This window comes from Sciurus vulgaris (genome assembly GCF_902686455.1).
Source record: "Sciurus vulgaris genome assembly, chromosome: 13".
NCBI lineage: Eukaryota > Metazoa > Chordata > Mammalia > Rodentia > Sciuridae > Sciurus > Sciurus vulgaris.
Genome location: NC_136474.1, coordinates 54,884,278 through 55,028,456, shown reverse-complemented (window position 1 = coordinate 55,028,456; position 144,179 = coordinate 54,884,278). Strand labels below are relative to the sequence as shown.

Sequence of the window (144,179 nt, the reverse complement as noted above, 5' to 3'; positions counted from 1 at the left end):
GGATTTATACTCCTATAACAGAATACCGTAACTGGTATTCTGGATACCTTATAATTCAAAAAATATTTTTTTACATAAACTGGGCATATTGGCTCATATCTGTAATTCCAGCAACTCAGGAGACTGAAGCAGGGGGATTGTAAATTTGAAGTCAGTTGCAGCAACTTTGTGGGGCTCTTTCTCAAAATAAAAAATAAAAAAATAAATTTAAAAGAGAGCTGAGGATATAGCTTGGTAGTAGACCACCCCTGGGTTCAGTTCTTAGTACAAAAATAAATTAAAGATAGCTAAAGTTTTGGAAAGTTTTTATTGTCCAGAAATACATTGTCAATATAAATGTATAGATTCTCCTTGAGATGAGGGGGTGGGGAATGGAGTCTGTTATTGTTTGGATGTGAGGTGTCCCCTAGAAGCTCATGTATGAGATGATGCAAGAAGGTTTGAAGGTGAAATGTTGGGTTATGAGAGCTTTAACCGAATCAATGAATTTATTCCCTGATAGGGATTAACTGAGTGGTAATTGAAGGCCAGTAGAGAATGGCTAGAAGAGGTTTGTCTCTGGTGAAGTGTCTTTGGGATATATATATTGTCCCTGGCAAGTGGAGTCTCTTTATCTCTCTGTGTCTGCTTCCTAGCCATGTCTTGAGCTGCTTCCCTCCACCACACTCTTTCTCTATGATGTACAGCTTCACCTTAAGCCCTGAAGAATCTGGCTGTCTCTCTGTGGACTGAGACCTCTGAAACCATGAGCCCTCAAATAAACTTTTCTTCCTTTAATTGCTCTTGTCAGAGCCTTTTAGTTTTAGTTGCAGCAGTGAAAAAACTGACTAAAACAGGGTCTCTTCACCAGATTCTTCTACTTGAGTCTCAGTCTCCAAATATTTTCATAATGAAGACTTCTTAAAATGTACAGAATTCCAGATGAGGTTATGGCTCCACACTATGCTCTGCATCACCTTGTATTTCTCAATTCCTTCCATCAAATGTGTTGTGAAATTCTATCTTCCCTGCCAGGCAGTAAGAAAGATGAAAGCTGAGAAGATGGTTTCCTTGCTCATTGCTCATCTCCTGTTCAGTCCTCCCTTGGTATCTGGGTGTCTGAGTAAGCCTGCTTCTAGGACCCCCAGGGATACCAAATCCATGGATACTCAAGTCCCTTCTATAAGATGGAGTCATTTTTGCATATAACATATATATATCCTCTCATATACTTTCAATCATCTCTTGGTTACTTATAATACCTAATAGGATGTGATTCTATTAATTAATATAATTGCAATTATAATATTGTATTGTTATATTTTATTGTTTGTAGAATAATGGCAAGGAAAAGTCAATACATGTTCAGTTGAGATTTCTTTTTCCTGTCACACTATTTGAATCCACAGTTGGTTAAATTTGAGGATGTGAAAACCACAGATTCACAGGGCCTGCTGTTGGGCCTAGTTACGAGTACACACTTAGAGAGACCTGGTGAATGAATTCCTGGTCAAGGTATTCTGTATTTAAATTGAGGATTGTGTAGTCTTGGTAAAAAAGGAATTTTGTTCATAATAAAGGAAGCTAAAAGCTATGTATCTAACTACAGGTCACTTTGTACATTATTCCACTGGTAGGAAAAAAGAAAACTATATGCTAGGAAAAAATTCAATGCCCAGTGTCATAAATACCATCAGGCCTCTTGAAGAATCTGTTGAAAAACTTTCTACAACCAGAATGCCTCATGACATCAAATCTCAGAAAATACTTCTTGATATTTAAGGTTTTTTTTTTTTTCCTACTTACAATCTTTTATGCCACCCTTTGCAGTGACAGAAGGATATTTCTTTCTAAGTTCATGGGAGAGCTTCCAGCAATCTCAGTCCAGTGTTTGCATATTTGCAGCGGAAACATGTTGTTCTCTATAAACTTGGCAAAAACTTCAATAACCTTCAAAATGGTACTTCGGGAAAAGAAATATGTAGAAGCTTTCTCTTCCAGTGAGCATTACAAAGTAACTAGTGAGGTTTTCTTCTTAGGCTCAAAACATTAATGAACTTTGGAGCAAACACAAAAATATTCATAAGCACCTTTCCCTGAATTTTATCAATATAAAGTCATTTCTGGCACTCCCTCTGTTACATATATTTGGATTTCTTGATGCCAAATGTTTTAAGGACAATGGCAGTTTCTGGGCTTCATTCTCATAGCATTCAAATAACATCATCTCTAAACGTGACCTTTCCTCTAGCACAATCGCTGCATCTTATAATCTGCAAACAGAGAATCCAATGATTGAGTAAAAGTACACTGAATGCTTTCTATGTACCAGTCACTCTGCTAAGCCTTGAATTAAAAAAAAAAAAAAGAAGAAGAAGAAGAAGGCAAGGTCATTGCTCTCTCATGGAAAAAAAGACATATAAATATATAATTGCAATGCAATGAGATAAATGTCATGATCAAGGCATGGGTGGCATGTAAGGACTGGCAGCAGTATGAAGGAAAAAGAGATGTCTTTACAAAGAGTCTTGGAAGTTTCCCACCTCCAGAATTATCTCTGAAATGATGTGGCTTTTTTATGTGTGGGAGCAGTTGTTTACCTTATTAATAAAGATTTCGTGCAATTCAAAAGATCCATAACTGTCCTCCCCAGCACTTAGCATTCTGGAGCATTTTGTTTACTTCCCTTTTTGGTACTGGAGATTGAACCCAGGATTTAACAGAAGCTTGGTAAGTGCTCCACTACTGAGCTGTACCCCCAGACCCTGGGTTTTGGAGTTTTAATCCCACCCGGGCCACTTCAGCCAGAGCAAAGTGTTGACTGAGCCCTCACCCCTCGACTTCTCCTCCTGCTCAGGCAGGAATTCTGAGATCCAGAGGTAGGATGACTCAGCTCCCTTCTTTGGATTAAATTTGGTGATCTGGTCCATGCTAGGCTACTGTTAGCTCTGTTCTATTTTTGTTCCACTTTTTAGGTCGAAGACAACCTAAAAAAAAAAAATTCAGAACCGTTACTTAAAACAGATTCCTTTGAAATTGTTCATATATGTACTCTCCCTGGTCTTTGAGCCTTGGCTGTGTACCAAGACCCATCTTCTCTCTCTGTCCCTGTATAATGATTTACTTGCCTGGACATCTGCCATGATTTCTGAATTGTAAACTTTGCAAGACATTGATCCTCTCTGATTACTGCACACACACATCAGAACACACCAGATTTGGAGGTTTGGGAGGAAGCCTTTCCTGTTTCAGGAAGCATTGCATTCATATTCAAGCACAGAAACATAGTTATGAGTGAAAAACTGTAATTATGGCTGTCTTAAAAATCAGACAAGGTAACTAGAAGTATGTACAGACAAATGATTTAAGTTCTCCAAAAGTAAATAATAATAATAATAATAATTGCAATCTAATGAATGAAGTTATAAGGCTAAAATGAGAAACACTGTGCCATGCACATGGACACTATTCTTTTTATTTCATACGTGTGCATAAAATACCATATACTGCTAAGAGAGCACCATGATGTTATAACTAATTTTTTTTATTTTTCCTTCATTTGTGATTCAGAATTCCCTGAACTACTTAGTGATTTCATGCTTACGTATTAATTTACACTACATTTCTAATTATAATTAAATTTTTACTTATTTAAGATAAAAGGCAATCTAACCCCAAAGCAAAAACCTTTTCTTTTCCATTTAGATGAACACTTAACTTGAGGATATGATAAGAATGGGAACTCTGGCCACTACATTTCTTGAAATATTTCTGACCTATTTGTCCTGAGTTTCATAACCTGACCCGCTTCTCACCATACTCCCATGCCACCCACCTCTAAACTCTTTTTGGTTGGCCAGATTGCTCAGAATAAAATTTATCATCACAAGTCCTCCCAGCAGTAAGTAGCAATCCACTGTGTGTTTCCATTCCTTCTACTGTGTCTGATTTATTTATTAAATCAACCACTATGCATTCGGTAGCTGCTACAGGTCAGGTACTATTCAGGTGCTAAGAACTAACTGTCCTAGTCCTTCCAGAAAACATAATTTAACGGAAGAAGGAGACAGCAAACAAATGAACAAAACCATTGAACAAAAGCAGGTCTGATTAAGTGCTATAAGCAGCAACCACCAGTAACTGGTCAGTGGGGGTAGATTAAGTGACAGTGTATAAGAGCTTATCATAAAGTATTTCTCTTTAGTAGATAAATTCTTAACTTCCCATGAAATCATAACCAAATTTATCATTTAGTTAACTCAATACTCCTGAAACTGAGCTATGCTTTCTTCTTAGTACAAAGACTAGTTTAAATCTAAAACAGTATAGGCCTTAGTAAAAATAAGTCCACATTTTATACTCACTCAAATGTTTCATTATGAAAAAGATGTATATGACCAAGTTATTAATTTAAAATGGTGCAATTAGTTCATGTTGTGGGAAGAAATTTAGAATTTTAGAAAAATGGCATTTTATAATATTTAACAAAAATGTAAATGCATCCAGCTTTCTTTTAATTCAGTTAAGATGTGGGGGAATGCAATTTCTAAGTCTTAAAATCCTAATTAAGTATTATGAAGTCTATCTATTTTTTTTTAATACCAGGGATTAAACCCAGAGTACCTAATCACTGAGCCACATCCCCTGCCCTTTTTTAATATTTGTTTTAGAGACAGAGTCTTGCTAAGTTGTTTAGGGTCTTGTTAAACTGCTTAACCTGGCTTTGAACTTGCTATCCTTCTGCCTTAACCTCCTTAGCCTCTGGAATGACAGGTGTGCACCATCACCCTGGTTGTGTTGAATTCTTACAATAATTAATACAAGCCTCATAAACTGGTTTTTTGTACTGTGTATTTAACCTGGGATCACTTAATCTTTGAGCCATGTACCCCAGTAATTTTATTTATTTATTTATTTTTTTTATTTTGAGACAGAATCTTACTAAGTTGCTGTGGGTTTCACCAAGTTGCTGAGGCTGGCCTTGAACTTGCTATCCTCCTGTCTCAGCTTCCCTATTTGCTGAGATTACACACTTGTGTCACCCCTCCTGACTCAAGCCTGATAAATTTTGATGTATATAATTAGATAATGAAAGTTCTATAACATTTTCAATCAATGCTACAAAAATTTATCTATATTCTACTATCTGATATTAGCTTAGCATAACAATCCACATTTTTGTTTGTTTCTTGATTGGCTGATTGATCTGTTTTCCCAAGTTTAGAGAGATTTGCCCTACTGAACATACCTAGCACCTACATTTTGGTACCTAATTTCTATTCTTCACTGAAAGGAATCAGAAATTCTTACGGATATTGAAGCCAAAGGAAAACCCAAATAAACCCTCTAGCTTCATTTGCTTTTAGTTACTTGTTTACAGTGAACTTTAAAAATCATTCATTCTGTGAGTTACACAGATGAACAATTTGCTGTTGGTTTCCCACTGGCTTTGCTGTAGATAACACCTCTGGCTTTTGGGTCATGATCATATTAGTTGCCTAGGTTACTTTTCAGGGACTTGAAATTCACTTCCATTGAAACCTCTGCATTTTCACTTGGGCCTGCACAAGTGTCCAGCAGGTGACCTTTATGTCAGCAGACTGAAAACTCCACCCTAGGATCATATTAATGTTGCCATTTTTTGAACATGCATCCCATGAGGAGCCATGAAATTAATCATGCACACATAGACCACTCGCTTCTTCACCTCCATTATCCTGCCCCCCGGCCTGCCTTAAATCACTCTGCTTTTTTATCACATAAATATCACTAAACCCTGCTCTCAGGGAAGTATATTTGAGAGTCAGGTCTCTGCTTTCCAGTGTGGTCACTTTTTCTTTTCTTCAAAGCTTGTCTCAGACACTGGCATAACACATAGTGGGCAAAATGGATCCAGTTTGGTAACAAAATGACTGATTTTATGACCAGGATATAGGGAAGGTGCATGGGTCAGAATGTAATAAAATATGCTAAAATGTATATAAGAAGCAAGGTGAAACAACAAAGAAGTTAGCATGAAGAGGCTAAATTGGGGCAAATGAAAGGGTACTCCAAATGAATAAAGATAATATTGGGTTACCGCCACTTCCTCAGAACAAAATGATATAGAAAGAATAATGGATCCAGAAAAATCACCATTTTGCAGGTATGTTATACTAAAAATTAATTGAGGAAAACATTATTAATAGCTGCCAAATTAAGGGGGATGGATGGATTTGAAATTGAACAGCCTATCAAGATAATCTCAAAGTATCACCCCATAAATTTCTTCTAGCAAAGCTAGCTGATTCATTGGTAAAAAATGCATTTCTTTGTCAAATTTACACCCAAGACTTTAAGATTTAAGTTAGTCTTGAAATGCAAGTTTAAACATTTTACATAGATCAACAACTATGCCTAACATGCTGAAGGATACGTAAATAGCATGCATAAAAAGAATCAAGTTTTACCATACTTTAGGAAAACACAAAGATAGAAATAAGCAATGAACTGATTAAAATAAATCTGGTTTTGCTAATGAAACCTCGCCTTCATTTTCAAGGTTTCTAGTTTTATAAAAAAGACTCATATGGACCTCATTAAACTGAGTCAAGTTTGCTAGATAGTAGTATTGTAAATGTAAAGATAATGCAAACAAGTTGCTTCTGCATATAAACTTTCTGCAATAAACCTGCCATTTTCATCTTAGTTGGTTTTGTATTAATTAATTAGGTCAAACCTGACTTTTAATGCTATCAGATGATTATTTGACATTGAAGTTCATGAAATTCTCCTGGTTTCCCTCCTACTTCTTTTTCCATTCCCTGTCTCTGAGTCAGCCTTTGTCCCCTCTCCCTGGCCTCTAGATGTGAAAGAGCCTCATGATGCATAAGCCATTCTCCTTTGCTTATTCATCTTATTCTGCAAGTGACTTTGGTCATCACCTACATGCAGATGCCTCACACCTTTTCATTACTATTACCAGTCAGTTCTCTTTTTCTGAGGTCTAATCTTGTGGGTTCAACTGCTTATGTAAAAGTTGTTCTTGCATCTCTCCAAGGAGATTCATTTCTATTATTACTCTCAAACCAGCTTTTCTGGAGGTGTCCTCATTCCTGTTAGTACCACTTCCATCTCCATCTCACTCCACCACTTATCCATTAACTCGCCTCTGTGCTAACTTAGCCTTCTGAGTAGCCTGCTCTCACCCACCATTAAGCACATAGAAGCCAGATAATATAATCCTGCATTTTTAATTAAAATGCCCAGTCAGCTCTCTAATGTTGTCAGAATGAACTGGTTCTCATTTCTACCTCTACCTCTCTCTCCTTATCTTTCAATCCCTGCTACTCTAATTTTTAAATTGTAAGTCAATGCCGGGTAACCCCATTCCCTTTTTCCAACATGGGATCCTCTCCCCAGCCTGAAGGAATTCCTCCCTGACCTCCTGAAGGTGATAGTTCATTCTCAATTCTCCAAGTACCCTGTGTCCCTTTCCTTGACAGAACTTCCACAAAATCAATTTAACATATGGGGCAATTCGATTATCTTTCTTCACCTTTAGATTCTAAGCTCCATGAGAGCAGAGAAAATGTCTGTTTTTAATCACCATTGTGTCTGCACACACAACAGGGTGCCCAGCACATGTTAGTCACTGGATAACTACCTACTGAGTAAATGAATGATTGAATGGTCCACCTCTCTCTCTCAAGCAGTCAGCCTCATTTACATATGTATTAGAATGAGGCCCAAACTGAGAAGTGATATGAAAACAGGTGGGATGTCTGGCAGAAAGACTATTGCTAGGGGCATTCAGCTACAGTGAATTGAAAACCATCAAATTTTATTTCCAGAAAGGATAATGTCCCCCAAGACATTTCCTTTCACAAGTGAAAAGCAAGGCACTGGCCTGCTATGAGTGCCATCATAAGATTTATTTTCGGAAATTTTGTAATAAGATAAAATGTCATGGGCACTATGCTGTTTAGGTATATAATTAAATTCTCTTAACGAATTATTAATTACCCAATTTCACAGATAAGAGTGCTGGCTAGTAACTATCCCTGATTCTCTTGCTGTTAAGCAGCATCCTGCTTGTGTTTGCCTAGGTCCCAAAGCATGCTTTCAACAATTACACTAAAATAGTCCATTCTTTTCAGGTCATACAGCTCTACCATCCTCAGGTGTCTCCTAAAATATAAACCTATTTGATCACTAATTGTCTTATTCAGCACATATATTTTTTTCACCAATCCACCATCTAGATCCACTTTGCATTTGTGCTGTCTCTCAACTCTTGAAAGTGTGCCCTTGGAATTCACGTCCATTGCAAAATGTGGTCTGAATGCCTTATCAAACCCTAGCTGAAACAGGAGTCTCCTGGCGGATGCTTTTCTTCCCCCACTTAAATGTGTGTGTGTGTTTGTGTGTGTGTGTGTGTGTGAGAGAGAGAGAAAGAGAGAGAGAGAGAAACAGAGACAAAGACAGAGACAGAAGAAAGGCAGAGACAGAAGGAAAGCAACCAACCTCTCTTTTGTTATTCAAGAAGCGGAGCTGAAGTGGAAGTTGAAAATGAGATTCGACTCCATTCCTTTCAACTAAGTTTAAATATTGTGTGTAAAGAAGACAGGAAAAACAGTGGAAAGAATCTTAGGATTCATTTTGTTTTGGCTTCTTCATTTTTCACAAAAGGAAATTTAAGTACAAAACTGTGATCCTCAACAATTTAAGTGAATCTTCAATGGCAGAATCAGGACTAAAATACACATGTGCTAACTAAGAAAGTGTTAAGATAATACTGAAACTTCAAAACCTCATGTTATATTAAAGATTTAATGACTTCTATCTTGTGTATTTTCTTTCTTGTAACCAAACTGCCTTCCATATACTCTGGTTCTTAAAAAATAAATAGATCAGTTTAGTAAAGGCTTATGACACCATCAGTTTGAGATCCAAGGCCTATCATTATGTAAATTTTCATATGCTCCTAGAGACCAGACTGATTTTTTTGCTGCTGTTGTTGATTTTTACTCTGATCATCTCAGTATTTAATCAGAGCCATAGAATAATGAAGCAAAATTAACTGACTCTTTTCTTTTTTAATGTTTCCTACCCTAGAAATAAGATATCTCTCTAGATACAGAAACACAAGTGTATTCTTATTTTTATGTTAAAACAAAACAAAACAAAATCCTAGTACATTTCAAGTTTTTATATAGTACCATATTCTTCCATTTCAAGGATGAATGAAATATTCTGACCTTCTTATTTGATAATAATACTGATTAACATATGATTAACATTAAAATACAACTATTAAATTGGTTTTTGGCTGCTTATGGGTTGCAATAAATTTTTGTAAGTTTTGTCATTCTCCCATATGATCACTTTTGACATAAACACCCTGATATATTGAGGAAATTTGAGGAAGCCAACTGACCATATAGATGTTAAGTACACAAATTTCCTTCCCATTTATATCAACTCTAATTAAATCATTTCACTATGACCTGAAAGAATTTTAAACTACAAACCTCATATCATGAAGAATGATGTTCAGTTCAGAATGTTGACTTTTTGAAGCCTGTCCTATTGACAGGGATCAAATTGATAATCACTGGTGCTACCGTCATTGACATTATTTATTCAATGCACATATATGGAGACTTTCTTGTAATTTAGTCAGAGTTCCTAATGTAGAGGAGACCAAGAGGCACAGTCTGAAGTCCACAGTCCAGTAGCTAAGCCAAACAGGCAAGCCAACAAGGATGTGCAATATGTCACATGCACCAAGAGGTAGATCATAAGATGCTTAGGGAAACCAGAAAATCTATAAGCAACTCATTCCACTCCCAGGGAAGAAGGGAAGTAAAGGAAGAGGGTGTGAAGAAGAAAAGAAAAGGAAAAAGGGACTCAGATACTCTGTGATGTTATCTGTCCACAAGCTGTCACTGGTACTCATCAGGACTCATAGTCAATAAAGAAAGGAATTTCTTGGGAACAACAAATTACCAAAATGAAATGGTACTTCCTTTGACTCATTCCTGTTAGCTGTGGGTAACACACCTCAGTACAGTGAGAAAGAACTGCACTATGATATCAGTTTTGCAATGGAGCCTGAGACTATGGTTTTTCAGTTCCTATATAAGGTAGCAAGAAACCTAAAAAGTGACACTAACTTTGTTAAATTAAAACCTCATTGCCAGGAAGAATAGTTTTTACCTTTGACCAAACAGCCACTGTTTGCTGCATACTTGAACACAGGTCTCTCTCTCTCTCTCTCTCTCTCTCTCTCTCTCTTTCTCTCTCTCTCTCTCTCTCTCTCTCTCTCTCTCTCTCTCTCTCTCTCTTCCTTAACTGACAGTTTTGGGGCACTCAAATGAACTCACGCCAAGAAAGGGGTAATATTGTCATTGGGGTGACTAGCTAGCTCTCTGGCCAGTTTTCTGATATATTTGGCAATGCCTAAAATCATGCCTAAATCACAATAGCTGAATTCAAGTGTCCATAGCATTAACTCAGTTGAAAAGCTTTCTGTGTAATTTTTATTTCCTAAAAGAAAAATGTATATATTTCATCTCCAGCTATTATTTAGATTCTGTCATCCTCCCCCACCCCAAGGACTTATAAGTCTTTCTATTCACATTCCAAGGGTCAAGAATATATTAATACAAAATACATTCAAAGATATTTTCTCTAATTTCATAGATATAAAAACATTTCATTGCATAATAAACTTACAGATTTTGATCAGATGTATTCATGCACAAATGTGAAAACAGTCCTTACTTCTACCAATCTTCTTAATAAGTTTTATGTTTATTAAGAATTTAGTTCATTATGGGTTTTACTTTTTATCTCAAAGGATCTTGCAAGACTATTTGGTCAAAGCCCTTATTTTACCTATAAGGAAAGTAGGATCTAGGGAAATGTGATAATAAACCTGGATTTCTATAGTAAATAGGTCTGAGATGAGACATATTTCTGCACTCACTGTATTTATGAGCCTGCCACTATACATTCATTTATAATGTCAACTTTAAAACTTTAATTTCCTTTCCTTAAAATATATACCATCAGTTTGTTAGTGTGACTGTTTTGAAAACACAAATTTGGAAAAGATAAACATAAAAAAATAAAGAAAACACAAATGTGTTACAACAAAACTGACATTTTAGGAATAATTTGGGCAACACACAAAGTTCACGTTTACTTATGCTTGATTTCACCCTTGAGAAGTACTGGTTGGCATAGAAATCATCACACAGCTGAACCAAACCAAATAAGAATTCACAAAATACACACACCTCAGATATTTACCAGCTACCTCAGCCTATTATGTGTCTTATGAACGACACTCATTATGGTAGATAGTAGAAAACCTCAGTGATATCTATTGCCAGTTACTAAAACCTGTGAATACAACATGAAAGAACTTTGTAAATGTAATTGAGTTTATTAAACACTTACTGAAGTAAGGAAGGTTTATCCTAAATCATACAAGTGCACCACATCTAATCACATGAGCCCTTAGAGTCAAAGAACTAGAACATAGAACACAACAGAGGGCCGAGAGATTCCAGGTTCTGAAATGCAAAGACCAGGTGCAAGGACTTGAGAGGCCTGTGGGAGCTAAGGGCGCCTTCCTGAAACAGAGACCTCAACCTGGGTCCCTCAAGAGCTGAATTCTGCAACAACTCGATGAACTTCCAAATGGACTTATTGTTCACCGAGTCTCGAGACGGGGAACAGCCCAGTCAACTAAGACATTATAAAACCTGAGAATAGAAAACCAACTGAGCCACACTGTGCCCAGATCTCTGACTCATGGAAACTGCCAAATCAGTGATAATTTGTTCTGGTAAAAAAGTTAAACTAATACAGATTGATTAGTTCTTCTAATTCTTATCAAAAATAATTAGGATCAACATGTTACAGATTTTTTTTTAATTTGAAAATATTCACATATACATTAGTAAAATATTTTTGGAATGTGACCAATGCTAAACATAAAATTCATTTATGCTTCATATGTACCTTATAAATGTAGACTGAAGAATATTTTATGAAATTTTTTCATGTGTCTTGATTTTTATAGCAATCTGTCATATGAGGTCAAGTGTGGAATTTTCAATTAGTGGTGTCAGGCCTGCATTTAAAATGTTTGGGATTTTGAAGTAATCTAAATTTTAAATTTTAAACTAAATTTTTGGATTAGGGATGTCTTCCTATATACCCTTCCACATCTGGGGAACTATTTCCCATCTGGTTTCAGAGAACTTCTCCTTGTAGCATTTCATACAACTCACAGTCCACCACCCTTCTGATATGCTTCTTCACCAGCAAACTTGAGGTCTTTTTCAAGGTAAAGTACCATATTCATTGAGCATTTGTGTATTTCTTAACTTTCTAACACATGCAAAACTGTACAAATCGTTTTATTAAATTCCTATCTTTTTGTGTATATTAGTGGTAAAGTTTTTGAATTTTATGTTCAAATTAATTTTTCCATGAGCATTTTGGTATTATTGCACAATTTTGCAAAACATAGTTTAAAGAATGTATGTTTCTCTGTTTCTATCTCCATAAAATTAGGTTAGATATAGATAAAGATATGCATATGGATACAGATATATCTTCCAGGTTCTACCTACTCTATCTGGGAAATGGGTTCATTGACTATAAGCTGAAGTTAAACATTACTAAATTTAAAATAAAAGCACTCTCTGCAATGTATCTGACTCTAAAACTTCAAACATCCTCCTCCTATGAAGCAACATACTTTCGCTAATTTTCCTGGAAAATGCTATTTATTCTCCATACGTCTGTACGATATTGTTTCTTAGAGGAGCTGTAATATTTAGATGTCTTCTGTGGCCTTCCGTGACACCCTGTATTATCCATGTGTTGACTCAACTCATCAAACTATATTTTAATTGCCCACTTGGTTTCTTAGTTCCCTGATCAGTCATCACATTTAAGAAAAAAGATACCATATCTATTCTATTTTCTTCATATCACTATATATCACTCTATCAATCCATAACAGATATCACAATCAACATGTGTTGAATGAAAATTGAATAAATGATTGAAAAAATAAGCAACATGTCAACCATTTTTGTTCTTATATTCTCACAATGTGTATAGCTGAGTGAATATAGTCGTTTCACTTAAATTACTGAAGTATTTGTGCAAAAGTTGCTTTTGACACAGATTTTAGGATCCCTACACAAAAAATATGTATCTAATATTAATAATTTCAATGTATGATTTCAGGCTATGCAAGGAGAAATATAATCATTGATCTAGAATATCGAATTAGAAATGTTTCTTATCTCCTTAGGTCAGAGCCCAACTATATTATTTTCTAACACTTTATAATTGGTAAACATTGTTTAAAGATAAAATTAGCTTCCTAATTTGGTTTAGTAGCTCTTCTAAGGTGGCTGTGATGATAATGAGGCATACCTCAATTTATGAGCAATCTAGGCAGGATAGGTTATTCAACCTGCAAATTACTTACAAAATGTATGAAATGTTTATATCTCTAGTTGAAAATACTGTACTAAAGTTTTTTGTTTTTTTTTTTTTTTTTTTTGGTCACATTAAAAATGATTGAGTGGTTTTAAAAATCTGTTGCCCTTATCACTTGCTGCAGGAGAAAAAAAGTGAGATAAACAGTTTTTGCAAGTGGCTTTTGGTGTCAACATGATTAGAGGCCAAAGGCTAGAGGAAAATGTATCATAGCATAAGAGAACAGTCCAATCTTCATATCCCTAAAGTAGTTTTAACTATTTCAAAAGTATTTTATGCAAGTAGACATAAACTTATGGATATTAACTGTACTTGTTTTAATTCTGTCTTCAGAGAGCCACAAATTGGGAATTTGGTGAGCCAAGAGTCAGGATTTACAATAAGAATGTGCCTCTATATTCCTGGAGAATGTATAATCTAGATAGTAGCAAACAGAGCAAATCTAGGACAAACAATACCCAAGAAAGGAGAGGTTATGAGCGGGAGCTAACAGTATGGCACAGAAGCTGGATGAAGAATAATGGATTTGAGAGAAGAGACAGAACACTGAGGACTGGAATAACTGAAAGAACACTCTGCTAGGAGATCTCTTTGCTCAGATAAAAACCATGAAGCCAATGGCTTGTGACTTGGGCAACTGTTCACTGGGAACCCAAGTGAGTCGGTTAGCTTACTTTGCATACACCAAACAACCAACAGCTCATAAAAAAAACTTTTAGCCATTACTGACCTTGATTAGAATTGAGGCTGGAGCCAAGGAAAGAAAAGAAGAATTTCTGGGTTTCAATTGCCTATTTCTCCAGGTCCTGGTTAAGGGCAAAGTTTTGCTCTTCCTGGAGTGCAAGAAACACAAGCAATCTTCTTAGGTATGAGATGGCAATAGCCATAAATAAGTGAAAATATATACTTACCTGCAAGCAAATCGAGGTGCACAGATGGCACAAGAGAACCTTCTAGAGGTCTTGAGCCAGACCCCATTACTCTCTGTTTCATATAATGGCCTTGTGCAGTAACTGTGGACCATCACACTGCACAGATGGAAGAGAGAGTTAGAGGGCTATTGAACATGTGAATTTTCCCAGTGTGTCACAATTACAGAAACATCTGTGCTAAATATTTTCAAGCTGATCCACTATAAAAATTGGCAATGTTCAATAGCACTCAATGCCTTCCCTTTCCCTAGTGGAAAGGCAGTCTAATGATTGCATTTGGGACTACAGCATAAGGCATGTACCTATGCTGATTGCTTGCTGTTTAATGCAGCCTCATTTGCATTATGCTGTTTTTAATGTTCTTTCTTTATTCCTCCTCCTTTCTTTTTCGCTTGCAAATGTAAACTGAAAGGGAAATCAAACCATTTACTGCACTTGTCATTGAAATGTTTCCCAGGGCTCTGTTAATGGAATCGCTTGGGCAGGGGCAAGGAAAAGGAGAGCAATAAGGTCTCTTGACAGTAATTGTATACTGTGCTGCCTGTTAATTCTGATTATATTGAAAAGGGTGATTGGCTACATCTGCATTTGCTCACAAACCTGCTACTCCATCATAGGAATTGACTAAGCAAAGCCAAGTTCATAGCTTTTTTTTTTTTTTTTTTATATAGCTTGTACCTTCAGAAAGCTTGCAGTCTTAGGTAGTGCTTTGTAAACTTTAATGTACATATGAATTGCCTGGGGTTCTTACAAAATGATGATTCTGATTCGGCATGTCTTGGATGGGACCCAAGACTCTGCATTTCTAACAAGTTCCCGGGTGGTGTCCCTGCTGCTGGTTTAAGGACAATACTTCACAAGGCGAAAGTTCTGGATTCCCAGAATACAAGACAAAAATAGTAAATACAACATTTGTTCTTTTCACTGACCAGAAATTTCAAATGTTCTGTTAAAATTATTCATCAGAAGGAAACATGGAGCCTAGGTGCCTATATAGGAAATGAAACTCAGCCCAGTGGAAAAAGTAAAATCAAACTTAAAGTTTAACTGATCAAAAACTGCCAACTAACTTCTGATGAGTGACTTTCTACTGGAATGATCCAAAGAAGGCTACTGCTCCACTTTAAACAACCATAAACTTCTTCACCTTACTCCTGCATTCACCCTATGTAAGTCTTCCTCTTATGCCCTATGAAGGCCACAAACCACTTGCAGTCTTGAAATCAGCTGAGGTCTGTACACATCAGAACACATATTCTTTAAATTACAAAGTCATTACATTTTTTTGTTTGTTTTGTTTTATTTTTGTTTTTTTAGGAAAAGTCTCCAGAATACACTCAAGGATGACTTGGAACCAGCTTTTCAAGAATGAGTTCAAACACACTCAGTGTGGGGGCTCACGGGAGAAGTTGGCTTGTCCAATCAATGACCTTTGGATGTTACAAACTCAAAATCCACCACTGTCAACCACCTGCGTAACATGATAAGTGCACCAAAAAGAAGCATGTGATCTATGAAGAGGCATGATGACTGTCTACCCTGAGTAAAAGCCCCTAAACCTACCCATTTCTTGCCATCTGATCAAAAAGTAGCTTTCTATAAAATCCTTTGATATAAGCCTATCAGTGAGTCAGTTTCAAGTTCACTTTTCAGCTCCTCTTGTCCTGGATGGTTGACTGGAACTAAAGGTTTTTATTTGTTGTTTGTTTGTTTGTTTTTGGTTTAGCACAAATCACTAACATTGCTTCTATGTGAGTTGGACAACAAGCCCTTGCTGGTATCAGTCTCAGTTGCCTGATTTATGAATCATAGCTCAATTAAACTTTAATATTCTTATGAACCTCAGTTTATCTTTTAACACTAAATGTTACTTATATAGCAGTAAATGCCTTTAACAAAAGTAGAAGCGAAAACTACCTAAGAGATCCCTATAACCAAAGAGTGTCCATTTTCAAAGTGGTGCAGATTTCTCTTCTCAAGCGCCATTTCATGAACTTGTATCACTTGCCTACTACATGTTAGACTTCTGTTCTGAAACTCAACACCAGTGAAAGAAGACAGGCCTATCATTAAATCATTGCAGTAAATCTGGGAAGGACCAAAGAAGTGGTAATATGGAATAGATGATCCAGTTTGAGTTTAGGAATCAAACAGATGGGCTGCTCTCCTGAAAGCTTGCAACTCGGTGCTAGTTATTCAATTGTTATGAGATATAGGTTCTCTTCAACAAAAAGAGTAAAATAAACTTATTCTCAGAGTCAATATGTTGAAAATACACAGTATAGTACTTATTACATAATAGTTATTTTCTAAAAGTAAGTCTACTCCCTCCTCACTTTGGTTATAAAAACCAAGACTCATAGTAGAATGGTGATATTTGCTATGGAATTGAATAAGATGATTCCATCCCTAAGGCGTTTACAATAGAAGAGATAAAAAGAGCACAGGCGAATATTAAACTGTTATGCAAGATAGAATCTGATAAATTTCCTAAGATAAATTTTTAAGAAAGCATTATGGAAATTAAGGGAATTGACTCTCATGGCATTTGAGTTGAAGCATAATGGATAGGCAGGCTGTAGGCTACAGGAAGGAAAGGAGCATTTCTTTCAGAGAGAGGCAAAAATGGGAACACTGTTAGGCAATAGTGGAAATGTCAGGGAGGAGGAAATGCTACACTGGATGGAAGTAATAGGACTTCAAGATGCAGAGGGAATGCAAGATCATTTGGCTTGAGAGTTGGAAATGTATTCCACAGGCTTGGGATTAGTAACACTCATTTAGAATGAGAGTAGGTTCAATACATATGTTAAGTTTGGCAGCATTATGTGTAAGAGTCTAAAACAGAGATTCTGGAAAGACAGCTAAGAAGCAACAATGCTTGTCTGAGTTGGGAGATGTTGAAAGGACAATTTCAGAAGGAGAATTGAAAAGGAAGAAAACAGGTGTGAGAGAGACAGAAATCAACGGGGAAGGATTTGGGGATTGTTTTGAAAGGGAAAAGTTGGCCAAGACTTCGGTTTTCCAGATTAGGTGACTAGGAGTACAGTGTTATGATTTTTAAAATACGGTAAATTTAGGAGAATGTATGGATCATAGATAATGGCAAAGAAATGCCCAGTATAACTGTGGAACCAGAGTTTGGAGAGGCTCACTTACATATATAAGCTGCAGTTCAAAATGCATTGAAAGAAGATCTAGAACATTTCCTTGGGGAATATTCCCATGTGTAGGTGAATATGAAACAGAGGAGATAGGTAAAGAAAGAGATTCTACTGCTGAGACTGGAGACAAGAAAAACCCTCACAGGTAGGAGGACATTAGAAAAAGCACAAGGTAATTGAACACATTAGCAGAGGTCTTACAAGTTAATGGTGGACAGAGGCAGGGGCATACCTGGAGGTAGGTCAACTCTTTAGTTGATAGAACATACCAAGGGACAAGTCTTTAAGTTGTATGTTCATAATGTGCAAATGTTATTTAAAAAATATACTGAAGTCAAAGTGCCTCAAGAGCTATTGAAGCTTCCCAAGAGACTACTCTCATTTCCCAACCATTCTTCATACTGTACTGTCACTAGTTATAATGAGAAGATGTTTGTCTTTGGATAATGGGCAGAACTTCTCACCTTTCTTCACTAAGTAACATAATTTACCTGTACCCTCTTAGCTGTTTATATTCCAAAATAGAGAAAATGTACTGTATTTAGCTATCTCTTAACTCCATGGTCAATTCAATTTTCTCTCCCTTTCTCTCTCTCTCTCAATCTCTCTTGGTCTCTTTACCTCTTCCCTTCCCATTGTCACTGAGTATAGGATACAATTTAAAAATAAGAAATCTGTACAGCAGCAAACTGTATAAAATTCTGTCCTGGCTCCATGATTTTTTAAAGTTATTTCTTTATTTTATTTTTTACAGACTGTATTTTGATTCATTGTACACAAATGGGGTACATCATTTTGTTTCTATGGTTGTACATGATGTAAATTCATACCATTTGTGTAATTATACATGTACATAGGATAATGATGTCTGTCACATTCCACCATTTTTCATAACCCCTCCCTCTCATTTCCTTCTACATAAAGTTCCTCCATTCTTCTTTCTCTCTCCATAATTTAACTGAATCCTAATTTCACCATAAAAACAAATACTTAAAATGTTATACTGCATTGAACAATCTCATAAGAATTACCAAAGACCACATAATATGAAGAAGACCAGCTAGTTAAAAAGCATTTCCTATGCATGACATACATAATGCTAGCTATTAGCAAATCTAATCTCAGCTACTATTGGAGCAACATAGAGAAGTAGATACTTTCATTCCCATTTTATAGTTGAGAAAGCAAAATATCATGAAGTTTAAGTAGCACAGCTATTAAGTTGAAGGACCAGGTCTAACACAAAATCTTTCTCATGTCACAGTCCGGAAGTTTTTCACTACACTGTAACATAGACCTTTCACTTTACAGCAACCAGTGTACCATAATTTTGTCCTCTACCAATGACTCCGCAAGAGCAAATAATATTTCAACAACAGCAAAGTAGAAACAGGGCAAGTTGCGCTACTGCCAGTAGTAGACAACATAAGTCTGTATTACACATAGATTAGAATGCAAATCTGATGCAAATTTTAGGACTATTGTTAGAGAATAAAGAGGATAATGAGAAGTACCTACTGCAGAGCAATTTATGATGAATTTTCAGATAATTCTATAGAGGCATAAAATCTACAAGGTTGTCCCCCTGCCCCCCCCAAAAAAATCCCTGTTCTAGAACACTTACAACCACTGAAATGAAATATTACGCCCACAATTTGAAGAACTCCAGAAAATATTACCGCCTTTGTCAGTTAAAGATTTTCCAAGGAAGAGAGAATGTTTTTATCCAACAGGCCATATGGGAGCAATCCTAATTTTATTCATTTTATTCATTTTTCTTTGGGTTTCCAATAGCCAGAACTCATGTGTGTGTGTGTGTGTGTGTGTGTGTGCGCTTCAAGAGAAAGGGAGCAAAAGAAAATGTGTTAAAATATAGAGTTCTAGCATTTGATGCCTAATCTTTAAATACATGTATATATATATATATCTATTTATATGTATATATATATTTATATGTATATATATTTACCTGTAGATGGACACAATACCTTTATTTTATTTATTTATTTTTATATGGTGCTAAGGATTGAACCCAGTGCCTCACCTGTGCAGAGAAAGCACTCTACCACTGAGCTACCACCCCAGCCCCCTTGATGTCTGCTCTTAAAAAAAATCTGTGTAAAACATCTTTTATAATATGAACTTCTGTACAGATGAAGAAATAAGTATGACTATTTCATTTTCTACATGGCATGTGTCCATTTTTCTTATCCCTACGCACTTTGGGAGTTTAAAATGAGTGAGAAGAACTGATTCCACCATAGTTAGGATGGGTTGAAAGTGAAGGTAAGTACCTAACATCAGACAGAGTCAAAAAAATTTGAGAGTAAAAGATGCTAAATGCAGATTTTGAGTTTGTACGCTTATGGAGTGAAAGTGTTGAAGAAAACAAAAGGCAGACATGAGCTACATTAGAAAAGACAGATTCTACTCAGGAAATATTACAATAAGGGAAAACAGACCTCAGTGGACAACTGAGTTTAATTCCTAATGCAGCAAAGCCAAGTCAGGATTTATAAACAAAGAGCAGGAGGGTGGGCTGATGGATAGTTTACTAACAGGCTCCGTCATTAGTAGAAGGATTCTAGCTAAACCAGCCTCATAGGATTCCTGCTGCAGGGTGACTCAGATGGTCAGATATCATTTGGGCATGCTGGGGTTTGAGGAATTTGGTCAGATTTCGAAAGAGATCAGATATTAAAGGTGGAGGATTTTCTATAACTTGACTTATGATCTTTGCTGATGAGGCGATGCAAAGCCTGACGTGGAAAACCAAGGTCAAAACCTAGTTGAGAAAAGGGATCAAAGGTACCTGACTTAGGTTTAGTCAAGAGAAACTCTTTGTCAGAGGTGAAGCATATTGGAGCTGAGCAGCTCAGGAACACTTGACACCTGCTGGTAGGAAAATCCTCAATGTGGATAATGTGAGAGCAGACGGCAAGGAACAGGTAAGGAAAAGCAGTAAGCAACACAATCGGGTGAATAGAAAGACTTGAGGAGACGAATAAATGGAAGTGTCAAGAATTAAGTTTGAAATTACAGGAAGAGCAAGAATACAACATTCTTGAAATCTATCTTACTGGAAAGCAATAATGAACAACGTAATATTTGCATTTTAAAATATGACACATCTCTTTTAATCACTAGTGAACTTGGTGAATCTGAAAAATATACATAACACTCATAGCACATTTCCTCTGTAAAGGAAAATCTGTCTTCTCCCTGAACCCCAAAATTTCTTTTAGATGTATTGTAAGTTTACTATTATGAATATTTTCATTTTATCACCTTATTCTAAATAAATTATCTACCACTTTGTAAGCAATTATATATTAATTCATTTAATGTTCAAAATCTGTAATACTAGATCTACCTTTAAATTTTCTAAAACTAATCTTAGAAGGAAACGAAGTTTTAGAGCAAGCCAAGTGCATTTTTCCAGTTACAATTCAATCTATTCAGTAGTTTTTTAGGTCATAGATAGAACTTGACCATCTAAAATTTCGACAGCTACTCCATCTTCCCTAATTTCTTTTTAATCTCCCCAGGGTTCTGTGCCCTCCTTCCAACATATTTACTTGAATATTACTTGAAGGCTTCACTGTATTTGAAACTTTGTTTGCTTCAATGCAAGAATAAAAATAAAATTAGAACAAGTCTTTGCCACAGGAGCATCTTCACATTGCTTCAATCTGTAAGGAAGAAAGAGTGGCCCTATGGCCTTCTCTTTTGTAAGATTTGTTTTAACAGAAGCTTACTCAACACACATAGAGGAAACAACTTTTTAAAATACCTCTTCCACTGGGCTATATATGTTGCTTACCACAGTAGCCTGTTTTGGAAATGTAATTTGAAAGTCCAAGTACTTCCATCTAGAATTAAAGATAATTTTGGTTAGAGGAAAAAAATAGGGTTACATTTTAATACCCCTTAAGAATCAGGCAATCATGTTATTACATAGAAGAGAAGGGACAAATCCATACACTCCAGCAATTCGAAATGTTAGAATGTTTGGCAGAGTTTGAATCCTACCAGATTTAAGGCAAATCTGGACTATTGTGGGTTTTTGTATTAAAGAGAGAGCAGATGTCTTATTCTGTGTTTAGTGAGAAAATGGATAAAGGGTGCTCTCCTGAATTTAAAGAGAAATTAATAATTGACACACTTATTTAAGTGTGGTGTGGAGTTTGTGGTTTGCTGAAAATCAATTCCTTAAATCTCTTAACTCCTTAAATCTCAATTCCTTAAATCTTTTAACTCTTCTCTGAACTGCTGTGTAGCTCTTTTAGGTACCATAGGGATGGAATGCAATGTAATACCTTTAATGGAAACCTCATCAGGATTCAACAAAAGAGGTCTATCTTTAACCTAATTATGTCAGGATTCAGTATTTGACTCTCTTGGAAGTCATAACCAAGTCCAAGTTAATACAGAATTTTCCATTTAATACATCATCATTCCAAAGGGAGTAATGATTCCATTTGATGCTTAGATGCACACGCATTTATGTGGTTAGGAGTCATGGATAGGCCTGGCGTAATGGTGTACACCTGTAATCCTGGCTCAGGAGGCTGAGACAGGGGGATAGCATGTTCAAAGCCAGCCTCAGCAATTTAGCAAGGCCCTAAACCACTCAGTGAGACCCTGTCTCTAAATAAAACCAAAAAAGGACAGAGGATGTGGCTCAGTGCTTAAGTGTCTCTGGATTCAATCCCTAGTACCAAAAAAAGAAACAAACAAAAAAAAAGGATATTTTTAAATCTTAGAATCAATATGCCAAAAAGGCAGCAATCTTTATGCATATACAAAATAATTGTAAAAGGAAAAGAAAAATAATTAACATAGTTCCAAGCCAGTTCACCAGTCCCCGGTGAACAGCCATCTTTTAATACCTGTCTTCAAGTTTTTCTTTTCCTACCAACTGTAACAACTGCCAACTTGTCAAATGATGCAGCTTTTTCTTCCCCATGGCAACATATTCCTGCCCTGAGTGACAGGATTTCCATATTGACAACTGGAAAATGTCCCAAATAACTGCGAGAAGCACCTGGAGTTTAATTTCACATCTTAACATCCAGAAGGAGTCTTTTTTATTATTTCTCGCATGTTAAAGTGAAGTTATTTATATACCTCACAACTGATGGTGTGATGACAGCCGAGCTAAGCAGAAAGTATTTGAAAGCTTCAATAAACTTAGCATCCCTGGAAATGGTAAACTAATGTCTTTCAGAATATTTGAATGATCTTCCTAAAATAGCTAGGAATTTTAAGACATACTTGCATTTCATAACAGCATCTAGTCTCCTTAACAACAAGAAAGGTAAGACTGGAATAATGTGCCATAAAAGACCTCGAGCTTTCCATGTCAAAGTGTAAGTAAATGCTAGAGAACAAGTGAAAAATAGCGTATTTCTGCTGCAAAAAAGGTATCTTTTAACAAAAGAGAAAGAACCATATTTCTTTCTCCCTAATGGCAACTCTTTATCACTAAAAATAGCACACTGAAAACTGACAAAGTGGAGTGTTTTTGAATAAGTCTGAATTATAGATAGTGACCTGAATAGGAGCCATGAACATTATTTAAAATCATGCACACTGACAGTCCTTGTCAGGAATATAGTAATCCCTCAGTTGTCTAATTGTCAGTGCGTATGTGTGTGTGTGTGCGTGCCCACAATTTTATTTGAGAGGTATGATTTTTCCGGTTTTAGCATACAACTCAGAATCCTGTTTTCTATCCAGTGACACGGATTTCTCTTCAGATTCTGCATTAGATTTTCCTAAAACAAGAAATTAACACCACATCAGTAGATTCTCATAAAACTGAAAATTAATATCTTTTCTCTATATAATTCCCATGGAGAACACATGTCTTCTTTCTCTTCCATCTTTTTTTGAAAAAAATAAATAAATAAATAAACAGGAAAAGCTAAACAATATACATTGGTCACATAACAACCTTTACTCATTTGTCATTTGTGGCATCAAAGGCTTTATGACCAAGATTGTGTTTGGTTCTCAGTTTGACAGAACAGTTTAAACTGCAAGTGTTTTTTGATTACTTGATACTGGCTGAAGACCTCACTGAAAGGTTCAACAAAATATATTGACCTCTCCCCTTTTCCCAAAATTAATGTTTATGCCCTCCTTCTTTTCATTCTCACTGAACTGGGAATGTCCCTCACAGAAATTTGCCTCCTGCAACTGCTGGATGTACAACTGGGCTGCTTCTATTTCATCTCTCAGGGCTCAGGAGCAGGAGACATGCTGGAGGGGCCAAGTCCATGCAAGTGCACCATGCCGCCCATCATAGCCAATACTTGTGCAAAAAGGAAATCAAAATATCACTGTTTTCTTTTTTCCCAGTTATCGTGAAACATTGATGAGCAGTGATTTTTCTTTTTAACACTCTTAAGAATTTAGTAGAGTTTTCTCATGGTGGCAGAAGATCAATTTCACCTTATTTTAAAATTAATAACAATAGGAATAATGGCATCGCCATGGTCTCTATTGGTTCCCCATTTCTTTTTCATTTTTTTTGTGTGTGTGTTTATTTGTTCTAATTAGTTATACATGACAGAAGAATGCATTTCAACTCATTGTACATAAATGGAGCACAAATTCTCATTTCTATTTCTATACACATGCAGAGTCACACCATTCCTGCAAACACAATGTACACAGGGTAATAATGTCTGTCTCTTTATACCACCTTTCCCACCCTCATATGCCCTTCCCTCCCCTCATTCACTGCAGCCCAATCCAAAGTTCCTCCATTCTTCCCTAGCTCCCCACCTCCATTATGGATCAGCATTTGCATATCAGAGAAAACATTTGGCCTTTGGATTTTGGGGATTGACTTATTTTTCTTAGCATGATCTTCTCCAACTCCATCCATTTACCTGCAAATGCCATAATTTCATTCTTCTTTAAGGCTGAGTAATATTCCATTGTGTATGTATACCACATTTTCTTTATCCTTTCAGCGGTTAAAGCACATCTAGATTGGTTCCATAGTTTAGCTATTATGAATTGAGCCTGATCCTAGTTCCCCATTTCTATGTAGGTAGCTACTGGCATCTTGTTGGTAGAGCCGAGGGATGCTACTAAACTTCCTTCAATGCACAGGAGATTCTCTCACTACAAAGGGATTAGCATGCCTCAAATGACAATAGCATTGATTTTAAGAAATCTTGCTTTAAACTAACTGATCTATGGTGCCTGGGAAAAATTTTACACATTTTTTTCTTTTTCTCTTTTTCATGACTTCATCCTGCAGTGTGTGTTTCCCTCCTTTCCCTGTCACCTCCACTCCTTAGAATCCTGTCCATCTCTCAAGGCACAACTCAAGATTCACTGAAAACCAAGTACAGGGCTGTTATATAGCCTGGAATGCTCCAACAAACTATATCTCTAGTTAGATATTAAGTTCCAAGAAAAGCCATATGTTTTCTTTTTCTTTTTGGTGGAATAATTTATAAATAGTAACTTTAATGATTACAATGGATTGAGTTAAACTGAACTTCTATGCTGCATAAATAGACCTTTATTTATTTTCTAAATAGCTGAATCATTCTGCACTTGGTGTTCTTTGTAGAGGGGAGGGTCCAGGGGGGTAATTGGAGTGATTATGGAATGAGAAACATCTCTATCCTTCCAAAATTGAGAAAAGAAGATGTATTCTGTCTCTTATCCCATGCTTCTTGGATGACATTTTAGCATATTCCTTACATTTTTATATAATTGAATTTTATGTATAATTCAATATGATTTTATATAGTTTCTTCATGCACATATAGGCAGACGTGCCTCATTTTCTTTGCTGGTGACCTAATTTGCAAGATTCAGAATACATGCAACAAAATACTTTAAAGATAATTAGCCCAACTTCATCAGTTGAAGATACTTAAGCTCAGAATAATTCATAATTATAGCAGACCTAAATACTGCTTATTTTGTACTAGTCATTATTATACAAGCTTAGTATTATTATCATGTTCTTTTAACAGAAAAAATGAGAAGGCAAAGATTTTAAATAAATTATCAAAGGTCTTCAATATAGAGTCGTGCTTCCAACTCGAGCAATAGATCTCCAATATTTATGCTTTGCACCTGTGTACTGCATTGCTCCATCAAAATTTTGCTTGTGGTCACAAGTCAGGAGAAAAAACTACAATAAAATAATATCACATTTTCTCTCTCCAAAGAGTATTCATACTACTCTGCAGCCCTCTCTCTCTTTATTGGGGAAAAAAAATCTCTGAAAAGGGACAATTAACATTTTTTTTTCCTCAAAAATCAAAAAGCCATACAGAGTCAAACTTACATTTGCAAAGCAAAGTATATTTTTATTTATCTTCTGAAATTTTACTTAACTTCTGAAATTGTTGACCTCTAGGCAATTTGCCTTGTAAAAGATAGCCAGTTATCATAAATTAGTAGAAGAAATATTTTCCCAATTTTTATGTCCTTTATCTTACACATTATTTACTTGGCTATGCAAAGTTCAAGAAGACAAACATATATCTGAAATGGCAATTTCTGGACTAAAACGAAAAAAAAAATTATTCGTCATTTAAAACTGTGAGGGTAGCTCACTGTCCAGCATTTCATATATTCAAAATACTCACTAGAAGCACTTTTATTTTTATCCATCAAATAACACAATTCACAATTCAAGAACTTTTTAATTTGCAACAATTCGCAATTGGAAGACACTTTAAAACCCCTTTGCTAGTCATTTCTTAAAGTTATTTCCTTAAACCACTCAGTTCTATGTAGTAATATTTGTGATAAAATATGTTTCCAAAGTAAAACATTTAACCAACCCTACAAGTGTCATCTTTTGAATCATCTATTTGTACATGAGAATACTGAAAGGTTTTTAGAATTCTGTAGCAGAGAGATTAATATAACTTGGAGTAATCTACCACATACAGATTTTCAGTCATGATTTTTCTTTACATAGCATATAAAGTATATGTGGCTATTCGGTAACATAATTCAGAAAACACTAGTGTATAGATCATGAATAGAAGAGACAAGTCATAGAATAAGAGGGAAGTTGCATAAGAAATGTGTACAAATACTAAGAACAGGGATTGTTGAATCATGTGAAAAGATATATGTTCCCTCATGTCCATTTCTGCATTATTCACAATAGCCAAGATATGAGGACAATCTAAGATTCTACTGAGAGATGACTGGATAAAGAAAATGTTTTACACATATTCAATGGAATATTATTAAGCCATAAAAGGAGAAATCCTGACCTTTGCAACACAGGGATGAACCTAGAAGGCATTATACTAAGTGAAATACACTAGACACAGAAGCAAATACTGTATGATTTCATTTATCTGTGAAATCTAAGAGTCAAATTAATTCATTCTTCCCCTAGATAAAGAAAGCCCCATTGCACAGCATATGACAGGAGGCCTTTACTTCAACATGCCGTGGGACAGTGAAGTAGCTACTGCTTGAAGCAGCTCATCCTGTTACACATTGACCAAACCCAAATTAATCCATTCACATCAATATTCTAAATTCAGGTCCTTCTCTCCTAACCTTTGCTTATGCAAAATGTAGACACACTTTACCTATGAATTGAGTCCAGATATTTCAGATCTCTTTCTTTAGTAATCTATCACATATTTTATTATTTGAATTCTCCAAATTATTTCAATCTGATTATTTCATTTGTTAATTATTTAACCATACATGTCACATACTGTAATGGCTGGTTTGAATTGTCAACTTGATTGGATTAAGAAATGTCAAAAATTAAGAGGCTTCTGGGTTTGTCAATGAGGGTGTGTCTAGGAATGATTGGCATGGGTGATAGCCCTGAAGTGCAGACACTCCCTAAGTATGGGCAGCACCAATAGAATGGAGGTTTGGATGGAATGAAAGTTGAAAGAACAAGGAAGCAGCAATAGATGCAAGCTCCATTCTTCTTGAACAGGTTCTTGATTGCTGCTGTGATCATCTGAGGACATGAGACTCAATCCTTCACTCTTTTAAAACAGATTTTGCCAGTGATTCTCCAGGGAATTTCCAGAGCCTTCAGTTTCTGACTGGGGTAGCATCTTTGATCCTCTTGTTCTGAGGCTTCAGCTTCTTGGACTATGCAGCTACTGGTTCCTCCCGTTCTCCAGCCTTCAGACAGCCTTTGTGGACTGTCTTCTGGTTGTGTAAGCCAATCTAATAAATCCCCTTTTTTAGGATCATACCTCCATTGGTTCTTTCCTTCTAGAGAACCATGACTAATACAGATAGAATCCCCTAAACATTTATAAAAAAAATATTGGAACAAGATTGAAGAAATATATTTCTGCTTATCACTGTAGCCAAATGCTAGGTACAAAATAATTAGTATACATTGTTCAAGCAAACCAGGCGATATCCTAAGAAGACAGACTATGTCATTTTAATAATGTTAACTTCAGTTATTTTTCTTTTTAGCAGTGTCATAAGATTTTCTTAATTCCTTATTTAAAAAGTATCTTTGAGATAGGAAGGTAGAAAATAGTAGCTATCCCAGAAAACTAACTAGAAAAAGCCGTGGTGATGATTTCAAATGGTAAATATAGATCTGCAATCATCTTGAAAATGCCCAACAATGTGAAAAGAAAAATAGGAGAATTGTTTATACTTTTTCTTGTTTGCTTGCTAATATGTCATAAAATTATTTTAATATAATATCCTTTCTTCCTGTCACCACCTATTTGCACTTCAATGTATATAACCCTCTGTAGTTATTCTTATTTGGATTTAGTATTTGAAAAAATTTTGGTTGAAAATTTTATATTCAATTTCATCTGTTTTTTGATTCTCACCTTTTATTTAAGTGAAAAAGGAAGCCAAGATTGTTGAGCAATTGAGCCAATTTTCAAAGGATTAGAATAATTCTGGTCCTCTTTGACTAGAATCTAGAGGTAACCAAAAAAATGATCTTTTAAGAGCTTTAGAAAATGCACACTTACTTGCAATAAATATTTCTAGGAGAGGATTAACACAAAACTATGCTCTGTTATTTTTTTCTCAGATATATTTAGTGCAATGATTAAGTGTAAAGATCAGGACCCAAAACTGTTTCAGTTTAAATTTTCACCTATCTCTAGGGTATGGGCAAATTATTTAATTTCTTTGAGCCTACAGTTCTGGGAGTTATCAAAATGAGATCTTCCCCTCCAGTTTAGGTCATCTCACAAAGTAGCAGGGTGTTGAAAAAAAAGGGGAAGAAAGGAAATTATGTTTTATTTTTTTAAATAAGCACTTGTGTAACTACCTGCCAACCACGTTCTAGCAACTTCACAAAGGATGCTGCACATAATCCTTATACAAACCTGGTTACCCATGTGTACGATGACCAAAATTTTATTGGTGAAGAAACTTGGGTAGAGAGAGGTCAATGACAGGAACTGGGATAGAACCTAGGCAGTCTGGTTTTTGAGGCTATGCACTAAGAACTACTGACCCTCAGTAATCAAAGGAACATGAAAAGCACATTGAAATATGTTTCTCTGCAACAAGAAAATGAAGAGTTTTTAACACACTGAATTGCCTTATTGAATCTTGACAAATGTGCATGATAATCAGTGTTTCCCAGTTGGACTGTAGAATTGAAAAAAATATATATATATAATTTTTTCAAGAATTCTTTTTAAAGAATTATGCTCCTTTGGATAAGCCTCAGGAGGAACTACTTTAAAAATAAAATAACGGCTTAAATTATATAGATTTGGTTTCCATAAAAGAGCTTCATTAACAGATTAGAAAAGAAAACAGTTATAAATGACTTAAATTCAAAAATGCTAAGTGTCAGTTCTACACGAATTATTCTGAAGGAGATAGAAAGTCTATTTAGATTTATTAATTTAAATTTTTTTAAATTTAGATTATTTTTAATTAAACAATAGAAAAACCATTTCTTTTAGCTTTGATATATGCAATTAAGCAGCTGTCTGCTTAAAGTAATTTAAGATTCCAGGGCACTTTTTGCAATTCTGAATACTGTTATCCACTTTGAATAATTGTTTTCCTCCCACCTAACTCCCTTTAGAATGTCAGTTGAAAGAGATATTTCTGTTGTAAACCATTATCGTTATTGTTCTTATTAGGCAATTGATCCATTAACTTTCAAAGGTGATGCATTTCAATACTGGATAAAATATTTGCTTTTATATAATCTCATTAAGAGATCTCTGGAGTCTTCTGAATGATATGATCTGCATGAATACTGAATTAATAATTGCAAGTGCTACTAGGCTTAACTGGGAAAATAACAGACAACACGCCACTGTAATTATAAACATGTTTATAATCCTTGAGAGTCTACAAAGTGCCTTATCAAATTTTATCCCCAATATTCATGAAATACAAAAAGCAAATTGTCCTAATTTTCTAAAAGAACAAATTTGGACTCTGGAAAATAGGATATTCATAGAAATTCAATCAAATAGTAATTGGTAAAAATCAAAGATATGTGCTATATTCTAAGTTTTCTAAACTTAATGCTGCTTCATGTCTTAATTTTGATTGAATTTTATATTTGGAAATATGTAAATAATACAAATATTAATAAAATAATGAATGAAAGTTATTCACATCTTATTTCTTTGTCTTACTGTCTTAAATCAACACGTTGTGGTAAGAGGTTACTTTCTGACTTTGTAGTCTTAAGTCTGCATTGGGTTCAAGTCATTCCAGAAAGGGATTGTATCTTTCCTTGAGTAAAAGTATGTTTCCTCCTAGATCCATAGGCCTGAATTCATATCACAAAACTTAAAGGAATGCATACCTGAATGAGTGCATGCATGAATGAATGAACGAATGATAAAAATGCAGAAAGAGCAAGTGAATAAACCAAAGTGTGCCAACACACCTACCTTTTTGCTAAAATGGGAAATGCAGTCTCATTTGTCTCCTCTTCTTCCTAGCCTTTCACCCCATCCCACACATCCCAGTTACAATCAAGGTAAACCTCCTCCAGGAGAGTTTGGTCCCTGGCTTTGTGGGCTTTGCTTAATAACACAGGGTGTAGAGACTCGACATCATCAGGTGAGGCTATTGTGTACGCTCCATTGGCATGTATGACGTTTTAGTGCAAAAGAAGTCATTTCTGTGCCAGCAGTATTTGTAGCTATTAGTGAAATGGACTCTCCTTCAGGGAAATCAGAGGAAAGGGCACTTCATGAAGATTTGAACTTATCCAATCTACAGTTCTCAAACAAGCTCTTAGCAGTAAGCTTCATTGTGTTGCCATGGCAGGCTCGATGATATTTCCTCATTAAACAAATGTATTTTTCTCAAGAGCTAGGGTTACTTTTTAGCAGATAAAAAGAGAGGCAAACAGTGCTTTCTATTTTCATCCCCAAGATCATTCATCGTATGTCTCTTTAGCAAGAATGTCAATGCAAATTAAAAATATCTAATGATGTTCAGAACCACAGGTAGCATGAGGTGGTCAGGTGGTTATAAATAAGTAGAATTCTAAATAGAAACCAGCCAGAGAGCTAGTAAATAGGATCTTATTTACACATCAAGTGCTGGCTTTTTGAAAGCACACTGTTTCACATATGAAACTCTACTCTTTGTGCCTTAGGCTGGGGTTACCCTGTTGCTAGACTGTGAGAGTGGTCCTGAGGGCAGGACCTGACTGTCTCAATGCAGAGCCCAGCTTCACCCAGTGCAGATACCATAAACCTTCAGCAGGCCACCTCAGCTTTATTAGCCTCAATTTTCTTATAGTCTAACTATGATAATAGGAAAGTAGGATGCTGAACTTTTCTGTAACCCTGCCTCTATGATATTAGAAGAACAATAGCTCCAAGAAAGAAGATTCAGGATGAGGGTATGGGAGGAAAAGCGGATTTGAATGGGGGAAAACAATCATTATTGATGAGACTGTCAAGGAATCGCAGTCATTGTATTGCAAGGAATTGTATGTTGGTGACAAAGCAGTCACCCAGAATAGAGGAAGGATCTAGGGAGCAGAATATTTCCAGCTAGCTGTTATTTTTTTTTTTAAATGAATGTAGAGAGAGGAATTAAAATATCAGTAGATGAGAACAAAGGGAAGGGCAAGTTTTCTATGGCTGAATCTCAGAGGCATGTGGATCATGTATGACTAAAAAAGTATGAGGAAAGGAGAAAACCAAATGTTATCTCTCCAATTTGGGGAAAAGAGCAGGAGCCAGCTCAACATGGGTAGAATCACATTGAGCTTTTAGGAGCTCGTGATTTTCTCTCTAGCTCCTACCCCTTCCCTTCCCAACTCCCCAATCAGTGTGGTCAGACTCATCCCTACAGCTCTTCTCACCTTCATTATGCAAGACTGAAGTTGGAGGACTGAAAGAACCGAGCAGAAGTGTGTTGCCCCTCAAAATGGGGCTCCAGGTGACTCCGTGGAGGGTGAGGGGGATCAACTCCTCACTCTTCTGCTTGTTAGTGTCTGTTTTGGCCTTATTCTTAGACATTAGACTTAACATGAGCCTCAACAAGTCGTTGGACAGCCTGGGGTCACTCCTTCCCAAGATCCCAGAACTCCAGGATGGTGAATTTTATACTGGAGCTATTTTGTGTCTCATGGTCCTAAGCCATCAAAGTATCCTCTTCTAATATCCCTAATACCTGATCTTTCCATTCGGTACACCAGACTTGTAACCTAATTCCTTAAATCATTGAGCTCATGGTAATTTTTTAGGTAAGAAAGACTTCCAATGTTTTATACTATTTTAACCCAACTCACTAAAGATACAAATTCAAACTCCTATTTTGTTGGATACTGAAGGGTAACTGGTAGATTCTCTTCAACTCGTAAAATTCAGCTTAAAAACCTAAAAAGACAATGGTCTTTAAAGGGGCTTAGAATACCACTTTGTCACATATATAAAGATAGTTAAACAATTCACGCATTTAAAAAAGAACTATGAATAAAATATCGTTTAGATTCTTTTTAGAGAATTTTGGATTTCTGATTAAAAGTTTTCTCAAATATTAGTTTTTTTTTTTTAATCCAAGAAATTAACTTTTAACATGGTACAATTTGAATTTGGATAAATGTCCATAATGTATGTAAATAAACCTAGCAAGATTTTAACAAATCACCATTCTGAATCAGTTACTCAATAACATATTTTAAATTGTATTTATAATACAATAAAAAAAGAACTGAGCTGTCATTCAAAAATATCGAATTAAATTTCATATTGACAAAAAATTGATGTCTAGATTCCATCCCAAAATAAGAAATAATCTATTTCTCTTATAATACATCTGCATTTTATTTTACCTTCCTTCTTCCTAGAGTTTAAAGGTGCAAACACACCAAAAAGTATGCACATTTGCAAATATCACATATGGCCAGAAATTTTGGCTTGCGAAGGTTTTTCAGAAACATACCTCAGTTCTCATCACTTGAAATTAAGTCAGATGTTATCCCAAATATTTTGGAGTGTTTTCTTCTCATCATTTTAATGAGTAGATTCTTACAGGCAACCCTGGTTAGACAGAATAATCTCTATTTTAAGCTGTTGTGTCAAGTGTTACATAACACCATGAGAAATATGATATTATCAGAGTCATATAACCCTGACTCCTTTTTACAAATGCACACATCACCTATTTCCTCTCTAACTACTCATAAAGTCTGTACATCCTATCAGTGATGATAACTAAGTTTAGATTTTACATTTTTTTGTCCCTTAAATATATATGTATATATACACACATATATGTTTATATATAAAATAAACTTCACATTATAATATAAATATATATTTAAATATATGTATATTTTAATGTTAATGCTAAAAATATTTGGTTTAATAAATTAAAATATTTGATAAAACATGAGAATATCTTTCTGACTACTCTAAAGAATGTTAAACTCAAATGGATTTCTGCATTCATTCTGTTTACTTTCCAGAACCACACAACTAACATGAATATCAAGATTTAAAGTATCTATTCCTATAGTGAAAGTTATAGTCAATAAGTTGATGATTCATAATTCTTGTTCTCCAGGCCAGAACTACTTTCTATGATTTTGACCCTATGAACTATGTAGTCAATATTTACACTTGGATGTCTTTTAGCCTCAAATAAAATATCTAAGAACTGAATTCATTACCCATCTTTATATGGCTACCTTAAGGGTTCCCAATTCAATTTCACCAGTTTTCAGGAGCATGTTTTAAAAAGATAACTAATAGTTTCATGCATCTTTCCAAATAGCTGTCCTTCCTCCCCTACTCATGCATGACCAATCATATGTTCATGCTAACCCCTACGTATATTTTAAATATACTTTAAATATCCCTCACTTTATTGAAACTGGTCTTTCAGTTTCAACTGTTGCTTCCTGAAAATATCCCTTACAGTATCAAATATTCTTTTTAAAAAGGTAAGTCTTATCATAAGAATTCCAGGGTAGACTGCAAAGGTCCTTCCTTGCAATTTAAGACAAATGGAGTATATTTTTTCAACACTTGAATTTGGGTTGCTCATGTGACTTATTTTAGCTAAGGGATATTGATAAGCATGACAACAGAAGCTTGAAAGGTTCTTACACCTTGGTTCTTGCTTCTTACAGTTCTTGTAAAACTTCCACTACCATATGAGAAAGTTCAGTATCCTATGCTGAAAGGTGAGGGAACTATATGTGATATAAACAAGTCATCTCTGTGCAGATCTCTTAGTCCAATCAGTCTGCATCCACTTTAGCAGCTTATCAAAGATACATGCATAAGAACAGGTGAGACTAAGAAAAATACTTCCTCACAGAGGACACAGAAAATTGTCAGTCCACAAAGTTGTGAGCTAAACAATTGTTCTTTGAAAGCATTAATTTGTGGGATGGTTTATTCCTCATTAGAAGATTAATGATACAAGTTCCTCTAATAAAACTTATCAATTCTATCTCATTACCCTAAAATGAATTGGAGAATTATGGAAAAAAAGAAAATATTGTTGAAAAGTATGCAAAGTTTGCTGAAAAATTCCCCAAACTGCAGTGGATGTATGACTACAGGTTTAAGAACCCTTAAACATAATGAAGTCTAAAGAAATCTATACAAAGGAACATAGCCAGACTTCTGAAATATAAAGAAAGCAAAAAAAAGCAAATGATATTACCTAGAGAGGGGGAATTTTCTCAATGAAACAGGCTTTCTTATCAGGGGGAAAAAAAAAAAAGATCCAAAGAAAGTGAGAAAGTGATATAACTTTTCCAAGTGTCAATGAAAATACTCTTCAGGAATAAGGTAAATAAATATACAGACTTTCTCAAATTGTGTTAACTTAAAATACTCCTTCACCAGCAGGTCAGTCCTGAAATAATGGAACTAGACAAGAATTCTCAAAACATAAAAAATTAATAAATAAAGACATTTTTGAACATAAAAAAATACATGGTAAATAAAAATATTAATGAACAGAATAAACTTGTCTTCTTTAGATTTTTTTTACATTGGAGGGTTGAACCAAAAACTAGAATGTTTTTTGATATGGTCCTAAATAAATAAGACAATAATAAGTGCAAGAGGGTAGGGACACATAGAAAGAGGTTTCTACACTTCATTTGAACTGGTAAAATTGTGATTCAAGGGTATTTTTATAACTGATGTATATATAATTCAATACTGAAAACAACCATACAGAACACTATACAAAGCAATGAACTAAAAAAAATTCTTTAGATAAATCAAAATGAACTTCTGATATGTGTTTACATAAATCACATGAGACAGGAATTTTCAAAGAGATAAACAAAAAGATAAGGAAAAATTTGTAGATGAAAACCATAATACATCAAATACAATACTAAACATAAATGTCTAAACATAACAATCAAAAAATAGAGATTAGGAGAATGGATTAATAATTAGTACCCAACCACATATAATAATTAAGACACTCATTTCAAATATAATAATATAGGTAATATTCAAGTGAATGGGAGGAAAAATATATATCTTTCAAACATTAATGAAAAGAAAGCAAGAGTGTTATACAACTACCAGACAAATAAGATTTCAACCAAACAAAATTTCCAGAAAATACATTATATAATGGTAAGTGGAAAAATCAACCAAGAAACCAAAATATTCTTAAATACCTATGCACACACAAAAGAAAAGAGCAGCAACATATGTGAAGCAAAATATGATAGAACTAAAAAGAGAAATAAAGTATATTTATACTATCTATAGTATATATTTACAAATATTCTTGGTGACTTTCACACACCTTTTAGGTAAGACATAGAATAATTAGACAGAAAATTAACAAAGATATCAAAGAAACTCAACAATATCATAATCAAAAGGATTGACATGTATAGACTACTCATTTCTCAACAACATAATGAACATTCTTGTCAGGAGTTCAAAAAACATATACCAAGGTAAGCCATATTTTCCATTTTGCCAGAGAAAATCTCAGCAAATTTATAAAATTTGAACTCATACAAAGTGTATTCTCTGATCAAAAAGAAATCAAACTAAAAATCAATAGCAATATAAAAATTATGCTTTCTGAGATTTCCTGTTCACACATCCATCAGGAAAAAAATTTCCAAATATGTTTCACATATACATTTTTAATCTGTACACATATATTTAGATTTCACAAATGTATTTTCTAATTTCTCTCTACATAGGTGCAATTTAATTTATATAGACTATGCAATGTAAACTAAAAATAAAAGCAGTAACTACAGAAGTATGAAATAAAAACTTAAACAGAAAGAGAGATGATAGTATTTTCCTCCAGCACCCTGACCGGGTCTACCTCATTGAGCGGACTCTGACTTCAGCACAACATGCTGTTGTGTTTCAGTGTGGTACATGAGAGGCTAGAGGCAGAGCCATTGCCTGATGCCACACACGCCTCTTTGCCCCTCTGTGCTTGCGTTTCCTTCTCAACTTCCCCAGTGAAAAGGACAAGGTCATGATTTCTCTCAAATACAACGATCTATAGAATTTACTCTGTAGGTAAATTTATCTCAAAACTTCTGTTCCTGGATTCATTCATTCATTGTCCTTCAACATGTCCTAAGTGATGTTGACTTAGGGGTCAGAAAAAATCTTAGACCCTGGGAATGCACTACTAAATAACGAAAATGAAGTCCCCATCTGGCAGGGAAAAAAAAAAAAAAAAAAAAAGAATCCAATAAAACATAGTGTACAGAAGTTAAAAAAAAAAAAAAAAAGCAGTAGAGTAGAATAGGAAAATAAGAGATGAGACAAATAAGAAACTAATAACAAAACGTTAAATTTCAACTGAACATTTCAATTACAACATTGATTAAAACTGGATCAAACTATTCAAGGCAATATCCTCACATAGTTAAAAAATAATCACTTTAAAAAAAGCAGCATCGTATTGTCATCAAAACAGGCAAGACAGCCAATGGAAGAGAATAGAAAATGCAAAGACATACCCACATAAATACAATTATATCATACTAGGCAAAGGTACCAAAAACATACAATGGAGAAAAGATAGCCTCCTCAACAAATGGTGCTGGGAAAACTGGATATCCATATGTAGCAAAAAGTTTTTGTTTTTTTTTTTTTGGTATCAGGAATTAAACTCAGGGGCACTCAACCACTAAGCAACTTCCCCAGCCCTATTTTTATTTTATTTAGAGACAGGGTCTCACTGAGGTGCTTAGTGCCTTGCTGTTGCTGAGGCTGGCTTTGAACTCATGATGCTCCTGCATCAGCCTTCTGAGCTGCTGGATTACAGCATGCACCACTACTCCCAGTGAAAACTGAAATTTAACCCTATCTCTTACCATGCATAAAACTCAAAGTGGAAACAAGACCTAGGTATTAGACCAGAAACCCTGAACTTACTAGAAGAAAATGTAAGCCCAACACTCCAACACAGGGGCTCAGGAACCAACTTTCTTAATAAGTCTCCTACAGCACAGGAAGTAAAAAAAAAAAAAAAAAAAATTAATAGCAAAAGAGTAACAATAAAATACTCTATCTGTTGAATACTAAAGAAAATCCTTCTTAGTAATTCTCACAGATCATAGAAAGTACTAAGGGATATAAAGAATACATGTATCTGAATAAAAATAAAAATATAACATAACAAATTTGTGGGGTGCAGCTAAAACAGGGCTTAGAGGGAAATTTATAGCAGTAAAAATGCATTGAAAAAGAGGGAAATTCTCAAATCAGTAATTCAATTCCTACTTTACATACTCAAAAAAAAGCAAAGTAAATTCAAAACCTGCAAAGGAAGTAAATCATCTTTTTTTTTTCCCACTGTTTCATATTATTTTTTATTACTATTTTTATTTAACTTTTAATTTTTTACAGACTGTGTACAATGAAACAAAATGCAGTCAGTAAATAATCTTTTTAATTTTTTTTAATTTTTACAGACTGCATTTTGATTAATTATACACAAAGGGGGTACATATTTTTGTTTTTATGGTTGTGCATGATGTAGATTCATACCATTTGTGTAGTCATACATGCACATAGGGTAATGATATCTGTCTCAGTCCACCATTTTTCATATCCCTCCAACTCTCATTTCCCTCTACATAATCTAAAGTTCCTCCATTCTTCTATCACCCCCCATCCCTCACCCCCATTATATCATACACTTATCAGGGAAAACATTCAACCTTTAGATTTTTGGAATTGGTTTATTTCACTTAGCATGATATTTTCCAACACCATCCACTTACCTGCAAATGCCATAATTTTATTCTTATTTATGGCTGAATAATATTCCATTGTGTATATATACCAGTTTCTTTATCCATTCATCTGTTGAAGGGTATCTACCTTTTGTGAATTGAGCTGCTATAAACATTGATGTGGCTGTGTTACTGTAGTATGCTGATTTTAAGTCATTTGTGTATAGAGTGGGATAACTGGGTCAAAATGTGGGTCCATTCCAAGTTTTCTGAGGATTCTCCACACTGCTTTCCAGAGTGGCTGCACCAACTCCACCAGCAATGTAAAAGTGTGCTTTTTTACCCCACATCCATGCCAACATCTATTATTGTTTGTGTTCTTGATAATAGCCATTCTAATTGGAATAAGATGAAATCTTAGAGTTGTTTTAGTTTGCATTTCTCTGGTTACTAGAGAAGTTGAAAACTTTTTTTTTCATATATTTATTAATTGCCTGTGTGTCTTCTTCTGTAAAGTGTCTGTGCAGTTCCTTGGTCCATTTATTGATTGGGTTCTTTGTATTTTTTGTGTAATGTTTTGTAAGTTCTTTATAAATTTTGGAGATAAGTGCTCTATCTGAGGTGTATGTGGAAACGATTTTCTCCCACTCTATAGTCTCTTTTTTTTCTTAGAGGTGAACAAGAACACCAACGCAACATATCAAATTCTCTGGGACACTCTGAAAGCAGTACTAAGGAGGAAAGTTCATTGCATTGAGTTCATACATTAAAAAAATAAAAAGTCAACAACTAAATAATCTAACATTACATCTCAAAGCCCTAGAGAAAGAAGAACAGATCAACACCAAAAATAGTAGAAGTCAGGAAATAATTAAAATCAGAGCTGAAATCAAGGAAATTGAAACAAGAGAAACAATTTAAAAAATTGACAAAACAAAAAGTTGGTTCTTTGAAAAAGTAAACAAAATTGATAAACCCCTAGCCACGCTAAGGAAGAGAAGGAGAGAAAAAACTCAAATTACTAGAATTCGTGATGAAAATGGAAAGATCATGACAGACACTATTGAAATACATAATTAGAAGCTACTTTTAAAATCTGTACTCCAACAAAATAGAAAATATCAAAGATATTGACAAATTTTTAGAGACATATGATCCTCCCAAACTGAATCAGGAAGAGGTACACAATTTAAACAGATCAATTTCAAGCACCGAAATAGAAGAAGTCATCAAAAGCTTACCAACCAATAAAAGCCCAGGAGCAGATGGATTCCCAGCCAAATTCTACAAGCCTTTTAAAGAAGAACAAATACCAATACTCCTCAAAGTATTCCAGGAAATGAAAAGGAGGGAACCCTTCCAAACTCATTCTATGAAACTAGTATCACTCTGATATCAAAGTCAAACAAAATGCCTCAAGGAAATCAAACTTTAGACCAAAATCCATGATGGACATAGATGCAAAAATCCTTAACAAAATTCTGGCAAATCCCATAGAAAAACAAATTTAAAAGACATTGCACCATGACCAAGTGGGGCTTGTCCCAGGGATGCAAGTTTGGTTCAACATCCAGAAATCAATAAATGTAATTCATCACATCAATAAACTTACAGTTAAGAATCATATGATTATTTCAATTGATGCTGAGAAAGGGTTTGATAAAACACATCTCCCCTTCATGCTTAAAACACTAGAAAACTACGAATAGTAGAAACATACCTCAACATTGTATAGGCTATCTACGCTCAGCCCATGGCCAACATCATTCTAAGTGGAGAAAAACTGAAAGCTTTCAATCTAAAACCTGTAACAAGGCAAGGCTGCCCTTTTTCTTCACTTCTATTCAACATCATCCTTGAAACACTAGCCAGAGCAATTAGACAGACCAAAGAAATTAAAGGGATAAGAATAGAAAAAGAAGAACTCAAGCTGTCACTATTTGCTGATGACATGATTCTATATTTAGAGGACCCAAAAAATTCCACTAGAAAACTTTTAGAACTAATAAATGAATTCAGCAAGGTAGCAGGATATAAAATCAATATGCATAAATCTAATGTATTTCTATCATAAGTGATGAATCCTCTGAAAGAGAAATTAGGAAAACCACTCCATTCACAGTAGCCTCAAAAAAAAAAAAATTACTTGGAATCAATCTAACAAAAGAGGTAAAATACCACTACGATGAAAGCTACAGAACACTAAAGAAAGAAATTGAAGAAAACCTTAGGAGATGGAAAGATCTCCCATGTTCTTAGATAGGCAGAATTCATATTGTCAAAATGGCCATTCTACCAAAGGCTATACAGATTCAATGCAATTCCAATTAAAATAACAATGACTTTCCTCATAGTAATAGAGAAACGAATCATGAACTTCATCTGGAAGAATAAGAGACCTCTAATAACCAAAACAATCCTAAGCAGGAAAAGTGAAGCAAGAGGTATCACAATACCAGACCTTAAACTGTACTACAGAGAAGTAGTAAGAAAAATGACATGGTATTGGCACCAAAATAGACAAGCAGACCAATGGTACAGAGTAGATGATACAAAGACAAACCCACATAAGTACATTTACCTCATACTAGACAAAGGAGCCAAAAACATACAGTGGAGAAAAGATAGCCTGTTCAACAAATGGTGCTGGGAGAACTGGAAATCCATATGCAGTAAAATGAAATTAAACCCCTATCTCTCACCCTGCACAAAACTCAACTCAAAATGGATCAAGGACTTAGAAATTCAACCACAGACTCTGCACCAAATAGAAGAAAAATTAGGCCCCAATCTTCATCATGTTGGCTTAGGATCAGACTTCCTTAACAAGATTCCCAACACACAAGAAATCAAAGCAAGAATCGATAAATGGGATGGGTTCAAACTAAAAACTTTTTTCACAGCAAAGGATACAATCAATAAATAATCTTAATAAGAGTAAATGTCAATAAAATCAATAGTGAAAACCAATGAGGCAAAATTTATAGAGGTCAATTGCACTAACAACCTGAAAGGGAGATAAAGATAGAAAAAACAACAGATACAAGATATTGATCTAACAAATGAAACAAGACATATCAGTACAGGCCCTACAGACATCAAAATGACAAAAAGGTAATACCATGAACAACTCTACACCCCCAAATCAAACCATTAGATGAAATACACCAATTCTTCAAACAGGAGCAAGCACCACAACTCATTAAATATGAAATACTTTGTATGGTCCAATAACTATAAAGGAAATTGAAATCATAATTTAAAAATTCTCAAATAAGAAATCTCCAGTTTAGAATGCTTTCCCTGGAGAATTTTACCTACTCTTTGCAGAAAAAAATTAACCTCAACTTTATACAATCTCTTTCAAAAAATGGAAGAAAAAGGATCACTTATGAATTCACTTTATAAAGGTGGCCTGAAATCATAGCTAATAAATGTCAGTATGAATAAAAGAGGAAAGGAAGAAATGACAAACAATATCTTTCATGAATATCATATAAAAATCCTTAACAAAATATTAGCACACAGAATTCAGAAATATTGAAAAGGATTATATTCAAAACCAAGTAAATTTTATGGTAGGGATGCAAGATCCATTTGTTATCCAAAACTTAACCATTGCAAGGCTTTATATTAACAGACTAAAGAAGGAATATCATATTACCATGAGTTCAGGAAAACCATTTGACGAATCCCAATATCCATTATTTATGTTAAAATCTCTCAAAAATATAGTAATAAGAGGAAAGGTCCTCAACACAAAATCTGTGAAATATTTATCGATAAAAATACACTTAACTGTGAAAAATTGACTATTTTTTTCTCTAAGATTAAAAATGATGTGGGGATGTCCATATTTACCACTTTCATTCAACATAGTGCTAGAAGTATTTTTTCCCAGTGCAGTAAGATAAGAAAGGCATTTATTTTTTATCTGTAATGAAAATGGTGACACTAAAATAAAAAAAAATACGATATCATTTAAAAACCACTGAGGAAAAAAAGAAGTAAAGAAATTACTAAGTATAAATCTAAAACATATATGGGATTTGTTTGCTAAAATTTACAAAATGTTGATTAAAGAAGGCAAACTTGATCCAAATAAATAGAGATACTTAATAGATCCATTGTTCAGAAGATTCAACATAGTAAGGATGTAAATGCTTCCTGAATATGTATTCAGATTTATTGTAATCTTTTCAAAATCCTAGCAAGAAGTTCCATAGATTCAACTGGATTATTTTAAAATTTATATGAAAATACAAATGTAATTGAATAGCTAAAATTTGTTTAAAAAGACTTAGGAATCAGTCAACTTCATTTCAGGGCCATTATATAACGGTAGTTATCAAAACAATTATGTTATTAGCTGAGTTGTAAATACAAGGTCAGTGGGAAAAAACTTACATATGGAAATCAAACTATACAAATACTCCAAATCAATTCTTGACAAAAGCATAAAATTAATTCAATCAAAAAGGGAAAATTTTCAACCAATAATATTGGAATTATTAGACTTTTTAGGGGGAGTAGTCTGAGGCAGGAGGATCAAGAGTTCAAAGTCAGCGTCAGCAAAAGCAAGGTGCTAAGCAACTCAGTGAGACTCTGTCTCTAAATAAAATACAAAATAAGACCGGGATGTGGCACAGTGGTTGAGTGCCTGAGTTCAATTAGTGCCTGAGTTCAATCTCCAATATTGCCCTGACACAAAAAAGCAAGTTTTTCATATTATATGAGGATTTATTTAAAATACATCATGAACTTAAATGGAAAAAGTAAGACTAAAATTTTGGGGAAAAACTGGGAGAAATTTTTCAGTCTAGAAAAAGAGTTCTCAAATTTGACATGAATAGCAAAACTCAAAAAAAAAAAAAAAAGATTTGTTATATTACACCCAATAAAATTTTTCAGTTTTAATCTGTGAAAGACCCATTTAAAAAGATGAAAATACAAGATAAAACTGTGCAAATAAAAATTGAAAGCCACATGTGTCTAGAACATATAATGAACTTCTAAAACACAATATTAAGCAATGAAATTTAAAAAGTAAACACTGAATGTGAATGGATAGGGAAGGAAGGGAGGGAGGGAAGGGAGGGAGGGAGGGAAGGAAGGAAGGAAGGAAGGAAGGAAGGAAGGAAGGAAAGAAGGAAGGAAGGGGGGAGAGAGAGAAAGAAAGATAGAGGGAGGGAGGGCAGAGAGGGAGAGAGGGAGGGAGGGAGGGAGGGAGGGAAGGAAGGAAGGAAGGAAGGAAGGAAGGAAGGAAGGAAGGAAGGAAGGAAGGGGGGAGAGAGAGAAAGAAAGATAAAGAAAGAGGGAGGGAGGGAGGAAGAGAAAGAAAGTAAAGAAAGAAAGAAAGGAAAGAAAGAAAGAAAGAAAGAAAGAAAGAAAGAAAGAAAGAAAGAAAGAAAGAAAGAAAGAAAGAAAGAAAGAAAGAAAAAGAAAGAAAGAAAGAAAGAAAGAAAGAAAGAGAAAGAAAGAAAGAAAGAAAGAGAAAGAGAGAGAGAGAAAGAAAAGCAAACACATAAAGATATACAGCACGTTGGATATTTGGAAGAAGTGAATGATAACCACAATGATTTATCTCTACACATCTTTTAGAATAGGCAAAGTAAAAATCAGCAATAACACACAGACACACAAACACTATACAACCCTGCAATTGCACTCATACATGGTCATTATTTTCCCAGAGAAATGAGAACTCAGATTCATATGAAAACCTATGCACAATGTTTATTACAGCTTTATTTATGATAGCCCCAAATGGGAACAACCCAGATGTCCTTCAGTTGATGGATAGTTACAAACAAAATGTGATACATTTGTGCAATGCAACACTACTGAGCTGCATAAAAACAAACAAACAGACAAAAACAACAAAAGGAATTATGGAGCCACACCAAAATTTGGATGAACCTAGTCAATCACCAAAGTTCCACTGATGATTCCACATAAGTATAAAGTAGCATTCTGGAAAAACCAGTATTTTTGAAATGGAAAGACTAGTGATTGTCAGGAGCAGTGGTGGGGAAAGGAAGTAGGTGTGGTCACACAAAGCAACATGAATCTTTTTGATGGAAATATCCTGTATTTTCACTGTATCCATGTCAACATCCTAGTTATTATGCAAGATGTTATCATTAGGAAAAACTGAAGAAGGTCACATGACACTTCTGTAGAATATTAAAAAAAAAAACACATGAAGCTACAAATACTTCAAAACAAAAAGCATAATTAAGAAAATCTTTAGAAAAGCTTAATTCTGTGAAATTTTCCCATTATAGCTCTACACGTAGCATTAAATGTCAACTTACTAGCATTTTATAGACTACAGGTAAATAATTTACTCTTTGCATAATTATGAACTTTCATAGTGGATTATGAGCTCTGTGAGGTTAGTAACCATGTCTACTCTGCTCACAATTGTATTTTTTAGTGCAATCCCTAATGAACAGAAATTTCTCAGTAAATGTTTATTCGGTTATAAATTACCATTTAACAAAGCCTGTGATGTCATTAAATTTTTTTCTCGAATTCCTCTGCTCAAAAACATCACTTTATCTACTTATAATGGTCAAACTCTCTGGGAAAACCGATTTATATATATATATATATTTTTTTTTTCTCTCTTTCTAGCTGTTCCTAGAAGGTACTTCTTCCCACCATACTCCCAAATGCAGTTTTGATCCTGTGCCTTTGCACATTTTTTTTCCTAAAATGATTCTAAATATACAGTCCATGCATATAAATTGGCTGATTCTTGAAGGTTCAGCACACATCCATTTACCCATAAGATAACTTGCATTAATCTCTTCATCAGAGAATTTTGCAAGACTAATGCAAATTACAATTAAGGAATTTATTTCTCTGTGTTCCTGGTTTACTGTTGTATATTTCTTCATGATAAATTGTGTATGTGGAAAATATATGGATTACAATGGAGGTTGTGCACATTTAAGGAAAATGACACATTTCAAATAACTAAAAGTAAAGGAATCTTCATTTTTAGCTTTCCCAGTCTGAATAAATTTTAATTAATGTAAAGCTATTTTTGCAACCTATACCATTAGAAGATACAGAAGAAAGAGCATGTGTAATATTGGGGTACGCACAGGCTAGATATAGAGAACAACCTCTGTATGACTTTAGATTCAGGTAATTTGCCTTTCTTTCTTTTTCTGCATAGGATGACAGGTGGAAAGATGCTTAATACATTGCTCTATAAATGATTCTCACACAGCAATAATCTTCTTTGAGAATACTTTTTGACTCAAGAGAATGGTCCCTGTAATTTGATAGATGCTTGACTCGTAGGGAGCTTCAATGATGTTGGGACCTGGGAGAAGTAATGTAGAACAGTGGCAAGATGGTATGGTATATTGTTTGTTATTGCTATGTAATAAATTACATTCAAACTTGACAGTTTATAGAACAACATTTATCATAATATTTTCTGTAGGTCAAGCACCCTGAATGGCAAACTGCTTGTGCCTTAGGGTCTTTTACAAAGCATCAGTCAATCTACCACCAAGGGCTGTAGGCTATACTGCAGACTCAAATGGGATTTAGTTCACTCCCAGTCCTAATCATATGGGCTTTTTTTCCTTTGGATTATTGCATTGAAGGAACTCACTACAGGACCTGAACTCCTTGGTGGTTGGTGGCTCAAAGCCTCCTTTACTTTCTTTCCCTTTTTTAAAATTTTTGAAATTTATTCTCATTAGTTATACTTGACAGTAGAATGCATTATACATTTTGATAAATCATACATAAATGGAGTATAATTTCTCATTTTTCTGATTGTACATTTTGTAGGATCACATCAGTCCTGCAGTCATATATGTACATAAGGTAATAAAGTCTGTTTCACTCTACTATCCTTCCTACCTCCTTACCCCTTCCACTCCCTTCACTCCCCTCTACCTAAAGTAACTCTATTCTTCTCTAGCACTCCTTGACACATTATTGTGAATTAGCATCACATGAGAGAAAACATTCGACCTTTGGTTTTGGGGGGGTTTGGCTTATTTCACTTAGCACGATATTCTCCAGCTCCATCCATTTACCAGCAAATGCCATAATTTCATTCTTCTTTAAGGCTGAGTAATATTCCATCTCATATGTGTGTGTGTGTGTGTGTGTGTATATATATATATATATATATATATATATATATATATATCACATTTTCTTTATCCATTCATCTGTTGAAGGATGCCTAGTTTGGTTCCATAGTTTAGCTTCGTGAGTTGAGCTGCTACAAACATTGATGTGGTTGTATCATTGTAGTATGCCAATTTGATCCAGCTATCCCACTCCTCGGTTTATGTCCAAAGAACTTAAAATCAATCTCCTTCAGTTTCTTACCACATCAACCTATCACACAAGACTGCCCCATGACATGGTACCTGACTTCCCTTAAGGTAAACAGCCCAAGATAAGAGAGATAATTGATGAATAGGTAGATGATAGATGGTAGATAGATAGGTATATATAGAGAGAGATTGAAAGAACAAGCTAGAATTTGAGATAGAACCCCATCATTGAGATAACTACTTATCTTTTTTTTATCCATTCATCTGTTGTGGGGGGGTATGGAGGAATAGAGTTACTTTAGATTAGGTAGAGAAGAGGGAAGGGAGGGAAGGGGGTATGGGAGTAAGAAGGATAGTAGAATGAATCAGACATTATTACCCCATGTACATATATAACTACATGACCAGTATGATTCTACATCATGTATAACCAGAAAAATGAGAAATTATACTCCATTATATATGATGTATCAAAGTGCATTGTGCTGTCATGTATAACTAATTAAAACAAATAAATTTTTTTTTAAAAACTACTTATCATATGTGATAATCCTGGTTGGATGACATGATTATAACATTTCTAATAAACTCAGAGACAAGGATATTCTCTGGTGCTTGGACAAGCTTACTGCTCACCCAAAATTAGCTCAAGGAAGGAGGCAAGAAGAATACAGGGTTCTTTCGTATCAATTCCCTCATGTTAGTGAGCTGCAGAAGTTGCCCTACTGAATGCTGAAGAGTCATAGGTGTTTAACTAGATAGACTCTGAACTATTTACTATCAGCACCAGAGGCAATATAAGATGATAGGAAAACACCAGCTGTCAGAGGCCACAGAGGAATGACAACGAATATGTCATACATTGTCTCAACCACAAAAGTAGATGGCCCCTTGTCTTGCTTGGACAAAGAACAACTGTGCAGAATTCCTGAGGAAGCTGGAATGAAAAACATACAAACTTGAACAATGACTAAGATAATAGATCTTGAATTTAGTTGACTGTTTTCTGAGAGAATCTGATATTGTATTACTGAAAGGCGAATAAAAGTTATTGGTTTAGGCTAATTTTACAGGTGGTTCTAAAAAAGATAACCCTTCTGTTGAGGAATAAAGTAGGAATGAAAAAATTCACTTGTAAGAAATATTTTTTAATTTTTAAAAGCAGCTGGGGTGACTTCAGTTAGCATACCAGATTTTGCCATTTGCTTGCATTAAAACCTTATGATTTACCAATATTCTTGCCAGTCTCCCACCCACTATGTACGCATTTACATCTGTCTTGATCTCCCTTTGCAAAGTCTAACTCTGCATTTTTCCAAATTTTCTCTTCTTATCACTACCTTCACTTAACTTTTTAGTTAAAAAATCTGTTAAAATTAGTAAAAGATCAACTCAGGTCACTTTCTGTGTTTTCATCCCAAAGCATGACCTCCGTGCACCCAGAGTCACTTCAGGTAACTTTTTAAAGAAATATAAATAACTCCACTTACTGGAACTGACCAATTCTATGTCTGGGATGGTGTGGAAGCAGCTGGAGAATTCACTGAGCCTGAATGAGATCTCGATTCAATTGTTCCTGTTGCCACATCTGATGATGAAAATCTCTGTGTACCTCTTGTCTTCCTGTTTCTACTGGAAAAGTTCTTGCCTGAATTAGCTTCCAGAAGAGTTCTGCTTCTGAGTGTCTGGTGAGTCATGAGGAATCAGGGGGCTCTAAGCAGAGCTCTGCAAGTCATTATCCTGCTTCATTTTTTGAAAATGTATGAATCTTCTCTTCTTTATCTACTGCCTGCTCTTATTCTATTTGTCCACCCATGGTAGATTTTTTTTAAAGTTTTATTTTATTATTAATTGGCACACAACAGTTGAATACATATATGTATAGGTATGTGTGCACATTATGTAACAATCAAACCTAAATGATTAGCACATCAAACACCACAAATATTTATCATTTCTTGGTGGTGAGACATTCAAAATCTTCTCTTTTAGCTATTTTGAAATAAGACATAGATTATTATAAATTATAATTACTCTCCTATGCAATAGAACATGAGAATTTTTCCCTGCTATCTAAATGTAACTTTTTACCCAGTTACCGTTCTCTCCCCATGATTCTCTCACTGTACTCTCCCCAGTCTCTGGTAACTGCTGTTTTACTCTATTTCTATAAGATTGACTGTTTTAGATTCTACCCATGCTGTGATGATTCAGTATTACTCTTCCTGTGTCTGGTTTATTTCACTTAACATAAGATCCTCCAGGTCCATCCGTGTCACAAATGGGATTTCATCTTTTGTGTGGCCAAATTATTTTCCATCTTATATACCCATAACACACTTTTTCAGCCATTCCTTGACTGATGGGCACTTAAGTTGATTTTATATATTGACCATTGTGAAATGTGATGCAGTAAATATGAAAGTACAGCTATTTCATCAACATGCTGATTTCATTTGCTTTGAGGGTATACCCAGTAGTGGGGTTGTTGGATCACAAGATAGTTCTATTTTTTTTTTAATTTTTGAGGAAGATCTTTACTGTTTTCCATAATGTCTGTACAAATTTACATGCCCACCAAATGTGTGTAAGAGTTCTTTTCTTCTTTACATTCTTACCAACATTTTTAAACTTTTGTCTTTGTGATAATTGCCATTAAAACTGGAGTGACGTGATATCTCACTGTAATTTTGATTTGCAATTCCCTGATGATTAGTATTGTTGAGAATTTTTTCATGCACTTGCTGGCCATTTTATGTTTTGCTGAGAAATAGCTCTTCAAGTTTTTACCTATTTTGGATGGGATTGTTATTATTACTCCCTAATCAGTTGTTTTGAGTTCCTTATGTATTCTGGATATTAACCCATTATCAGATGTATACTTTGCACATATTTTCTCCCTTGCCACAGGTTATCTCTTTTCTCTGTAATTGTTTCATTTTCTGTGCAGAAGCTTTTTTGTTTGATATAATCTTATTTATCTATTTTTTTTTAATTTGTTGCCTGTGCTTTGGGGATCCTTTTCAAAATATTCTTCCCTAGTTTAATGTCTTCAAGCATTTCTCTGTTTTCTTCTAGTGGTTTCATAGTATCAAGTCTCACATTTATGTCTTTAATCCAGTTTGAGTTGATTTTTGTAACTAGTGAAAGTTAGGAATCTATTTTCATGCTCCTGCAAGTAAATATTCAATTTTCAGCACCATTTATTAAAGAGATTCTTCTTTCACCAGTGCATGTTCTTGTCTCCTTTGTCAAAAATCAGTTTGTTATAGATGTTTTGGTTTGTTTCTGAGTTTTTTATTCTGTTACATTAGCAGGTGTGTCTGTTTTTATGCCAAGAAGGCTCTGCTATTTTGATTATGGTAGCTTTGTAGTTTGTTTTGTTTTGTTTTTAAATCAGGTAGTGTGATCCCTCCAGCTGTTTTATTTATTTATTTAGCTCAAGATTTCAGATTTCTTTGGGTATTTGCAGTCAGTAGTGCTTCCATCTGAATTTTATGATGATTTTTTCTAGTTCTGTGAAGAATGTCATTGAAGGGACTGCATTGAACATGTAGATTGCTTTGTGTAGAATCGACTTTTTAACAATCCTAATTCTTCCAGTTGATGAATATTGGATATCTTTTCATTGCTTTATGCCTTCTTCAAATTCTTTCCTAAAGTCTTTGTGGTATTACTTTAGAGATCTTTCACCTCTTGGTTAAATTTATTTATAAGTATTTTACTATACCTATTGTAAATAGGATTGCTTTTATGGTTCATCAGAAAGCTTGCTAAGGGTATATAGAAATGCTATTAATTTCTGTATGTTGATTTTGTAACTTACTCCTTTAACAATTTGTTTATTAGATCTAATAGTATTTTTTTTTTTTTTTTGGTGGAAACTTTAGAATTTCTCTACATAACAGGTCATCAGAATACAGAAAACAGGCATACCTGTCTTGTTCTAGATCTTGGAGGAAAAGTTTTCAACTTTTTTTTTCCATTCAGTATGATTTTAGCTGTGGGTTTGTCATTATGACCTTTATTGGATAGAGGTATATTCCTTCCATACAAAATTTGTTGAAAGTTCTTAAATTAGCTAAGCTCTCAATGAATATTTCCCATTTTAGTTCAGTTTTTAATGCTTGGTGCATTCATATTTTCTGATCTAAAACATTACTTGTAGTTGACTGCACTTCTCTCTGGACTAGAGTTTAGAATAGAAGATATTTTATTATCACTTCCCTTTAATTAAATAAATGGTTTAGCTCATTTTATGTTCTATCTTTTCTTTATACCCTTAAATAAAAATTAGGTTCATTTTCCCTACTAGAACTAGCATGATTAAAAATATGTATTCTTTTTTTATTTTTTTTTTTATACATAAGGGAGTTTATTAAGCAAACAGAGTGACTCCCTGCAGGGTAAGAGAGATAATGAGAGGAAAAGAGAAAGGGCCCGTGCTAGAGAGAATGGAAAGCCAGGAGGATAGAGAAAAGTGAGGAGGACAGACAGAAGGATGGGAAAAGATGGCAGGGAAGCTATGGTAGACAGTTGAATTCTGCTGGGCTAACAGGGACCAGTATCGGAGAAGGATACTTGCAAGCTGACTGATGAACCAATAGTTAGCTAGGACTTTCACAGATTGACAAATGGTTGGGAGTCGGGGAAAATGGCTGCACTGGAAAGGTCAGGCAGAGCAGCTTTATACATTACATTCCCCAGTTTCTGTTTTTATAAGAAAATCTTTTGCTCTCCAGTTCTTTCTGAAGCCCTCTCTCTCCTTCCTAAGTGACCGGGTCTGGTTTTGCAGGTGAGATGTAAAAAGTCCATTCTTCTTCCAGACTTCCAAAGGCAGATGATTTTTATGAACTTCATTTCCTCGAATTGACTGATCCCCTATTTCTACACTAACTGCCTGTCCCCAATTCTGACTTCATTCACCCCTCTAATTCTAGGAACTCCTTTGCTGTAGGGAAGGGGGGGTTGTGACCGCTCTGGCTTCTTCGAGTTGAAAGGGGGCAGCGTGAGGCAAGCCATTTGGAGTTCTCTTTTTAGAAATTGGGTAAATTGAGGGTCCATGGTAGAAGTCTGGTTGGGGAAGAGCAGGTTGTAAAGGCATCTGGGGATGGGTGCTTCTATGAGAGAAGAACAAAAACACATGAGTACTGAAAATGGGATTGATACAATATAAATGTTGCAGAATCTGGAACATGACAATGCATATCATAAAGATGACAGAAGTCAATAATTCCTCACCAGGGGGTGGAAGAACTGAGAAGTTGTTCCCATAACAAGGCATGGCAAATGCTGGAAAGGACAAGGCCTTTATTTGGGAACTTTAACATTGTCCAGGTTATCAGGAATGTGAACACAACATTTAGTAGAGTTACTAGCAAACATAGATTAAGCCTACCTGTGTCTGTAGGCCTTAAACTGACTAAAAACTTCTGACTCTGGCAGTTTCTCTTGATAGTTATTAGGCACATTTGCTTAAGAATCTCTCTTTTGTAGCTTTTAGTCTTTATTCTAGTGGGCTAACACAAGTGTACATCTTAAGTTACATTTAAGTATTATTTCTTTTAAATGCCCAAGAATGGCTATATTTTGGTTTTAACTGTTTTGCTAGATGTTTAAGATCAAGTTGGTCAAAGTGACCTGTTCCTGTCTGTTAAAGAGTCAGCTGAGTTCCCACAGGGCCACTCATAAAGAACTTAAGAACAGCTTCTTAGCTCCATTAGTGGCATTGGTTAGGCAGGGTCTTCTTGATGAGGTGGCTCCCCTTGGAAGCATTAGGGGTGCCTTCCTTTTTCAGTGCAGGTGCACTGAGTGACTTTTCCTCTAGTGGCCTCGGCAATATCCTTGGTCAGGAGGTTGTGTGACCCAGAGTTGCAAAGATCCTTAGAGAAGTCCTCTTGTTCCTTGAGTTCAGGCTGACTTTGAGGGCAAGAGCCAAATATGGACTTTTCTTGACCTCTGTATTTAATCTCAATCTCTACGTTTGATCTTAACCATCAAGCAAGTCAGTCTCACCAGGTATAAAGTAAGAGTACTGGGCTTTAGCTTCAATGTCTATAAATTTACAGTTATTTACCCCCTTTTATCTAATTGGGGTTTACATTATATGGTGTTCGCTCTTGAAGCAGTACTTCTGCAAAATATTGATCAGGCAACAATTAGAGTTTACAAGGAAAATACAAAATGGAATCACCAACAGTAAAACATTCAGTTTGTGCAATAGCTATTTTGAATTTTGGCTGAGTTCCTGTTTTAGATCACAGTAATCTTTACAACAAACATCAGACTTTTGAACACAACTTTAAATGAGTTAAAATATGACTTACTTTGGAGCCATTCTGATGTGCAGCAGAGTAGTGAGGCACAGCCTTATCTCAGATAAGGCGGGGCTTATCCTAAAGCTAATTTTTTCCTCTTTTGCCATGACCAGCATGACCAAATTCTCAAGTTCAGTGAGGGGCAAAGGAATATTAGAAAATAAAGGTTTATAAACACAGATTTTGAAGATTAAGCTGAGATTAGATGGAACTCTGTTCTCTGATGGAAATGCAGATTTAAAGAGTTATGTCAGCAATCTTTATATATGTGCAATGTTAGGTTCCAAAGTTACTGTAAGGTAGGCAGGAACCAGAGAAGGGAGCTGATGAAACACTGGTTATCTAGTAAAAGAATTCCTTCCTGCCCAGGAGCTGTGTGCCTGAGATCAATGTACTGCCACAGCAGTTAGGCATCTTGTGCCCCTGCACAGGAGCACTCCCAGGCACCAGGCATGCCACAGCCATGAGGTCATCAGAGTCCCCAATCTCAGTCACTGTTGTCCCATTTTTGCTACTGCACATTACACTCTTTCTTAAATGTCATTTTAAGAAGTTTACATATATTGACTCCTGAGTCTATATGAACATTAGTTAACACAATTTAATATTATATCTAAAACATGAATCAAAGAAAGGCTGAGAGAGCTTTTAAGTTTCCTTTTGTGTGGCAAAGTGATAAAATGCTTTCATGCTTAACCTTTAAACAATTCAGGCTCTCAATAACTTTTAGAAATACATTTAACAAATTTTACATATACCCTATTGATGACAGGTTCTATAATAGAACATTAAATGATAGGTTTACCATTACAGATAAGTTTAATTTGGAGAATAGCAGCTTGATAAATTTTCTGCTTTAAAGGCTTGTATACCTGGAAAATATGAACCTATTTAATATACAAAGAATAATGTTTTAAAGTATGTTACTCCATGGAATAACTTTGTAAATTAATTAGATGTCTCTAACAAACACATTTGAGTAATCCCATACATGTTTACTCTAATTCACTCATCTTATTGTAGAAAAACCAAGATATACAAGTGTAACAACAGTATTTGCTCTTTCCTGCTGAAGAAAAGTCCTAGAAAAATTGATGTTAGACATTTTATAAACATCAATATTTTATTAATGTGACCATCTAGAGACTTGTGGGTTAATTTTAAAGACATTTTACTTCTATTAGTTTATCCAATTTAAATTGAACCTTTTTAAATCACGTGAATTAAAAATGTTTGGATCCATTTTTAAAATTTTAATTTTTATGTGCACTTATATTTAACACAAAAGCAAAGGCCTCGTAGTATTTATCTCCATTGCAATGTAACAGATGTTCAAAAATAACTCTAAAGTTGGATAAAAAGAACTGATCAAAAATCATTAACCTAGGTATGTAGGATCAAAATTGTGAGCTCAAAAATATAGCATTTAAGAAAAACAAAAGTCTTAGAAGAAGAATGATAATGGTCATTAATTATAGCATGAGAAAATGAGAAGGAGAGAAAAGGTGAAAGGGAGAAAAGTATTCTGAGTTGTAGCCCAGGAGAAATTTAAAATGGACACTTTTTTTTTCCTTGGGTTTGAAACTGGTCTCCCACTGCGCCTTCCTCCAGTAGGAAAGGGAAGTTGGCAAGCCAGATCCACAACTTCGGGATAAGGATTGGCTATAAAGGCTGGGTCGGTTGGGCTGGGGCGTAAAGCGGGGCTGGGCGTGCGCCAAGGCTGGACTGGGCGTTGCCACCTCCTCCATCCCGGGGCACCTCCCGACCGGGCCGCCCCACGGCCCAACTTTCCACCCCAACCCTGCGTGGCTCCCCTTTTCGCCCTCTTCTTCCCCCCCCCCCATTTCCATTTCAATGTAAGCCTTGACTGAGATCTGAATCTGAAAGGGGCTAAAATGTTCTAGCAGAAAATTGTCAAACAAGTATCTCCCACTACATGTGGGGAAAGGGGCTGCTTATATTATATGGAGAAGTAGGGGAAGACGGAGAAGTAGGGTCTGGAGGCGCTTGAGCCTACAGGAAGAGCCAAGAAGCAAGAAAGAAGAGACTAGAAGATAAGGAATCCCTTTCCATCTGCCCGCTCGCTCACAGAAGCTGTGTGCCATTACACAAATGGATTTTGATGGCCTTAAGTACCGGGGGTCAGACGAAGCATTCCCAGGGTTGAGTCTGCCAGATTGGAGGACCCAGATTCCATGGTGGGGACTGATACAACCAAGTCTGTGGCCAGGGTGTCCCGAGGCCAGAGTACTGGGCTGGAGATGAGGGGCAGCACATTGATTGTGTCGTCACACAAACATCAATGTGGGGCCAGGCAAAAGCCGAGAAGAGTTGAGGACCTGATATCAGGGTTTTCGAGTGGGAATGCGAGTACGAGATGAGCCTCAACCCTTAGAGAGATCTCCACCATAGAATCAGGAATCCACCGGGCAAATAAGACCGACTATAGGGGCCAGCCATAACTATAAAAGTTGTGGCTGGGCCCCCACCCCTTAACCGCCTCGAGGGTATAAACCGGCCTAGGGGACTCACCAACCTGAAGTCCAGTGATCAATGCAGAATGGAAGGTGGAGCTGTGTCCCAGGGCATTGGGGCATCAGATGGTGTTCCACTCACTTAAGAGACAGTGGAAGATCCCATCCCACAACATGGCACCACTGTAAGGAAATCCCACAGAACCACGCCGGACACGGGAAATCATATAAGGGAGTTTATTAAGCAAACAGAGTGTCTCCCTGAAGGGTAAGAGAGAAAGTGAGAGGAAAAGAGAAAGGGTGTGCGCTAGAGAGAATGGAAAGCCAGGAGGATAGAAAAAATTGAGGAGGACAGACAGAAGGATGGGAAAAGATCAAAAATATGTATTCTTACTCTCTACATGTGGTGTTGACCCTTTTATTGGATAAACTTTTAACAAAACATAGCTTATATACTCAACACTCACTTTAGACATCCTGAGACATATGCAGCATGTCAACTAAGATCTTGACCTCACTGTATAACATAAGTAGTTTGTATATATTTGTAGCCTAACTTTTTTTTAATACCTTGCTTGATATAATTCTTAAACAAAGGTATGTAAAAGTTTCATAAGCCATTGCTTTAAAGTAGTAGAAGATAGCTGAAAAATATAAAAACATATTTTTGTGGCATTCAGAAACCACTTCTTGGGACATAGGATAAATGTCATATTTCTCATTTACATTCAATGATTGAAGATTTTTCTCCTTTTATTTTTATCTGAATTAGTTTTTTGCTTTTCCTATTTTTGTCCTTATGGAAACGTATTGACACCATAGTACAATGAAATATTTTGAATTCTTGAACAAAGAATCCCAAATCTGTTTGATCCTTGCCTAGCATGAATTAACTGTATGACCTGGACTCAAGTTTCTGAAACTGTCTGAGCCTCACTTTACTCACCCATAATTGATTGTAATAATATTTATACTTATTTACACATTAGAATTAAATACAATGAGTAGCAGGTGTCCAAGGAATGATAGCTGTTATAGTTCTTGATCTTGTAAAATGAATAGATCAATTTGGTTACCAAATAAGAATATCTACTACTTAAGTCATTTTACATAATTTAAAAATCAGATATATGCAATAGTATTTCAAGATTCATTCATGCTACTGCTCTGTTATGCAGAGAACATGTAACCACTTTATTTTGACTATAACTAATGTAATCCTGCAAAGCTATTTCATGACATGTCTGAATTGATCCAGACAGTAGACAAAATATTCCTGGGTGGGCTTAACTATTCAACATTTGCTCCTTTTTTGGAGCTCTTGTTCTTTCTTCAGTAATTCACAACTCCTCTGAAGTTCTTCCTTTCTTGTCTCCTTGATTACTTACTCCTTGTCCACTCACCTATTAAATGATGGCTCTTCAAGACTTGATTCTTAGCTTCCTCTCTTCCCAGTATGCAGTTTCTTCCAATTATATGAACTTAGCTTTGTCATTTCATTACTGACTGTTCTCCATTCAGTTCCTCAATGTTTTCTCCTAATCTGGAGCCCACATTCTTAATATTTCCTCTTGAAACTTAATCTGCATATTTCTCAATGCAGCATTCCAGTAATCTAAACTGTGATGTTCTCCTCTAAGCTCTCCTCCTCCCCAATTTTTAAAAATGGCACCATGATGTGTTCAACTTCTGTCAGAAAATTGAAAGTCACAATTTATGTGTTGCTGTCTTGCAACATCTACATTAAATCAATTGTCATATTTGCTTCTAATTCCAGTGCTGTTCTCACAGTCTAATCTGTCACACTCTCACATAGCTGAATGTAAAGGCTTACGTTCCCTCCAATTATTTTAAAGGAATGTTTGTCATTGAATTTTGAAACATTAAAGATATGCTTTGATGTAGGAGAATAATTAAACAATAAAAAAACTCAAGGTTTTTGGGTTTTCTTATTTTTCAAAACATAAAAGTCCTCTCCATTTTCTGTTTCATGTGGAGCCAAGATTTCTGTATCAGCTGTTGGCTTGTGGGGAAAGGAATGAGGTTTCTCCTATTGTCCTTTAGGTGGGTGGGCTTGTTCTCCCTAAAGTACCAAAACATGTGTCATTAGAAACCATGACTGTAATTTCTCTTTCAGCACCATTGATTTTGTAATGTGGAAAATTCTTGGCAGATTTTGGCAAGAGGACATCTATCAAATCTAATTTTTATGAGATGAGGGGATTTTATTTGTTATTAATCTTGGGAAACAATTGAAAGAATATAAATTATGAACTATTATCCAGTGCAAAGCTAATCCAAAAGCATGTTTGCAATTTTATCAATATATTATTTTCAGAGTCCCCATCAGAATTCTTTGAAAAGAAAAAATTCAGTCTATAACAGGAAATGATTGTTTGGCTAAATTGTTTTCCATGCAACTGACTTAAATTGAACTGACTAAATTGGTGTCATTCTTGCTGGTTTGATAATAGTTAATGCCCAAATAGCATTTCCTTGTTACTCTCCTAAGCACTTTATGCACACTAACCTATTTAATCATCACAAAAACCTCAGGAGATGAGTACTAGTCTTACTTTCATTTCACAGAATAGAAAACTGACACACAAAATAGATTAATGATTTTAAGGACAAACTATTAGCATGTGGAAGAACTGGAATTCAGAATGAGCCTGTCTGTCCTAAGAGTCCAAGCGTTTACACATAATACTGCACTTTTTTTTTTTTTTTTTTTTTGCTCTTAATGTATCAGATTTGAAGATTTAAAACTTATGATCCAAAAATTCTCTTTAAACTTTTAAAATGGAGATTCGATGTGGTAAATTAAGTTCAGATTTAATTAACATTTACTAAGCACCAATGATGTGCAAGCACGGCTAGATATTTCCATGCACAGTTATCAGTCTAACCCTAGACTTTAAGATCAGCTCATTTTTTTAATACTATGACATATAATGACATATAGTTTTTTATTTTTACAGACTGCACTTTGATTCATTGTACACAAATGGGATACAACTTTCGTTTCTATAGTTGTACATGATGTAGATTCACACATGTACATCAGGTAATGATGTCTGTCTCGTTCCACCATCTTTCATAACCCCACTTCCTACCCATCGCATTTCCCTCCACGTAATACAAAGTTTAATGCTGCATTCTTGATACAACTCCATTTTCTGTGTCTTTCACAGAAATTTACATGTCACTTTTGCTAACATTTGGGCTTAAATATATACTTCATAAAACACAAGTGTGTCTGGTAGAAAATTGATTTGATTTGCAGATATTACGGTACAGAGTTCATGCCTCCCCATCGGCACTATGACTTTATTTTCTGCAGAGCTGACAGTTACTCAGCATTATTTTTTAACGTGCCTTAGAGATAACTAGAATGAAAAGTCTAAATCTATATATCTATATCTATGCATTTTATTTCTTTTTACTTTAAGTCAGACCAATGTCAAATATAAAGCATTTCTTTAAATTACTCTAACTTAAACAATCTTATTTTTTCCAGTCTTTAAAATTCTATACTTAGGAAATATTATTGAATCAATGGTTTGAGCTAATACATAGGAGTGGTATCTTTTTGCCATGTTGAGAGTTGATAACTGAATCAGGGAAATTAGAAAGCCCGTATGTTCTATCCAAAACATAGCAAATCAGCAAATGACATTTTCAATGTTCTAAAATCCTGATTATTGTTTAAAACTCAAATAACAAATTAATTGAAATAAAAATATATTCTCTGCAACCTCTATAACTAATTCTATGAAGTTGAATAATTGTGAATATCTAGACTAATCATCATTGTTTACATAGGAAATTAAAACAGATTATCATAATAAACTATCTGCTAACTATCTTGAATTGATGATTAAGTGGGAACTATAACCATACGTTACTCATCTGTGGGCAAGGTTATATGAATATTCTTAGACAACCTAAAGGGTAATGAATAGATGCTCATCTAGACCAGCCTCTTTCTCCTGCAATAAATGCCTATAGACTGCTTTAATAAAATATTAAAAATGATGTTTCAGTGACTGGGAGTTAGATGAGAGCAAATTCATCTATTTGCAGAGTGATCAAAATCAGTCCTCATGTAGCATGAAATGACAGCAAAAAGGAGATCATCCAAGTGTTTAAATATTATTATTGGGGTTTGAGGATCAGATGATTAATAATAGGTGGAATAGAAAATCAAAGTTTGTCCTCTTCTAAATATATTAATGCAATGAATTGTAAAGTTAATGTTTAATAATTGCTATAATAAGCCAACTATCTTTAAAATGATTTTATCAAGATTAATATACTCTCTCAGCAGTCCTGGTCCATTGGATTTCCAGGCCTGTGAACTCCATGTAAATGCTTAATTTTTAGCCTTCATAAAAGAATTGAAGGTAATGTAAAATGTACTAAAGATCAAACAAACTTTTTGAAGGTTGAGAATGAGACACCCAGAAACTTGGTATGCAAGAATTTAGGGGGGAAAACAAACAAAGAAAATAAAAAAGCACTTAGAAGTCTTGGAATCCTCCTCACATTTCACAGCGGCAATTGTGTGTTGCCTTACAGAGTAAAGAGTGAGAGAAAGGAAATATCACAGGAGAATGTGAGTAGGGAGCACCGTAGACACATAAGGAAGAGAATTAATGTATCATTTTCTCAATTCTAGTTCCTCTTCATTTCTTTTATTAACCACCTGACTTCAGCGAGTAACCTAAAAAAATTCATTGTGCATATAAATGGCAAATTTAAAATGATTTTAATAGCTGTTAATATTAAATAAAGCTATAAAATATAGTATTATACCTATGTGGGTATATTAAGACACTTCTAGGGTAATCATTCACTAGTTCTATGCCCTATTTCGTGACAAAACTCTAGAAAGCCAGAGAAAGAATAAAACAGTCAAATTTATAATTAAGATTACCTAGTATCCTTTTCAAGACTGAAACTATAAGTGTGGCAAGATAATATTTCAGAAATATCTTGGCCCTGCTTCTTGAAACAGGTGAAAAACAAGAAACAAAGATAGGGGAAGAAAGAAGGGATAAAGTAGGAACAGCAAGTTTTTCTGTCATTAAAAGCAAGTATATTTGGAATCTGACATAGAATTAAGTCTCAGATTCATAACTCTTAGTTTGTGAACTGAGGAAGTTAATTAATCTTTCTGTGCTTTGGTGTTCCAGTCCGTAAACTGGAAATGAAACATAGCTTTGCTTCCTAGGTGATCACAGAGTCTCTGGCATATCATGAGTCCCATTCATTCTTTTTATTATCTTTATTCCTGTTCTCAGACTTCGGCTCTTCTCTACTCTTCCTCCCCTCACCTGCACAAGTTAATAATCCTCACTGCGTGTTTTGAATTAGGGCATCCACAACTCCAGAAAGCCAGTCATATTTCCTTCTGTGTCACTGATGCGCCCCTGGCTCTATCTAACCCTGGGAGCCTATATATCAGCATATAAGTATTTTTTCAAGGAATTCAGAAAAATAACTCTGATTAAACAACTGTTGTACTATTGAGATTAAGAGGCACTTGATCTTATTTTCCCCAACTATAACGTTATTATAATTGCCCTAATAGGTATTTTTGTGACCCCGTTACAGGACTCCCTCTGAAATTCTGCAAGAATAATGTTACTCTATAATATATATATAGTCTTTCTCTAGAGCTCAACATAAACCTTTATCTCTAGTCAAAGGACAGCCCCACAATATGCTTTTCACACTATACCCAAGACTGTCTCAGGTTGTGGCATGTGGTCTGGCCAACTGAAGATTTTCTTCCATTCCCATATGATTCTTAATCAGTTTGTACAGTCCATCTTTCCCAGGAACCAATTTGAGATTGTTGATCTTTTCCTTTCCTACTGAATTTTTGTTAGCAAATATCCTGCTTTTACCATCCTCAAATAACTTCATGTGAGTTGAGCTGTTCAGTTTTCCAAGTTTTAGGGGAAGGCAAAACCAAGATCAACTTTAGAAAGACCCCAGATATGCACCTTCTGCTTATCTATACTTACTTTAAAAGTCCAGGACTACCTCCACTTGTTAGGAAAAAGAAATGTTCTCAATAACCTCACAGAATTTTGTGTAATAATATGCTGTTAGTTTGTTTAGAAACTAAAAAATCTCATCCTTAAGGCTTTTATTACTCTGAATTCTGGTGCTTGATCTTATTCTGGTGCTTGATCTTTGCTTTCTGTGACCAGATAATCAGGGTTGGATTTGGAAACCAACAAACGAATCTTTAATTAGTAAATCAGTCACATTCTCAAACAAATGAAATGGAACTGAATGTTCCTAGATGCAAAAATGTGGGAGGAGACTAAACACTGATCCAGATAACATGCCCTCAGGAATTGCTGAAGTATGATAAATTATTTAAAAGCTATATAAAAAAAATTTCTCAAATTTAACTTTATCTTCTTAATTAAATAATACTTTCAGGTAGAGACAATGTTACATACTTCCATATTCTTGCCATGGTGAGTAAATTACAAGCATTAAATATATTCTTCTCAATTAACTCCTCAAATTGCTGAAGTGGCACAGACCTACATTCCCAGCAACTCCAGAGGCTGAGGCAGGAGGATCACAAATTGGAGGCCATCCTCAGCAATTTAGCAAGTCCCTATCTCAAAGTTTAAAAAATGGAAAGGATTTGGGCTATAACACAGTAATAAAATGCCTTTGAATTCAAACCCCAATACCAAAATTGGGAAAAAGAAAAAAAATAATTTATCTTTATTACAGGATAGTTAAGTTATAATCCATTCCTGAGGTTGCTTTATTAGCAGAAACTTATTCTATTAGCCAAAATAGGTTTCATAATGATACAGAAACAAGGGATCGTCATCTGTCAGGGTTTTATATAATAATGACAGGAAATATAGGGCCTGTTATAAGTCCATCACAGAATGCCATGGCTCTGGTCTGTGTTATCTTCTCTCTAGGACAGAGGCCACTGTCCCAGCTCCTAGGTAGCATGTTGCCAGTCTTGACAGAGAGCAAAAAGCATGATACAATGCATGCTGGCCTTAAAGCTTCTGCTGAGAACAACTCCTATTACTTTAACCAGGGCAATCACACAGCACACATGAGCTCTGTAGGATGGGGATGCATCTTAGATTGGGTTCCCCAAAACACACTCTGCAAGTGGTTAATTAAGAATGAAATTATGGCATTTGCTGCTAAATGGATGGAGTTAGAGAATATCATGCTAAGCAAAATAAGGCAAACCCAAAAAAACAAAGGCCTAATGTTCTCTCTGATATGCAAATGCTAATTCAAAATAAGTGGGAGATAGGGAAGAATAGAATTGCTTTATATTAGGTAGAGGGAACTGAAGGGAGGGGAAGGGGGTTTGGGGGTAGGAAGGATAGTAGAGTGAAACAGACTTGATTACCTCATGTACGCGTATGACTGCATGACAGATGTGATCCTACAATATGTATAATCAGAAAAATGAGAGATTACACTTGATTTATGTATGACCTATCAAAATGCATAAATGCATTCTACTGTCGTGTACAACTAATTAGAACAAATAAAAAAAGAAAAAGAATGAATTGCCTGGGAGCCCAAGGACATAGCAGGGGAATACAGTCAGGCATGACAGCTCTGAGGAAGAAGAGCAGGGAGGTTAGGCGTCCACCCCACACCACAAGAGACGTCTGGTGCACAGATTCCTCTTTTCACTGGAGCTCAGGAGGATGGGCAGTCGCATTCCTTCACCCCACAAGCATTAGTTCAGACTATAGGAGAGGTACCTCAAACTCTCCAAACTGGTGAGGCCAGTGTTTTCCAAGAACAATGGATGGTACTGCAATTGCAATTTCAGGTGTTGTCCTTGAGATCACCTAAGAGGTGTGAGGGGCAGTACTCAGAAAGGTAAAATGGGTTCTAAAGAAATATCCAAGGATGCTTTGCACTTTTGTTAACTGCTGGAAAAATACAAAATCATCCTGATGAGGAATTAAAGGGAAGATTATTGAACATGAGTGAACAGCAATCTACTGGCATCAACATAGACTCACAAATATTTCTCTTCCCCCGACACAGCTGAACATTGCAAAAGTCCCATCCAGTCCAAAGTACAAGAGCTGAATGATTGGACACACGATACAATAATAACCTATATAATTGGATATTTGAGTCTTGCAGTTTCTTCCATTTGTCTGCACTTGCATGCCCCTTTCTAATTGCAGGTCCTTTCAGTCTAAAGGTTTCCTATTGAAGAGTCAGGCCCAACCTCATTTTTCCTAGCCTCTGGTTTCTGAGCCGCCTGGGAGTTTCTCCTGGATTCATTATAAACCATTCATGGGTTTTAGCTAAGAGTACACTAGGAAAACTCTTAATATTTTCATTGTCTGAGGTTTTCACTCAAAAGGCCCATCCATTTACTTGTACTGATTAGATGAAGATCAGCAGCACTGTTCAATTCTGCAAGCCCCTGAATTTCCTAGCCCTCACAATGTTCATTTATTTGTTTGTAAACAGACCAATTTTTTTTCTTTTTATTTCTGAGATCATTTCTTTGTTACATTGCCTTTTTTAAAAAGCATCCAATAGAAACTAACATGTTACAAGCAGTCTCTTTTCCAACTCATTTTTACCTACCATAATAAGCTCATTAGGGACATTATTTACCTTTCACTTTATCGCAAATAATATTCTTCTACTAAAATCTTTCCTATATCATAACATTAATGACCATTTCCCTAGCTTCAGATAACATGTTTTTCACTGCCCAAAGCCCAGTTTCCAAAGCCAGTGCCATATAGATTTTATTTTTGTTGTTGCAGCATCCCATTTCTATTTTTGATTCCTATATTTTTAAGGATAAGTAGATTATGGTACAGTTACAAATGAGCCCCAAATCTTAACATTTTAAAATAAAAATGCACATTTATTTTTTATGCACCTTTGGTTAGCTGAGGATCTGATTCATTTTTTTCTTTGATTCAGGTATTGATAATGGTTCATTTGATTAACATTCAGGATCCATTAGCCCCCACGCCCAAACAGTATGACTATGCTTGAGTTCAACAGAGCAGGAGGATAGAATTTCCCATAGGTCTGAGCACTTGGATTGGGGAGATCCCCGATCTTGGTAGGCAGTATAATTATGACATCTTGCCGGTCCAAATCCATTAGGTAGCTCAGGATTCACCCATTTTGGCTCATAGCTCACATGGGGAATATTATTTTGAAGAAGTAGAAAAAATTCAGTATGCCAGGGACCTTTCTGCTGCATGCCCAGAGGCCTCAAAAAATACGTGAAGTCCCTGGATCCTAGCAACTTTCATTTTAAAATTTCCTAGTGGATCCTTATGAGCCCAAGCCTGTTATCCGCATCATGCTCTGCCATGTCTTTCATAATGAGCTCCACTCTACTTGATTTTCCATAAAGAAACCTGCTTTTACTATGGTGATAGCAACCTCTGTGAGTTACAGAGCAGTGTTCTGTAGCCACGGAAACAAGGCTTACCAGGTTTTTCCTTTTGCATAAAAGGAAAATTTCAAATATCACATTTATTGGTCAGTTCCCTACAAATCAATGTGTCCTCTTTCTTAAATTTCTTTTATAAAGCACATCACATGCCCACAATGCACCTTTCCAACTGCAGTGCACCCCTATCACAAATCAGTACCTGACTTTTATAAATTTTATAAATTTTATATGAAATGAAGATAATATATATACTTCTTCCTCTCACACGGAATATGCAATATCAGAGACTTGACTTATTTTTTTTTCTCTTTCAAAGAATATTAATCTTAACAATGTACAGTTTGACCTGTGTGAGTCAGCACCTCGAAAGGCCTCATTCTATTCAGCACCACTTTCATTCCCCAGAAGAGCTCAGAAAATTAATATTCAGATGATGAAATAAGAACAATCTTCAGAGCCACTGTACTGAACCACTTATGTGCTGGGTTTTTAAATATTATTTAACCAACAGGCTTCTCTCTCTGCATTTCAGTATGTGATTCTTGCCCTTTGGAAACAAGTACTTCACTATTATCGACCATCAAATAGATATGGTGCTTTACTCTCCAGTCCTTGCTTTGCCCCCACCCTGCCACTTCACCTGAATTTTAGATTGCATAAGAAATCTTCAAGTGTGTGAGGAGAGGAAGATATTTGGATACCACTTGATTCTGGAAAGCAAGGATGAATAGCACAGTTGCAGCTCTTTAGATTCTGGAAAGAAATGAAATTCACTGTGGACTATGTCTTTTGAAATAATAAAGTTTAACTTTAGACTTTATATCCTTAAATTTAAAGAAATTTAAATATTTTTGATATATTTTCTACAACCAAAGCCACAGTAGATTGGAGATGAGTTGAATGAAATTTACAAACGTGCATAAACACAGAGCTTTCAGACATAAGGGAGAATGGCAGTTATGAGACTTTCTTCTTCACCTCCACAGAAAGAAAATGAGACCTTAAAAATGATTTTTATCATCAGTGTAAACAAGTGCTGAGGTGAAATCACAGAACCATCTGTAGTTGCCTGACCAAATTGTTCATGTTCTCTGGGTCTCGTACATGCATTAAACTAAATGTAGCATGCCCAGAAACACAATGGTACATAGAAAAGTGAATGAACTTGTGTCAAAAATCCTGTACCAGCAGCATGTACTCATGTATTTTAATGACTATTTCCCAGTGGAATTTATGAACTCCCAAGTTTACTTTTGAGCATATAAGCACAGTATTATTAGAATGCAAAAATGATTTCTTGCGTGTATTTGAAGTTTTTACCTTTTAGATAGACACAATAACAGCCCAATGATAACTGCAAATTACCATGTGATTGATGTTTAATGTCTTCATGTCTTTTCAAAGTTCAGAATCAATTCTACAGATCATTAAAACTCATAGGCTTTTATCCATGAATAGTAAAACATTTAACAATTGAAATAGGCCTCATAGAATTCAGATATTTGGACATAAGCAATGTTACTCTATTAAAATATTATAAAGGATCAATTGCAACTTTTAAAAAAATTAAAAGCTAAATAAAAAAATAACAAAAAGGTATAAAAACAAAAAGCAAACAAACAAACAAAAAGTATTGTAATGTTGAAGTAACTTTCCACATAAATTAGGGCAGATGAGAGGTTATGCTGTAGTGACCAAAACATGATTCCTACTGTCTTAATACAGTTCTGGTTTTTTTCTCATGACACATGACCATCATGAGTTTACTAAGGCATCTCTACTGAGTTTGCTCTCAGTCAAGGACCCTGGTTGATGGAAGATTCTCTGCCTGAAACTTTATTGAACCTGGAAGAAAAATAGATTTGGAGGGTTTCATATTAGCAATGAAATGCTGTGACAAAACTCATGGACCAGAAACAGGCAGACAGAGTCCATCACTCAATAATGTCAGGAATGCAGTCTTAGTATATATTGTAATGAGGGGAAACTTGAACTATTTCGAAAACTATGAATAATTCCCATGTGGACATTAAAGTCTTTAGCAGGAAGAATTTCAATGGATCAGTAATTAAAAAAAAAATTGATCTGGATAGAGAAAAGTTCTAAAGAAATGCTGTTCTGAATACAAACAGTAAAGGATCATAGTTTATTTTTACTAGCTGATTAAACTGAATAATGCATAACATTATGCAGTTTAACAAATGAAATTCTACCTACACCTTGCTGTGATTCTCCACTTGTCCTTTACTCACATGGATGGCTAAGTTGTTCCCTGGTGACAGGAGAAACCTGGGAAAAATAATTCTTCTAGGATTCTACAACACCATTTGTTGTTTTCTGAATCTTAATGATGAATTGTGTACTGAGCCTCTGTATTACCCAACTTTCCACTCCTATAACAAAATATTTGAGATAACAAACGTAAAAATACAAAAGGCTTATTTTGGTTCTCAGTCTCAGAGTCTTTAGCCATGCTCACTTGGCCCTGCTGATTTGGGCCTGCATCAAGGCAATGTATCATGGAGAGGGAAGGTATGGCAGTCTATGACTCCCAGAAAGCAGAAGGAGAGAAAGGAAAGGCAGGAACCCTAATGTCTCTTTCTCCTCCAATGATCTAACTTCCTTATATTAGTCCCCACCTCCACCTCCTATAGGTTCCACCACCTCCCAATAGTGGCATAGGCTGGTGGTCCACCTTCAGTACATGGTCTTTGGGGGATAGTCAAGACTCAACATCAGAAAAGCCCAAATATTCAGGAGACCTTGATAGAAATTAGACAAAAGAAAACAGATTCTTCTATAAGACACTAGTGAAATCAAATCCTTAAAATAACTGATGAAATGAATGACTCCAATTGGATAGTTTTCAGGGGGCATCTGGAATCTTTTTGGTCTAATATTCTAGTTCTATTGAAGAATCCTATAGCTATGCACTGTCAGCATGGAGAGCCCTGAATGTCAATAGCAATTCAGTCCTTCCCTCTGGGCTGCATTCAGGCTCACGGCTGCTGTCTACTTTTCTGTGTAAAACAGTTTATAAAAGTTACTCTTTCCTCTTCTCACTCCCCTCTCTTCTGATTCCAAACTGTAAGCATCAGGAAAGTCCAAAGGTGGATAAAGAGAGAAATATATAAAATATTATGCAACATAAAATTTGTCCATATTTAGATAGTAGCAAATACGATGTCTTGAAACTGGATATGAATAATACCACCATGAGAAACAGGGTGAAATTTATGCATGAGTGAATATGTAAACTAAAGAATTAACAGAAAAAGTAGAAGTCTGAAAAAAAAAAAACAACACTACTGGTATCAGAACATGCTCAAAGCAAAATAAATGATTTGATCTAGAATGATTTAAAACTCATTTCAATAACTTATTTATTTCAAGCAAGGGAATAGCACCAAAAGTTAAGCGTGTGCAAGACTCACACAAAATGTATACTTGGAGCTGTATCAGGATCTTTTGAAATAATTGATAAATCTCTAAACAGATTCTGAACTTGTGTAAAATAAGTGTCTGCAAATTTAGATAACTAGAGGAACAATGACAAGTGTTTTTCACTTTCTGGACACTCCCATGTATGAAATTATTTACACTTCGGTACTAAGTCTCCTTTAAGTTCACCAGTATTTTTTTTTTTTTAAATCTTTGAGGCTTCATTAAGAGTTAATAGGGGGAAAATAAATATTTACTACTAGCAATGAGAGTTCTGTAGAAGTAATCAAATTCCTACGAATATTAAATATATCCACACTTTCTGAAGACTTGCAACTTTTTAAAAAGGCATACTTTTTTAATCTTTAAAAAGTTTCATCTTGCTTCCTACTTGAAGGGGGTTGCCCCTACTCCTGGTGGCAAGTCAGGAAGGAGCAGTAGTATTGAGTGGATGGACTTGGCAGAGGGACACTTTTTGCCAAAAACTGAAAAATGACACAAAAACTGATGGGCTTTATAGAGATAAGAAGCCCAAGGTCAATTTGCCAGATAAGATATGCAAAGTGTTAATCAAAGAGTGCAGTGAATCCAGACATTGGTATCCTTTGAAGGAATAGGAGCCAGGAAAGTCACAAAGATGAGAGCAGGGATCATGTTGAGGGAGGTACTTCTCTGTTGGCTTCTATCAGCTCACAAGAGCAGGACATAGCACTGAGATACTTGAGACCAAGCTTGCTTACTACATGCTTTTTGGAAGAAGAGGGCACTGTTCCTCTATTAACTGGAAACTGACACCTTAATAACCAAGAGAACTGAGGGCACTGGCATCTATCTGAAGTAATGTCTGTGTTCATTCCCTTGTTTTCAGTGTAGTCACCTAACTTGCAGGGGCAGCTGGTCATCCTGGTGATTCAGATGCATCTTGCATCCTGCTAGCTCTGTATTGGTTTATGGATCCCAGGCCACTTCTGTCGGGCTACAGAGGGCACAGAAGTTCTCTATGCAGCCATGGAGAGTGGTGATCCTAGCTTTTCTCTACATTCAAGCACATAAAGATGCTTTATTGAGTAGTATGGCAGCTTGAACATGAGCAGAAAAAAAGGCTAAATCTTCATGAACTGGGGTTAAAGAGTGAGAACTTTTTCCTCTCACAACTAAGTTTTATTAATTCTTTTACAGGACTACTTACTCTCGATGCATATTATGTTACATTATTTCACACTAAAATTACTGCAACATTATCAATTCAAGCAGGATTGAGCACATGAAATATTAATAAGGTTACCACTCATCTAATTTTCAAAGGAATGGTTTATATATAGGGCATGAACACAGTCTCAGAATAGCTTTGGGCTTCTGTGCAGCAGAGAAGGACTCACAAAGCAGCAATATTATGACTCAGTCTATAATACAAATGTGACCACATAGAATTCTAATGAAGGAGAACAGAATCTTTCCTTCTAAAGTATATATGTTTAGACCAGATCAGAGTCAGGAAAAGGAAAAAGGGATAAATTGGGTGTGACTGATTCCCAAGCCCAATGTGCATACTAGGATGAAGATTGGACATCTAGTCAGAGGACCTCAAGTTCAGATACTGCTAAACAATATTGCATTAACTTGGACAAAGTAATAACATTGAGCTTCATTCTTTTTCATTAATAAAATAGAATGAGAATACAAAAGCTCTCCTTGTGGGGACATTGTATTGAGCAAATAAGATTAAATATATGATAAGCAGTACAAATACTAATGATGTGTAACTTTTGCTGGTAATATTAGCATTCTTATATTCCTCTGTATAAAGTTTTATATTTTTAGTGTTTAATACCATGTTGAGACTTTCATCCAATCATCCAGCGACTACTCTTTGAACATATAACCATACCCATGATCTTATATTCTGATATTTTATCCTGCATGCACTCTTTCTATGAGAAACAAGAGAGAAAATAATAAAAATTCTTATTCTTTTATTTCTTTTACTTATTCTTAAAAGTGGACATAAATTGTATACTTGTTTCTTTACCTAAAAACATTTTCCCTGCCCACCTGTACCACCCTGAAATTTTTATATAAAACGTTATGGTTGGGTTGAATCTTCTCTTTGCTTTTAGCACACAGACTGACTGGCAGTCTAACCAGTGAGAAGTTTCTTATGCAGATAATACAAAGAACATAGGCTTTGGAGTAGGAAGCACCTCATTAGATCTACAAGTTATTAATAGAGTACTTGGATCAATGAATATGTGAAGCTCAAAATATGACTGCTACTCAGCATCCTGGGTTGAAACACAGGAAGCTGGGGGGATTCCTATCTCCTGATAGATTATAGAAGTCATCATGACTGTGTCCCAGAGGAAGGTCCTGATCTGAACCTCCCTTTGGTATATCACTGAGTTCATGCAGATAAGACAGAACCAAACCATGAGGATGATTTAAGGCTAATATTCTGAAGACTACTTGCTGGCTGGTTATGAAATCATAGGCCCTCAGGACCACGCATTTGTGAAAGAATGTTTTTATTATTGGTAAAGCCCATTTTCAGCCATCTAGAGAGGCATAAGTCACCTATATTTGCGTAGGCAACCAACTTTCTTTAAATATAATTCTCTGAATTCTCTGATTATTATTAAGGTAAATTTACCTTCCTGAACATATTTTATTTGCATAAAGGGGAGAGGAAGTGATAACAATTTTGAATGTTAATATAAAGCAATTAAGAACTTGTCATAGGTAATCCACATGCCTAAGATTGATGTAGATAATTGAACATTTGAACAATTTAATAACTTCATTACTTTGTAATCACCAACAATGGAGACCTACATATCTGAATATTTCAGATGATAAGAAGTAATCAAAGATTCGAATGACATTTAAAAATTGTAAGTACTGTTAATGAAAATCTGTCTAAGCTTTTGGAAGGTACATTTATAACCCTTTTCAAAAGAAGTGTGCCAAGTGAAATTTTAAATTTTTTGGTGATTCTTTACCTTTCTTGAAAATTGCTATTTGTTTGAAGTACCTTTTCTATTCTTTTTTTTTTTTTCAGTTCCCATTGTCTTATCTTTTGAGGAACTGTTGCTTCTGTCATTGCATTCACTTCTAAAAACTCTTTTCCCCATATTTCAAAGTCTTTTTTTTTTACTATGCTGAGAATTTTGTAAGAATCTGGTATGTCCACATTTAAAAAGACTCAATAAGATACTTATTGTAAACCTGAGGAGTAATGAGCTTCATTTCAAGCACAGAATTATTTAGGAGAATAAGATTTTATTTCTGCTTCTATATCTTTCCCTGAGATATGGAGGTTCTTGGAAGTTTAAATTACTAAACACAGCAATTCTATATCTAAAGTTCTGCTGTATCTTTTATCATATTTTATTTTCAGATATGTGTGCCTATGATCTAAAAGCAATTAGCACTCTATTTTGAAGGCAGGAACCCAAACCAAGGAACAGAGAATTTAAACAGCTTAATGAAGTTTATGCAGTTAATTATAACAAGACTTTAGCTGGCACATTCAAACTCATCTTAATCCTTATAAGGTCCTACTTTGAATCTCCTGGGGCTGACCTGGGCACAGGAAAAAAGAAACCCAGCAGTACAAAGTAGAGTTTCCAAAATAGGCTTGTGCCTCATTTTATCATTCAGTCACATTCTTATGGGTTCGTTTCAGGTTCTCTGACATAGCACTTTACAAGAAGTCATAGCAATGGATAGATCTCAGAATACTGGACTTTGTCTTGGTACCCTGAGCTAAATCAAAATATCTCTGGTCTCTTAATCCCATTTCAGTCTCCCTACTGACAAGGACTCAAACATTCCCCACATATCTGAGCTCCCTCTTAGGTTCCAATTCCAAATCCAGATAAAGTCTAAGCCCTATGTTGGAATGAGATTCCTACTTTTTCACTGTTTTCCTAGTGCTGCGTTATCACCCTAGACAATGTCTGCAGTTGGTTGTGTGGTGATGGCCCAGGTCAAATAAATATAAGAAAGAAAGTTGAAAATGAAAATCTGATCAAGTGCTTGGTAAGTAGAACAAGTTTGAAGTGAGTCTGGATTCTATCAATTCTTAAGCATAAAATGTAAGCACCATGATATATCCTTCAAGGACTTATTTGCTTTTAGGTGCATAGCTTTTAAATTTCTGAATATTTTGGGTTCGAATCTTAAGGCAAAGTTTTATAAATACTACCAAATACAAGGCACAGTTTTGAAAAATACCCAGTCTTTCTCACTTGTCACTGATACTTCAAGCCAACAATTTGGAATAGTCATTTGCACTCAAAAGTTTGGGATGCAAATCTAATGTAAATGGTGGGTTGTTCATAGATAAGCTAGAATCCTAAAAATAGTACAACCAAAAACAACGGATGTCAAGCCTAAGTGTAATGTATGACTTTTCTTGTGGTACATTCTCTTCTTAGGTAGATTTATTTGCTAACCATATGATTTGCTTGCTTGGATTGTATAGATCACAGAAGAAAAGCAGGTTATTAAAATAAATGCATAAACATTTCTTTCACAAAAGCATCCACACATAAATGTATGCATATGTGTTGATAAACTAATTGAAATTGTTTTTGAAAATATTTTTTCTTTAAAATAATAACTTCAAGAGAAAAATTTCTTTCAAGAGATCTTTATTTCTTATAGACATGTTTTAGATAAATAGTTAAGGAAAAAACTATGAGTTTGATTGAGTGCTTCAGAAAACATTTCAGATCAACCTCCTTGCTAATAATCTTATATTAAGGACCCATGATACCACTTTTAACTGTGGAACATGTTTTACTTGGTACTTCCCTAAGCTACTTCCCACCCCAATTTTACAGAAAAATATTCTCATGGGAAGATTCAATTTATGCAGAGGCATACAAGAAACAAGCCCCTTGTCATGGCCTCTTTGTGAGCATGTTAATGGACAATCTGTAGAAGTAATCTGTCTTCAAACTATTCTGGCAATTTGAAATCTTACAACCAGCTGTCAATTATATAGGGTCCCCTTCTCATTCTCTCAGAAACTTTGGAAGAAGAGATGGAAGCATCTTGCCAACTTGCAACTTGAAACAGTTATCATGATATTTATGATAGATAAGAAATGAAAAGCAAATTGATTGGAAAACTTTGAGGTCTGAAGTCAAATATAACAAAAGAAATAGTCGTATTATGATTTGGATCTGGATTGTCCTCCAAAGACTCCTGTGCTGAATGCCTCGTCCCAAATATAGCACTGTTCAGAGGTGGGGCCCTTGAATTGTGATTGAATCATGATGGGTCTGATCTTATAATGGATTAATACATTGAGGGACTTATAACTTGCATGAACTATTGGGAGGTGGTAGAAAGTGTAAGAGGTGGCAAGTAGTAGAAGGGACTGAGTCCTTGAGGGCATATCCTTGAGAACTCCATCTTGTCCCTAGTTTCTTTCTCTCTCTCTCTCTCTCTCTCTCTCTCTCTCTCTCTCTCTCTCTCTCTCTCTCTCTCTCTCTCTCTCTCTCTTTCTCTCTTTCTCTCTCTCTCTCTTTCCAGCCATAAGGGAGCAGCTTTCCTCCATCATGACCTTCTTCCTCACCTCAGACCCAAAGCAATGGAGCCATCCAGCCCTGGACTGTAGCCTCTAAAACCATGAGCAAAAAATATCTTCCCTCTTCTAAGTGGTTTTCCTCAGATATTCATTACAGTTATAAGAAGCTGACTAATGCAAGCTGTAATCCATACATAGATTAGAAATAACTAGAAATAAGTAATAATAAATATTAGAAAATGTGGGGGTTTCTGCCAATCTCTGCATGGATGAGAAAAGGGTTAACTGCCAGAGGATGATGTTGGGTATAAATCAATCAATTACCCATAAAATTATCTAATCCATAAACACACAAGAGCCAATACTCTTTTTAAATGGGAGAGAGCATGGCAGGTCGTGACATGGAGTAGCCCAACACTCTGTTATTTATAGTCACACAGGTAAAGGGGCCAGAAATGAAAGGGGCCTCTTCTGTGATGAATGGGGTGGGGTGAAGTTAGGGGAGCCAATTTGCTCAGGGAAACTATCATATAACAGGCAGGGAACCACTCCCACAGTGCCACATACTCCCTGGCCATCTGGGACAGACCTCCATGTCAGCCAGTTCCAAGAAGTCAGGCCTCTGTGTCTTCTGGCTCAACCTCATCTGATTCTGCTAGATGAGGATGACTTCCCACAAGAAAAGAATTGAAAACATTAATGATTCTTTGCCTGCACTAATAGTTGTCTTGATAACACTTGGAAAAAATGGATTTTTTTTTTAACAAAGAGTAGAGAATATGATTTTAAATAGAATATTCACTCATTCAAATATTTAGGAGTGATTAATTGTGATTATATCCTTTAGATCCCAGATGGCTTTCTCTGAAGTAGAATGTACGCTCACAAGAGTGAGTGCAAATTATTGCTTTAGGGAGTAAGAAATCAGTATTACAAGTTCCATTACTATGTTTTCTTGAGGAAGGAATTCTCTATTTGAATTTAATTAGTATATTGACCTTGATGCTCTTACTGGGTTTATGTGTCAGAAATTTGCTTCCTCTATTCTTTAGTTTCATATTGGTAGCACCCACCATGCTCCATCATTCTCCCCCAGTGTCATTGGGAAAATTGCACTTTAGAAATGCCACCATGCTAGTCAACTTTATGTCGTTACAACAAACTCCTGAAATAATTGACTTAGGAAGAGAAAAGATTTATTCTGGCTCACAGTTTTAGAGTTTTCAGTTCATAATGCACCACTTCAAGAAAAGAGTAGTGCTTTAAAAAGCAGTGTAGTTTTTTTTTTTTTTTTTTTTTTTTTTTGCTTTTTAAAGATACTCATGCTATGGGCAGAGTACTTTGAAAACATTTTTGAAGTTGTTTACTTAGTTACTACTTTACAAAATTTACCTGAATGTCACCCATGTGTGTATAAATATGAAACTACAAAAAAACAGATTTTAAAATGTTTTAGTGTTTATGAGATCTTTCTATGGATCTCTACAGATATTTAAGAAAACATAAGGATTTAACCACTTCTAAATTGTTTAAAAAAACTGATAGATATTAGGAAAGAGAAATTTAGAAGCTGAATTTCGACAAATCTTCTGCTTAATTTTCAGATAGATGATATCTAAAAATAAGTATATTTATATGATAAGTATAGTTGGTGACCTCTCCTACGTGTACTTCTTCATCTTGCAAATTTGTATTTTTCCATTATGAGAGCCATGAAAATCAAATGAATTAAATTCACTCACACAGTATTAGAAATTTTGCCTTGTTTATCACACAGTATTACAACAACATTTTCTATAAAATAAAGCATGTGAAGTGACATTTATAACAACTAAAGTTGTCATTATTAATTTTATTAATTGTATTCTATGTGTAAAAAAATTACAGTAACAAATAGAAACATTGTTTTAGGGAGTATTGCTTAATTCATCTCATATTTTAACTTGTCTAATTCAAAGGTACTTTATGCATCTAATAATTACTAGAACATAGTTACTAGAACATATCTGTGATTTAAAAATCAATATACATCATATATTGCAGGCTCAAATGATTTTATTAATGTAGTGCTGTATTAGAAGTGGTTGGCCATCACTTTCTTTAGAATTCAGCTATGCAGCTATCTGCACATGTATATTTGAGAATGATTATAATGCTAAAATAGAAAATGTTATTCTCAAATAACAGAAAATAGCATCGAGACAGTGCAAAGACATTCTCTCAGGTCTATTTTTGTAATATTTAGAAAAGTAGTAATAAATTCTAAGAGAAATTTTGCATTGCATCATGGTATTATTATATACCATTCATTTATTCATTTCCTCCACCATGATATATTGTGCCACTATTTTGTGGATAATAGTGTTCCAGGTCTTTAGAATATAACAGTGAACCAAACAGAGCCCCTACTCTCGTAAAACGTGTGTTCTGGATCAGGAGATCCAGACCCAAATATAGAAAGAAAGTAGGCAGGGAACATCTCCACGTGGTACAGAAGCATTTCAGCACTTTCAAAATCTATACGACCATCTCAGTGGAATAGCTGCTCTGTATCTACTTGACATTTTATTTAGAAATTTTAAAGAAAACTTCAACTTTTTTAAAGTAGTTAAAAAATTGCAGTCAGATGTTTAATGAATTACAAATTTTCCCAGTCATCTCTCAAGCCTAATCAGATGGTACTTTTATATAGAACTTTCAAAAACTAGCTTTTTTTTTTTTTTTAAGTTTCTACACCCCTGAACTCTAATTCACAATATCCATGCTCTCCTTTACAAGAACTGATGCATTCCTATCATACATCTTACATAGTTATATCCTCAGGGGAAAAAATGTTATATTTAAAATTATTCCAAAGTTGTGTTTTCTTCTATTTCTTCAACAAACATATATTGAACACTAACAATTATGAGCTGGGAATGTCAGATTCCTGCTTTCTGGGACTCTACTATGTAGCTGGGGAGATAGTAATGCAAATGGAAAAAATAGATTAAAAAGTGGGAAATCCAAATGTACATCTAGAGAGCTGAGGAAAACTGCCTTTTCTTTCTATTCTATCACATAATTAAAGAATTTCTCCTTGTCACATTTTATCATTTTCATTAGAAAGTAAATCTGAGAAATGATGAAAGGCACTAGCTTCATAATTTATTTTAAAACTACCTCAAACACTAATTCAAATCACCCACAGATTTAATGAGGGATAAAAAAGGTGGGAGAGATATATGGGTAGTTGAAATTCCTTTACTTTGTTACCCTATGATGATTTAATATGCTGTGTTCGTTCAGAAGAGATAGACATAATAAAATTAAGGAGTCTGTAGACTCTTACCTAACATTGCTATCTGATTTTACCTGTGGTCATTGGCCCTGTTCACATGAGGACTAGTGCTCTTTACTCCCTCTCTTTTACTTTTCTTTCTCTATTAGCCCTGTCCTCTCACATAATAGAATCCATTTACCAGTTGTATCTTAGGAGAGAATAACAAAGTTTGAACAATTTTTACCACTTGCAGCATAATCTTGAATATTTGTGGAGTCACACACATTACTCTAGCTTCTTGCTAGTTCTTTATTTTTCTCCAGTGGAGACACAATTACATGTGTTTTAGTATTATTCCCTTTTGTCCCTGGCTTAGGGAACAGGGAAACCAAGTACCGATCCTACAGGTTGAAAGAGGGTTGCTTCATGGTGCTCCTCCATAGACCATCCCGATGTTTACCTATGGGAGGATATTTTTATATAACTTTGGCTGAAGAAAAGAGGGAGAAAGAAATAGAGGTTTTCCATTAAAGTACATTTGAGCTAACATTGTGAAGTTTGCACAGCACTTTATACACATTCTTTATAATGAAAAAGCGGAAATTCAAAGATTACCTAGAAACTTCAAAAAATTTCCTCAGTGAAAACATGAAGTATCAGAGAATGATATCAAAATACAAAAGGCAAAAAATAAAAGATGGATATATAGTCACTCAAAATATCTCCTAATATTTTCAGAATTTCTGCAGACTACCAGCATGTATGATAATAGAAATCATTCCCCAGTCTTTAATGATGGTATTCCATCTACAGTTCTCTGTACTGACTAAAAACAGAAACAAAAACAAACTTACAATAAAATAATTACATGGATTCTATATTGTTTAAAGAGCATACTTTATAAAAAAGTGAAAATTTGAATGAAATTTTTCAAAAGACTTATATTGACCTAACATTGTTTTTGTTTCAAATGTATCAGGTAAAGACATATGAACAAAGAATAAAAAATTGGGATAAGTCTCCAGCAACTATCAGATATTCCTCTGTATTTAGAAAATGTAGTCATACTATTTAAAAATAATGCTGGTTGAGAATTAATACAAATAGACTCTGCTCTGGATCCTCTCCTTTGGATTTTCTGAGTTTCAGTTTCTTTAATTGTAAAATGATGGTATGAGTTCACATTCACAGAGCTGTTTTGAGGATTTAGTATAATAATACTTAAAGGAAAATATAAAGATATAAATAGATATTAACATAGTATCTTCCCAATGAATACATCGTTAGTACATTTTTCTTCAAATATTCTATTTTTTGTATTGCTACTTCTATACTCACATTAATTCCAAAAGTAAGCTCTGAATAATTTTTCCTAGAGCAGAATACCCTAGAATTGTCATTTGATAATCTTTTAAACCAATATTTTTGCATTTCTTGGAAAAATTTAGCAAATAAATTATTTTAAAAGGCTCCATTAGACATGAGGCTATAGATTACACATGTTTATATATATACTTGTATATCAATATATTTATATTAATAAATATTAATATAAATTATAATTAATATTAATTATATTTATGTATAAAGACCAATAAAATTAGAGATAGTGGAGTAATTTTAGTATAAAATCTAAAAATGTTTTTAATGAGCATTCTCCTTTCATTGTTCATTTATAGTCTTTCAAAATTGCACTGTGATGCTGTAAACATGAAATATATACTTGATTCTCAAGTCTTATGCCATGTGGTTAGCATCCACTTGAATCTTGTTTGACCATGGAAACTCAACCAGCACCCAGAAGCTTCTCCCATGGGAGAACCATACAGATATCCGGTGAAGCTGTTACTCCCAACAGGGCTGTCCGTGGTGAAACCCTGACTTGGTGGGACCTCACATGACACTTCAGGGTCTTCTCTGGTACAGTAGTGCCTCCTCCTGTGAGGCTGACAAGAGCTAGTTGAAGGAAGTCCATCACGACCATGCTATATGCCTGGACTGAATATTAGGGTGGTACCAATAAATTTAGATGATAAAAACTAGTGTCTGAAAATAGTTTCCACAAACAGAGAGAAGAAATTATGCAGAGCATAATTATGGTACAATATTCCAATCTTAGATGCATCTCTTTACCTAGACTCCTGTTTAACATAAGGTTCCATATCTGAGCGTAAGGTAACAATAGAGGAAGTAGATAAAAGATTGTGCATTTACAACATTTAGGAAAGAGAATACAAGGCCAGAGGTACTGTCCATTCATTTGAAAATAAAAGGATCAGGGGACTTATTAAAAATATTCTACAATATTAAAAAGATAATAAAACAAAGAGTAGATAAAGATCATAGTTTATAAAAATATGCTAAAAAAAGAAACAAAAGAAAAATTATATGAAATCAGTATTTTTTCTCGAAGGAAATACAAGGACACATATTTTCCATGAAGTGATTAAAATGCTTTTGATATGACAATAAAAAGTGAGTTGGAAAAAAATTAAGAAAGTAATAAAAAATTATCATAACAGATTTTTAAATCAGATTAAAAATAGTAATTAAAGAACAAATATGACTTAAAAATCTGTAATGAAAGAACATTATTTAAAAAGTGTTCCAGGATGCAGTGTAAAAGGGTCACAAAAATGAGAGTGGAGAAAAGAGAATGTGATAATGAAGTGACAAAAGAGATCAGACACCCCAGATGGTCTATATTCTTGAAGAAGAATCAGAACAAATGGAAACAGACTAATAGTCACCGAAGAATAGGAGGGGAAAACAAAACAAAACAAACAAACAACCACAACAAAAATAAAAAAAAAACTCCCAGGCAGATAAGATCTGAGAATGAAGGTCAAGGAAGCAGAAGACATACTGGCAAAAAGAAGCAAAAGACAACAATGTAAGATGCTGGAGGTTGATGAAAGAGGAAACATTAGGCTTCCATGAGGGTGTCTAGTCACAAGCAGGATGATGATGAGTTGTGATAATGAGGGGCAACCACAAGTGAAATACATTGATTGATGTAGGAACAGCTTCAAAATAGATCATCAGTGACAAAAGTAGATGGTCAAACATGACATACCAGATGATGGCATTTTTTTACAAATTACGTGTATACTGAAGAGAAATTTATACAATAAGAACATGAATAGTGACTTTCTGTGGTGATGAGTAAAGAGAGAACATTTTCCTTTTTTGTTTTTCTCTATACTCATTAAGCAAAATATATATTGCATTTATAAATGAGAAAAATATATATTACATTTATATATTAAAATAGACTGAGTATTGTGCCAAATTGCTTCATACGGAAGAGAGCTATTTCAAGTCCAATCGAGGACTGATAAAGACTGTAGGAAAGTGAAATGAGTTAGAAATGTGATAGGGTTAGAAAATTCCCTTATAGCTGTTAGTGAGAGGAAAACCTTCCGGTGACTGTGACCAGTGTCCCTTAAAATAAAATCTGTGAAATTTGATTTTCTCTGTGGTGGTTGTTATTTTCTCAATTTCATTTGAAAAAAGAAAAGCGTAGAATATTAATATTAATTATATGAAAGAAAATTGACTTAATTATAATAATTGTTACTAAACATTTTATTTACCATAAAATTCTTAACCTATGAAATAATGTGAAGTTGTGTGTATATATATATGTATTTACAGAGACTAATATGGAGCCATTAAAAACTGAGTCCAGTTTTATGTAACAAGATTAATTTGCAGAAGAAACAGTTTCTCCCAAAAAGTAACATTAAAGATCTTGAATGATTTGAATGATCCCCATCACACACACTCACACACATTATATTTATAGCCAGAAAAATTTGAAGTGACATACACGAGCAGCCAGATTGGCTGCAGTGGCATTTAACTTACGTGGACAGGGTCTATTCAATTGACAGCCTGTGAACACTAAATCTCATTGTGATTGGCTGAGACTCAGTGGCTTGCTTACAGGTGTATTTTCATGTTCCATTACAATCTGTTTACACATCAAGCTAGAGTACACAGGACTATCTACGGAGGCTGCTCTGCATCAAATTCATCACTCAAGTACAAAGACAGATTTAGGTCAAACTTATTTCAGTTTAACTGCACCAAATTTACACTATTTGACAATGAACAACAACTTTAAACATTACTCTGAAACTCCCCAATTACTTTTTTGGAATTTTTTAAATAAAATCTCTACATATTTTTTTCTTGGATGGTAGAAATTTATATTTAAAGAATTCTGCGAATATCATCCCAAAATGCTTATAACCATGCCATCTCTCATGTACCTTGGTATTTTCTTAGATGTGAACACACTTAGCAAGCTAACACAAAGCAAAAGAAACTTTGAAGCAACGAGGTAAAAGAGATATTTACAAATCCAGAAGAAGCCAAATCTCTGAATAATACAAATGGCCACTGAAGCCCACCATTACATAGTTCCAAAGTCTTTCAGTTTTGTAGCGTGGTGTGGCATCGTAATTGGAGAAAATCAACATTACCATAAATTCAGCATCTGTTTTCAGTACATAAAAACAAGAAGAGAATCTGATAAACAATCAAATTAGATATCAAATTTTAAAGTTTTCCAACATGATGAAGATAATGAAAATTATAAGCTCCTTATTTGCTTATTTCTCTGAGCAAATTCAGTTATTAAGGGTGACTGACACATTGAAGGAGTCCCTGAAAGAGTTGTTTAATTTGGAAAGGCAATGAAATTTTCAGAAGAGATCTGGAGGTTTAATTTCTTTCCAATATTAAACATTCATATTTTTTTAATCAGGTGCTTTTTCATTGAAAGTCTGAAACAGTTACCTGAAAAGTTCCCATCTCATTCATTCTGAAAATCCAGGTTTTCATTTTCCTTTTTAGTGTTTCTTTTCCCCACTTATCCATTAAGTTGTCATTGAGTAATTTTTAGTACATGAGGAGAAACAATTTTCTAACTGAGAAGTTATGGATTCAGTTGCATATTTTTTACGTATTTCATCTATCATCTATTCTAGGTTTTAAATAAGCTGGAGTATAGTATTGTACTGTGCATTTTTCAAGTTTATATATAAAACTGAAAATAATTCAACAAATATTTTGTGAACTTTCTGGTAATTCACAATATCCCATTGATCTGGTCTGGGGCATATTTGAAGTATGCTAGATTTTTCCATATGTTTCAAAAGATAATTAAAATGCATAGAGGGAATATAACTCCTGGTATTGAGTGACTACAAATACATATGTTAACACCTCAAAAACCAAACAAAGATCAATATTTCTCTGGTAATTGTTCCGTATTCTTTGATTTCCTTAGTCTTCTGCTTAAGAATTAAATAATTTCTTGCAGGTGTGTTGATAGGTAAAAGAAGGAATAAAAAGCAATGAGAATCTGTCACCACACAGATATTTAACCCATCAATGATGATCTCAGTGGTAGATATAATATTAGAAGCCTGCAGACATTCATGCATGTATTTATGTAATTAAACATCAACCTTCTTCAACCCTCTTCCTTGTTCTTTTCATGAATTTAGATATTGCTAATAATTCATACTTTAGTCAACCAGGTTCCAAGTTGAGATACATTATGTCACGTCATATAGGGAAAATAATAGCAGGACTGCTATTCACATCCAAATACTATCACAAGCAAGCAAATTAAGAACACAAACATCTTAAAAGATGTCATACTTTAGAAAAACATAAATTTCTTCTTATATATTCCTAGAGACCACACCAAGAAAAAATTTTTTAAAAGCAGACCAGCAATTTTTTTAAAAGCAGGGTCAGCAGCAAATTTTGAACAAGAAGAAGAGGAGGAAGAGAAAAGAGGAGAAAAAGGAGGTGTGGACATAGAAATAGCATGTGAGTTTTTGGTTATAATGCTGATTTAAGAACTATATAACAATTTTGTGTATTCTCTGTTGATTATGTTCATTAATAGTAGTGTTATTTCAAAATGCATAAAACTTGTGCAACTTTGCTTATATTGGGAATCTGAAATATGAGTCTGCCAAGAACTGTCATAATTAATGACCAAGTGAATCTTAATACTGGTGTCATGCCTGTCTTCTCTTTGAGGCTAAATGTGTTCATACAGGTCACAGAACAGCTGTAGCAGGTGTGGCCTTTGATCTCTTGTAAGGGGAAATACCCTTAACCCTGCCTGTAAGTTAAAATGCATACGAGATTTTGATGAGATAATTTCAAATAGCTATAGGACAGTTTTTACATTATTTATTTATATCAACAATGTACCAGGCAGGATTTAATGACAAGGATGCTGGGTTGAACAATTAGAAAGTAACTATTCTTAAAGAAAGTAAGGAGGAAAGCAGATAATAAAACAAAAAAAGAGGTAATACATCTAGACAATGTTGCATAGTGATTAGCACCCTGAAGAAAATAAATTAGGTTAATGATGAAGAGTGATGAGGGAAAGGGAAATTTATCTGAAGTGATTAGACGTGGTCTTTAAGCTGGATGTGAGAATCAGTTTCTCTTCTTCCCTACTATACACACTATACTTCAATGCTAAAGCATCATGGGAGGTTCTGACTGCTTTTTTTTTAAACATGGGTAAATGATAATGCAGGAACTCTATACTAAGCACTTTATAAGTTCCTTTATATATTTTGTCTAATCTATATCAGACTCACAGGAAATAAATCTTCTCATCATCATTTCTCAAAGAAGAAAATTGAGACCAGGGATGCAGTGACCTGCCCCAGGTCACGTAAGTCAAAACTGGGCTTTAAACCCAATGTGGCATATTAGGAATGAGCTTTCTGGTATTCCACATTCTTTGCTCTATTCCATATGAATCATTACTCATAAGAGTTTGAAGAATGGGTATGTACTGGACAGGTAAAAATCTACATTGTCATTTCCTATTTATTTTCAGTTCCTGGGTTTATTTGGGAAAAAGAACAAATGAAGAATAAAGGCAGAAATGTGTGCTTTCTGAATTTGGAAATCCTTATTAATCCTTATCTTCACTGGCAATGTGGTCTAGGTGTATGAAGGAAGAATTTCTTCCTGAGTATTTTCACCCATTGGTGGTTAACATCTCCTAATTGCACTCCCCTTGCAGACTGGCACTGTCTTATTGTCTAGGATACTTATGCTCCACCTTTTCAAGATGGTCCACACTAAGAGCTGAAGGATATGAGGATACAGAGGTCAGCTTTCTTGCCTCAGGAGAAAACTCTGGGATGTCCTTTAAACTCAAAAACTACCAACTTATTGCTTGTTTCCTTTCTCTGCTTCAGGTCCAACTTCCCTGTTTCCTTGGGTGCTTCTCCAAAGAGCACTCCCCCAATAAATCACCACATAAGAATTGCAGTTTCAGGCTCTGCTACTAGAGAATCTAGACATTCATTCAGCAAATAGTTATTGAATACTTGCTTTATGCCAGAGGTTTTAGTGACTTTTTGTTGCTACTGTCGTGTCTGGCAAGAACAACCTAAGAGAAAGAAAAGTTTATTTTGCTTATTGTTTTGAGTCCATGGTTGGCCCACTCCATTGCTTAGAGCCCAAGATGAAGCAAAATATCAGGGTGGAAGAACTGCTCAGTTCACACTATCCAGGAAACAGAGAGCAGAGTCAGGGCACACCCCCAGGGACTTACTTCCTCCAGCCATGCCCCACCTGCCAACAGTTACTTCCCAATAGTCCCTTTAATTATTATTCCATCAGATAGAAAAATCCACTGATGAGAGTATAGCTCTCATAGTCCAAACTTTTCACCACTAGATATGGCTATATTGCCTAAGACTTGAGCTGTTGGGGACCATCCAGATTCATAGCGTAGCACCAGGTTTTGAGCTAAACGCCCAGGAACTCCCAAGATTTTCATACCAACATGCTGTGGTTCTTTTTGTCTAATGTTTGAGTTGGGGGATGGGGCAGTGCATAGATAGCTAATGAAATTTGGAAGACAGTAGCAATGACACTCTGTCATTTTATCAAAAACATGCCGCAGGATAAAAGAGAACACCTAGTTCTATTTGGAATGGGGAGACATATGAGAGATTGCGAAAGACTTCAAAAAGAAGATTATAAATGAAAAACAGAAATTCACTGAGTTGGTCTGGTGTGGTGGTGCATGTCTGTACTCCCAGTGACTCAGGAGAGGGAGGATCCCAAGCCAGTGCCAGAAACTTAGTGAGATACTCTCTCAAAGTAAAATATATTTTAAAAGGGCTGGGGTTGGAGCTAGGTGGTGAAATTCCCCTGGATTACTCCAGTACATATATATTATCCCAGTACATAAGTATGTGTTTATATATATATATATATATATATATATATATATATATATATATAATATAGTATAAGTATGTGTTTATATATATATAAGTATGTCTATATATACTTTCATATATTCATACATATATATATATGAATTCATCAAGTTCATAAGCATAGAAAGGGATTAATGGAAAGAGGGACAGACCTATTGAGAGAAGTTGAAACATGAAAAAATTAGACAAGATGAAGGAATTCCCAAATATTTTGCTGTGGCTAATCAGGTGTTCTCAGAAGAGACAGCAAAGGATAACCAAAAGCCTATTAGTAAAGACAGGATATGCTGAAGAGTTTGGATAATATGAAATAAAAATTAGTGAAGGTGCTAAGAAAAGTGCACAAACTGTAAAGTAAACATGTATATGATATGTCTTTTTTTGTTTTGCAGACTACATTTTGATTCATTGTACACAAATGGGGTACAACTTTTCATTTCTATGGTTGTGCACAATGTAGATTCACACAATTTGTGTAATCATACATGTACATAGGGAAATGATGTCTGTCTCATTCCATCATCTTTTACACACCTGCCTCCTCCCCCAACCCCCTCTCAGTTCCCTCTACATAATATAAATTTCCTCCATTCTTCTCTCACCCCCACCTCCCACCTCCATTATGTGTCATCATCCACTTATCAGGGAAAACATTGGTCCTTTTTTTGGGGGGGATTGGCTTATTTCACTTAGCATGATATTCTCCAATTCCATCCATTTACCTGCAAATGCCATAATGTTATTCTTCTTTATGGCTGAATAATATTCCATTGTGTATATATATATCACAGTTTCTTTATACATTCTTCTGCTGAAGGGCATCTAGGTTGCTTCCACAATCTAGCTATTGTGAATTGAGCTGCTATAAACAGTGATGTGGCTGTATTACTATAGTATGCTGATTTTAAGTCCTTTGGGTATAAACCAAAGACTGGGATAGTTGGGTCAAAAGGTAGATCCATTCCAAGTTTTCTGAGAAATCTCCATACTGCTTTCCAGAATGGCTGCACCAATTTGCAACTCCGCCAGCAATGTAAAAGTGTGCCTTTTCCCCCACATCCTCGCCAACACCTGTTATTGCTTGTGTTCTTGATAATAGCCATTCTAATTGGAGTAAGATGAAATGTTAGAGTTGTTTTAATTTGCATTTCTCTAATTACTAGGGATGTTGAACACTTTTTCAGATAATCCATTTGCATTTAATGCAATATTCATCATTGTATAAACTACATTTTTGAATGGTGCTGGTGGTCACTGAGCCTTTAAAATATCTTTAAAATATGTATAGAAGTTTGCCATTGTGGGTCTAGAGTGAGATGCTTTTATGAAATTACTACAAATCATGTATTTGTTAACTGGACATAGTTCAAATTATCTGTCACGTCCAGTTATTTTTATAGCTGACTGTACATCATTTGAACATATGAATCAGGCAATGATCTGATTTATTCATTATGAAAGCTAAAAATAATCCATCTGACCTGTAGTAAACCACTTGTTTTAGTCACTAAATTATGACCATTGTCTCATTGCTGTTTTCCATTTGAAGCAAGGTCAGCAGTGGAGGAAGAACTGTGACTTATGTAATTGACTCATTCTCCTCTGTGCTTCCAGTAGGCTGTGGTTAGGCAGGTGGCTATTCTGAAATTTTCCATGTCCCTCTGCTTTCACCAAATACCAGCCCCAGGCTTCATGAGCAGAAGGAAATCTGTCAAATTGACACAGTTGTATGAAGGCCTGATGGGTCCTGAGGTTATCTTTCCAGAGGGAAGTGAATTGAGTGCGATAGAGTGAGTCATAGGGTGCTCGGACAGGGGGAGTTGACCCATGCTATTTCACATTCAAGACCTCCAGAAAAGTTCTGTAGTTGCTGTTTTGAGGCTACAGAGGCTACCATTGGGTAAGGGTGCTTCATTTAGGGACAAACTCTTCCAATACCCATACAACAAAAGGCAAATAGAAGAGTAGAGGTAGAGGTAGGTTTAAGGAAAAAGTCAAATAATGGAAAGAATATTAACTGAGTGCCAAGTGGAATGGTTGTCTTCTCCCACCTAAGTCATTTATCAGATCTGTGACTTTATTTGTATGTCACACAATGTCCCCAAACTCATCTTTTCCCCATCAATGGTAACAGAAATACGACCACCCATATGTCCTGCCCTGTGAGTTGTTATAAGGATTAAATGAAATCAAAGGCATCTATTTGGTATATTGAAAAGCACATGGAAAAATGTTTTAGTCCATCTAAGTTTCATCTTAGTTTGGGTTGCAATAACAAAGTACCTTCTGACTGAGTGGCTTAAATAATAAACATTTATTTCTCACAGTTCTGGAGACTGAAAGACAGAGGTCAGGGTGCCACGGCAGTCAGGTTCTTGGTGAGGGCCCCCTGGTTGACAGATGGACATTGTCTCAGAGTATCTTCAAAAAACGGAGACAGAGCTCTGATCACTTCATCCCCTTGAAAGGGCACTAATGCTAGAGGGCTATGCCCTCATGACCTTACATGATCCAAAAGACCCCTACCTCCACATACCTGCACTCTGAGGGTTTGGGCTTCACCAGGTGAACTTGTGGCAGACACAGTCAGTCCGTAGTAGTTGTGAGTGTGGGCCATGGTTCTCATGAACAGAAGAACTTGCAGTCTGCAGAGTAACTGTGTGTAATCAGGACTGTACTCTGCCAGCCAGATCATAGTCTAACGAAATCATGGAGGTTTATAAGGATCGGAGTTTAAGTTGCTTAAAAAAACTCTTCCCTATGTGTACAAGGCAACTCCATATTTAAAATTTTCAGTGGAGTCTGCATCCAAGTTGTGTTTTATCCAGTATTTATTTAAAGTGGCAGTGCTGTGTAATTCACATAAACATCCACATCTTTTTTTGGTAAAATGGTGCATCAACTTGAATGTCCTATTCTTTCGTTCAATTGATTTTATCAGTACACCCCGAGGAAGAATGATAAGGAAAGCTTGTCCATATGCAAATTAAAGCCGAAATTGAATATTCTCTCCAGGTCAATCTTCAGCATAAGTGTCTGGATCATCCTCATGCAGCTATTCTCTGAGTGTCAGATATTAGAAGATTTTAATGCATCTCTCCTTCTCTCAAGTCTGTTTTATGTGATTCCAGATATCCTCCTGATTTTTTTGTTGTTGTTTTGACAAGAGGAATAAAATGCACTTTATGGCCAAATCCATGTATGTTTTGGACTGCTTCACTCAGAGATGCTTGAGGGAACTTAATCAAGGGAGCTTTTATAGAGTTTAATACAGAAAATAAAGCTGAGAAAGTAAGCACTGAAAATAAATTACCTTGAAAATGGTGTAAATCCTCTTTATCTGTCTGTCTATATTTAATTTCTCTCATTTTCACATGAAAGAAGATGCTGCTTTGGAGAGAAGGATTGTATCTCAAGGTTTAACATACTTTGATTCCCCAAGCAATGAGATAATGTCGTTGCTGCAATAATTATGGATTTTTATTATTCACCACCCAAGTCATTACTCCTGCCTCAGTTATTTTTAAATGTTTGCTGTAGAATTGCTCATATTTTCAGTAAATTGCCAATGTTTCTGAACCTCACCATCTAGATTGCTTGCACAAATCAGAAAGTGTGGACAGAAATAGTTGGTTGGAGTGTCCTACATTCACAGATAGATTTGCTAGTTGCTTTACTTTGAGAATTAAATCTAACAGACTGCAATGTTGATTGACTTTGCATGTGATGAGGTCAAGAAGAAACTAACCACAGTCTTTGTTTTTTCCAGAAATAACTCCAACAATTTTCAAAGCTACTTCTTCCTAAGTATTTTTGGCTTTTATTCTTACCTGTAAGAGATCAGCAGCTATTGTTAAAATTCTGAAAAACCAGGAAAACTTTTTATCTCTGTCTTTCTTTTCAGGGAAAAAGGCTTTTTTTTTTTTTTTTTTTTTTTTTTTTTTGCAGAATTCTCACTAAATTAGAGCTCAGACGACCCACTAAAGTTCCACTCAGGTTTGGGAATAAAGCATTGTCACAGCATAGTTTTTTGTTTGTTTTTTTTTTTAATGGTTTTACCTACTTATTACTTTAAGCTTCAATTGATAACTTTTGTAGTTAGTATCTGCAGATTTGAATCTACTTTCTTCTTTTCCTTTCCCAACAGTTCCAGTCCTATCTGTTTTCCCAGCTCCTAAAAACTCACCAGAGGACACAGCATTCGGATGAGAAGCACTTCCTCAGCTTTGGGACATGTGCTTATTAAATTTCATGCCACATAAAATGGCAAGGGAAGCAATTCAAGAAACAAGCTCTTCCCTGAAACCATCTTCATTAGGGAATAGTTCAGCACTATTGTTATAATTTACGCTCCTGTCTTTACAAATCCCTTCTATATCATTTTCTGTTTAGTTTAAACGCCTAATGCGAGTTCTGTTGAATTAGACCTGAATCCCTGGGCCATGGTGTTCTGCTCACATCTGCTCTAAGCACCGCATGGGAAAGCAACTGCTGCCATGTCAATAGAGTCCTATAAAGATTAATGGGGCACCTGAAAAGCAACAAGGACTTTGAGTGATTTCGGGGATTTCAGACTCCAGAAATCAATTTCCCTGAAAATGTCCTTGCTAATTTAACTGATAGTATTTGACACTCCTCTGGTGTAAAGCAAGCTGTAAGTATGAAAATCAAGTCTTTATTTTGTCCCAGGGTATAAATTAATAAACATGGGCACACACATATTCTCCAGGTTCTACCATGTAGACTCGTATGTGTGTGCATATGAACTAAAGGGCAAAACTGGTGCATTCATTCACAGTTGACAAAATAAGGAAAGTTTCTGTTTTGCATAGTTTACTAGCATATTGTATGAATAACATTCAACTCTATTCTTAATATTTTGAACACTATTAGATTACAAACAAAACAACTTTAAAATCCCAGCAGAAAGAATTGTATTAATATTTTCACTTGATAAAGGCAAAATATAATAAAAACCCAAAGTCGGGGAGAAAAATCACTAAGTTGAATCTTTTATGGAAATTCTTAAAAAATGTTTGAGTGATAGTTATGCAAATACTTTTAAATATCCTAAGTAAATGTGACAATTATTTGGAAATAATTATTGTCACTTTATTGGCATAAAATGAGGATATTGTGACTTGAGTTCTTCCAAAGGCCTTTGAAATAAATCTGTATTTAGGAGAATTTTAGGTTGACTTGATAACAGTACCTGTGTTTTGTGAGCGCTTCTTCTAATATTTGTGAAAACTTGTGAAGAGGCGATCTGAAATAAAAAAAAATTGAGAAAAACAAAAGCAGCAAGGTAAAGCTTTTGAAGCTGTGTGGCCTTGCATGCGGCTGCCAACTCTTAATAAGTATACTTTTGAAGTCTCATTGATCCTTGATTTGAGTTCCCAGGTTTAGTAATAAAATATGACACGCTTTCTCACTCCAGTGCAAGGCAATTTGCCACAAAAGAAAATGCAAAGTCGGGACTAGTGCAGTGCTGTGACCTGTTCAGAGAATTCATGAAGTTCATCAAATCTACCTATTGTAACTCAGAACTCCCCATTTTCTATTTCATTATGATGTGAGGCTCATAGAGTGAGCTTTAGTGGTTAAAGTGCTGGGGATGTAATGTGGTCAATGCCGGGGCAAGCCTGTGAAAGTACTGGATGCATATTTGCAGGATTCAAGAGTCTTTCTCTCTCTCTCTCTCCCTCCCTCTCTCTCTCTCTCTCTCTCTCTCTCTCTTTCTCTCTGATCTATTTTACCTGTCATACATACATCCACAGGGTAGTTTTCTCCTTGTTCCTGTTATCATCATGGTTTCTGTGTTAAATTACACTGCACATATTGTTGCCGTCAGCCCACTGAGTAGAATTGTCCCAAGCACTGATGGGCTGAGTTTCTTGACTTTTTTGCTTCTCCAAAGGTCATGTGTCATAGACCTACCCATAAAAGTAAATGGAAGTATTTTTTAAATATTTTCTTAGTTGTAAATCCACACAATATCTTTTTACGTGTTTATTTTTATGTGGTGCTGAGGATCGAACGCAGTGCCTTACATGTGTGAGGCAAGTGCTCCACCACTGAGCTTTAGTCCCAGCCCAATGAAAGTATTTTAATGGGGGAAAAATAAAAAATATTTCAGAACAGTTAAATTTAGCAACTGTTGTCATATTAGAAAGAGGTGCAGGAAAGAATTGATTGTTGGAGCACAATAAAGTCAACTTCCACATGGACAAAAACCAGAAAGATACTGAACAAAACAAAACAAAACAAAAAAATTGGTATGTTCACAGCCACATGTGGTGAGATTCAGGGAGGCAGATTGCACTGCCATGATGGAGAAAATGTGACTGTTGCTTTGAAACTAACATATCTACCTAGTGGGGTCATTCCACATCATCCTCTCAGCTCACTGACATAAGCAGTCTAGTTACTATGATTAGCTCTGCAAATATGATTTGGGGATAAAAAGCCCTCTGCATGTCACCCTGCCTTGTGTCATTACCCAGAAAATTTTGAGGTAAGCAGGTAAGATGAGTGAGTCTCAGGACCCTGCTATCAGTCGTGGTTCAGAATTAACTTTACATTCTTTCCTACTCCTCCTCAGAGCCCCAAACCACAGCTAATTCCTCAGGTGGTATCACAAATCATATCACTCATTGGTAGATAAACCAACTCAAAGTGGGAATTGTTGACAACACATATTTTTGTTTGTGCCAGCCATAGTGACCCATGCCTGTAATCCCAGCAACTCAGGATTGGATTACCACTCCCAGATATAGGGAGGATGTGACAAGAGAATCATGAATTTGAGGCCAGCCTCAGCAACTTAGTGGGACTTTTTCTCAAAATAATAAAAAGGGATGGGATGTAACTCAATAGTAAAGCATCCCGGGGTTCAATCCCCAAAACTGTTTTGTTCAAAAAAATATTTCTCTATTATGCTCATACTTTGCAAGCCAAAAAAAAAAAAAAAAAAAAAAAAAAAGATGAAAAGCCAATAAATATCTTGAATACTTGAATTATTCTGATTGCTATCAGACTTCAATTCTGTAAAATGAATGTATTAAAATTTTTTTCCCATTCATCCACAGGCAACTCTATATTAGTAATATATAGATACCAATTCAGTATCACATGACCCATCCCTAAGCATTGTTGCTCTGACACATAATAAGTAGATTTTTTTGTCCTTTCTTTGGAGCATCTACAATAAAATATAAATTAGATGATGAGCAAAAATAAAGCCTTAGGAAACATTCAGTGCTGGTTATGAAATTTTGTTATCTGTGCAAGTGACAAGAAGGCAGTCTTTATTTTCTCCCCTCTGCTTTTCTGGCAGCTTTTCTGGGGCAGAGGTCAGTGGATTCAAAGAAGGCCTACTATATGAAATGGAGTCGTCTTCAGCCCCTGGGAGAAATGATCACTTATTATCATGGCACTCTAGGAGATGTGCCCAAGCAGACAGAGAAGCTTCTGACTTTTAATAACATATTTTTGTGTTTTTCACTTATACACTCTACTGAGATTTTGTTTGCATTATTTTTACCTTCACTCCCACTAGTACACAGCTGCCTTCAAGGGCCCTTCCATTCTCTGCAGTTGCATAATGTAGATTCTGCACAGTAAACATTAATAGACTAGGAGAAATATGATATTTGAGAAATGTTACAACTATCCAGTGCTCCATAACTAGGAATCTCTGTTCTAGTCTTACACTCCGATAATAAACTGTTCTGTGTTCTGGTTCATTCATCATCCTTTTCCCAGTTGCTTTTCTATATATTGCCTTTAAGGTCTCAACAGGTTTTTCAGCAGGGAGGTGAAAGCAGGAAATGGAGAGTAGCAGAAGGATGAGTAAGAGCACAGAGGTACAGTGCAGACCCCTCTGCCTTTCCAAGCCTCAGGTCTCACTGCTTGGAAGGTAAAGTTGTCTGCATGTACAAAGGTTTTTCTCTGACCTGCCATTTGACTTTATCCTTTCAAACATCCGTTACAGAACACATACGGAATGACACACCCTTTCATCCATAATGAGGCTTCTCGTCATAGTGATCTCAAAGGGGCTGAGGTGGTTTAGAGAGAAAGAATGCAGAATTGGAATATCTTGGTGCAAGCAGGTAGTCCTGAATCTATGTGGAATGCCTGGAAAAAATGCTCACGAGTTTGACATGTATAACTTCCTTACTGTCATTTTACCTGTCTCTCCGTTATTTAAAATGGTATTATAAACCAATATAAAAACTACAATATAATGCTTGTAAGTAAAAAGAAATAATCTTAAAAATGTTGTAAGAAACCCAATCATATAGATAAGTTTGTTATTTTTTTTTTCAGGAAAGGTCTCAAGGGTAGAATCTAAAGGGTAAAAGTAGTTTTCCAAAAGAAATTTATACAAATTTGTCACCAACCCTATAGAGAAGTTTCTGTGTATATGTTTGAGTATTAAATGTGTATTAACACAGCAATAATATGTAACACAGTTTCTGTGTATATGTTTGAGTATTAAATATATATTAATACTAATAACTTAGAAATATGCATGAATTTACAGTTGTAACTATCATTTCATTTGCCCAATTTTGCATTACTGTTATAATTCATGAATCTTCTTAATATACTTGCATCTCTTTATCTGAGTTATTTGCTCATCCCTTTGATTTAGATACCTATTTGTATTTATTTCCATCTTTTCTTTGAAGAAATTCCTCACAATATCTTGCCCTTTGGTTTTAAAAATACACTGAATATTTTATACTAGCAACTTGTAGATCCAAGAAAGATATTGCAAACATTAGGGAAAATCTTCCAACACTTTTCCCTGAAGTTCAACAGCTAATTTTGTATAAAGGTACAGCTTTCTAAATCTACAGACTCTCAGAAGCTAATTAATAACATCTATCACTATACTTACTAATACTATGCTGGCCAGGCAGAGGTAAACACCCTTCTAGAGATCCCTAGCAAGCAATTTGAATACCAAGATAATTAAAGTAATTATATATTTATGCACAATGGAATCTTTGGTAGAAAATAAAATCAATTCATGGTATTTTATCCAAGCCCATTTGTGTAGTTTTTGCTTCAAATTCATAAAGAAAGTTTTCTTCTGAAATTCCAGTAGCTAAAATTCCTGAAGTGTCAAAGTTTGGATGTTCCTACCAAATTCTCTACACTAGCTATATAGCAATACATACTATCCTAAATTTTGAAATTCGTCTTTTTTTCTGTGATATCAAGTATATATACAATTTGAAAAATAAAGGGTTTTTTTTTTTACTTACTTCACTCCCTTATGATTCCCAATATATTCAAATAAATGTATTTGAAATTTGTATTTCATATCATTCCCAGAACAACATACATTTATACACATGTATATCTTGGCATTATTATGGGATTATTACATGATGAATTTATAAATAGTGGCATCATTTTTGATATCAAAACAAATATAATAATATAATTTTAATTATTTTTTAACCTATACAAATGTAAGAATATACACATTTGTTCTCTCCAATTTCTAAAGATTTGCTTCTCAATCAAAATTCAAATTGGATGTATGAATATATTTTGCTTCCATGAGGATTTAGTCTGAACATTTTAATAATTGCTATGTCTCCTCTAGTGATTACCATTACCTGTTAAATTTATTTCACATATGTTGATAGCATTTGAAGATTAAATACAAGTTGCAGATATAATAAGATGCCCCCTAAATTTTTGTAAAGAGTTAACCACCATGCCTGAAATAAAAATTTAAATCTGCTTTGAAGAAAAAAATTTAAATGCTCACTGTGGACTATGAGAAAATCCATTTCTAATGGCAAATTTATATCAGTCTACAGGGAACCCCACTAAGGCACAGTTGACTAATGACTATCATTTTCAGTTGATTTCATTAGTATTTAAGTTATAGTGTAAAGTACATTCCCTTTGGTGCTCTGAAAGTCAATGATTTACATACATTTGGTGTGAAGCCTTTGCTTTGCATAATATAAATGTGATTTAGTAGCTAAGCGAAGACTTTTCTTATGCTTACCTAGACCCACTTATTCAAAAATAAATATTAACTTTTAATAAAATAGCTTTTAATGCATTATTGCTACCCATTAAAATAAAACAAATGATGCTGTCGGCTGACCATCTTCATGCCAGGATAACACACAATTACAGCCCTCTTTTTATTAGAAGCATTTGATCATTTTCAACTGAGGGTATCATTTTTACAAATTATATTCACTGCTTATAGAGTGGTGGATCTCTGAGCCACAGAGTTTAAAAAAAAAAAAACTGGTGTTATGCAAAGAAGGACAGATATATCACTGAGCTTCTTTATATAAAAGAGAACATTTTATCTTCTGAATTTTAAAATAAAAGAAAAAAATGCTTGTATCTACAACTCCATTTTTTGTGACGTATGATTTTTACCTTAAGAAATATTAAAGGTGAAAAGAGCAAGTTATGGAATCAAGTAAAACACACAAGACACCTTTCTGTGCTATAAAGCTTCCAGGAGAAAAGAGATTTTGTTCTTGAAATTAAGAAGGGAAGCAGATAAAAGCTGAGCATTTCCATAGGAAGCAATACAAGTCAGTTTATGCCACAGGCCACACAAGCTACACATCAATAAGTATTATGGGTGTTATGGGCGAAAGAGTCGGTAGAAAATGCTGTGCTTGCTCATAGAAGTAAAGAGAATCAGAAGCTCATCTTGTAGTTTCCTTGAATATAAGCATTCACGTTTGCTGAATTCGTGCTGTAAGAATTAAATGAGAAAAAATTAAATATGCTTTGAAAAACACTAAAGTCTTTATTCTAAACCAAATTCAAAGAAAAAATGTCGTATGCTTCATTTTCTGTGCACTTGATATTTTTACCATCCCATTTACTCTAGTGGAGACATTTCCTTCATAAAATTATTCAGTACTAAAATTAATGCTTCAAACAGTCTCTAGTAACACTTGATCAAGAGAAACGTATTTGTAAAAATTCCTTTTGTTTTAACTAGGTCCTCCTCTCTTTTTTTCAGCCTAGAATAAAGAAATAGACAAAAACCCCAAGGAAAATAGTCCCTCAAATAAGATTGACTAAAAGCTGTTTTTATATTTTTACTCCCTCCTACAAATAAAATTATTGATTGGTCCAATCTCCTTTAATTTTCCTCTTTAGTTTCAACACAGACACATATAATCAAATAGGGTGGAATATATTTAGTTAAGTTCATTGTTAACCTATCCATAAAATAAGGTTGAAACTTCCTTAACCTTCTCCCACCACACTTGAGCTACATTCTAATTTTCTGATTTAAGCCCTTTACATGGCTAGCATTTATTATATCTGTACTTATTACAGCTTCTAATCAGAACTGGCATAAAGTAGTATTTATGTAGGAATTATTTACCAAGGAATACAAGAAGCAAATACTTAAATGATTGCAAAATTCAGTTTAAATGTTAGGATATGAAAAATTCCATGAAGTATTTGCCTTAGGATACTTATATAAAGTTGCTAAGAATTTCTTATAATTCCTCCAATTAACCATCAATGAAAATCTTAATGGGATAATGTAATTCAAATATTCCTATCAAGTCACTCACTGCAATTGTCCCCAGACACACACTCATAATGTTCCCCTAATTATTCCAGAATAACAACTGCATCTAAAGTGATTCTGGCTATGCTTCTGATTGGAAAATGCTGGAATGTAGTTAAGAGAGCGTTGACCACAAATCACAATAAACTGCAGTTGCAGAGGTGAGCCATGTCTCTTGCCTTGTTAAACCTTAATCAATAAAAATCGTTAGTTTTGAAACTATTTGTCTAATACACACCATCTTTGCTTTGAACACAGACATACCTCAGAAGAAGTTTCCACCTATTTGCATATGAGATTGATTTATTCCAGGCAATTGAATTCTGCTTCAAAGGGCAGTTATTGATACCATGAAGAAAATTGGTGAATGCTTATTGACATTCTACTTTATCATTTAGTCTAAGTATGTTTCAAGATATCAATTAACAAGTATTTTTATTTCTTCTTAATATAGAAGAAACAAAATTTTACTGAACTTCTGATGGAATTGGTGTTTAAATGAAGAAAGTGTTATCAATAACTACAAAATGATAACCAGTTTCCCAATATCATAAACTGAAATCCAGTCATAGTTTTAAGATATCTAATGATTTCCCTATAATATTTAATAATTCCTAAGCAATTGTCTAGGATCTCCATTGAGGCATCAAAATTTGAAACATAGCTCTAATTGTATTTTCTGATTGTTTTTTTTTTCCTCCTAGTTATATGGAAAGAATAGAATCTCTGATATAAAATATTACAGTGCTTTGGCTTACAAGATGGAGAGCAAAATATTATTAGTTGCTTTTTAAAAAATTCAGAAGAATTATATTAATTGGAAAACAATTGTGGGTAGACCAAAATTACTGCCTAACAAAACAGATAGAATGTGATGATTTAAAATCACACTGATGAAGTTATTTGGTGTTGTACCAAGAATGCTCAAGATTGTAGAAACTGAGGCAAAAAAGGGATTTGAAAAACTTATATGGAAATGCCTAAAATTGTCCTGTTATACAGAGGCTACAATATTTAGCAGGCAAAGTAGTGAGAGAACAAGTAAAAGTATGCTTTGCAGAGAATGAAAATGAATGTTTAAAATTTAATTTCAAGGGAATATCACACATGATATTGCCCTAAATAAACTCCATGATAAAATAATTTTTAGTGAACAAATTTTCATTTTAGATATTTACCTCAATGTTCTCTCCCTGAGCCTAAAATATTTAGTTTCTCAGGATATGTCACTTCATTGCTAAATAATTTTTTTTTTTAATTTAGAAGGCCATTATTACTTTTCTAAGATCACTTAACCATACTTGGTACTCTTTGGAGTAAGTACTAATTCAAACAAAAGGTTTTGCAATAATGAAAAGAAAGTGGGATAATGGAAAAGAGCATTTCGACTTACCAATTTCTGAAAGTTATTTCATAAATTTTTTACTATTTATAAAATTAATATGTAATATTTAAAGAGAAAATTAAGAATATTAATAATTTCAAACCCTGCTTTTTTATTCTTACTTTTGTATTTAGCAAAATATTAAGATAATTTTTCCATGCCATTAAATACTTTTAAGAAATATGGCATAATGTCCAATATTCTACTAAAAGAATCATCGATTGTTCCATTAATCATTCTGTTCTTGTTGAACATTCACATTCAGAGAAAAATATTTTTAATTAATCCTCAAGTTTCTCTTGATAGTATTACACATTCAGAATATAACATGAAAAGAATGAGGAAGATTTCTACCAGACACGTTGTCCTGCCAGGAACCCACTTCCTGCTTAAAGGTGAGGGCTTTTCTTAAAGTTTTTTCTGCCCATTTCCTCTGCAAAGTTCCAGTATTCTGGCAGATGTCAAGTATAAACCTGAAGATTCAGTGGACTAAAAAAAGATAATGTTTTGAGAAAGAAAACTTGCTAAAGATTTCAGGAAGATGGTGGAGTAGAGCTAGGCTGAGATGCTCTCATCCCTCCATAGCACAGAAAGGAGGCAGTGAAGGAACAGTTGACTGGAGCAGTGGATGACAGAATACATGCTCTAAGTCTCAATATTTGACACTCTGAGTCTGGGACAGACTTGAAGTTTGGTTATTGGAGCAGAAAATACGGATGGAGTTCATTTATCCCAAACACAGACCAGGGTGAGGTGAGAGGGAAAGAGCAACATAAAGAGAGAGGGGAAAAGCAAGTAAGCTCACATCCTTAACCACAGCTGGAAAGAAAGTCAAACCACATTAAAATACAACAGGAACAGAGGAGTCAGTGAAGGAGATCAAGCAGATTAACCCAAATTGTGGCCTGAGAGCTGTACAGGGCAAGGCAGCCATTTTGTGGAGTCCATGGCTGGTCAATCTCTCTGGAAGAAAGTAAATCAATAGAGGATCTCCTCTTCTTCAGATAGCAATAAATAAAATCAGAGCGAGTACCTCCGCAGCAAGATGTCTCAGTAATCCATTGAGAAGGAACTTGTGGAAGAAGAGCTACTAGATGAAAGTAGCTGAAACACCCTCCCTTTCACCATGGACAAAGGAAGTGGGGTTGAGCAGTCAGTCCTGAAAGCTGGGACTCCTGGGAGTAACTAATGTAAGGCAGCACTCCACGCAACTTCCTTGGAAATTCAAACTCAGGTGGACTGGCTGAGTCTCCTTCCGGTCACAGGGATAGTGCCTGTGTGATTTGCAATAGTCAGGGGGATGCTTCTGCACCACAGATCACCCACAGAGAATACTAACCACAGGTCCCATGCTTGCAGACAGCCCCCATGCTTTGAGCCACTTTGAAGAGGGTCCTGTGGAGGGGAATGGGTGCATAATGACCTACTGCCATCAGAGTGACAGCCCTGAGTTCTGCATCCTATGCTCTGCACAAAATACAAACAACCAATAGATGCAGCACAGTACCCTTTGAGCATCCAGCCTCAGGACTATGGGCCGACAAAGGAGAACCAGCTGCTGTGAGGTTCATAGCTAGCAATGAGGGGAGACGCTCCTGTGTCCCAATTCGTCTTGGTATAGTTTACTATAAATAACTCCAACATCAACTTTGATCATACACATATTCTCTTCATTTCAATTCAATAGTTTTAACTCTAATATGCAACATTGTGCCTTCGACCCATTTAATAGTATTTTTTCTCAAGTTTTAAAGCATTAATTGAAATTATTCTATCCTGTTTTCCTACCTAAGATTTACACTTGCTCCTCTTAGACTCTCTTTTTTCCTCTTACATTACCTGCTGACTCAAATTCCTTCCATTCATCTTTTACCTCTTTCTACCTTCATTTATATTATTATTTTTTACCATTTCTTTCTTTTTTCTTTTTTTACTTTGTCCACCTTTTTTCTTCTTCCCTTTTCAGCCCCTATATAATGTTGTTGTAATTTTACTAGGTTTAATAACTAATTTTACAACTTGTTTTAGAACATTACTACAATTTTATACCTGGATTAGAGAATATGGAAAAAACTATCAACAAGTTTTTGTTTTTTCCTAGGTTGATTAGTACGTGGTTTTGCCCTGAAGTGATCCTAGTAAATGGGGTTTAATGTCTTTTCTCAAAGTGGTGTTGATATTGGGAACAGCAGCAGCAAACCATTGAGTGAAAATATCATTACCTGGATATTTGCCCTGCTAGGGACCTTAAGAGAAAGAAGTTCATGAAATAGTCCTTATCATAAAAGGAAAAGTGATATTCATCCCAACAGGTGGGTAGACATAAAAGCAGTGTGAAAAAGCAAGGGCCAAAGCCACTCCAAAGAGGCCACAACACTCTAACCATTGAGAAATGTCTCCTCAATTAGAGAAGAATCAAGTCCAAATGAAACATTAGAAACAAATCAAAATGGCAGAAAATAAATATCACTTTCTATAATAACATTGACTATAAAAGATCTAAATTCTTCCATCAAAAGATATAGACTGGCAAATGGGATTAAAAACAAAGACCCAACCATATGCTGTTTACGAGAAACTCTCCTTATGTGCAAAAACATCTGTAGACTGAAGGTGAAAGTACTGGAAAATATATACCATGCAAATGAAAACAAAAAGAAAAAATTGAAAAGTTCATGGTTAAAATGTTCAATAATCTAAAGATGTAAGGAATTAACTTAGAAATTTTAAAAAAAATGAAAGATAATTTCAATAAAGAGGTAGAGATTCTTAAAAAGAAAGGAATGGAAATCCTAGAAATGAAAGACTCAATAAATTGAACTAAAAATTCAATGGAAAGCATCGCCAATAGATTAGATCACTTTGAAGACAGATTCTTGGGCCTTGAAGCCAAAATGTATAATCTTGAAAATAAGGTCAATAATAAAGAAAAAAATGCTAAGAGACCATTATCAGAACATTCAGGAAATCTGGTGTAACATTAAGAGATCAAATTTAAGAATCATTTGGGGTACATGACTCTGAAATACAAACTAAAGGAATGTACAATCTTTTCAATTATATAATAGAAAATTTTCCAAATCTTAAGAGCTAGATGGAAATCCAAATATAACCCCAAATAGGAAGGATCAAAAAAGATCCTCTCCAAGACACATTATAATGAAAATGCCTAATACACAAAATAAGGACAGAATTTTTAAAACCACAAATGAAAAATAGAAGCTCACATTTAGAAGTAAGATAATTTCGTTTTCTGATGATTTCTCAACCCAACCCTAAAAGCCAGTAGGGTTTGTGATAATGTAAACGTAAGCTCTGAAAATAAATGGGTGCAACCAAGATTAGTCTATTCAGCAAATCTATCCTTCAGAACTAAATATGAAATAAAAGCCTCTATGAAAACAAAAAGCAATCAGTGTTAACTACTCTCATATCAGACAAAGTAGATGTCAAGCAATCATCGGAAGAAAAAAACAAGGTCACTTCATGCTGGTTAAAACAAAAACAATGATTGTAAATATTTATACCCCAAACAACAGTATGTCTATGACTATAAAACAAACTCTTCTCCAATACAGAGAATCAAATAGACCACAAACAACAATTGTGGGTGATGACAACCAAATGTTATACCATTGAATAGGTCATCCAGATAGACTCTAAGTAAAGGCTCTTCAGAACTACAAGATACTTTTAATCAAACTGACCTAACAGATATCTATAGAATGTTTTAGACACCTATTGAATTCACTTTCTTCTCAATGGTACATGAAACATTCTCTAAAATAGATTATATTTTAAGGCTCAAGGCAAGTAATAGCAAATATAAAAAAAAAAAAGATAATTACTTGAATTCTATCAGATCATAATGAAATGAAATTAGAAATCAACAAAAGACAATATTCCAATACCTGAAGATTAAGTAATATAGTTTTGAATGTGAAATGAATTGAAGAAGAAATCCAGGGAGAAATTTAAAAATTCTTAAAAACAAATAGGAATACAAATATAACATAAAATCTCTTGGACAGTATGAAGGCAGTTCTAAGGGGAAAGTTTATAGCACCAAGTTCCTACATTAAAAAAAAAAAAAAATAGAAATATACCAGGTAAAGAAACTAATAATCTAAAATCAATAAGTAGAAGACAAGAAATAGTCAAAATCAGAGCCAAAATTAATAAAATTGAGAATAAAAAGAAATAATACCAAGGATCAATGAAAAACAAAACAAAACAAATCCAGAATCAAATTCATTCTCAGCTGATTTCCACCAGATCTTTAAAGAATACCAATTCTTCTCAAATAATTCCATGAAATATAAAATGAAGGAACTCAGTCAAATTCATTCTATGAAGCCAGTATCACCCTGATACCAGACAGAGACATCCAGAAAAATAATACTTCAGGCAAATATCCCTAATAAAGTTACATGCAAACATCCTTATTTAAATTTTGGTAAACTACCTTCATAAACATATTGTGAAGATAGAGTACCATGGTCAAGTGGATTTCATTCCAAGGATGCAATATTGGTTTGATGTGCAAATCAATAAATGTTAATTCACCACACAAATGAGGAAATAAGATTTTATCTCACTTCAGTCAGAATGGCAATTATCAAGAATACAAATAATAATAAAAATTAATAGGGATATTGGGAAAAGGAACAATCATACATTGTTGGAACTGCAAATTAGCACAGTCACTCTGGAAAACAGTATGGAGATTCCTCAACAAAATAGGAATGGAACCAACATGTGTCCCAGTTAACCCACTCCTTGGCGTATACCCAAAGGAGTTAAAATCAGCATCCTATAGGGACACAATCACGTCAATGTCTACAGACGTGCAACTCACCATAGTCAGCATACTGAACTAGTCCAGTCCATCAACAGATAATTCAACACAGAAAATGTGGTATATAAACACAATAAAGTTTTACTCAGTCATAAAGAAGAATGAAATTATGGCATTTGATGGTAAATTAATGGAACTGAAGAACATCATGCTAAGTGAAATAAATTAGATCCAGAAAGTCAAGGGCTGAATGTTTTCTATCGTATGCAGAAGCTAAACCAAAATAAGAGGAGAAAAAAACAACAGGGGATTGCGGGTAGTTCATGAAAATAGAAGAGAAATCAGTGCAGTAGAGGAAGAGGATTGGGGGAGACAGGAAAAGAGAGGAACAGTGTAATGTATCTGACCAAACTTTCCTATGTACACATATGAATACACCACAGTGATTTTCACCTTTATGGATAGTCATAATGCACTAATTAAAAATATATATAAATACATAGAAGAGAAAGGAAAAGGAACTATGGAAGGAAATGAGGGAAAGAGGAAGTAATGGGGACTGAATTAGAACAAGTTATATTTTTATGCTTGTATATCAAAATGGACCCTAATATTTTATATAAATATAGTGCACTAATGAAAAAAGAAAAAAAAAAAGAAAATGAAAACATAAAATAACAGGACAAAACAATAAACTTACATGATCTGGATTTAAGTCAATAAATTTAAAACAAAAACAACAACAGCAAGAAGAAAATATTCCATAAAAGAACAGCAAAACTGGTATCAGTACTTCTTTAAAGGTTTTGTAGAATTTGGCTGAGAATCCATCTGGTCCTGGGCTTTACTTGGCTGGTAGGCTTTTGATGGCTTCTTCTATTTCAGTGTTTGAAATTGATCTGTTTAGATTGTGTACGTCTTCCTGATTCAGTTTGGCAGGATCACATGTCTCTAAAAATTTGTCGATGTCTTTGATATTTTCTATTTTGTTGGAGTATAGATTTTCAAATTAGCTTCTAATTATGTTATGTATTTCAATGGTGTCTGTCGTGATCTTTCCATTTTCATTGTGAATTCTAGTAATTTGAGTTTTTTCTCTCCTCTTTGTTAGTGTGGCTAGGGGTTTATCAATTTTGTTTACTTTTTCAAAGAACCAACTTTTTGTTTTGTCAATTTTTTAAATTGTTTCTCTTGTTTCAGTTTCCTTGATTTCAGCTCCAATTTTAATTATTTCCTGTCTTCTACTATTTTTGGTGTTGATCTGTTCTTCTTTTTCTAGGGCATTGAGGTGTAATGTTAGGTCATTTAGTTGTTGACTTTTTATTTTTTTAATGTATGAGCTCAATGAAATGAACTTTCCTCTTAGTACTGCTTTCATAGTGTCCCAGAGATTTTGATATGTTGTGTCATTGTTCTCATTTACCTCTAAGAATTTTTTTTATTTCTTCCCTGATGTCTTCTGTTATCATTGTATCATTCAGTAGCACATTATTTAGTCCCCAGGTGTAGGAGTAGTTTTTGTTTGTTATTTTATCATTCATTTCTAATTGCATTCCATTATGGTCTAATAGGATACAGGGTAGAAGTTCTATTTCTTTGTATTTACTAATGGCTTTTCTGTGGCATAGCATATGGTCTATTCTGGAGAAGGATCCATGAGCTGCTGAGAAGAAAGTATATTTGCTCGATGATGGATGAAATACCTGTAAATATCCATTAAATCTATATCATTGATTGTATTATTTAGTTCTATAGTTTCTTTGTTCAGTTTTTTTTTTACTTTCAAATTTTCTTTTTTTTGATTGTAAACAAATGGGATACATGTTGTTGCTCTGTTTGTACATGGAGTAAAGGCATACCATTTGTGTAATCATAAATTTATATAAGGTAATATTGTTTGATTCATTCTGTTATTTTTCCCTTCCCCCCCCACCCTTCCCACCCCTCTTTTCCCTCTATACAGTCCTTCCGTCCTCCATTCTTCCCCCGGTCCCTAACCCTAACCCTAAACCTAACCCTAACACTAACAATAAACCCTCCCACCCGCCATTATGTGTCATCATCCACTTATTAGCGATATCATTCGTCCTTTGGTTTTTTGAGATTGGCTTATCTCACTTAGCATGGCATTCTCCAATTTCATCCATTTGCCTGCAAATGCCATAATTTTATCATTCTTTATGGCAGAGTAATATTCCTTTGTGTATATATACCACAGTTTCTTTATCCATTCATCAACTGAAGGACATCTAGGTTGGTTTCACAATCTGGCTGTTGTGAATTGAGCAGCTATGAACATTGTTGTGACTGTATCTCTGTAATATGTTGATTTTAAGTCCTTTGGGTATAGGCCAAGGAGTGGGATAGCTGAGTCAAAAGGTGGTTCCATTCCAAGCTTTCTGAGGAATCTCCATGCTGCTTTCCAGAGTGGCTGCACTAATTTGCAACCCCACCAGCAATGTATGAGTGTACCTTTTTCCCCACATCCTCGCCAACACCTATTGTTGCTTGTGTTCTTGATAATTGCCATTCTAATTGGGGTGAGATGAAATCTTATTACTAGAGATGTTGAACATTTTTTCATATATCTGTTGATTGCTTGTACATCTTCTTCTGTGAAGTGTCTGCTCATTTCCTTAGCCCATTTGTTGATTGGATTATTTGTATTCTTGGTGTAGAGTGTTTTGAGTTCTTTATATATTCTGGAAGTTAGTGCTCTATCTGAAGTATGAGTGGCAAAGAATTTCTCCCACTCTGTAGGCTCTTTCTTCGCATTGCTGATAGTTTCCTTTGCTGAGAAAAAGCTTTTTAGTTTGAATCTATCCCAGTTGTTGATTCTTGCTTTTATTTCTTGTGCTATGGGAGTCCTGTTAAGGAAGTCTGATCCTAAGCAGACATGTTGAAAATTTGGACCTACTTTTTCTTCTATAAGATGCAGGGTCTCTGGTCTGATTCCAAGGTCCTTGATCCATTTTGAGTTGAGTTTTGTGCAGGGTGAGAGATATGGGTTTAATTTCATTCTGTTGCATATGGATTTCCAGTTTTCCCAGCACCATTTGTTGAAAAGGCTATCTTTTCTCCATTGCATATTTTTGGCCCCTTTATCTAATATGAGAAAATTATATTTATTTGGGTTTGTGTCCATATCCTCTATTCTGTACCATTGATCTACCTGACTATTTTGGTACCAGTACCATGCTGTTTTTGTTACTATTGCTTTGTAATAGAGTTGAAGATCTGGTATTGCGATACCCCCTGCTTTGCTCTTTCTGCTAAAGATGGCTTTAGCTATTCTGGGTTTCTGATTCTTCCAGATGAATTTCAAGATTGTTTGCTCTATTTCTGTAAGGTACATCATTGGGATTTTAATTGGATTTGCATTGAATCTGTATAGCACTTTAGGTAGTATGGCCATTTTGACAATATTAATTCTGCCTATCCAAGAACATGGGAGATCTTTCCATCTTCTAAGGTTTTCTTTAATTTCTTTCTTTAGAGTTCTGTAGTTCTTATTGTAAAGGTCTTTTACCTCTTTTGTGAGATTGATTCCCAAGTATTTTTTTTTTTTTCGAGACTATTGTGAATAGGGCAGTTTTTCTAACTTGTCTTTCTGAAGATTCATCACTTATGTATAAAAATGCATTGGATTTATGAGCATTGATCTTGTAACCTGCTACTTTACTGAATTCACTTGTAAGTTCTAAAAGTTTTCTGATGGAATTTCCAGGTCCCTCTAAATATATAATCATGTCATCAGCAAACAGAGATATTTTGAGTTCTTCTTTTTCTATTCGTAACCCTCTAATTTCTTTGGATTGTCTAATTGCTCTGGCTACAGTTTCAAGGACAATGTTGAATAGAGGTGGTGAAAGAGGGCATCTCTGCCTTGTTCCAGTTTTTAGGGGGAATGCTTTCAGTTTTTCACCATTTAGAATGATATTGGCCTTGGGCTTAGCATAAATGGCCTTTACAATGTTAAGAAATGTTCCCACTACCACAATTTTTTTCTAGTGTTTTGAACATGAAGGGATGCTGCATTTTATCCAATGATTTTTCTGCATCTATTGAGATAATCATGTGATTCTTAACTTTTAGTCTGTTGATATGGTGAATGACATTTATTGATTTCAAGATGTTGAAACAACCTTGCATCCCTGGGATAAAACCCATTTGATCATGGTGCACTATCTTTTTAATATATTTTTGTATGCAATTTGCTAAAATTTTGTTTAGAATTTTTGCAACGATGTTCATTAAGGATACTGGTCTGAAATTTTCTTTCCTCCATGTGTCTCTGTCTGGTTTAGATATCAGGGTGATATTGGCTTCATAGAATGAGTTTGGGAGGGTTCCCTCCTCTTCTATTTTTTGGAATACTTTGAGGAGTATTGGAATGAGTTCTTCTTTAAAGGTTTTGTAGAACTCAGCTGAGAACCCATCTGTTCCCGGACTTTTCTTTGGTGGTAGGCTTTTGATGACCTCTTCTATTTCATTGCTTGAAATTGATTTATTTAAGTTGTTTATGTCCTCCTGGTTCAGTTTAGGTAATTCATGTCTCTAGAAACTCGTTGATATCTTCGAGGTTTTCTGTTTTGTTGGAGTATAGATTTTCAAAATAGCTTCTAATTATGTTTTGTATTTCATTCGTGTCTGTAGTGATATTTCCTTGTTCATTCCTAATTTTAGTAATTTGAGTTTTCTCCCTCTTTCTCTTTGTTAGTGTGGCTAAAGGTTTATCAATTTTGTTTATTTTTTCAAGGAACCAACTATTTATTTTGTTAATTTTCCCGATTGTTTCTTTTGTTTCAATTTTGTTGATTTCAGCTCCGATTTTAGCTATTTTCTGTCTTCTACTACTTTTGGTGTTGGTCTGCTCTTCTTTTTCTAGGGTTTTGAACTGTAGTGTTAAGTCATTTATTTGTTGATTTTTACTTGTATTATTGAATGTGCTCCATTAAATAAATCTTCCTCTAAGTACTGCTTTTATAGTGTCCCAGAGATTTTGATAGGATGTGTCTTTGTTCTGATTTACTTCTAAGAATTTTTTTATTTCCCTCCTGATGTCTTCTGTTATTCATTCGTCATATAATAGCTTATTATTTAATCTCCAGGTATTGGAGAAGTTTCTGTTTTTTATTCTGTTATTTTTTATTTCTAATTTCAACCCATTATGATCTGATAGAATGCAAGGTAGTATCTCTATCTTCTTGTATTTGCTAACAGTAGCTTTGTGGCATAAAATATGGTCTATTTTAGAGAAGGATCCATGAGCTGCTGAGAAGAAAGAATATTCATTCTTTGTTGGATGGTATATTCTATATATGTCGATTAAGTCTAAATTGTTTATTGTGTTATTGAGATCTATGGTTTCTTTATTCAATTTTTGTTTGGAGATCTATCCAGTGGTGAGAGAGGTGTGTTAAAATTGCCTAGTATTATTGTGCTGTGGTCTATTTGATTTCTGGAATTGAAAAGGATTTGTTTGATGTACATGGATGAGCCAATATTCGTTGCATAGATATTTATGATTGTTGTGTCTTGCTGATTTATGCCTCCCTTAAGCAGTATGTAATGTCCTTCTTTATCCCTTCTGACTAGTTTTGGTTTGAAGTCCACATTATCTGAAATGAGGATGGATAAGACTCGAGCTTTTTTGCTGTGTCCATGTGCATGGTATGTTTTTTCCCATCCTTTCATCTTTAGTCTATGGGTATCTCTTTCAATGAGATGAGTCTCTTGTAGGCAGCATATTGTTGGATTTTTCTTTTTAATCCAATCTGCCAGTCTGTCTTTTGATTGATGAGTTCAGGCCATTAACATTCAGGGTTATTAATGTGATATGATTTGTATTCCCAGTCATTTGACTAATTTTTGTTTTTTGACATGATTTGGTTTCTCCTTTATTTGGCTATTCTTTTAGGCTAGTTCCTCCCATTGCTGATTTGCATCATTGTTTTTCTTCTCTTCCTCATGGAATATTCTGCTGAGAATATTCTGTAATGCAGCTTTTTCTTTGTAAATTCTTTTAGCTTTTGTTTATCATGGAAGGATTTTATTTCATTGTCAAATCTGAAAGTAAGTGTTGCTGGGTATAAGATTCTTGGTTGGCATCCATTTTCTTTCAGGGCTTGGTAAATGTTGTTCCAGGCCCTTCTAGCTTTTAGGGTCTGGATTGAAAAATCTGCTGATATTCTTATTGATTTCCCCCTGAATGTAATTTGATTCTTTTCTCTTGCAGACTATAAAATTCTGTCTTTATTTTGTATGTTAGGTATTTTCATAATAATGTGCCTTGGTGCGGGTCTGTTGCAATTTTGTATATTTGGAGTCCTATAAGCCTCTTGTACCTGGGTTTCCATTTCATTCTTCAGATTTGGGAAATTTTCTGATATTATTTTGTTGAGTAGATTGTTCATTCCTTTGGTTTGTTTCTCTAAGCCTTCCTCAATCCCATAATTCTTAAATTTGGCCTTTTCATGATATCCCGTAATTCTTGTAGATTCTGTTCATGATCTTCTCTGTTTGGTCAATTTTGTTTTCAAGATTAAATATTTTGTCTTCAATGTCTGAGGTTCTGTCTTCCAGGTGTTCTATCCTATTGGTTATGCTTTCTATGGTGTTTTTATCTTGGTTTATTGTTTCCTTCATTTCAAGGATTTCTGTTTGCTTTTTCTTTCAGTATCTCTAACTCTTTATTGAAATGGTCTTTTGCTTCGTGTATTTTCTCTTTTAACTGTTGATTGGTGCAATCATTTAATGCCTGTATTTACTCTTCCATCTCTTCTTTCAATGCCTGCATTTGCTCTTTCATCTCCTCATTTGTTTCCCTGATTGTTTTAATTATGTATATTCTGAACTCCCTTTCTGACATTTCTTGTGCTGTGCTGTCATTGGGTTTTATTGATATAGTATCTAGGTTTGTTTGGGACATTTTCTTCCCTTGTTTTCTCATATTGGTGAGATATCGTGGGACTCTGAGATATTGCAGATTTCCACTATTGGCTTATAGTGTCCCTGTAGATCTCCAGTATATCACCTCCCAGCCTTCAGTGGCCTGAAGTTTGGAGGAACTTGATATACAATGCTTCCGAAGAAAGCTGCTCCTAGCCCGCTACTGGGTCCAGGGCTGGGGGCTGGTTCTGCATGGAAATCTTCTCACTGGGCGGGCGTGCTCCTAGACGCTGGCTATAGACAGGGCCTGCCCCTGACTGAGGGAACCAGGCTGCTAGGGGAAAGCCTCTTCCTGTCCTGCCCTGGTCCCAGAAGCTGCCTGTGGGCCATGGTCCACCACTGGGTCTGGAGTTTGGGGTTGACTCTGTGCAGAAAAGTTCTCACTGGGCGGGCCTGCTCTGAGAACCTGGCTGTGGACCGGGCCTGCCATGGGAGGGAACAGGGCTGCTTGGGGAAGTCTCTTGCTGCCCTGCCCTCCTCCGAGAATCAGCCTACAGGCGGGGCCCACTGCTGGGTTCAGGGCTTGGGGTTGGCTCTGTGCGGAAAATTCTCACTGGGTGGGCCTGCTCCTAGAAGCTGGCTGTGGATCGTGCCTGCCACTGGAGAAAGGGCTGCTTGGGTAAGACTCTCACTGCCCTGCCTTGCTCCGAGAAGCTGCCCCCTGTCCGGGCCTGCTGCCAGGGCCGAGCTTCACCTGGTGGCGAGACTCACCCCATGTCTCTATGTTGGTCCGAGTCTCTCAATACCTCCCCTTCTTGAATCCTGAGTTCTGGAGTGAAGGGAGATGCAGTCACCCTCTAGTCTGCCATTTTGGATCTCCCTTTGTTCAGTTTTTGTTTGGAGGATCTATCCAGTGGTGAGAGTGGTGTGTTAAAGTCCCCTGCTATTAATGTGTTTTGGTCTATTTGATTCTTAAAATTGAGAAGGGTTTGTTTGGTATATGTAGATGCTCCATTGTTTGGGGCATAAATATTTAAAATTATTAGATTTTTCTTAATTTGTTTTATGTCTTTAAAGTCATTTCCAAAACATTTAAATGGTTAATTTAAAACATAATTTTAATCATTCTTGAGAGGATTGGGTGTGAGAGACTTCTTAACTTGTAATGCCACAGTGGAACTCTTAATCTAGAGTTCTATACAAGCGACAATGTCTTCAGAACTGAAGACAAGCAGGGCGTGGTGGCACAAACCTGTAATCCCAGTGGCTCTGGAACCTGAGGCAGGAGGATAGAAAGTTCAGAGCTAGCCTCAGCAACTTAGAGAGGCCTGACATAACTTAGCTATACCCTGTCTCTAAATAAAATATACAAAAGGGAATGTGGCTCAGTGGTGAAGCACCCCTGGGTTCAATTTCTGATACAAAGAAAAGAAAAATATATGACAATTTCTTCATGATCAATCATCAGTAATACTGAACATTTTTATGTGTTTGTTGATATTCTGTATATATTCTTTAGAAAAATACTTACTCATGTCACTTGTTCATTTTAAAATTGGATTATTTGTTTTTGTTATTGATGTATAAGAGTTACTTATATATTCTAGGTACTAGACCTTTATCAAACACATATTTTGTGAATATTATCTCTCATTCTATAGTTTAATGTTTTACTTTCTTCTATTCCCCAACATTAGTGTGGTATAATTTCAGCTATATATGTCTTTAATTTTTTGGAAATAGTATCTCTAGGGAATATAATAGTCATCTCTGATTGATAAATGTTGCTAGAGAAGTAATATTGTACCTCTACATATGTAACATAAGAATTTGATAGTAGAAATATTTTCATTTTCTCCCTGCTATAATTTGTGCCTTTATTGTTTTTAAATATATTTTTATGTCAAATATATATCTTAGTATAAAACAAATATATATCAAATTTAATCATGATATAATATATAATAATAATAATACAAAATATAGTTATAATGTAGATATGTATATAGCTTAATGTTTTAATTATACGAAAAGATGATGTTTTAGTTTTTAAAAGTTGGTTGTCTTTTAAATAGGCAAGAAAAAAACTTTAAAATGCCCTTATATTTACAATGTCATGTGTTCTTTATTTCTTTCTGTGTCTCAAAGTTTCTTTCTATTATAATTTCCTTTAAGATAAGGAATTTTCTTTAACATTTATTGTATCATCTTCTGATGATCAGATTTTGCTCATTTAGAATTTTTTTTATATCATTATCATTGTGAGGTATATTTTTGCCATGTGGAGAATTATAGATTGATTATAAGTTTTTTCCCCCATTCTGTATTCTATAAATCTGGGCCTATTGTCTTTTGACTTGCGTTGTTTCTGGTAAAGAGTCAGCAGTAACCATTATGATTTTCCCTAAATACAATATATATTTAAGCGATGATTACTTTTAATACATTTTTATTATATTTTAAGTAATTACAATATTCCTTGGTGTGGTTTTATTACATTCTTTTATTTGCAATTTATTAAACTTCTTAGATATTTTTAAATCAAATTCAAAAAATATTTTGGGTATTTTTCCACATGAGTGTCCTATTTTTCCTTACAACATTCTTCTCTTGATATCTTCATGTGACTCCACTTACTTGTGTGTAAGAATTCCTGATTTTGTCTCAGAGTTCACTGAAGCTTTTCCCCTTTCTTCTCTTTCTTTCAGTCTTAATTATTTTCATTTCTATCTTTGTTGACTTACTATTTGTTTTCAGTGTCAACAGTACTACTCAGTCTAGTACTATTTTGTATAGGAAATTGTATTTCAGTTCCAGAATTTCCTTCTTATACAGGTTTTATTGTTCTTTTGAGAAGATGTATCTCTTCATTCATGTGTCCACCTTTTATTTAAATGCTGGTAAATATGTATCATATCTGGTTTAAAGTCCTTGTTTTTAATAACGCAGTCTTTTTGTTCCCCTTCTTTGTCCTGGTCATGGGTTATGTCCTGGTTATGGTTTTCTAACTCTATCTATATCTATTTATTTTTAATATGATCAAGTACATTGTGCTTGTTTCATTGTGAAACATAAATTTTGTTAATTTCCTAAAAAAAGTTTTAGTATATATATATTTTATCCCAGGGAGAACTATTTTTAGACTTTTAAAGAATGGATTTAAAAAAAGACTATGGTTTCTCTAGAACCTCAACCAAAGGCCTGGAATATTTAGCCTCATCTCCCCATTTGGAATGGTTACACCTCTAATGACTCCTCTTACTACTTAAATCTAGCATCCACTTTCTGTCCACAAGGTCTCCAATAGCTGTCCTCTGCCAATGCCTAGAGTTTCTGACTTAATAGGTACAGATAAGTATTTGGCCAACAATTAAAATGGGATCACAGTTTACTTTTGAACTTTCATTTCTAGTCTATATTCTCTTCGTAAGTATTCTGTCTTGAAAAATCCAGTCATCTTAACAATTCTGATTTTGGATCTCTGTTGCCTTCTGCCTAAGAAAACTGTTGAACTCCACTTTGGTTCTTTCCTAAGTGTCAATGCTCATAAAGTGATTTAGGCTGAGTGTTGAGTTAAAGAATCTTGCTTCATAATGTTTTCCTACCTCAAGAACATGGTAATACTTGTTGTCAATTTTAAAAGTAGACACTCTTGCACACTTATATGTAAATAAAAATTGTATACTTAGTGTATAGCATATTAAATGTTATTTATAATTATATTAGTGTTATATATTTTTCAATTTAAAATATATTTACAGTATGTTAATGTCTTCTACCAGTTACTCAATTATATCTAGAACTTAAATTCCATGCTGAATGTTTTTTTATTAAGAATCTTTCAAATCTTTCAGCACTATCCACTTCTATTGGGAAACAAATTTGGATTCAAAAAGCTAAAGTAAAAATATTTTCATTCTTTGTCCAATTAAAGCATTGCATCATGTCAGTGTAGAAGAAATTTTTAAATTCAGGATACTGAATATACTGAAATTTAAGAATGAAACTATTTTCTACTATAGTTTTCAGTTCAGTAGCTTCAAATTATACATCTCCTTTGTTTTATCATTCACTTCCTTAAAATATTATCTCTAATACACAAAGAAGCAGAACTGGCATAATAAATAATCATCAATTCAGACAGATAATTCTAATATTCACATAATAAAGTAATTTAAGAGTAAAGAATGAAAAAATTGTGAGATAATAAAATATCCACCACAAAAATAAGCCAAAGTCACTATTTTAAGTGATGGAAAGGGTGAATAAGTCAATAATTTGCACAATTACCATAATCCAGTTGAATCAGCAACAAATGGAAATGCATAAATATGTTTCTAGATTAGTTGTCTTCTTGAATAATAAGTGTGACAATAAGTCTCATCCAAGTTACTCAGTTATGCCTTAGACTGAAATTTCATACTGAAAGAATTGTCAACTTAATAATTGCTGACTTAACTTTTACAGTGTGATAGCTTCAGGGTCACTGAAAATGTTACTTTAATGATGAAGGCTATCTCCCTTGTGACATAGTGTTTTCTTCCCAAAGAAATGAAAGTTTTTCAGAATTTTAGAAAGCCTTAAGGGAAATTCCTAAAAGGATGGATAGCCTTGGACCTTGGTCTTTCTGAGAGCAAAGTATATGGATTTTGTACCATGGTTTATATTTCTGGGCCTAAATAACTATGCAATTATTTTGTAATTATAAGGCAATCATTTACTGGCAACTAGAAGTTTTTCATTTTTATGGTAATTCCTAGTGTAACTACCATATAATTTGTAAGAAAGAAATAGCTGTGCAATTACTCTGTATTAGCACAGTAATTACCAAATATGTCCAGGCTTATTTGTGTCTTATGAAATAAAGATCCTCACACCTGCATACTGCAATTACATAGCACTATGTATACTTTCTTCGTGTGGTCTATCATAAAACAATAGGCAGAAGAGTTGGTTTTCATTTCATCTTAGCATTGTATTAGGTTATCAGTTGAATATAGTATTTTGTCACAGCTGCTTCCCTATGATTGCAGTTGAATTGCTCCATTGTAGAAATGTGGACTTAATCTCATAACTGTAAGAGAAAGGATAGCTCATTAGACAAAGCAGGAGTTTTGATGTCAAATGAATATGCATTAGAATTCTACCTTGTCTACTTTTTGGCACAGTAATTTAAATGAATTACTTAATTATGTTCATCTGTAAAATAATACTTCTGACTTTGTAAATTTCAGAGATGCTATCAGATGGGGTAGGTAATATTAAAGTTCATATATCAGTATGGTAGGTTTACTGAGTCACAATTCATTTCATAAATATCTATATGCCAGGCATGTCTCAGTCAGTTGGTGTAGTTACAACAAAAAAGTTTAGATAGACTAGTTGTCTTAAAACTACAGAATTTGTTTCTCACAGCTCTGGAGATTGGGAAGTGTAAGATCAAGGGAACAGAATGGGCAGGTTCTGGTGAAAGTCCTCTTCCTCATTTGAAAATGGTCATTTTATTTCTTCACAGGGAAGGAAGCAGAGAAATAGGAAGCAAAGTCTTGTCCCTTTTCTTAGAAGGGTATAAATTCCAATCTCTAAACTGATAATTTAGACCCCACCTTCAAATATCACCACATTGAGGATTACACTTTGACATGTGATTTCGGTGGCAGTGGGAACAGCCAATCCATAGCAAGGCATTATATTAGACACTAGATAAACAATAGTGGAAACAGTAGACATAATTCTTGACCTCCTCAAGATTAAGATCTAATAGAATATATCCACTGTAATAGAATTATCAAACATTCTATTCTACTCTCATATATAACTAACAGAAAAAAATTAAAAAATCTTTAAAAATTTTGATGCTTTCACTACTGCATTATAGTTGGGTTCATTTTGACACAATCATGTATGTATGGAATTTAATTTGCCCCATTTCAGTCCACAGTGTCTCTTCTTTCCCTCCTCTCCTCCCTCTTCCTATTCCACTTCCTCACTGACTGGTCTTCCTTCTATTGACTCATTATTTTAAATTGGTGCTTTATATATACTATACCTAAAGGTAGAATTCACTGTGATGTATTTACACATATACATGACCTAATTTTGTCAAATTCATTTGGAATTCCCCCACTTTTCCCATCGCTCCTCAATCTCCTTCTACTCCATTGTTCTCCCATCTACACTCCCTCATTTTCCCCCTTACTTTGCTGCAGCTTCACATAGGAGAAAAAATATTGGACCCTTGACTTTCTGAGTCTGGCTGATTTCACCTAGCATGATATCCTCCATTTTCATCCATTTACCACCAAATGTCATAATTTTATTCTTCCTTATGGTCGAGTAGAATGTCATTGTATGTATATACTACATTTTCTTTATCCATTTATTTATTGATGGCATCTGAGTTGGTTTCATAACTTGGCTTTTGTGAATTGATGTGCCTGTGTCATTAAAGAATGTTGAATTTTGTTCTTCTACCTAATACTGAGGAGTGAGATAGCTGGATCATATGGTGGGTCTAATCCTATTCTTTGAGGAATTTCAATGCCACATTCCAAAGTGGTTGTACTAATTATCAGTCCCACCAACAATGCCTTGCAGACATTTTCCACCAGCATCCTCATCAGAATATATTACTTTTGTGTTCCTAATGATTGCCATTCTAACTGGAATGACATAAAATCTCAGTGTAGTTTTCATTTGCATTTCCCTGATTTCTAGGAATGTTGATATTTTAAATGTATTTGTTGACCATATGTATTTCTTCTTTTGAGAAATACCTGTTTCATTCTTTTGTCCAGTAACTGTAAAATTTTGACTGTGATATGTATCTTAAAGGAAGGATATTCTGCAGTAATACCATCTCTTCCCTGAAATAAATCTCCTATAGAAGAAAAGTTCAGCATATTCACCAAAATACTTAAATATTCCTAACAGCTTTATTTGTAAAAGCCAAAAACTACCACAGCCAATATGTCCTGCATACCACCAGCAATAAGTACTACTCAGCAATAAAAAGGGACAAAGTATTTGATGCATGCTGCAGCTTGAGTAAATCTCCAAGGATTCATACTCTGTGAAGAAGTCAATCCCCAAAGTTTACTCATTATAATATTCGACTTATAGGATATTTTTGAAATGAAAAACACTTTCAACATTGAGATTTTTGTTTTGCTAGCACATGGGAGGAAAGGTGGCTGGGTTATAAACAGCAACAAAAAGCAAATTCGTAATCACAGAAATATTCAGTTATCTAACTGTGTTGATGGATATATGAACTTACGCATGTAACACAATCATATGGAACTAAACACACACACAATGTGAGTACGAGTAAACTTGGGGAAATGTTCAAAAGATAGGTGAATTTGTCTGTATTAGTAGAATGGTTGCAGTATTGTACTTTGGTTTTCAGAATGTTAACAATTTTGGAAAAGAGGATGAAAGGCACAAGGAATCTGCATTATTTCTATTATAACTATACTTAAATTTATAATTAACACAACAAAAATTTTAATTGAAAACAACTTTGCATTTTTGTGAAAACTCCTCCCCACTAGAAAATCCCATAATAACATAAAGGTAGAATGAGTTAAGAAAGGATTAAGAAATAATAAACCTATGACAGAAGATGTGCAACATACTCAAAGAAGCAAGAAAGACATGCTTGTATGTGTGCATCTGGTGGGTAGGGGGAGTTGAGAATGAAGAATGCAAAGTTCCAGATAATCAGAGGCACATCGATAGATGTGATAATGAACTCAAGAAAAGTGACATAATCAAATTTCAGTTTTGCAATTATCATCATGACAAACTTCATGTTTGAAGGAATTTAAATATACCACTGATCTTCTTCCTCTTCCAAAATGTCAAAACAGCAAAAATAAAGGAATTTTTAAAGTATACACTGATAAGTATTAATGGATTAGAATAACAAACAGCTGAAGATGTCAAAAAAAATTTTGAAAGCTAGAAAGATGGACAGATGACCAATTCAGTGAATGGAAATTTTAAGTTTCAACAACCTTTAATAGAGATAAAGATTTGTTCTTCTCCAATATGCTCAAATCTTGTGTGAACCAGTAACAGTGAAGCCATAGCTAGGTGGGAAGTTCCTTGAGGGCAGCAACTTTTCTAATGTTTCGTTTATAGACAAGCTGGTTGTTTTGGTCCCATTTCCATCCCACCCAGCAAGGGCACTGCTACATAAGCAGAAACCCATATCCCTTTGGGAGCCTCGGAGATCACACCTCCCACTTTTGCTTAGAACTTCAATTGACAGATATTTGTTCTGATCCAATCCAGCCAGTCCCCCCAGCAAGATATTCAAGAAAAGGAGAGAAAAGGAGAAGATAGAATGACAAAGGAAAGAAAAGGTTAATTAAAAACAGCTTGTAAAAAAAAAAACCAAACAAGTGAAAGATTTGAATTAAAATTATTAAAATTAGAGTAATGATATACAAAACATTCTTCTTCTGCTTATCTTGTATCCAGGAATGGGTTTATTGCAAATTTTGGGATGGGGAATGACTTAAAATTCTGATTGGAAACGTTGACAGATTCAGCAACAGATATAATTTTTTTAAACCCAGTGTTGGTGATCTACACTACATACGCTGTATATGCTGGTTTATTTTTGGCTGCTCTGATTTCATTGGCAGCCCAGATAACACATCTGAATAGAAACTCTTTTTACTCTCAAAGTTACTGGGTTTGATGATTAATTATATGATCACTACAACTATGTAAAACCCTTCTTCCAATTGCCATGTAAAATTCACATGATAATAAAAGATAAACCCTCAACCTACTGGTAAAATATTACAATCTTTTACTGGCCAGAAACCAATCCCCTGACATGGATGACAAGTTATCAGCAATGGACAATATAATATTTTGAATAGCTTTTTAATGATTGAAATGATTTTAAAGAGAAAATGTACATCTTAAAATTTTGAATAAACTCCACTTGCAAGAATTTTTATGAGATAGACCCTATTATAATAGAATTTTGAAAATGTATATTCAATTTTTTTTCCTATATATAATAACAGGTACAGAATAGGCAAAAAGCGGGGCTAATATTCAGATTCTAGAGATTTATTTTTAAACTCCACCTCTTGCCTTTCATAGAAGTGGCAAGAGGGGTTTTTTTTGCATAGCTGGCAAAAAATGAAATCCTTCATAATTTATTGAAATTCACTTAATGCTCTGTCAGCCATCACAATTTATTGCAGTATTGTCCAGACAAGCCAGAATATAATAATAGGATATAATATGATATATTACAGAATAAGGCAAGTAAGGAAGAGCCTCAATTAGACAGAAAAATGAGATTGTTTTAAAGATATAAAACTAAAAGTGTGTATACTTCATAATTTCTCAGCCCAAAACCACCTAAAATTTCTAGCAAAAAAGAATGCATTCCCTAAACTTACCATATCCCAATCATTGTTCTAAGATAATGAATTGATAGGTAGCGAGCATAATATTCCCTGGAGTGCAGGTTACTGCAAAAGCAGAGCCATTCCACTGGAACACATCAGTGCTGGTTAGCCTTGCTAACCAAACCAGTTGAAAAGTGATGATGTGTTTTCAGAAGTATCTGGAAAATGTCCATACAGCCTACATGAGAGCATATTCTGGTGTCTAAAACTTTTTCAATTTTTTTTTTTTGGTTGTTATAAATGGAAAAGGAGAATTCTACCAGCTAGGAAAGTTCAACCACTAAAAAGAAGGGGAAAAAAAAAAAAAGACATCACATTTTTGAAATTTGTTCAAAGTACACCTGAAGGCAATATCATGATACATTGTAGAGCATTTCCATTAGAGGTAACCTCTGTTATAAGAGATTTCCAGCCTAAAGAAAAATTCAGTTATCTCGATTACCTTCCCTTAAAACTTGTTCTTTGCCCTAAATTTGAAAAAATTAATTACACATTTCAAACAGTAAGAGGAATTGAAGAAAATATAGAGAGGAAAATATATATTGATGGTTTAAAGAAAATTTTGAATAGTCATATGATAAATAATAATCGTAGTATGACAATAATGCTTTGCATATCCGTCACTAAATGTTCAGAGAGGCTGGGCACATGTGTGTTTGCTTATTTGCTTAGACAAGTCAATCAATCTGAATTTTCAGTGATAGTTCCAGAATGGTATTAAGTTCATGAACTTCAAAAAATCTGTAAAAAATAGACCTCTATAAATCATGTTGTATCATTGCCAAATAAATGTATTTACTGAATAAAAATATCTGTAATGATATTATGAAAAACAGGAAGTTTTATCATCTTGGATCTGGATATAAGATGCCATTCTTTAAAGTGACAATATGTTTTCAATTTAGAAAAGAATAAATTAATTTCAATACTTCGAAATTTTCATCTGGCACCAAAAAGCATTAAATCTGAAACAGGAGTCAGAGAAATGTGTTTCACAGGAAATGGTCTATTCATTGCAGAATTTCATCTCATCTTGTCCTCATATCAATTTAGAAAAGGACAATAAAGTATTCCCTACCAAACATACTACTTCAAAATATACATTTTCCTGATAAACAGTCAGAAGTTTTCTCTCCACTCCCACCCCACATGTAACTATGTCATTTGGCTCTATGGTCACCTCTGTTTCTCAAAAGTTTTGCTCTCCTCAGAACACAGCAGGCACATGACTCAATTTGAGTGCATTTTCTTGAGTCCCAGTTCACAATGGGAACATCATACTTTAATAGAGATTACGCTGTCTAAAATGCTACCAAATGTTTGCGTTTGCAACTAAAGCTTTAAATAGCTTAATCAACATATGGATAGGCAGAAACTGGTGTGTATGTTACTTTATCCTTCATTGCTTAGATCCTATTCGTCTGTTATTGCAATTATAGATTTCGAGAAGCTGAAGGTAAAATCTATTGGCAATGTCAAATGCAGTTATTTACAAATATTGTTGCCAATTTCGGAGTCATTTACTACAGTGAATAGTAAGTGTATCCAAATTTACTTGATAAACGTGAAAACCTATTTGTACATGACCTTAGAAATAAGATTTGTTGTAGAAAGAAATCTTGTTTAAAGTATCTGTTTCTAATGTGAGGGTATTAATAATATTCATTGCTTTTCTATACTGTGAAGTTTTCCAATGGGATGATTCAGCAGTGGAAATACAGGAATTGGAAAGCAATGAATAAATAATAGAAATAAAGAAGCAGTGAAAAATTGTTGACAAAGGTAATGAATTCATTAAGTTGTCTTAACTCATTGTAGTATAAATGTTAATATTTATTTCCTCCCTAAATGCTACCCTAATCCACGCTGCTTCAGCCACCTTTTCTTCTCCTTCACTGATATCTTGGGCAGTTTTCATACTTTTGAGATGACCCTCAGTTTCTGTAAAAGTTGGGGTTCTTTGGAAAAACAGAACCAACAGAATATGTGTATAATTTTAAAATAGGATTTATTATGTTGACTGGCACAGTTGGAATCTTAATAATCCCACAATGGCTGTCTGCATGCTTCAGAGAGAAAAACCAGTCCCAGAAGCTGGAAGCCTCAGAAAAAGAGGAGCGAAAGATAACGTCCCAGTCAAGGTAGGGGAGTGCCCTGAAGAGTCACTGGTTTGAGTTCACATTGAAAAGATACAGAATTTGGAGTCTGAGGTCCACGAGCAATTGCAGCAGCAGAAAACAAACAAACAAACAAACAGCACTGAAAAAGAATCAAGATTGTATCCCAGGGATTTTCAGCCTACTGCAGCCTACTGCAGTGGTACCCTTATTATATTCAGGGTGGTTCTTCTCTCTTTGTATTTCTGACCCACATGCCAATCATCTCTGGAAGCATCCTCTCAGACACATCAGAATCTGCTTTATCATTTTTTTATCTTGATTCAGTCAGGAGTTGATGACCAAGATTAACCATCAGAATTCCTAAGATTAGTCCAATTTAAAATTTTAACCTCAAACTTTATTATAATAATCTTCTCTCTTCCTTTCTCTCAGTAGAATTGGAGCTGGAACCCTGCTTCTTGTTGCAAAAGGAAGATAATTTGCTTAATCAGGAGTACTGAACCAGGAGGGTGTGAGTTTCACAAAAGCAATTGTATAAAGAACTCAAAAAACTTAATAGCAAATAAATTAAATAACTCGATCAATTAATGGGTAAAAGAACTAAACAGACATTTCTCAAAATAAATACAAATGACCAGCAAATACATGAAAAATCGTTCAACATTCCTAGCAATCAGGGAAATGCCAATCAAAACTACATTGAGATTTTATCTCACTCCAGGTAGAATGGCAACCATCAAGATACAAATACAAATATAAATTCTACTGAGGATGTGAGGAAATAAATTTGTAATGCATTGATGGTGGGACTGCAAATCAGTACAAGCACTCTCAAAAGCTTAATGGAAATTTCTCAAAAGACTAGGAATGGAACCACCATATGACCCAGATATCCCACTGCTCTGTACTTACCCAAAAGAATTAAAATCAGCATTCTCCAATGATACAGGCACATCATGTTTATAGGAGCACACTTCACAATAGTCAAGTTATGAAACTAGCTCAGATGCCTATGAACAGAAAAAATGGATAAAGAAAATGTGATACATACACACACACACACACACACACACAATGGAGTTTACTCAGTCATAAACAATAAGATTATTGATTAACTGGTAAATGGATGAAACTGGAGAACATCATGTTGAGAGAAATAAGCCAGACTCAGAACAGCAAGGTTGATTTTTTTCTCTCATACACATATATATGGAATCCACTGTGGTATATTCATATATATATATATATATATGTTATATATACATATATATGTTACATATACATATATATGTGATATATATGTGTGTGTGTATATGTAAACATATATGTATATATATAACAATTAAAGTAAATGAGTAAATAAATAAATAGGAAGACCAGTAGAGTTGAAGAGGAGAAATAGGGGGAGGAAGAAGAGAGAAACAGGAAGTAGTGGTAACTGAAATGGAGCAAATTAGATTCTATGCATATAGGATAATGTCAAAATGAACCCCACTATTAGGTATAACTATAATTCACTGATAAAGGCATTTTTAAAAACTAAATTATTTTTAAATTTTTTAAAAATAATTATTAGTTATATTTATTTGTTTATTTATTTATGGTAAGGGGATGGAACCCAGGAGTGTTTTACCACTGAGCTGCATTTCCGGACATTTTCAATTTTTTCTTTTGAGGTGAACTCTCACTAAATTAGTATGGGTCTCATTAAGTTGCTGAGGCTAAACTTGAAATTGCAATCCTCAATTCTCAGCCTCCTGAGTCTCTAGGATTGCAGGCATGCACCACCATAACCCAGTTTATTATATACTTTTATAAAAATAAAATTATTTGTAATTCCAGTTTTAATTGGTTTTTTTTTTTTTTTTTTTTGACAATGACTTTAAACCTGTTAACTTTAGGTGGATACATGATCTAGATGTAAAAGAAATGTGAATTATTTCTTCTATCATCTTCTGCAACAGTTGGGGCTACCTCATTCTACATGATTAACTCCTGAGTTACAATTTGGGCACAGAGAGAAAACAAGACATAGGTACTCTATAGTACTCAGACATGATACTACATTATGCAAGAAGCTACTATTCATATCTAAGCAGAAATATTTGATGTTATTATTTCCTCTTACCTCTATATTTCCACATTTGAATCCTTCCTGTCTCCTGCGTGAGTGGAAGCACGACTCTAAACCTTCAAAGACTTGGACACAGTGCTTTTTGTTTCAGGACCATAGCAATGATATGGTCAAATATTTTCTTTGAACCTAATGTTGCTGGTCCTAAGAGAAGATGTCCAGGATTTCATATAGTGCCATACTGGTGCTAGGTGCTACATTTCAAGTGACAGAGGCACTGGGTGTTTTTTAACTGAATTTATTTTTCACTTTTGTGAATGTTTCTGGTGAGGCTTCCTAAAAGCATGGGTCATAGAACAGGGCTCTGAAACAGGGCCCCCTTCTTGTCCATATCTGCTGCTAGCAAGCAATCAAGTTCTTATTAAGAGATAAGGCACTATGAAGAATGATACATGTAGTCACAGTGAAGTCTTCCAGGATAAAACAATTCTACCTTTTAATCCAGTGCCAGAGGGAAAGTTGAGCTTGTAGTAAAGGAGTTATTTACAGAGGTATTAGTAAGATTTAGGGAAGCTACCAAGAGATGTTGTAGGTACTCCTAGGGTTGGCATCATTGGATAATAGTGGAAAACTGTGGGAAAACAAAAACAAGAACACAATAGCAGCCCTCAGTCTGAAATTCAAGGAGACAAAACAGTTACCCAATCCCAACAGAGTGATCACTGCCCTTTACCCAGGAGGACATCCAGGAACAAATACTCCATCTCACACTCCTCCACCTTTCAGGCTCCTCTCAATGCCACCTATTGGCCAAGTCAACCAAAGTCAGAGGTCAAAGCGTCACTAGATTCACTTCCAGTGGAGAAGTGAGATTAGACCTGGGAGTTAGGGTGGGGAGCTGATAGGGAATAAGCCCCACGCAGCATGCACACAAAGCACTCATTAATTCTGCAGACGGAAGCAAGAAGCTCAAGCACTCAGCCTGGGCAGCAGCCCACTTTTAATCATCTGCTCTCCATATTTTGGTAGTCTGTTTCCAAGATTTCAAAATGCATGTTTTTAGCCTTTCTTTAGGGAATTGGCAATTCTGACAGTGAAATCATTTTGCAGTTGTTAGCACCAATGATAATTATTTTTGAGACATTATTTTATATTTTGAGAATATTCTTGATGATTCTGAGATTTATAAGGTTATAGTATATGGATATGACATATGCACAGTGAAATGAGTTCATCTATCTAGATAGTTGCCTGACAAAAGCCCAGTCTTGTTAGTTGACCAGATCCATATACATAAAATCTGAACACCTGACTTGCAAACTCTCTACTCTGCCCATTTTAGCAGCTGCTTACTACCCTGCTGCCTGCCTGTAACCATGCTCTGAATCCGTCTGGTGCAGTGGAGCAGAGCGAAGTTTCAGCAAGGAGAGATGCTCATTGGAGATACAGAGCTGTCATCAAATTCTGCTGCTTCAGTAATACACTCTCCAATTTGGAGTTGGCAAAGCAGATCACAGAGGAAAATATAGGAGAGCAGATCAAGACAGTCTATACATCCTTAAAAAGTCCGTGGGAAGGGAATAAGCTCTTGCTCCTGAAAGAAATTGGAATTGATGTTCTGGTTTTTCTTTTTCCGATGAGGGTAGTTTAGGTGAAAATGGGAACATGTATTTCAAAATATCCTATTTAGAAGTAGAATTAACTTATCCCCCCAAAATGATACTTAGTATAAGACACAAACCACTGTGCCTGACTCCTTAGTGTGCCTTGCCTCACTCTCCCTGTCCTTCCTAGGACCTCAACCCTCTCCAATTACAAAAGTTCAAGACTCATTTTTACTCTGTCTATTCATTATCATCTGTCTCATAATCAATTTTAAGAATTTTTATGAGATCTAGAGAAATGAAAAATACTTAATATTTTTTTTCCTATTTTCTTCTAAACCAACAGGTGGGTCAATTGTTAAGTCTTCTGCTTTCTAGATTGCTTGGTGCTTATTTTACTATTTCTGTGATTATGTCTCTGAACTTTCCAAAACATGTGTTTCAACTTGTCTGTGAGATTACTTCCAGGACTGCCCTCAGGCCACTCGACCAGGTATTTTGGGGTGTTGGCATTCCCCCCAAGGACACCTTGTCAAAACCAAGAGGAAAGGAAGTAGACATCTACCTGCCTCTCTGACCTCAGGGTAGGAAACTTGCCCTGACAAAAATGGCACTGAGGTTATCCTTAGTAGGATGTTTCTGGAAATTGCATTTTTTAAAATCACTTAGTCAATATGTGCTACTAAAATAAAATACCATAAACTGAGTAACTTATAAACAACAGAATTATATTTTTCATGGTTCTGAAGGATGAGAAGTCTCAGAGCAATGCCAGAGCAGAAATGGTGTCAGGAGAGGGTCTGCTTTCTGGTTCACAGCTGGTGCCTTCTCACCCTATCTTCTCATGGCTGAAGGGGCAAAAGAGCTCTCTGGGGCCTCTTTTATAAGGGCATCCATGAAGACAGAACTCTCATAATCATATTACCCCACAGAGGCCCATCTCTTAAAAAATCATCACATTGGGGATTAAGTTTCAAGAAATGATCCATTTGTGCAGGGGCAAGGGCACAAACATTGAGACCCCAGCAGCCAGCCGCTTCCCCTTCCCTGTTCTCCTTCAGACTCTCTGTAGCAGTGTCTTCAGGAAGCGCTAACTCAATGTGCCTTTGGAATCATCATCTCAAGATTCATTTCCAGGGAACTCAGCCAACGGCAGCATTTCCTACAAAGGGAAATAACATCTCCAGCAAGAGGCTCCACTCGTTCCTCATACACTATGTCTCATTATTCATGAAAACTGTTCAGTATGCATAAGCAATGACAAATTCATGATAACCATTCAAATAAAATAGCATATCTTTGGAGACGGGTCATGGACTTTATCTCCTTTTTAATGTGGTTAGGAAAAGATAAAGTCAGGAAGAAACTAAAAAATTAGTTCAAGCTAAAAACAAGCTCCCCGGTTAAAGCTGACGTTGATGTGTTTTCGCCATAGGAGCCGCTGGACGCTGCTTGGGCTGTTCTCTATCAGTGGTTACCCAAGAGGACTACAGACAAAAGAAGGAAAATAACATTAATGCTGTGACCTCCTGCTTTGTCTGAAATTACTAGCCGTGAAGACTGAGCCGGTAAGAGCTTTTAAAAGCATCTGTTCACCAAACCTTTTGAAAAGTTCTGTAGACTTTCATATCTGACCAACAAATGATCTGTTTTGCACTCACTTCTAAAATAAAACCCTCTGCATGATCGCAGAAGCATCTTCACTTTGTACCCACTCAGAGAGAAAGATTTTTGTCACTCCACCCAGAATAGAGCTTTATTTAACATCTTAATCCTAACAAATCATACTTGTGATTGATTTCTGATTTCCTTTTTATTAAATAAAGACTTGCATATGGCTATATGCTTCCAGAAGGGAGTTTGCCACTTCCATCCAAATGTAATATAGCCTTTAATTACAGGAAGCTCTGTCAGTGCATAATAGACATCATGAGCTCTAGGGAATTCCAAACTACTTCTTATTCCTTGTCAGGGAGATAAGATAAATGAAGCATTCCCAGCTTGCGGCTTCCTCTTTAAAACCTTTCAGAGACCGAAGGGCAGTTTAAAAAATTAACTCTCAGACTCTTTCCTCCTGATAGAAACTGCTTGCCTTCAGATATTTTATCATATTTGTCTTAGGTAATGTGGGATCGTGGAAAGAATCCCAGACTTTGAGTCAGAAGATTAAGGTTCAAGTTCCAATTTTGTAATTTAATTGCTACAAGGAAAATTCTCAATTTCCTTACCTATAAAATAAACATAAAAAGAACCAGTCCTCCTACTTAAAAAGGGTGTTTTAAGGAGAAATATATGTGTATATGTAAATATATAAATTAAATAACAATTTATGAGGAAATGTGAAATGAAAATTTATACTATAATAGCTACAGAAATATAATGTATCAATCTAAGTGTTAATTTCAAAGAAATAAGAGACTGTACCCTCCTTGCCAGGCACAACAAATAGTCATGATATTAATCAACAGAACAAAGGAGCTTTCTTTCTTTAGTCTTGTAAATTTTACCCCCAATGTTTCAACCTTTTTTATGCTTTTGCTTTGCCTATTTGTTTGTCTTTGTTTTTCTTACTCCTGGCAGATAAAGAAAAATCACCTTCATGTTTACATAATAAGTCACCAACAAAACAAGAAGAGCACTTCAGACAGATCACAGATCTAATTGGGTTTGTGGAATCCAGGCATGTGCTTAGGAGGCAAATCTGATAATGTTCAGAAGACACAACTTGTAGTAAATACATTTAAATTTCACTTTTTGGGGATGGGGGTATGATCAGCTTTCTAGTTTTTAATACACACTTCCCTGCATTTGTTTTTTCATCTATAAAATATCAATGGTATCCAGGTATCAGGTGTTGGGAGGATGAAATATAATCACTTACATATCCAACATGTCATCAATATTGTTATTTAGGAGAGGCATGAAGGATAATAAGAAACTTTCTTTTTTCATTCAGTGCTCCTTTCTCTACACAATCAGCAGCTCTCCTTTGCATGCTTTCCTCAGGGACACCCAATGCTCCAATGCCCACATCTAATAAATCCTGAATTTCTTTTGTGTTCTCTTCTAGTTTTCTCTCTGTGTATTTCCATTCCATTGCCCTGGTCAGGCCCTCATTGCCTCTGTTTTCATTGCATATTCTTTTTTGAGTAAACTACTGTAATAACCTTTCTGCTCTCTCTTTTTTGCTTTTGTCTCAAATAGAATAGATGACAAATAAAGACGCATTGGAATTCACAAAGCATAGACTTGAACACACCACTCCTCTCTCTATAATCCATTTATTAATTTCTATTACCTACATGATTCATACCATATTCCATTTAACGACTTTCTAACCCACCAAATTCTACTTCCCATTTGTTTTTATCCTTTTAAGATCTTGAATTTCCCAGGAAACAAATCCTTGTCATTTCCCACATCACTCCTTACATTCAACCACCTTCTCCTGTCATCTCTTCTCGCAGGATTCCTTCTCCCTGTTTCCTGCCTTTGACTATGCTATTGACTGCTCAGGACAGAGCACAAATGCCAGTTCCCCTCTTCTGGGTCCAATCCATAGGAGAAATCGATCTCCATTTCCTCAGCTCACACACCAAACTTCACTACAAAACTTCACTTAAATTGCAATGCTTTTACTGCCAATATATCTCAAATTACATATATATTTATTTACATATTATACATTTTGTACATATATATCTACATGGATATATGCATGAGTGTATATGCATGGATATCCTTATGTATCACTATATCTGAGGATAGTTACCATGAATTAAATTACATATTTTATCTCCTGACACCACTGTGTCTTGAATAGGACAGATGGTCCGTAAAAAACCCTCAAAAGATGACAGTTTCACAGGTTACTTGTAAACAGAACAACTGGAAGATTTTTTTTTTAAATATGTGTTCATATATTTCCAGTTCAAATTTACCTGAATTTGCCCTCCCTAAAGAGGATGGCATATTCCCAAATCTTTTCATCTCTTTATTAAAATTTCATTTTGTTGGTGTGTCTTTCTTTGTTACACTGGCAACCAGACAATGGAATAAACCAATCTATATTGTTTACATAATGAATTCAAATATTTGAGCAAAAGTTAATGTATCAGTTTATAATGACACCCAAAAAGTGGTAAGGAAAGACATCAGATAAAGGAAGAAATATCTGGAAAGGCAGGCCTTTGTAGGGCCCTTATATCAGGCAATAGTCAACTACCTGTTCAGTTTCTATGTAAAATGTCCTACTCTTGTGTACAATGCAGGAAGAAAAATGAGTCTATTACTGGAGAAGAATGGAGAGACATTAGTCGTCAATATCAAGACAGGCAGTATGTTCTAAGAGCTAGAATATCTTTACAAAAACAGGCGATAGTTTATCCATCCAGCCATAGGACCCCAGGAAAAGGCTGGTGATGTGAAATTTGAATACAAAGGTGAACTTTAACCCCAAACTGTCAAGGTAGTATTTTCTTTAGCACAACAGCCCACACCTAAATTGAGTCTATTTGCTAATAAGTTCTAACTCTTCAGTCCTGAATTTGCTATTACAAGTGAGTTATCTCCTATCTAAAGGCTTGCCCTTGACTGACCTCACACTTGAATGAAGGTCAGCAGCATTATTTAAGAACATAAAACTCAAGCACCAAAGACCGGCCCTTCATGCAGTACTTCCGACTCCTGACAGAGTTGAATGGGAGTTGTTAAAATGGGTTCAAAGGCAGATTTTTGGATTTGTGCATTCAGGACTCCTTGATGTTCCTGGGCCTTTCTTCTAACCAGGGCCAACACTACATTTAGATTTTCACATGTTCCCGCTGAGAAGGGACATTTTCCTCAAATGCACCTGGGGCCAGCGTGAGACTTTTGAAAGGCTGCTGAGCCAAGTCTCCAATTGATAGGTTTATTGAGACCATGTTATGTAGTAAGCTGCCACAGTCCAGCACTTTAAAACTCAATGATGTGTAAAGAATGCAAAGGCGGACAGTCCTTTATAAAGGCCATTAGCAATCTCTGCTTGGAGGGCTCCTCAAGCATGCTTCAAAGAGATGAAAGAAAACCCACTCTACGCAGACTTCGCACAGAAAACTTCAACAGGGAAATGCTTTTACTTCAGCAAAAGTATGCAGTATGATTGTGCTGCAGTGAAGAGCCCCAACAGCAATAACAGTAACAACAGAGACAGTCAGTATCATGATAGGCACCTCATAGGTAACAAGATGAGCTCTAAGTCTTTGCAGCATACAGACTCAGTATTTCTACAACTGCCATTTTTTTCTCATCAGTAAAATGGGAATAATAGTTGTCTTAGTCAACTCAGGCTTCTGTAGTATAGAATACCATAGACTGGTGGTTTATGAACAATAGGGATTTATTTCTCACAGTTCTGGAAGCTGGCAAGTCCAAGATTAAGAGTCCAATGATTCTGTACCTGTGAGGGTTCATTTCCTGGTCCATAGATGGTTATCTTCTTACTTTGTCTTCCAATTACAGAGCAGCTAGCTAACTCTCTGTAGTCTCTTATAATGACACTAATACCACTCATAAGGGCTCCACCCTTATGACCCATCCACCTCCCACAAGCCCCACTTCCTAATACATCACACTGAAGATTAGGTTTCACTGTGCAAATTTTTGGAAGCGACATGAACATTTGGTCTATAGTCTAATACACTGTGTCTTCTTCAGAGAACTCTTGTATGAGACTCGTTAGTAGGTAAGCATAAAACTGGAGGATCATGTGAACACTTGGTTGACTATGAATAATAACTTCTCACAGAATAGAGCTTGCCATGGCTTTATCCATACTCATCAGATGGAGGAAGTAAATGAAGAGAACTGTAGATATCAATGACACCATACAGACTGGATGAAAAAAATTAATAAACCTGGAGCTGGATATGCCTTCTATTCATTTTCTATGTAATAGTTTTACAATTTACACATCATTTTATTTTTAGACTGTGAGATAACATTAAGATAATATGGCTTTGGCATGTCATTGTTCTTAGAGGTGTCCTAGTAGCATTAGGAGCAAGTTTTTGTCCAGTGATTGTATGAAGCCAAACTTTGCGGCCTATACAAAAACCAGCTGCCACAACAGTTTCTCATCTCTTCTGGTATATGATTTCCAGCAGAAAATTACCTTTAAAAAAAAATCTCCAAAAGTCTTAAGAATCTTAAGATTCATTTGGATAATATTCTGGTTTTAACCTAAAGACATTATTATTATTATTACTATATATATATATATATATATAGAAACACAGAAGCAAACAAATACACATACTCAGTTTTCCTCTCTGGAATGCTAACCACCATTTCAAGAGTTGTATTGTTCTGTTCATAATTACAATGACATATTAAATGCCTGATTTTCCTGAACTGTGTTGAAACAAAATACAAGTCACCTGACTGTAACTGAACCGTAAGAGAAAAATGGAACCCATTTTTGTTTTCCAGAGGATATCCGAGTCTCTAAAAATTGGAGAATAGCATCTGTTTGGTTTACCACTATTTTCAAACCAGAAGGCACGATGCATCACGTTGGGATGAGAGCCTACCGCCAGATGTGCTCCACACAGCTTTTCCTTTATTGGGCCAGCTCCATGCTGAGATGGCGTCATTGTCATGGTTCTATACATCCTGCCCTGATACTCTGATTTCCTCTCTCAGAGAATCAAACTAGCTGGACTGTCCCTGGGTTTAAAAATAGCACATGACAATGTCTTTGATGTCTTCTATTATTGCTTTGGGTGGTGTGAATAACCCAAATTTTTGAATTTGGTAAATAGCTCTTTTAAAAGTCCTAGAAGTTGAAAATACAAACCATGACAACTAAAGTGAAGTCAAAGTGCAAAAGCACAGTGATTTAAAACACATCGAACTCAATGTAGGTGGCACTGCCACTGTGTTATGATTTCTTTTACATAAGTACCACATTTAAGAAACATAAAGGAGATGAACAATTATTTAATAACTAAAATAAACATGAAACTATTTAAAGAAGTAAATATTTGACAGAAAGGGAAAATGTTTGGGAATATTATGCACATTTGCTGATGCTGTACATATTTACATAGATTTATTTAGTATGTGACCAGATTTAATATAGTTCACATCCAGGTTAAATTCATTCTTTGAATTTTTATAAGCAGGCTGCACATTTCCTAATTTATTTACAGTGGAAGGTTCCAGAACTATCAGAGTATCATATTGCCACAAGAGTCATACCACAGTCTACTCCCAACTGGTATTGTTAAACAAATTCATTGACATGTAATTTTTGAAAGGCACAGCTTGTATTCATGGTTAATAAGAGATGAGTAAGTTCAAGAAAAAACTTTCAGTAGTAGTAATTTTGAAGTAAAATGTCTTAAATTTATATATGATAAATCTAATTAATATAAAGCCTAATTTAAGGATTTATGATTAATACAGTGCCTAATTCACTACTCATAAACATGAAAATGTTACAAACAATAAGTTGACTAAAAGTTTAAAAAGTCTACTTGAATTTCAATGTCTTCTGTTAACCAACAGGTAAGTAAACAAGAATCTCTTCCTTTCGTCTTCCTAGGAGAAGATGTCCTAGGAACACAAACTCTCAGTCCATGTGTTCTGTTCATCCTTATTCTTTTCTGGTTAATTCCTATTAACTTCTTCAAATATTAGTTCAATCATTACTCTCTTGAAGACTTTCTTAACATCCCTCACTATTTCAAAAGTTCCCCAGTCACCCCTAACTCCTCTCTCTGGAATCTTTACCCAATGCGCACCCACTAGGGCTCCTTTACGTTTGATATGGTTCGGATTTGTAGTGTCTCCCAAAAGTTCATGTGTGAGGCAATGCAGGAAGTTTCAGAGGTGAACTGATTAGATTATGAGAACTTCAACCTAATCGGTGGATTAATCCACTTATAGATTAACTGGGTGGTCACTGTAGTCAAGGAGGATGTGACTAGAAAGACAGGTCACTATGGAGGTGCCTTTGGGGTTTATATTTTGTCCCTGGTGAGTGCAGCTTTCTCTCTGCTCCCAGTTGACATGTTGAGCTACTTACTTCTGCCATGCTCTTGGGGAAAGCAGCTCCACCTCAGCTGTAGCCCCTTAGCTATGGAGTCAGCAGACCAGGGACTGAACCACTGAAACCAAGAGCAAAAATAAACTTTCTTCTTCTACATTGTTCATGTCAGGTCTTTTGGTGACAGCAGCAATAAAGTTGACTAAAACAACTCTGAAGTTATATCCAGAATGTGACTACTTTTCAGGGCCTGTCATCTGAGCTACTCCCAATTTGTGCCCAGAATGTGAACTAGACTTCTCATCTGTCTCCCTGCTTACCTTCGGTCCTAACAGCCAGGAGTGATCGTTTTAAAGTATGTCAGACTACACTATTCCCACAGTTTCTCATCTTACCAGGATAAAAGTTAGTGCCTTTGAAATGGGTTTGAAGTCCCTCACCTCAACTCAGGACCTTTCTGATCATAGCTGTTCCTGTCACTTATATCACCTCTGCTTGATACACTTTTCTCCAGAATTTATCAGTTTATTTTGCTTAGTGCCTCTCTATTTTATTCAATAAAACTAGATTTTTTGTTTATGTTTTTGTGACTACTATATACCCCAAAGGGGAAGAGGCACACACAGTAAGTTCCAAATAAGTATTGTTTGAATGAAAAAAATCAGCATACTTGTTTCTCAAAGTACTGGGCAGACATACCCCTGCCTTCAGATTTCATGTGATTATTTAGTTAATGTTTTCATTCCCTCTACTTTGCTGACATAAGCAACAGAGCTCAGAGAGCACTTATGTTTTGTCTATCTTATATCCTCAATGTCCAGTACAAGTTGTAACTATAATATATATTAAATACATTCATTTATTAAATGAACTGATAAAAACAGGATATATTCCTTGTTAGCTTTCTAATGTAATTGTGATATATTATTTTAAATTCTCATACTTCTGTAATTAGTAATATACTTGCTGTCTGATCTTGTAATATCTCCTTGAAACAATTCAAATTTTAAGTTATTTGTCTTGTATATGTACCTTATTTAAAAGATCTGTATTAGATTTTCCTTACAATAGGAAAAATTAGAAGATTTGATGTATTTATCCCTTACTTAAAAGCAGAGTGAATTTTTGTGACTATTATTTTAATTCACTATGCTGAACAAACATATACAACATCTTCTTTTGCGGGTTCACGTGCACAGCATAAATAAAAAGCATAAAATCATCAGGGAAAGAAGCAGTGACTTCTTTAAATTGGGAAGGTCAGTGTACTCAAGACTTGTCTAAGTCTATTCCCTTATCAGCAGGTTTCTTGCTAGAAGCCATCAATTAAAAGGGAATGTGCTATTTTCCTCCCCCTGACCCAAAGCAAATTCGCTCAAGAGTATCTGGCCATGCCTGTGGTTAGGTGGACTAGAACTTGTTAACACACATATCCTTCCTGTACAACATTGCCATTCTTTCACCAACTACATTTGGTTTAAGGGGACGTGAAGATTCCTTTACAAAACTCCAGAAAGCAAACTGCAGGTGCAAGAGTAAATGTAGTGATAACATACAAGCGTGAGCCATTTTCAGATCTCTTCCCAATGAGCTCTGGGCTCAGAGTCTGTGGTTGATGGCCAATGTAGACAGCTGTGCTAGTCATGTTCTGCTGGGTTTGCGGTGGTTTTGGCAACATGGGAAATTCTGTAGATCCCTTCCATACTGTGTAATTAAAAGAAATTTTATGTTTCAAGTTTGTTTAAACTTTCAACTTCTGAATTTTGAAAGAAAGTATGCAATAGACCTCTTTTTTCTGTGGATCATCAATTTGTTGGGGGAAAAAAAAATCTCAGGATTAAATTAAATTTAGCACTGTGGACTAGCCTGAGGGAAGCAAGATGGAGACCCTAACACCATTACTAAATTATTTCTTATTTGTGCCTAGGTTCTCATTCCTCATCCAGGTACCTCTCTTACAATTGATCCAAAATAATTAATGACTTTTTATAAATGGAGATAGCCATTTAACTTACATTTTTCTTTCTGAGAATATTTAAAAACAAATATAATTTGGCAATAAAAAGCCTTTAGGCATAATACCAATTATTTTAAGAATTTTTTTTCTTGAATCTCTGTGGTTCTTCTACCCTAATTACACTGCTCTAATATCTTCTGAGATAACATTAATTTGTATCTGTGTGGAAGGATGATGACTTTCAGTAGATGCTACTGCCACACTTTCAGAAAACATTCAATAAAAAACATTTTAAATGCAGGAATGGGTGGATAAACTATTGAATATATTTAGGTACAATTTTAGCCAGCAAGCCGGAAACATACTACTGTTTTTGCCTTCTAGAACACATATTCAGTTAACACACATTTTTGAAAACCTAAGCACAAAGAACACAGCAGAGAACAAGTGAATTCCACACACAGATGCAATGAACAAGTGAATATATGCTTGCTTATGAACTATAATAATAGCTGTAGAAATGATGTATAATGCTTTTATAGAATTTACTCTTTGTTAAACATTATCACAAATACTGTGCTATCTCTATCTACCTACTAACAATCATCAATATATTCATTTTATTCCTCACCCAGATTCTTTATGATAAGTATTCTAGGTGACCAGATTTATTACATATGTAGAAATGGAGGCACTGAGAATTTCTGCTATTTGTCTGAGATTTTATTCTCTGTAAATTTAGACTTGAGATTTTAATTCAGACAATCTGGACTGAGGGTTCATATTCTTAACTTTATGTGATCACCCCTTTAAACAATCACCATGAATAATAAGTGACGTAAAGATAAAGGAAGCAGAGTAAAGAGGTCAGTATTTCTGGGAGGATAATACAGGAAATATGAGTCTGGTGTCTGTTATGGTTTGGATATGAGGTATCTGCCAAAAAGCTTCTGATAGACACTGTAGGCATGTTCAGGGGTCAGATGGTTAGGTCATGAGAACTGCAACCTCACAGTATGTTAGTCTATTTGCTGGATTAATAATTGGAATGGACTACTGTGTGATAACTCTAGGCAGATGGGGGTGGATGGAGGATTCTGGTCACTGGGATTGTGCCCTCATATGTTTTATGTTGGCCCTGATTCCTTGCTGTCACTCTGGTTCTTGGCTGCCATGAACTATAAGCTTTTCTCTGCCACACCCTTCCACTATAATGTTCTGCCTCACTTGGAAACCCCAACAATGGGACTAGGCGACCATGGTCTGAGACCTCTGAAACCATACGCTCAAAATAAATGTTTCCTCCTCTAATTTGTTCTTGTCAGTTTTTTTTTTTTTTTAATCACAACAACAAAAGTCTGACTGATACAGTGTCAGCTATGGTGGTTTTAAAAAGCATCCACAAATACTTTGATATTCCTTTGAAGAGAAGGAGCCTGATTTATTCTGCCCCTTAAGTGGAGGTGGGATTTAGTATTCTAGTAAAAATGTGTTGAATTTTAAGATTAAATTATAAAGAGTGTTGTGATTTTCACTTTCTTCTCTCTTCAACCACTCTTTCTGGGAAAAGTCAGTCACCCGATTAAAGATAGTCAACCATCTGTGGAAGCTGTTCACCTAGTGAGGTGAGGTCTCCTGCAGACCACCAGCATTGGCCTGTCACACCCATGCCTGAATCACCTTGGCAGTGGGTTATCCTGCTCCAGTCAAGCCTTTAGATGACTACCTCCATGAACAATAACTAAACTGAAACTTCTGAGAACCACCAAGCTAAGCAGTTTCCAAATTCCTGGCCCACAGAAACTATGTGAGATGTATTTTTTTTTTTTTTTTAAATGTCACCAAGTTTGGGGATACTTTTTACAAGGCAGTCAAAAAGTTGTTCTTTGGTGAGGTGAAATTTGGCCAGACATTGAAGAAGTAAATAAGTAATTGGAATGTTTTAGGAATAAAATATCCTGCAATGAGAAAAAGGAAACCTTGTACAAAAAGCATGTTTGTTGTAATCAAGTTACAGTAGGTTGGCCTGTTTAACTGGGCCAGAGACAAAGAAGAGAAGAGTACAGTGGTGAGGGCCAAGGTGAGAAGGCAAAGCTTCCATTGAATGAAACTTTGCATTCCATTGTAGGGAACTCGGACCTCACGCTGACTGTAATATGGAATTACAGAATGGTTATGAATGGGAAGTGACTCTGATTAACTGTGAAAAAAAAATTACTATGGCTGTTGGGTGAAAAGTAGGTGATAGCAGAACAAGATTAGTTTCCTAGAGGCCACTCCCTAGCTATTTTAATAACCCAGATGAGATGAGATGGTGGCTTGAACCAGGATTGTTAATGGAAGTGGTTGGAAAAGAGTCGATTCAAGTTTTGAAGATAGAGTCAGTAAGATACCCAGATGGATTGGTCCAGAACCTACTACATGGTTCTCTGGTAAAAGTGATTTCAAAGTCCAGTATTTTCAAGGGGTGAAAGTATTTTGGAGGGTTCAAAAAAGAGTAATTATATTTGGAATATGTTGGCACATTCTTTTCCTTGAGCTTATCAAGAAGAGAATTGAAATACAAAAATAAAACAAATGTTTGTTTGCCTTTACTATTCTTTCTAAGAACATATTCTTCTGGTGAGATAAATGTCACTCTAAGTCACATTCCTGTGAAATATGTCTTTTGTTTTTTTCTCTTTCTTTTTTTTAACCAGGAATTGAACTCAGGGGCACACAAACCAATGAGCCACATCCTCAGTTTTATTTTATATTTTATTTAGAGACAGTATCTCACTGAGTTGCTCCCTTTTGCTGAGGCTTTGAACTCACAATCCTTCTGCCTCAGTGAAATATGGTTTAAATGAAGAGAAAGATGTTAGTGACATAAAATATTTCACTTGGGTTTGTTCTGCATACAATGTGTGGAATTTGCTTGCTCCTTCTTTGATGTTAGAAATGGTGACTTCAGCAAAAGGACAACTTTTGGAATTGGGACAGACACTATTTGTGTGGAGCACAGTACTTAGTAGGAGTGAACTCTTCTAGGTACAGTCTGCTCTGCCGGTAGCCATTGGAGAATAAGATCCTGGCCACTGCTCCATGCCATACCTGATAACAATTGTATCAGTATGCAATTAACTTTTAAATATTAAAAATAAAAGCAAAAACAAGAAAAATTCACCATCCTAGACTAGAATGAGCATTGGTGCTTTTTCCAGGAAAAACTTTTAGACATTTTTGGAGATCCTGGAGTAGCTTTGAGCAAGGAACATATACAGTGCAGTTACCTACCATCTGTTTTGCTTTGGGTTTTGATTTCATGGTTTTTGTAGGAAAAAGCTACTAAGTTTTCTATTTTAAAAACATCACATGGACCTCTCAAGAAGTTCATGGTCAATATTCTTTGACGATAAGCTGTCTTCCCCTTAATATTTAGGGAACAGTGTATCTTGCATGATCAAGGCTGACCTAGGTGAGGCACAGGGAGACTCGTAAGACAAAGGGTCTTCATTAAGTCAAATGAGCAGAAACACAAGACATCATGTACCAACATGTATAAGAATCCAACTTTGTCCTTGTCTATTAGGACCATCAATAAATATTCTATTCCACACCTCTTCTTCAGTCCCCTTAAAAATAATCAGTCATGTAACCTCCTTTGGTATGGGAAAGGTCATCTGAAGTGACATGTTTCTAGACAAAAGCTGTATGAGCCAATGTGTAATTCTTATATTCTCTTTTCCTCCCATGGTTATTGTAAATACATGTGTCAAGATGAATCTTCTTTTAGGCCAGGTCTCTAGAGACTGATAATAAGCCCATGCCTTCCATATTCCTTGCCCCTTAATACTGCACATACCCCCCCCCCCCGATTTAGCCTCTGAGATTTGAAGGTTATTTGTTACTGCAACATAACCCCGAATAAGCTGACCCATATATGAAAACCTTGGTTAATGCATGAAGGGCCCTGTAGAACTAGAGAAGGCTTACAACAGATTTCAAAATATCCTAAAGTGAGTCCCAAATGAGCAGGAGAATAAGGAAGTAATTTGTCCATTTTCTTAATAAGAGTGCTCATCTAACCACATTCCTGCATTTATCTCAAGAAGTGCTGCCTGATCTTTTAGGTTGCCAGAGAAGGGAATTCCTGAGAAATGAATTGCCACATATCCAAGGGTGAGTTAATGGGAACAACAGGACTCAGTCACTGGCTGCCAAATAGAAGTCTCTTGATTTTTCTTACATGAAGCAGGCTCTGTCACATTTAACAGAGGCAGAGAGAGCATCCTATGCATTTGCATTTGTCATTGTTAAAGTGATACACATTTCATACTGTTGACATTACTGGTTTTTGTCAATGTATAATGAATACAGCTCCATGAACTAATTCTCCTCCCTCAAAGATTTAATTAAGTAAATCACATGCCATGACCCTCTTTCTATCTGCTTGATTAGTGTCCAGTGAAAAATTGATTGTTGTCAAATCTCATACTGATTTATTTTTCTCCAGGGTCTACAGAGTGTACTGTTTCCCCATATTCAGTATCTTTGTTGTTCAGGATGGTGATGAGAATTTTATGGAAGTGGAAACAAAGAATTTGTGGCTCAGCTCTCCCTAGTGATTTCACTCTTGTTGAATGTCAGAATATGGTCTTGTTTGTTACTAGCAACAATGTATCACTGGGTCTTTTGACCAAAAATGTTCACTTGTCTTTTCCTTCTATTCCAAAGACTATCATATGATGAGTAAGCAGAACAACACTGAAGTTCAACTTCTGGCACTATTACCTACAAGCTGTATGACCTGGGGCAAGTCACTTAACTTTTCTGTGTCCCATTCATTAGCTATAAAACAAGAATAATGCTAGTTTCTTTTTCATAAGGTTTACTGTTAATATTGTATGTGAAGATATATAAAGTGCTTAGTATAGTGCTTAGAATGGTATGTGTACTTAATAAATGTTAACTTTTTTATATTTAGATTCTTTTTCTCATGGAAGAAAATCTGTTTATCATATGCATCGTGCTTATATGGAGAGAAAAAAGAGGAATCAGTATTTGCAGCTCATGTTTTTTCAAAAATAATGTAAGACACATGCACCTGTTGATCCTCTAAGAAACACAAACACACACACACACATAAAATTATATTATCAAACCCTTTTCCCCCACAGTTTTGCTGGTGCATTATAATCATATATAATTATGGGATTTGGTGTTACCTATTCATACATACACACGATGTAACAATATAATTTTATCAACAGTATTCCCCAGTTATTTCCCCCTTCCCTCCTCTCTTTCCTCTTCCTGGTTCTTTTCTTTAACTCTACTGATCTCTCTTCGATTTTCACGAGATTCTCCTCCACAGATTTTTTTATTTTCTTTTCCTTTTTCCTCTCTAAAGTCCACACATGAGAAAAAACATACAGTCCTTGACTTTGTGAATTCGACTTATTTTGGTTAACATCAGGTTCTCAAGTTCTATCCATTTTCCTGCAAATGACATAATTTCATTTTTCTTTATGGCTGAATAAAACTCCATTGTGTATATATACAGGTTTTCTTTATCCATTCATCCATTCATGGACATCTAGGCTGGATCCACAGTTAGCAAAACCTTTTTGATGCTAACAAAAATAATATCTACTTGAGATCAGGGGCTCTGTATTTTTTTTTTTTTTAACCTTTCCATTCTTAGCCTTTAACTTTTCCTACATACATAGATAAATAACTGTCAATTGAAAAAGATGAATAAATGATTAAATATTTCCTCCATTTACTCTTCCTATCTTAAAATCTCATTACAACATTGGGTGTCTGTGCCCTGAACTACACTTGAAAGAAATTTCTAATTTTAGCTCCTCATTATATCGACAGCTTAATAAACATACAGGTTTCCCATCCAAAATTGGCAAGACTTGATTTTATATGACTAAGATAGAACCTAAAAATGAATCTATTTTATAAATTCTGTTATGGTTCAGATCTGGAATGCCCCTGCAAAAGCTCCTGTTTTAAAAGAGAATCCCTAAAGCAGCAAGGTTCAGAGGTGGGACTTTTAGGCAATGATTAGGACTGTAATCTCATCAGTGGGTTAATCCATTTGTGGTATTAATCCATTTGTGGTATTAATTGGATGGATTACTGAGTGGGTAGTCAGGTGGAGAATGCCTGTAGGAAGTAGGTCACTACAGACAAGACCTTGGACTATATCTGTCTCTGTCCCTTCCCTTCCCCAACACTCTCTCTCTCTCTCTCTCTCTCTCTCTCTCTCTCTCTCTCTCTCTCTCTCATTTTCAATTTCCCAGCTACGGTGTGCTGAGCAGCTTTCCTCTTCCATGCCTTTCTGTCTCATGTTGGGTAAAAAGCAATGAAGCCAGAGCCAGAGCATCATGGACTGAGACTTCTGAAACCATGAGCCAAATTAAATCCCCCCACCCCAAGTTATTCTTGTCAGATATTTTGGTCATAACAATCAAAGGGAAGTAATACCAGTTCCCTTCAGATCCTGACCTTTTGTCAAACTGAGGAACAATTTTTCTACAGCGCCTTCTAACTCTGACATTGTATGATATTAAGTTAAACTGAATTTTAAAAAAAATTTGTTTTGATACATAACAATTTACCATAACAGAGGGGTTCACTTTGACATATATGTACGCACATATAATTTTATCAATTCTATTCCCCAAGTTTTCCCTAACCCCCATCCTCCCCTGATCCCTTTCCCAATGATCTTTCTGTTTTCATGAGATCCACCCTTTTTTTTTCTTTTTTCCCTCTAATTGTCACATATAGAGAAAATATCCCTCCCTTGACTTTGAGTCTGATTTATTTCACGTAACATGAGGTTCTCCATTTTCTTCCATTTTCCCATAAATGACATAATTTCATTCATTTCAATGACTGAATAAAACTCCATTGTGTATATATATATTACTTTATCCACATGTTCTTTATCCATTCATCTGCTAATGGACACCTAGACCATTTCGTGATTATTGTGAATGCACTAGTTTACCTCAAAATATGTGTCAAGGATTTTAAAATGGATCAACTGGTCAGTCTTGCAAGTTACCCCTCTCCATTAATATCAAAAGTTTAAATTTATACAGTCTTCCCTCTTTATAACTTCATACTACATGTTCCTAGATCAAGGAGGGGTTAACTCCAAAAGTCTCTTAGGCTCTTTTTTTTTTTTTTGTCTTTAAAGAAAACTTCTACAGATAGAACTATGTGTTCCACTTAATGAGCCCTATATAAATTATCATCTTGCTAAAATTAGCTCTAAAAATCCAGCAGCTCTGCTGTAGAGCTCAGAGAACAGCGTGAGTAGCAAAATGGTTATTTAGATGACTTGTCACCAAGGGTTTATTCTTTCACTAAGAACAAATTAGTCCACGGATCCAGACATTTGCCAAGTTTCAGTATTCGAAAGGCTGTAACTTATCTAAAGCAGACGTTTCCTTTGACACATGATTCATCACAAAATGTTAGGTATGAATCAGCAATCTGGGACCAAATCCCCTTGTTGCCTCAATGTTTCAATGATTTACCCTCTCATGCTAAATTAACTAATTAATTTGGATAAAGTAGGAGGCAGAGTGGATCTAAGTTGCATGTTCACAACTAGCATAAAACTAATTTGTTGTATGTGAGTTATTAGAATTTTTTTAAGCCCACAGAAATCATCCCAGGTCAAACAGCAAATATGTCAGAATTGAAAAGAAAGACAAAAGCAAATATACATCATCATCTTCATTACTCTTAGGAAAAAATAGTCTCTAAAATATATGTAACTCCTAGTGACCTCTTGATAGTAAGGGAGAGAAACAACAAACAAATCTATAAACTATGCCACTTGCTATTTCTATCACAAAGGGTCTGTTGGTTTCCTTCATGAAATTATGTGTAACTATTTTATTTACATTATTATGTATTTTTACAAACCACCCCACTAGAAATGAAATTATATTTTGTTTTTTTTTTCTAAAGAAAATCTGCATTTTTGCTTTGCCCTCAACATTGACAATAGTACTTGACACACATAGCTATTCACGAAATATTTGTTGAAAAAATACGTACAGGCTTTTATGAATGCAACCATATTCCTGGCACTGCACTAGTCACAGAAAGATATTTTATTATTTTAATGACTCTGTGAAATAGCCATTAGCTTTATTTTAGGAAAATGGAAACAATAGTTCAGAAGGCTCTTGCAATTTGTTCAATATCTCCTGGCTTCCAGCACAGTGTCCTTTGTGCTTGCCACCCTGCCATGGAACATGTGACTTTGATCCGAACTCTCAAAGCACTTTGAAATACACTTCTCCCTATTTCTTTCCTTTTCTTTTTTTTTTTTTTAACCAAAAACTGAACCCAGTGATGCTTAACCCCTGAGTCGTATCTCCAACCTCTTCTCTCACCCTGTAAAAAACTCAACTCAAAATGGATCAAGGATCTAGGAATTAGACCTGAGACTCTTCACCAAATAGAAAAAGTAGGCCTGAATCTCCATCATGTTGGCTTAGGACCAAACTTCCTTACCAAGACCCCCATAGAGCAAGAAATAAAAGCAAGAATCAATAAATGGGATAGATTCAAACCAAAAAGATTTTTTCTCAGCACAGGAAACAATCAATAATGTTAAAAGAGAGCCTACGGAGTGGGAGAAAATCTTTTCCACACACACTTCAGACAGAGCACTCATCTCCAAAGTTTATAAAGAATTTTTAAAACTTTACACCAAAAATACAAAGAACCCAATCAATAAATGGGCTGAGGAAATAGGCAGACACTTCACAGAAGAAGGTACACAGGTGATCAACAAATATATGAAAAAGTGCTCATCATCCCTAGTAATTAGAGAAATGCAAATTAAAACCACACTAAGATTTCACCTAACTTGAATTAGAATGACTATTAATCAAGA

The 144,179-nt window shown here is 35.1% G+C and overlaps 1 long non-coding RNA gene across 3 annotated transcripts; it reads left to right on the top strand.

The window, feature by feature from the left end:
* The first annotated feature begins 48,077 nt into the window (after nucleotides 1-48,077).
* On the top strand, nucleotides 48,078-135,913 carry LOC306643267. Of its 3 annotated transcripts, none has more exons than XR_013758869.1 (3): nucleotides 48,078-48,264; nucleotides 126,709-126,841; nucleotides 135,895-135,913. It is a non-coding gene; the product is annotated as an uncharacterized lncRNA (long non-coding RNA). The 3 variants fall into 3 exon arrangements; XR_013758870.1 differs by lacking the exon at nucleotides 135,895-135,913 and adding an exon at nucleotides 82,789-82,925 and having other exon boundaries at nucleotides 126,709-129,137; XR_013758871.1 differs by lacking the exons at nucleotides 126,709-126,841; nucleotides 135,895-135,913 and adding exons at nucleotides 82,789-82,925; nucleotides 121,162-122,814.
* The last annotated feature ends 8,266 nt before the right edge of the window (nucleotides 135,914-144,179 follow it).